This window comes from Beta vulgaris, chromosome 1 (assembly GCF_026745355.1).
Source record: "Beta vulgaris subsp. vulgaris cultivar EL10 chromosome 1, EL10.2, whole genome shotgun sequence".
In the NCBI taxonomy this organism is placed as follows: domain Eukaryota; kingdom Viridiplantae; phylum Streptophyta; class Magnoliopsida; order Caryophyllales; family Amaranthaceae; genus Beta; species Beta vulgaris.
In genome coordinates, this window is record NC_079202.1 from 55,282,966 (window position 1) to 55,404,861 (window position 121,896).

At 34.4% G+C, this 121,896-nt stretch overlaps 7 protein-coding genes and 1 long non-coding RNA gene across 15 annotated transcripts; 4 read left to right on the forward strand and 4 right to left on the reverse strand.

The window, feature by feature from the left end:
* Positions 1-13,060: 13,060 nt before the first annotated feature.
* On the reverse strand, positions 13,061-31,229 carry LOC104905207 (uncharacterized). Of its 6 annotated transcripts, XR_008969279.1 has the most exons (7): positions 30,996-31,229; positions 27,857-27,979; positions 27,561-27,721; positions 24,426-24,608; positions 24,112-24,267; positions 23,899-24,040; positions 20,881-21,098 (listed from the first exon to the last, which is right to left on the reverse strand). It is a non-coding gene; the product is annotated as an uncharacterized LOC104905207 (long non-coding RNA). The 6 variants fall into 6 exon arrangements; XR_008969284.1 differs by lacking the exons at positions 20,881-21,098; positions 30,996-31,229 and adding an exon at positions 13,061-13,273; XR_008969281.1 differs by lacking the exons at positions 20,881-21,098; positions 30,996-31,229 and adding an exon at positions 13,061-13,276.
* Positions 21,373-30,518, forward strand: LOC104905208 (putative ABC transporter C family member 15). Its single transcript, XM_010693663.4, has 11 exons — positions 21,373-21,553; positions 23,717-26,073; positions 26,285-26,371; positions 26,450-27,088; positions 27,573-27,737; positions 27,844-28,138; positions 28,481-28,695; positions 29,042-29,347; positions 29,436-29,499; positions 29,603-29,842; positions 29,933-30,518. Exons 1-11 carry the CDS (start codon positions 21,529-21,531, stop codon positions 30,058-30,060), a joined length of 4,521 nt encoding a protein of 1,506 aa, XP_010691965.1. The 5' UTR covers positions 21,373-21,528; the 3' UTR covers positions 30,061-30,518.
* Positions 31,230-40,001: 8,772 nt separating the features above from the next.
* On the forward strand, positions 40,002-42,259 carry LOC104905205 (uncharacterized). Its single transcript, XM_010693661.4, has 4 exons — positions 40,002-40,274; positions 41,329-41,425; positions 41,840-41,894; positions 41,974-42,259. The coding sequence occupies exons 1-4, from the start codon at positions 40,098-40,100 to the stop codon at positions 42,173-42,175; spliced, it is 531 nt and encodes a 176-aa protein (XP_010691963.3). The 5' UTR covers positions 40,002-40,097; the 3' UTR covers positions 42,176-42,259.
* A 5,390-nt stretch (positions 42,260-47,649) lies between these two features.
* Positions 47,650-54,116, forward strand: LOC104905206 (ribose-phosphate pyrophosphokinase 1). Of its 3 annotated transcripts, XM_010693662.4 has the most exons (9): positions 47,652-47,862; positions 47,975-48,163; positions 49,762-50,010; positions 50,574-50,717; positions 51,525-51,692; positions 51,935-52,004; positions 52,519-52,600; positions 53,113-53,272; positions 53,595-54,116. In XM_010693662.4, the coding sequence occupies exons 1-9, from the start codon at positions 47,749-47,751 to the stop codon at positions 53,631-53,633; spliced, it is 1,215 nt and encodes a 404-aa protein (XP_010691964.1). In that variant the 5' UTR covers positions 47,652-47,748; the 3' UTR covers positions 53,634-54,116. The 3 variants fall into 3 exon arrangements, 2 of the variants coding, with proteins under 2 accessions (XP_057250846.1, XP_010691964.1); XR_008969287.1 differs by lacking the exon at positions 51,935-52,004 and having other exon boundaries at positions 47,651-47,862; XM_057394863.1 differs by lacking the exons at positions 51,935-52,004; positions 53,595-54,116 and having other exon boundaries at positions 47,650-47,862; positions 53,113-53,485.
* Positions 54,117-54,256: 140 nt separating this feature from the next.
* On the reverse strand, positions 54,257-62,466 carry LOC104905204 (aspartate--tRNA ligase, chloroplastic/mitochondrial). Its single transcript, XM_010693660.3, has 15 exons — positions 62,000-62,466; positions 60,081-60,224; positions 59,565-59,674; positions 58,888-58,999; positions 58,717-58,788; positions 58,196-58,287; positions 57,767-57,887; positions 56,595-56,717; positions 56,297-56,492; positions 56,041-56,228; positions 55,874-55,945; positions 55,330-55,428; positions 55,175-55,255; positions 54,946-55,003; positions 54,257-54,709 (listed from the first exon to the last, which is right to left on the reverse strand). Exons 1-15 carry the CDS (start codon positions 62,393-62,395, stop codon positions 54,540-54,542), a joined length of 2,034 nt encoding a protein of 677 aa, XP_010691962.1. The 5' UTR covers positions 62,396-62,466; the 3' UTR covers positions 54,257-54,539.
* Positions 62,467-69,418: 6,952 nt separating this feature from the next.
* Positions 69,419-94,212, forward strand: LOC104905203 (exocyst complex component SEC8). The gene is made up of 27 exons (XM_010693658.4): positions 69,419-69,678; positions 69,798-69,894; positions 70,054-70,257; positions 73,724-73,897; positions 75,529-75,633; positions 75,994-76,103; positions 78,620-78,754; positions 79,309-79,465; positions 79,550-79,656; positions 80,824-81,125; positions 81,360-81,511; positions 81,647-81,762; positions 83,400-83,470; positions 85,511-85,626; positions 85,705-85,754; positions 86,580-86,680; positions 87,387-87,499; positions 88,045-88,152; positions 88,893-89,075; positions 89,290-89,375; positions 90,837-91,035; positions 91,160-91,237; positions 92,189-92,290; positions 92,391-92,465; positions 92,868-92,963; positions 93,369-93,418; positions 93,500-94,212. The coding sequence occupies exons 2-27, from the start codon at positions 69,853-69,855 to the stop codon at positions 93,582-93,584; spliced, it is 3,117 nt and encodes a 1,038-aa protein (XP_010691960.1). The 5' UTR covers positions 69,419-69,678; positions 69,798-69,852; the 3' UTR covers positions 93,585-94,212.
* Positions 94,213-94,307: 95 nt separating this feature from the next.
* LOC104905201 (protein NRT1/ PTR FAMILY 7.2) lies at positions 94,308-113,429 on the reverse strand. Its single transcript, XM_048634075.2, has 5 exons — positions 113,316-113,429; positions 97,557-97,677; positions 96,903-97,120; positions 96,140-96,702; positions 94,308-95,492 (listed from the first exon to the last, which is right to left on the reverse strand). Exons 1-5 carry the CDS (start codon positions 113,427-113,429, stop codon positions 94,619-94,621), a joined length of 1,890 nt encoding a protein of 629 aa, XP_048490032.1. The 3' UTR covers positions 94,308-94,618.
* A 1,694-nt stretch (positions 113,430-115,123) lies between these two features.
* LOC104905202 (protein NRT1/ PTR FAMILY 7.3) lies at positions 115,124-121,490 on the reverse strand. The gene is made up of 5 exons (XM_010693657.4): positions 121,327-121,490; positions 117,945-118,065; positions 117,362-117,579; positions 116,566-117,128; positions 115,124-116,306 (listed from the first exon to the last, which is right to left on the reverse strand). Exons 1-5 carry the CDS (start codon positions 121,351-121,353, stop codon positions 115,433-115,435), a joined length of 1,803 nt encoding a protein of 600 aa, XP_010691959.1. The 5' UTR covers positions 121,354-121,490; the 3' UTR covers positions 115,124-115,432.
* Positions 121,491-121,896: the final 406 nt, after the last annotated feature.

Consider the following 121,896-nt stretch of genomic DNA (forward strand, 5'->3'; position numbering starts at 1 on the left):
GCATAAAGGGTTTTCCATAGGCAACACACATGGGTGCGACGATCAACAAAGTCAGCGTTTCTGATGCATATAAGCAGTCTCCATATCGTTATAAAGAAAGCATTTTTAACATCAAGTTGATGAATAGACCGTTTACGAGCCATTACCAAACTAAGAAAAGTACGAATGGTTTGAGGTTTGACAAAAAGGACTAAAAGTTTCATCACAATCTACTTCAATCTCCAGCGACCTGTCACCACAAACAAGTCGAGATTTGTGCCTTTCAAAGTCACCATTACCTTTTCTTTATCTCGAAATAACTACATACAATTAAAATCAAACGGAGAGAATAGCTTTTTCTTAAATACAGATTATAGTGATAAAATTTTATAACAAAATCAGATTTGATAAAGTCATCATTATCTATAATTTTCTTGATACTTCAGCATAAACAATTAAATGGGCCGCCATAACTACTCTATATAAGCTTAAAAAATGTTGGGTTAGTATCAAGCGTTTCAACATATTTAATGAATGGGTATAGTTGAGTTTATTCATCATATATCATCGGGTGTACCATGTGCATTGTACACCTAAGATTAATGTTTGCTCATTTGAGACCCTCCTTTTTTTTTTAAGCACATTATTTGCTTATATGGATGTGGACTATTTCAAATGAGCAAAAAAAATAGCCTTGGGTATGCCATGTTCATGAGGCATTCGGTGTATGATAAACCTAGAGGTGATCAACATGGACACGGTTCGATCCGAAAATGGACGTGTTTTGGGCACGACTTTTCAACCCACGGTTGGGACCAACCTGATTTTTTGGGCAAAAATCACAAGCCGCAAGTGACTTGAATATGACAATTTAGGTTGATTTTTGCCCTGTCCCGAAATGACCCGAAAATCTCGCATGGCCCGGTCGAATTAACGGGATTTAGCGCGAAGATTTTGACCCAAAACTTGGCACGGGTAGAGACTTTGGCCCGAAACTGGCCACTTTTTGGCTAAAGCTTGACCCGGCCTATGATCATGTTGGAACATTTATAGGGTAATGGGTTTGATACTCATATGGTTTTATACTAGAAGAGGAGGAGGTCTAGTATGCAAAAGATTAGGGTACACAAAGTGGCAAAAGCACGTTGAAAACAAGGGAAAAACAGAAGCTGGTCGCGGGTCGCGACCCGTCTTCTGCCTTGGAACGTGAAAAGATGCCTTGACGGTTTTCAACCGTTGTGATGCATGTGTACGTTTACCTTTTTAATAATGACATTTAGGGTCCTTAAATCAGTGGATTAAAGGTCTTTAATCAGTGATTAAAAGGGGGTTATGAAAGTAACCACTCTAATCTATGAAGGGTATATTTCCTATATATATAACATTTGTGATTCCTATGAGAAGAGGGTTAGAAGAAAATCAAAATTTTCTATACTCTTTAATCTTCTTGCTTTGCTTAAGAGAAACCTTGCAAACTTCTATTGAGTGTTCTTTACAAACACAAAACACAAGTTATTGTTGATTCACTTAGAAGATCATCTAAGTGGATTGTTCTCTCCATTGTATCTCATTAGTTATTTCGTGGTAACCCGGTGATCCTAGAAGGGCGAAATTAAACTAATAGGAAAGCGTAGTTTCCGTGCCTTGGAGTGGGATATCCGGATCTCTCATTGATCACACCTAACAGATCACCTCTGGATACAATTTTTGGAGTATAGTTAGTGTCAAAAATTTACAACCCGTTTTTTATCATCTTACACGAACAATAATTCCACATCATCTATTTGCCAACTTTATCTACAATCTTCAAAACACGTCTTTAGCCATTATTGTCTTTGGTTTTGTGTTAATGGCTGTTAGTATAAGGATTATGATTCGTGGATCCGAAATATAGATTATGTTTTAAAAAAAAAACTAACATATGTGGTAATACCTATTGCACATAATTCTGTAAAATTTTACGCTTTCTATCAACTCGTTCATTTTTTTATTCTAACTAGCTTGACATTAACTCCAATTATATGAACTTACTACCATCGTAATCTCGTGAAACTCTTAATCTTAAGTCTTAACAGAAGTTTCGAGTATATAAAAGTTTAGCTTTATGTGAGAACTTTTTTTTTACTAAAGTTTGTCTAACATATGTATTGGAAAATATTATATATAAAGGGATAATATTATATTGTAAATGGTAGAAGGGTACTTTCATAGTCATAGGTCTGTATTATAAACACTATATATATTGAATGCCAGGTTAACCTACAATAGGTTAACACAATCATTTCCTACACTTGTACAATATGATCTGAAGACTCAATGTGTTGACTTGTTGAGTGATAAGCACAATTTTCTTTTAACACGCCAAAAAAAAATATGATGGGCCAAAAGAAGCCATTGGAGGCCAATTTGGCATGACCACGTGGTCCATATCGTTTAAGTGTTCTGTTAATACAACATGCACGAGAGTAGCTCACAGCTGCAAAGAGCTTTTCTAATTTTCAGCAATTGCCTGGTAATATTATTATAAATACTTTCTTCGCTTCTTTTTAATTGTAATGTTTTTTTTATTTGAAAGATTCGTATTAATCGCATCATTTTACTTTGGTAAATATATTCTTTCTATCTCTCTCTTATTACACGACCCCTAGTTTTTTTATCTTATCTCTATCTCTATTTTTTTCATGTTCATATAGATTTATTTAATAATGTATCAAAGAGGTACGTTACAATAATTAAGGAACGGAGTAAGTATATTGATGTCATTGGTTGGCTCCTGATAAATTTATACTAATTTGCTCATTAATCAAATATGTGGAGCTCACTATTTATAACTTATCAGGATCAGTCTCTTACATTAAGTAAAACTCTAAAAAAATTAGTTTATGAACCTAAAAGATACTAATTATAATATTTAGGAAAAATTAATATGAATAATCCTAACTTTCACAAGTCTTCTTAAAATAATCCCAATTATGGATTATTTTGGAAAAATTCCAACTTTATGAGGTTCCTTCTCAAAATAATCTGAACTATTAATTTTTTGTGTATTCTAGACCTAAAATAAACTAGTGTAGGTAAGAAAAACGATAGATAGTTTAGCTTATTTTGAGATAGTCACCTCAAAAGTTGGGATTATTCTGGAATAATCCAAATTAAAGTTGGATTATTTTGAGAAGATTATGTAAAAGCTGCGATTATTCATGTTCATTTTTCCTCATATTTATGGTACTTATAGACCCATTTTAGGTAAGATCAATATCCCTTGCACAAATTGAGAAAATTTGGAGATCCCCACTTTATAATGGGAATGAGTCGAATCCTTGTCACAAAGATGGAAGGGAGGCCTTCAACCATTAAGCCAGCCTGATTCTTATTTTTAGACCCAATCTAATATAAAATATAATCTATAATCTGAACTTGTTCGTTTAGATACAATTTGATAATTTACCCTTTAAGGTACCAAATAGTTTGTCTTGTAAGAGACCGCCTACTTTTAAATTAAAATTAGGCAAAGCTAAGCCCAATACTAAAGCCCAATAGTGACTAGGTTAATTTATTTCGGTCACTAGTTTAATCCATTTAGTTACTAGGTCTACTTTTATATTAAAATTAGACCGTCTCTTTTAATAATTTGTGGGTACCAAATGGCCCTAGTTTTAAGAAGAGGTAAATATTATCAAGCAAAAACAATAAAGCAACAATGTCTCACGACTAGGCTCATAATTTCATCTACATAAGATTCAGTTTGAAGTTTAACAATCACGATAAAATTTAGTTCATACGGCCCAATATAAGATTCAATTTGAAGTATATCTAGCTCAAAAGGCCCACAATAATATCTAGTAGAAGAAGAAAACAACTAAAACTTAAAATGTCAAGGATTGGCTATTTATTAGAGTCCGTCCTCGACTCCTAGTTTCGAGTTTAATTGCAAATCCAAGTTTCAAAAATATTTTGCTTATTTTTTTTGTCGGATTAGATACCATGAATCCAAATCTAAATTGAATTGCAATACACAAAAGTCTATTTCTTCACAACAAAATTTTGTTCAAGTTCAATCCTAGTTAAGAGAAAATTGCAACATAATGGGCTAATATGCTTGTATTTGGATTGGACTATGAATATTATCCAACTAATAAAACCCTGATACTTTTTTTTTTTTTTACAGGAATAAAACCCTGATACTTAGTATGTAAGGGAGATTCACTATATAAATAAAACCCCTAATTTTTGATGTTTTAAGCTTGCAAAATTATTTATTAATTCTGTTATATTTTTTTAAATCATTGTAAATTTGTAATGTTTGGACTCTTACATTATTTATATCTCTAAGTTCAACCTTATTATCTTGGTAAATATAGTGGGAGAAAGAGTTTTGAATTTTTAAAATTACTCTCTATTAATGACTATGAGCATTTGACATCCATTTTACCATAGGAAAAAAAGAATATTTTATGAGGTAACTATATAGTTTGCAATGCAAATTTTCAATTCTTATAGACGAGATTGTGAAGTGTCCTAAATTTTTAATATCCTATTGGATTTTTTTATCCCGAATCACCAAAACTTTTAAAGACTTTTGCAAAAACCTAACTTTAACTAAGCAAAATTATCCCAATGTACCTTAACTATACAAAACAAATAATGTTGACCAATACCAAAACCGGTTTTCTCATGCATTACGGTTTTGTTGTAAGCACGTGACTCATTCTTTTTTAAACGACAGAGCTGCAGCAACACCGATTATTGTAACCACAACTTCGACTGCAACTACAGGCGGATCTGCAGCAACACCGGCAGCAGTATGGAGAAAGAAGATGCGTGGAATGGTGTGGGTTGTGACTTGTGGTAAACAAGAGGGAGAAGGGATCAGGGGTGGATCCAACATTTTTAATTTGTGGGGCACTGTTTTTGAAAATCATCTAAAATTTTGTCATTTTGACGCTCCTTTCATTTTTAACCAATAAAAGTAACATTCATGTTTTCACATCTCTAACCTGCAGTTTTAACCATTAATATTAATTATTTGTACAAAAATTTATACAAAGTGATATATATATCTAATGTCATATATTGAGACAAATCCGATGCATCTCAGATTACAGTATTTTTTTTCTATATAGAGTACTACTATTATTTCAAAAATCTTTACTAAGAGAAAATGCTCCATATAAATAGCTTACAAAACAAAATATTGCAATTTTTTGTAAAAGAAGCGAATTTTTTTAAAAAAAAAATCATAGTTACAAATTTTGAATTTGATATAAAATTATAAGGGATGACAACTTTGACAATAGTGAAGTGAAAGAAAAAAACTAAAACTAAAAAAGGAAGAGTAACAAAAGGAAAAAGAGAAGAATTTATGATGCAACATCTAAAAAATGAAAAGACAAACAATTAAAGAAGTTGCTGCTAAAATACAAATTCGAACACGGGACCTGAGTAACATAATTACTTTACCCAAACACATCAACCTCTAGAGCAAAGCTCAATTTGTAATAAAAAAGGACGCGAAATTTAGTTTATCCAGAAATACGATCAGACTTAGAAAGACAGAATTTTGATATTTTTGGTGGGGCACGTGCCACCCAGGTCCCCACATAGATCCGCCTCTGGGTTTATATAGTTTAAAAGACAAAAAATACTCGGCACATGACTCCGGTGATCGGAAAACCGTGGCCAACGCATGAGAAAACTGGTTTGGTAGTGATCAACAGTGGTTTTATATAGTTAAAGTACTGTGGGACAAAAATCTCAATATATTGTCTCACTCATGTGGCACCCTTCTCTAATGCTCTAATGCAAATGCTCTATTTTCTGTTGGATAATTTAGAGTATTTGGTTGATTGAGTTCATGTAACGTATAACTTGAATAACTTGGTTAAGGTGTCGTTGTTCAAGTTACGTTAAATATACACGTAGATTGTTTATGGTGTAGTAAACAATAAGATTTGAAGGAATAAAGAAACCGCAAACAAGTACAAATGTTACTTGAATCAATATGTATAATGCATACTATGCTTGGTGGTTATAGCTAAGCATGGTGCAGCAAAGCAGTAGCATGTATACTCGCACATACTAGCACAAGCAGCGCACAGGCAGCGAGCAACATCGCAGCGCACAGGCGAGCAGGCATCGCAGCGCACAGGCGAGCAGCATCGCGACTCGCGATGCTTGTCGCGACTCGCGACAGGCCCGCTCGCGACTCGCGAGCTCTGTCGCGGCTCGCGACGAGAGCCTGTCTCTTGTCGTGGCTTTGTGCGTTTTGTGCGGTTTTTGACGGTTTTGTTATTTTGCGTGTATAATAGTGATTAGTACCACAGATGAAAGAGAGAGTTTTTTCAGAATATTTCTCTCAAAAACAAGCACTCTCTCTCAAGTCTAAGAGAAGATTAATCATCAAACACAAAACACAAATCTTATTCTCATTTTGACAAGATTCATACGAGCGTGACTCTTGTTGTTCTTCTTTGTATCTCGAAATTGAATTCCGTGAACCCGTGCTTCGTATAGGGTCGGAATATCACTTTTGGGAAAGTGTCTACACACGCCTAGAAGATTCGTATTCATAGTATTCATCTTCTTCACCCTTTTTCTAGTTCTAATAATCCAAAAGTGATATTCGTTGAAGATGGCTACGGTACGTGAAATGACTTCGAATTTTCAGAAACTTGAAAAGTTTGAGGGTGTGGGATTCCGTAGATGGCAAAAGAAGATGCATTTTCTTCTCACTTCTCTTTCGGTGGCATATGTTTTGAGTACTCCAAAACCCGAGTTTGTGGAAGAGAAACTTTGGAGGCCTCAAGGAGAAGGAACAAGTGGGAGAATGACGATTATATATGTCGTGGTCACATTTTAAACGGTATGTCTGACACTTTATTTGATGTTTATCAATTTTATGAATCCGCTAAAATGCTTTGGGATGACCTTGAGTCAAAGTACATGGCCGAAGATGCATCTAGTAAGAAGTTCTTAGTTAGTAATTTCAATAACTTTAAGATGAATGAAACAAGGCCTGTGATGGAACAATTCCATGAAATTCAAAGGATTTTAGGAAGTTTTAAACAACACAATATTAGTATGGATGAAACTTTTATTGTATCTTCAATAATAGACAAATTACCACCAAGTTGGAAGGATGTTAGAAATACTCTTAAACATAGGAAAGATGATATAAATGTGAACAATTGGGTGCTCATCTTCGGATTGAAGAGGGCATTCGGGTTCAAGATGGACAAAAGGAGGTAAATCCTAATTCTTCTACCATTAACATGGTGGAGGATGGAAAGTTCAAAGACTCAAATCCTAAGAAGAGGGCTAATAATTTCACCAAAGGCAACAACTTTAAGAAGCCTAAGAATGGTGGAGGTGTTCAACAACGTGGTTGTTGGGAGTGTGGCAAGCCCGGACACTTCAAAAAGGATTGCTTCCTATGGAAGAGGAAAATGAACAAAAAGAATGAGCAAGGTGGAGGGAAAGGCGAGTCTAGCCAATCCCAAGCCAAACAAGGTACTTGTACACAACTTTCATGTAATTCAAGTTTGAATTATATGTGTATGATTTCTGAAATCTTTTGTGTACAGGATGATTGTTCATGGTATATCGATTCAGGAGCTTCAAGCATGTGTGCAAGGAGCGGTCTTCATTCAAAACCTTCAAGGAGGTGGACAATGGAGAAGTTCTATACATGGGGAATGACTCTACAGCTCAAGTTCTCGGTGTAGGACAAGTAGAGTTGGTCTTTAGTTCCGGCAAATCTCTAGTGTTAAGAGATGTTGTATTTGCTCCGGAACTTAGGCGTAATCTAGTGTCAGGAGCTATCTTGAATCGAATAGGTTTTAAAATGGTTTTTGAGTCGGACAAATTTATATTATCTAAAGGTGGTTTGTTTGTTGGACTTGGTTATTTGTGTAATGGTATGTTTAAACTTAGCATTTCAAATGCTTTAGTAAACAATGTGTGTGTTATTAATGATAATTCTTCTCTTTGGCATTTAAGACTTGGTCATGTTAATTATAGAAAATTATATTCTATGGCTAAGGATGATTTAATTCCTTCTTTTGATCCAAGTATTGAGAAGTGTAGAACATGCATGCTTACCAAAATAACTAGGTGTTCTTTCCCTAATAATGTGGAAAGAGATACTAAATTGCTTGATTTGGTACATAGTGATCTTTGTGATTTTCATAGTACACCTTCTTTAGGAAACAAAAAATATATAGTAACATTTATTGATGATCATTCACGATTTTGTTATGTATATCTATTGTCTACTAAAGATGAAGCCCTAGAAAAATTTGAGATCTATAAAAATGAAGTAGAATTGCAACTAAGTGACAAGGTTAAACGGTTTAGAACCGATAGAGGTGGTGAATTTCATAATCCTAGTTATTTCCAAGCTTTAGGAATAATACATGAAACAACCGCGGCTTATACACCACAACAAAATGGTGTAGCGGAAAGAAAAATAGAACTTTACAAGAAATGGTAAATTCTATGTTATCCTACTCGGGTTTGAGTGATGGTTTTTGGGGTGAAGCAGTTTTAACCGCTTGTTACATCTTAAACGTGTTCCTATGAAAAAGAACAAGTTACCCCTTATGAATTATGGTACAAAAGAAAACCAAATCTAAGTTACATTAGAGTTTGGGGATGTAGGGCAATAGTGAAAGTGCCGGAACCTAAACGTAAAAAGTTAGGTGAAAGAGGAGTTGAATGCATCTTTATAGGATATGCTTCTCATAGCAAATCCTATAGGTTCTATGTTATAGAACAAAACGACTTTTGGTCGGTTCACACTATTGTGGAGTCAAGGGATGCAATTTTTGATGAAAATAGATATTCATCGGTTCCTAGACCAAAGGATATAACTCCAAGTACCGAAATTCAAGAGATTGATCAAAATGATGATCATGAGTTAGATGAACAAATTCTAGATGAAAATGTTGCATCTACATCAACTCAACCAAGGAGAAGTAAACGGGTTAGGAAAGAGAAATCTTTTGGCCCGGATTTTCATGTATATTTGGTTGAAGGATCAAGAGATAGTGTTTTGACTAAATTTCCATATGTCTATAATGTGGAAGGGATCCTTTAACATATGATGAGGCCATGCAATCTCAAGATGCTTCATTTTGGAAAGAAGCTATTGATGATGAAATGGACTCAATCATGGGGAATAACACATGGGTTTTAGCGGACCTACCTCCTAAATGTAAACCAATAGGGTGCAAATGGATTTTCAAGAAGAAAATGAAAATCGATGGAACTATTGACAAGTTCAAAGCCCGGTTAGTGGCACAAGGCTTTTCTCAAAAGCCGGGTATCGATTATTTCGATACATATGCACCTGTAGCTCGAATCTCCACTATAAGATTATTGATTGCCCTTGCAGCAATTCATAATCTTGTGATCCATCAAATGGATGTCAAGACTGCTTCTTGTATGGAGAATTAGATGAGGAGGTTTACATGAGACAACCGGTTGGTTTGTTGTCAAAGGTCAAGAACAAAAGTTTGCAAACTAATTAGATCTTTGTATGGGCTAAAACAAGCACCTAAGCAATGGCATCAAAAATTTGATGAGGTAGTGTTGTCTAATGGATTCAAATTGAACAATTCAGATAAGTGTGTATATAGCAAATTTGATGACAATGGTCATGGTGTTATGATTTGCTTATATGTAGATGACATGCTAATTTTTGGAACTGATTTATCCCAAGTTGAGTGGACTAAATCTTTTCTATCGTCTAAGTTCTCAATGAAAGATTTGGGGGAGGCGGATGTCATTCTAGGAATTAGAATTAAAAGAAGCAAAGGTAAATTGAGTTTGTCTCAATCTCACTACATCGAAAAGGTTCTTAAGAAATTCGATGTTAGTGGTTGCTCTTTTGTGTCAACTCCAATGGACCCTAGTGAGAAATTACTACCTAATGAGGTAGTGCTGTATCTCAACTTGAGTATTCAAGGGTGATTGGATGTTTGATGTATGCTATGACGAGTACTAGGCCGGATATCGCATTTGCGGTAGGCAAACTTAGTAGGTATACTAGTAATCCTAGTGTACAACATTGGCAAGCTATTCGTCGAGTATTAAGGTATTTACGAAAAACCAAAGACTATGGTTTATCCTACAGTGGATATCCTTCGGTTTTAGAAGGGTATTCGGATGCAAGTTGGATCTCTAATAAAGAGGATCACTCTTCACAAGTGGATGGGTATTTCTACTTGGGGGAGGTGCTATATCTTGGGCTTCCAAGAAACAAACTTGCATAGCGGATTCCTCCATGACTTCGGAATTCATTGCTTTATCTTCCGCAAGCAAAGAGGCGGAGTGGTTGAAGAATCTCATGATTGAGATTCCTTTGTTGCCAAAACCGATATCGCCCATAGCGATTCATTGTGATAACGATGCTGCTTTGGCAAGAGCATATAGTCAAGTCTATAATGGTAAGTCAGACATATTGGTGTGCGGCATAGCTACATCCAAGGACTTATCAAGGATAGTGTAATCACTGTTGACTATGTACGTACAACGTATAATCTAGCGGATTGTTTTACAAAGGCCTTGGCTAGAGATAATGTAAAGAGGATGGCAATCGGTTTAGGATTGGAGCCCCTCGAGAATCACGAATGAGGGAATCTTAACTTAACGCCCAATATGACGTTGGGTCTTAAGTTCAATAAGATTAATTTCTTCATTTAGATGATTGTAGAACTTTTATTCATCCTAAGTTTATAGTTCTATAACTGTGTTGTATAAGGAGGTTGTATAACTTAATAGGTCTCTTGTTTATGCTTTTCACAGTAGCATGTATTTTAGAGATCTACCTATGTAAGTGTGAAGTTTAGCCGCTTCAAAGAGCTATTGGGGCATAGCTTTGATACACTTATGAATAGATATGGACACAAGGCTTTATGTGTCGGTTTATAATGAGTTTAAGTAATATTTATCTTGTGTGTATTGTATCTTCGGGTTTCCATTATGTATTGAAATTGGTTCAATCGTTATCGACACCAATTGGATACGGATACTTGGAATGTGTACTTTACTATATGAAAGTTCAAGTTTTATACACTTTCATTTATGCATGAGATGTTTGGTTTGATGATGTTTAGTGCTAATTATCTTTTAGAATACTCTAAATGGGGGAGGATTGTTGGATAATTTAGAGTATTTGGTTGATTGAGTTCATGTAACGTATAACTTGAATAACTTGGTTAAGGTGTCGTTGTTCAAGTTACGTTAAATATACACGTAGATTGTTTATGGTGTAGTAAACAATAAGATTTGAAGGAATAAAGAAACCGCAAACAAGTACAAATGTTACTTGAATCAATATGTATAATGCATACTATGCTTGGTGGTTATAGCTAAGCATGGTGCAGCAAAGCAGTAGCATGTATACTCGCACATACTAGCACAAGCAGCGCACAGGCAGCGAGCAACATCGCAGCGCACAGGCGAGCAGGCATCGCAGCGCACAGGCGAGCAGCATCGCGACTCGCGATGCTTGTCGCGACTCGCGACAGGCCCGCTCGCGACTCGCGAGCTCTGTCGCGGCTCGCGACGAGAGCCTGTCTCTTGTCGTGGCTTTGTGCGTTTTGTGCGGTTTTTGACGGTTTTGTTATTTTGCGTGTATAATAGTGATTAGTACCACAGATGAAAGAGAGAGTTTTTTCAGAATATTTCTCTCAAAAACAAGCACTCTCTCTCAAGTCTAAGAGAAGATTAATCATCAAACACAAAACACAAATCTTATTCTCATTTTGACAAGATTCATACGAGCGTGACTCTTGTTGTTCTTCTTTGTATCTCGAAATTGAATTCCGTGAAACCCGTGCTTCGTATAGGGTCGGAATATCACTTTTGGGAAAGTGTCTACACACGCCTAGAAGATTCGTATTTCATAGTATTCATCTTCTTCACCCTTTTTCTAGTTCTAATATTTTCATGTCAAACCCCTCAAATAAAAAAATAATTTTGTGCATTTACAAAGTATCTAACAGGTGATCTTTGAAATGAAAAGTGAGAGCTTAACCATTGATCCAACATAACATCATTATTCAGTATTTCAAAATAAAATATAATAAGATCTCGTAATTATATCTCATTAAAAGACTTAGACAAATAGTTAGATGCCTAACACATTAATGGCAATAATGGTAGACTATTGTAGACATAAACTCTTACTGCAATTTCTTGTATTCTTCAAATTATGACATCAATTTTTTCCTCACAAGTAAAAAATTTATTAAAAGAAACAAATCGGAGAATCGCACAGGACACTCACTAGTAATATATTAAAAGGTGTTCTTGAACAAGTAATGGTGTCATGTGGTGCTTTTCTCATCGTGTTTTACTCCATGCAATACACAAACAACAACAACCAAGGATGTCTTAGCCTAGTGGTTAAGATTGAGGTACTGTGAACGATAGGTCATAGGTTCAATCCCCCATCTCCTTCTTTGTACTGCCTTCGTGGCTCATATAGATAAAAAAAAATACACATACAATAAAATAAGAAATTAAAAAATGTATGATATAATATCTGATCGCAAGACTTCAAGGTTAAATATTACTCCATAAAGCCTTAACCACTAAAAAATATAATTACCCGAGGCAACTCGGGCTTAAAAACTAGTATATTAAATAAAAGACGAACCTATCAAAGGAACGGTGCCACATGGCACTTTCCGATGTATGAGCCATGTGACACTCTTCTTAAGTTTCTAATACTTATGATCTCATTTAAAAATATTAACAATGTGTAGCTACTAGAAATTGAACACATGACCAATGAAATGAAATGTGAGAGTTTAACCACCAATCTACGACAATTTCAATGTTTAATATTTTACAGCAAAACATAATAAAGTCTTATAATTATATGTAATTATAAATTTATAGACAAGTTTTTATCTTTAACACTTTTATTGAGGTAGTAACATTCTTTCACCCCGATTCAATTGAAATTATTATTTTTAAGCTCACTTCCTTAGAAGTTTTTTAAAATAACTTATTATGCCTTAACGTCCATTTTCCAATTTCTCACGAAACAGAAAAATACTAAAAGTTAAAGTCAGACATGAAATTCATTAATTAAATATATTTGACAATTATAACTAATCCGTGACATCGTCCGCACCAAAATACTAGTTTAGATATACAATATGAGAGAGTTATCATAATGAGAATATAAAATTTGCCAAAACACAAAGTTACAAATCTCAATCCCTTGATTTCGGATAGTGATGTAGTGGAAAGAACGTTTCTACCAACTACGCTCCCCACACTTCTGAAAAAAAGCATATTAGGAGTCAATGTGCAAAGTAAACCAAGGAGCTAAAATATCATAGAGCCACTCAGCAACACCTTGTTCACCAAGCAATAATTTAGCAAGCATTAGCTGACAGTAGTTTACTTGGTATACACTCTAGAGGTTGATATCATTCCATGGTTATCTATACAAATATATTAAAAGGCGTGCATAAATCAGAAACTGTGCTACGTGATACTCTTCTTAGGAATTTTTAGTTCATGTAATCCATAGTAAAAAAATTTAGAAATTGCGTAGTATAGGGTTTGATCTCAAGACCTCAAGTACATATGTTAAAGTCTTAACCACTAGACTAAGTTGTATTTAGTATTATTATCATAAAGTATTATATTAATAAATGAAATTTTTTCCTTACATGGGACATTGCCCAGACCTGATAGCTAGTTACATATTTACATCCAGTACTAGAGAGTAAGAGATAAACCGGATCAATAATCAGGGATAGCGATTAGAGCTACATTTTCAAATATAAGGCTATATTCAACACCGACTCTTATACTTCCTCTATTTCGTTTTAAATGCAATAAAGGGTTATTATTTATGAGATATAAGATGTTACTTTATTGCATTTAAAACAAAATGGAGGAAGTAAAAAAAAAAAAAACACCAATCACTTAATTGTTTAATAGATTTTTTTTATAATAAGAACAAAATTTTGTTACATTCTCTTTGGAAAAAAATTACCATTTAACTAAAATACTTAAGATTTATTTTGCACATACCAATTATATTATTTTCAATCCGTCAATATATAATTAATGACTAACAAAAGATGTTAAAAGAAAATTAATGGGTCCAATGAAGAGACTGTTTTAGTCAATTTAGATGATGATCTGCTGACTGCTGGTCCAATAACATGCATCAAAGGAAAATAATAGAGATGAAAAGGTATTAGCACTATTGTAGATTGCATGTTTAGAATTCAAGTGGTAGGGTGTCAAATAAAGAAGTGTCACAATTAAAGCTGTCCTTCAGCACTAAGAAAAGCTGACGTTATGGAAGAAAGTTTAAACATCAAGGAACTTTCATCAACCTAAAGATAAAAAAGTTAGTACTATGTGTTTTATGAGTATAAGATGTAAGTTTGCTTTAAAGGAATATGGAAGGGAAGAATAAGGTTTATAATCATTATTTTTTCTGTACCTTTTGAGTTGTGTAATAATGAGTCTGTTAGCGGATATATGGTGATGTGAAGTTATCACATGCACGCTGCCTGTGTAGTTTGGGCTAGAGCCATGGACTTTGGGCCAAACTTAACTATTTTTATGAGTCAATTATTTTATCATTTAATGACCATTTTCAATCAGTATTAAGTTATCATATTTTCCTAATCTCTCTCTTAAAGTTATCGTTTTTCCTAATTTCTCTCCTAATTTGTTGCCATCAACTTTCAGTTTTATCCCACGTTTTCAGCCATGAGCTGATCACACTTTACTTCCTATAAATACCAGTGTTGTGGTATTCATTAAGGGCACATAAATTACATCTTTCCCTTCTCTTCCATTTCCTCTTTCGGAAAATATTCAATAGTGTTCTCATTTCTCAATCTACTTTTCTATCCGTATGTCGTAGCGGGGTAAATTTAACTTTAGGGCATTATTCATTTCATGCCACGATTGTCAGATAAGTTAATTAAATTAATTATCAATTTTCGTTCCTACACTTTGTCACTCATGTCCCACAGAATATACATCAAATTTGTCCACTGATGATTCAAGAAATTGCACTAATTTGTTTTATTTTTCCAAATGTCGTTATTATAGAAGTATAATTTAATTTTGATATTGATTGGATAAAAAAACACTTAAGAGAGAAAACACATGCATGCATTTTCCTTGAACTTGAGAAATTGACGCAATTGAAAATACGAAGGAAAGACAAGCGCAGTTCCTAATATGAACAGACAAGTTTACAAGTGATAAATTTGTCAAAGAACTCCAGAATCCACCAGAAAAGAGGTAAATTAACTCTCAAAATATTATTATTAGAAAAATAATTGACTCAATAACGACTCAAAAACATTTAAATAGTCTTAACAAAACCCTAATCCGAAAATTGACCAAAAATTAGATTCAAGAATTATTAAGAATGCGGCTTTTGGACCCTAAACGAATTCTGATAGCTTAAAAAGCTTGTAGATCACGGCATAGTCGTTTGTTGAGTTCCTCGTCCCATTTTTCTTTCCAAAAAGATATCTTATTAAGCATTCTGCATCGTCGAAGGCCCAACTATCTAGTAGAAATCATTCCAGCAGTTTTTGACAATGAGCTTCTATGTCGAACCGGACAACCAAACTCCCTATGTCAGAAATTTCTCCATTGGTATAAATTGTTTGTAATAGATGACACAAAATAGTTGATTATAAAAAGCCTTTGATGATGCGAGAATACACTTTGTATTTCATAATACCAGATGTAATTGTTTAATTACTATATCTTTTAGGGTGAACTTTAATTTGAACCGTAAATATCTTTCAATATACATGATTAAATTAATAAAAAATCAATAATAGAATAATATTACTTTTCAAAATGCAGATTCAGCCATAGGAATAGATTTTAATATCAACATATAATAAGATACCTTAACAATCAATATTTCTTCTTGAAGAACTAAAATAATAGCTAATATGAGACAGAGGGAGTATTTTCATGCCTTCTTGAACATTTAACAAATATCAATGTATAGAAAAAATCTAGTACTTGATCTAATGGTTAGGTTTGTATTTCACACTTTCAAATGGTCACTTAGGGGGTGGGATTCACTTACATAAAACCCCCCCTTACAAAGGGTATTGCGGTCTTGCGATCTTGCCTGTGTAGTTGGGTTGGACAAATTAACCTGTGCGAGATTTTGATCTAATATGACACTTCTCCTTACCAATTTAAAACAAATGCATAGACAATTATAATTATTCACCATCTTGTTAACTGTATCTTTCTTAACAAAATAACCTGTGGCCGATTTGTTTCACCCTAGATGAGTAAACTACTAAACTTATAAGCCTTAACCTTGATTAAGTTTTAATTCTATGCCTTTTCATCTTAAAAAAATGAGTAAACTTCCTTAACAATCTTGAACTGATTTTTATGATCTTAACATTCTTTTATCAAGCACATCGATCATCGGAAAAAAATTTGTATATTCACTAGGTAGACTACCCACCATTAATACAGACTTGTTGAGGGTTATAATAATGGAATCTTACTCAACATAATTATTAATTTATTGTTTATAATGTTCTATTAGTAGTGAGTTGTTTACCAAGTGGGTAGGTATAGCAATGTTCTCGATCATCTAGGTCTACTACCTTATCTCGAGAAAAAAGTCCAAAATCAGGAATCTCTTCTCAGATCCAATAAACATGCTTCTCTCAAGTCTCAAGATTTGATACTTGTGATCCTTTGTTTTTTATGTGGAAGGTAAGCATGGTACTGATCAGCCAAAACTCGATTAGTAGAGATTGGCTTTTTCATAGTACAAGATGATCACGTAAAAACGAGAAAATGAAAAGAGACGTAAAAGTGGCAATACTTATATGATATGTCACTAGCAAATTGCTTTCAAAAGCAACATTGAAATAATATCCCTTTCATATTCAACTAAAACAAACATGTGGTGATAGAGTGGTGACTAGTGATCATAAATACTCTTGCTATCAATTTTAGAAATCAATCATGTAATCAATTCTGAGGTCCTATGATTATGAAACATTTTGATTTATGGGCCTATGGCAGTAGTTGAATCAAGTTTGTATGAGTGTATGGCTTACTTTAAAAATTTTGGTAAGACAAATTACATTAACGTTCTTTCACAATGCACGTAAGTACTGCATGACTCATTTTTACAAAAATTTAATGATATCACAATAAATTTATTATGCACCCGGTGACCACTATTCAATACTAATTAAAACTTATGAAGTATTGAAGGTTGTTGCAATAAATTTAATATGCACCCAACACTCAGTACACTGATATGGGGGGAATGTAATTCACTTAACTTTATAAAGAATAATAAACGAATTATATGCAATCATCCGTACTGAGAAGTATCGCCCAGAACAACCACTAGTTTAATCTATAAGACTACTATAATTTGCTATGGAAATTGAAGAGCCCCTTTTAGTTAATCCTTTTTCCCTCTTATACAAGCTAATTTTGATAGCCTTTTTAAAACATCACTGACAAAGCTACTAATTTTGAGATCAGATAAAGCCCAAAGCACAAAGTAGTGGATGGGAATTTGGTGGAACTAATTGATATGTTCGGCATTTGGACTTATAAAATTGGTAGGGAAAACATTAAGAGTAGCTTTTACACACTATAATAAATGATGATCTGTAATTGTATCTACTTTTTCCAATACAGCTTTAAGTCTTTAAGCTAATTGTTGTAGCAATTATTGTCAAATCATTGATTAAAAAATGAACTAAATTCGATTAACTTTACAAAAACCAAACCACAAAGTGATAACACCATATATTATCACCACATATCCATCGTAATAATTATTATTGGTGTATCAAAGAAAATCTTTTCTAATTATAAAGACAAAAACTTTATTTGGCTAGTCTCTCCGTTTCTAAATAGACTTTTCATTTTAAATTTTGGTACTATACATAAGCAAGGAAAATCCTCCATTTTTTCCCCAACATATAAGAAAAAACATAGTCAGGTCTTATTTAATTCGTCATAATATACATTATAAAATCAAACGTTTATAATATTTATTATTATGTGATTATAGATTTCTATACAAATATATTAAAAGGCGTGCGAAAACAAGAAATTGTGTCACGTGGCGCTCTCCCTAGGAAATTTTAGTTCATGTAATCCATGTACAATAAAAAACATTAAGAAATTGCATAGTATAGGGTTTGATCTTGACACCTCAAGTACATATACTAAAGTTTTAATCACTAGGCTAAGTTGTATTTAGTGTTATTATCATAAAGTATTATATTAATAAATGAAATTTTTTCTTATCCAGGACATACCAGGGCCGAATAACTAGTTAATGATACAAAAATGCGGACGGGCAAATGTAAGAAGGAGAAAAGGAAAGTGAATTTAGGACTGATGGAGTATATTATAATTGACAAAATGTTAGTTAGCTAAATAAGAGAGAAAAAAAATTGGGATTGCACATGTAGTAAAGATACAAAATAGTCCTTGCTAACTTGGAAGACCTTTGTAAAAAAAATAAAAAATTGGAAGACGAAATTTAGCTGACATCCAGATAGTGCAAAAGTGGTACTCTTACGAATTTTAGATCTATTGGATTCATGCGTGGGCATATAGTTCCACAAAACTGGTGGGCTCAGAAATAGTACTTAATATCTATTCAGCTTTATCTCCCTAAAGGCTCGACTGAAGATTCAGAGTACCACTAATTAAGTGTACAAGACTTTATTAAGCATAAAAGACTAAGATAACAAAATGTAGGAATTATGCAATTATCCCTTGAATCTGGTCGAAGTTCGTCAAAGGGAGCTGACTCAGGCCCGCCCGGTCAAGTCGAGTAGTACCGCTCGATTGGGCGAGATCGATGGTCTCAACAAGTGCCTAAAAGCGGGTCGCCCGATTGGTTCGGGTGAACCGCGATCGGGGGTGGTCACCGAATCACAACTGGACGAATTTGGGTTTGGGAAAATTGGCCGCCCAATCGGGCAGTGGGCTTTTTGACGCGGGGGAGATTTACGAGTCGGGTTATAATATGTTATTTAATCTAATCTAGTTTCGTTTTAAGTTGGCATTAGTGTGAAAACACATATGTATTTTGAAATCCTCAAGATCAATAGAATTATTATCTTTCTACCCGTGGACGTAGCAAACACACCATTGGTGAACCACGTAAATCTGTGTGTTTTTTATTGCTTTTCTACATTTAATATTTGTTCTTCTCACATACGTTATAACACAAAATAGTAGTAATAATTAGATTACTGTCCAAATTCTTATGTCTATTTTCCATGAAATTAGAGTGTTGGGGTGGGTGGAAATGACAAAGCAATGCAGACTTTTAATTGATGGAAAATTTATTATAATAAAAGTACATGATAATATTATTCATATAGCTCTGCTATGTATAGTTGGCATTTTTTTTTGGGGTACTTATTTTCCCCTAATTTACACCCAAAAAAAGAAATTGATGTATGTAATCTACCTGGTCAGAACTCAGAATGATTCTCATACTTTTTATGTAATTAATAATTGAATGATTCTCATATTTTTAATGTAATCAATAATTGTCTGTCTATTTGTGTGAGTTATTCTTTATTATGTTCATGATATCTTAGTGTATCATTGTTGGACAATTTTGTTTGTGCAAATTTCTGGTTGTATTCTTTTGGCAAATGTTTCTTTTATCACAAATTCTTGGGACTTGGGTGTAACTCTTACATCCAATTTATTAAGTTTTATGTCATTATACTTATTACACAATAAGTATTAGGGTTTATGTCATGAGATTCATGTAATTATTTTTACAAGTTAATGTCATTCTTATTGAGATTTATGTCATTATACATATTACAAGATAAATTATGATATACACTCTTCGTATTTTTTTATTCTTTCTTGAAATCTTGACAATATTCTATTAAACATGATATTAGAAGTATAAGAAGCCAACCCGAAAACTAAAATATCATAGCTTATAAATGAGATGGTCCAGGTACAAAAAGTATGGGATATAGAAAATTGGTATGTCCATAAATTGAAATAAGATGAACTACCGACTAGGCGATTATTGAGATAAATATCCAATTAGTAAGATGATACTCCCATAATCTAAATGTACATATATTGGATTGAAAGGTCCATATGAGATGATATATTTAGGCCATGTTTTTTTTTTTTTTACTTATTTTCAGTTCATTTTAATTTCTCTCAATTCAATTCAATCTAGTTTCATTCAATTTAGATTCTCTCAATCCAAAAAAAACTTGGACAAATTATTAAAAGAGACGGTCTAATTTTAATATAAAAGTAGACCTAGTAACTAAATGGATTAAACTAGTGACCGAAATAAATTAACCTAGTAACTATTGGGCTTCAATATTGGGCTTAGCATTGCCTAATTTTAATTTAAAAGTAGGCGGTCTCTTACAAGACAAACTCAAAAACTTGGCCTTATTGATTGAGATGGTAAGTCCAAAACTTAAGATAAATGTTAGTGATAGTAGATTTAAAAACTAATATGATATGTTAATCAAGGATGTATTGACCTAATGGTTAAAATTGAGGTGCTGTGAACGATAGGTTACAGGTACGAATCCTCCTTCCCCTTCTATACTCTAGCATCATCTACAAAGAGTCAGTTCTTGATGTCAACTGTTGTGTCTATAAACAAAGTGGGAAGCACCTTGCACGAAAATGTGTGGCATGGATTATGCTTCAACTTCAGTGAGATCTGAGATGTAAAATAGAAAGCCTTCAAATTTGAAAGGGGATTATTCAAATATTATCTCATTTTTTTAACCTTATTCTTTTTTTCTAATCGCCTTATTCTTTTTTCGGTAACGAGTAGATAATATATTTGATAAAGATAACTTCTCGTAATTTAAATATTACCTCTTCGTTTTATAACATAATATTATCTATTTTATTGTTATAATATATCAATACAAATACACCATTGGAGTGATCAAACTCATCAAATCCTATTTTTCCCACTTCAAAAATCCAAAATACATGGTAAAAAACCATCTAACACAGCCAAAAAACTAGGGGATTGGTAAAAGTATCTCTCTTTTGTTCCTTTACAATTGATTTTCCTGGAAAAACACATTAAACAATTTCTTGTCATTATATTTTAAATCAAAACCATTAGCATATACCCTAAATCAATAAAAAAATCCTCCGCAATTTTAACCTTATTTGCATCACGTGATTACCTCCACTATATACAATTTCTATGATCAAAATTAGTTTTTGTTCTCTAATACTCCATACATATATAGACAAAAGTGAGAATCCCAGAAATTTTAACTTATCATCCAACTTTATTTCTGCAAAAAGATTACAATTAATTATACAGTAACACCCACCACTTATTTCATCACATAAATGCTTTTTTTTTCTTTTCTCTCACTATCTCCTGACTATATAACACTTACAACACTATGCCCTTAAGCTTTTCTCTGTAGTTCCTTTCTCTTAGGAGCATAGACAAATACCAGCTTGAAAGCTGGAAGAGAGGGAATCATGCCTTATTCTTTCCTTGCAGCAAGTGAGTTATCTTTATTTATCTATCTTCTACATGCTATTAGGTTTTCTTATTGAGGTTTATATATCGATAATATGAAGGTTATGTTCCTAAATGCATTATATTGCTTCCTTTTTTTATTTATTTAGCCGCGTAAATTTATGTTTCTTAAGTACTATCATTTAAGCATGTGATCGACGGGTGTTAATAAGGTGATTCTCTCCTACTGAAATAGACTCGAGTTCAAAACTCATCTAAGGTGAAATAAGGATGTGGCATGTCGTATTAGTCTATTAGATGATGCCTTGTAAGAAAGCGTTGTTGTACTTTATCGGATCTTTAAGGTTCAAAGGCACATATTAAGCTCATAAATTCAGATAAAAAGAGGAGATTAACTTCACATTACGATATGGATGGTTCTAGTAAGATGAAACTTCATCTCATGCTACATTGTTTGAAATAAACAAAGGTATTACCTTGTGTGTATAATCTTTGAGATGCACTAAATGAAAATCTAGGGGAAAATGCAATTTCTCATCCTTCATGAATTAGTTTTCAGCGTGATAAAACTTGTATTGACCAGTAATGTACTACCTTAGTATAGAAATATGGAATTAGTTGTCATATCAAATAGCTCATATTGTGCTATCAATGTCATAACTAATTTTGGACAGTGAGAAATTTATTTCTTTTGTGTCAAGTAGAAAAATACTACTAATACATAGTAGCATATAGTGCAGGCAATGTTCAGTGTTCATAAAAGACAAGAAAGTTGGCAAGAAATGCTTTTTATAAAGCAGTTCATAAATGATAACTTTGTATAATAAAATGGTGCTGCTTGTTTGTAGAGCCACTCTTAGTAGGAAAGCTTAAGATTTACATAGACTACTACTTAAATACTCCCTCCGTTTCCTAAAGATCTTCCCACTTACTGTTCCCACAGATACCAAGGAAAATCAAGTTGTGTGGGGCATGGTGTGAGTAAAGTAGGAGAGAAAAAGGGGTTAAGATAAATAAACAAATAAAAAGGGGTTAAAGTAGGAGAGAGAAAGGGAGTAAAATTGAATTAATAATGTAATGGTGGACCATATGATAGTGACATGAGAGGGTAAATAGGGAAATTTGTTTTGCCAAATAAGGAATAAAGCAAAAGTGGGAAGATCGTTTGGAAACACCCTTAAACGAAAAGTGGGAAGATCTTTAGGAAACGGAGGGAGTATATGTTACTAAAAGGTATTGCTTTTATCCTGCTTAGTTATCCTTGTTTAGTTTTTTCCTGTCATGTTTCCAAACTTTTAACTCTTTATTTCCTTATTAAGAAGATCATGGAAATTAAGTTAAGCTATCTAAAATCTAGAATGTCAACCTTATTATGTATAGTGCTTCTCATAAAACTATTCTCTGATAGAAAGCAATATCAAAAACATGTTGCCATATTTAGAAGGATTAAAATTCAATGAAGTAATGTTTTAACTCAAAGATTCAATAAAAGGAAGATCATAAATTTCTAGATCAAGCAAATTCCCTTTTTATTGTTAATTGTCATGACAATTGGATTCGGATAAAATTACCATATCAATTTGTTGTAGATGGGAGAAGTGACAATGGGTTTATATAGTACTCCCTCGGTCCTCTATTAGTTTACCCCTATTCCTTTTAAGGATGTCCCTTATTAGTTTACCCCTTTCTTTTTTTTTTTTGCTATTTTTGGAATGGAACCACAAACTTTTCATCACATATATTCAACTTTAAGTATAAATAATCTTTTCTCTCTCTTTATATGCCCCACAATACTATTCCTCCTAAAACTCTGTGTAAAAGAAAGGGGTAAACTAATAGAGGACGGAGGGAGTATATACCCAAAAATTTTATTTCATAAAATAAAAGACATAACATAATCTCTCCAACTTTACTGTTCTTTTGTAGTTTATCTACTAGTACAACTTAAAATGTGTGAATGTCAGCTAACTTAGTTAGTAAAGTTCTCTGCGGTAAACAAGAGATCAAATTCCGTTTACATCACTTCCCTGTATGGCTCTCCATACCCAGAACAGAAAGCAAATTTTCATGGACTATGTTATGAGTTGAGAAGATCACAAAGTTACTGACTTGTACTAGCGATTAGGCTGGTTTTAAGTTAATACTTTTCAAGCATAATCGTAAAATTGTTATTGTTTCTTATGGCAGATCTTAAGCTCCTATACCCAACACCATGGGAACAGCTGAAGTCTCCTTGTATGTGGGAAGAAATCAGCATATTTCTGCTATTGGGATTCTATGGGATTATACTGCTATACTTCATCAAAAAAATGACATTTACAGTACAAATGTATACATCAAAAGCTGCAGAAAAGGATGCAGAGATGTACCTTGATAATGCAAGACTCAGCCTGTGCTCGAAAACCAGCGTTATTTCTTCCATTTTGCTCCTGGGTGTGCATTCGACTTCATTAATTTTGCTGATAAAGGGGAGCGAGACTCCATGCAATCAAAATCTTCCAGCTCTCGCAGCTAAAATTTTACAGGTCATATCATGGATAATCACGATAATTGTATTATGCAGGATATTAACTAAGAATTACCTCAATTTTCCCGGAATTCTGAGGCTCTGGTGGGTTATCAGCTTCCTGATATTAGCTTGTCATATTTCCATTGATTATCATTTCATAATGGAAAATGATGGTCATCTGAGAATACAAGATTATGCAGACCTTCTTGGGCTCCTTGCATCAGTCAGTCTGTTGGTAATTTCCATTACAGGAAAGATCAGGATAGAGCGTGACGATGATGCAAGAAACAACTTGACAGAACCACTAATTAATGGAAAAAGTGAGAAAATCCCTAAGGGAAAAAGTGAATCACTTTACAGCAAAGCCACCCTTCTCGATCTTGTTACCTTCTCGTGGCTCAACCCGTTGTTTGTGATTGGGAAGAAGGCGGCACTTGAGCAGGATGAGATCCCGGATGTTGATGTGCAAGACTCTGCTGCTTTTCTCTCACACAGCTTTGGTGAGAGCCTCAAACGAGTCAAGGAGGAAGTAGGACCGAGCAGCAACCCATCAGTGTACAAGGCAATATACTGCATAGCATGGAAGAAAGCAGCAGTAAATGGGATGTTTGCAGTAATAAGTGCATTTGCATCATATGTTGGTCCATACTTGATCAAAGATTTCGTGGATTTCCTGAGTGTCAAGAAAAAAGGCAGCCTAAATACAGGCTACCTCCTTGCTCTTGGCTTTCTAGGGGCCAAAATGGTGGAGACAATCGCACAGAGGCAGTGGATTTTTGGGGCCCGGCAACTAGGGCTCCGCATCAGAGCTGCTTTGATATCTCACATATACCAGAAGGGTCTAGTGTTGTCATGTCAAGCGAGACAGAGTCACACCGGTGGAGAGATCATGAACTACATGAGTGTCGATGTTCAAAGAATCACGGATTTTGTATGGTATGTAAACACAGTGTGGATGTTACCCATACAAATATCATTAGCAATTTATGTTCTGCATACAAATCTAGGTTTAGGGGCATTTGCAGGATTAGCGGCAACTTTAGTTGTTATGTCTTGCAATATACCACTAACAAGAACTCAGAAAAGGTACCAATCGCATATTATGGATGCCAAAGATGCTCGGATGAAAGCCACCTCAGAAGTCTTGCGTAACATGAAGACCATCAAACTTCAAGCATGGGATAATCGATTTCTTCATAATCTAGAAAGTTTGAGAAATACTGAATCTTCTTGGATATGGAAGTCATTGAGATTAGGGGCAATTGGAGCCTTTATTTTCTGGGGCTCACCGACTTTTATTTCTATAGTGACTTTCGGATCTTGTGTTTTAATGGGAATACCACTCACAGCAGGAAGTGTTCTATCTGCATTAGCAACATTCCGTATGTTGCAGGATCCGATATTTAGTCTCCCCGACTTACTCAATGTTATTGCACAAGCTAAAGTATCAGCTGATAGAGTTAGTTCTTTCCTTCAAGAAGAAGAAATTCAGCAAGATGCAATCGAGTTTGTCTCAAAAGATGAAACGCCGTATGCTATAGACATAGAAGGGGGAGAATTCAGCTGGGATCCTAATTCAAAAACACCCACCCTCGATGGAGTAAACTTGAAGGTTACAAGGGGTATGAAAGTAGCAATATGTGGGACAGTTGGATCAGGAAAATCCAGTTTGCTCTCTGGTGTAATTGGAGAAATTCCTAAGATCACTGGTACTGTGAAGATCAGTGGTTCTAAGGCCTATGTTCCTCAATCACCGTGGATATTGACAGGAAATATAAGAGAGAACATACTATTTGGGAATCCTTATGATGCTGCTAAGTATGACAGGACAATTAAGGCATGTGCTTTATTAAAAGATTTTGAGCTTTTCTCACATGGTGACCTAACAGAAATTGGAGAAAGAGGTATTAATATGAGTGGGGGTCAGAAACAAAGGATACAAATTGCTCGTGCTGTCTACCAGGATGCAGATATATATTTGCTTGATGACCCTTTTAGTGCAGTTGATGCACATACAGGCACGCAACTATTTCAGGTAAACAGTTGTAACGGTAAAAATTACAAATGCTGCTAAACTATGTTGCTCGGACTCATGTACTGGTGTCCGACAAAGATATGTGTCATAAGTGTCCGACACGGGTACTTGAGGTAAAATGAAGGGTCAAAGTAACATAGCTGCTAAATGCTTAAAATCTTACAATGTGATTGCTTCCCTCTCTTACGGTATTCGGATATTTAATAAACAGGAATGTCTGATGGGGGTTCTAAGAGACAAGACTATCTTTTATGTGACACATCAAGTTGAATTTTTACCAGCAGCGGACCTCATTCTGGTATGCTTTAAGCCTTTAACAGCAATTGTTTAGTTTATGCAGTTTCTTAGCAATGAATAATAAACTTCTCATTTACAGGTCATGCAAGATGGGAGAATCACACAAGCAGGATGTTTTAATGAACTTCTGAAACAGAATATCGGCTTTGAACTTTTGGTTGGAGCTCATTGTCAAGCCCTTGAATCTATTGTTACAGCTGAAGGTACTTCCACTAGAAATTCTCAAAGTAATTCACCAGAAACTGCTGATTCAAGTGCTGAACAAATACAAACAAGAGATGAAGACGAGGATAACCTTTCTCCAGAAATGAAGGAGAAGGGAGGGAGGCTGATACAGGATGAAGAGAGAGAGAAAGGAAGTATAGGAAAGGAAGTTTATTGGGCTTATCTTACCATTGTACATCGTGGTCTTTTGGTTCCAGTGATAATTTTAGCACAGTCATCTTTTCAAGTGTTGCAGATAGCAAGTAATTATTGGATGGCATGGGCTTGTCCAACTTCAGGTGATGCAGCACCTGTAGCTGGGATGGACTATGTCTTACTTGTGTATGCCATTCTTTCGATCATAAGCTCATTTTGCGTCTTAGTACGATCAACACTATCAGCAAAAGCTGGGATTCTTACTGCACAAAAGCTTTTTGAGAACATGCTACATAGTGTTATGCGATCTCCAATGTCATTTTTTGATTCAACTCCAACTGGAAGAATACTGAATCGGGTAAGGATTAGTGTGATCCCATAAATGCAATACTGTTGACAAAGTATAGCGTTTTTATATTTGATATAGTAATCATAAACATCACATATATATATATGAGAGTGACTCTAGATAAACAGTGCATGTAAATGTCTTTTTATTATTAAAAAAAAAAAAGAATAAAAGAAGACGAAGCTAGAAGTAGAAATATGGAAACTAGAAAAGGTAGGTTCGAGTTTTTCAGTGGTCATTTTTCATAACAAACATGATGAGGTCAAGTATGACTAATTTTAAATACATTATATAATTTATACCATGTGGCTTCAAAGATTCTAAAATTAAAAACAGTAAAGTGACATTCATACCAAATAACCAATAACTTTCTGTTTGAGAACATGAACTTCCCTCCATCTCCGCTCCATAATCAATCAAGGAGCATCTTTGTCAAATTGAGAATTTAATCACAGGTTAAGGTTCATTCATTAATTCTTACTTTCTTATGCAGGCATCATCTGACCAAAGTGTATTGGACTTAGAAATGGCACAAAGATTAGGTTGGGCAGCTTTCTCAATGATCCAGCTTTTAGGCACCATTGCAGTCATGTCACAGGTTGCATGGGAAGTCTTTCTCATCTTCATTCCAGTAACAGCAATCTGCATATGGTACAAGGTAAGCATATTTTGCATGAAATTATACATAAAAAGACATAAGATTAGCAAAGAAGTTTTTTTCAACAAGATGTTAAGCATAATGTATATAATAACATTTTATGCAGCAATACTACATACCAACTGCACGGGAGCTAGCACGATTATCTGAAATACAGAAAGCTCCAATCCTTCATCATTTTGGAGAATCACTCGCAGGGGCAGCAACTATACGTGCATTTGACCAAAAGGATCGTTTTACCACTGCAAACCTTATATTAGTAGATGGGTTTTCAAGACCATGGTTCCACAATGTATCAGCAATGGAGTGGCTTTCGTTCAGACTTAATCAATTGTCTAACTTTGTGTTTGCATTCTCATTGGTTTTGCTAGTGTCTCTTCCAGATGGAATTATAAATCCAAGTAAGTATTCCATTTTTTGATTAAACAAAAAAAAATCCCTTTGTAGCAATTAAGAGCTTTGACAGATGAAAAGCAACAAATGATCCTAGGAGTAGGCCTTACAAGATGAAAAGCAATAAAATATTAAAATGTGAGTGTGAATTAGTTCTTAGCTATTAAAGCCTCTAGACTGAGACCTCGATGTGAAACTCGTTTACATCAAATTTTCTTTGTGCCTGGTCTTTTAAAATACTTAAAAGAATGGAAATCTCATCATCTTATGCAGTAGCTTACTTTAGCTTAAGGTGCACCAGATCTTTATTAAAATGAGCTTACGTTCTAGTGGCTTGGAACCTCTTGCAGGCATTGCAGGTCTAGCGGTAACATATGGTATAAATTTGAATGTCTTGCAAGCTTCAGTCATATGGAATATATGTAATGCGGAAAATAAAATGATATCAGTGGAAAGGGTTCTTCAGTACACAAAGCTTACAAGTGAGGCCCCTCTCATCGTTGATGATTGCAGACCACCAAACAACTGGCCAAGTACAGGAACAATATGTTTCCAGAACTTGCAGGTAATTAAGCTGTTACAGGTTTAGGTGGCCAAAATTCTATTAACAATTAAAGTTCTGGGAAATTAATATGACACTAAGGCCTGCTCACCAACTTCAAGAATACTTCAATGTTCACTAAAGTAGTAAACGTAAGTTTTGATCAGAAAAAATAAGTTATAATCGGCAGAATTAAGTTTCAATCAGTAAAAATCAGTAGTTGGCACAAAAGTGGGGAGGGGGCGGGGAGTAGTGAATCAGTAAAATTAAGTTTTAATCAATGAAGATCTTAATTGAGTAGAAGTCAGGTGAAGGGCCTGTTAGTGGAAAACAAGGTATTAATGTCAGGCCAAATTTCATGATGATGCAGATACGTTACGCTGAACATCTCCCCTCCGTCTTGAAAAACATAACTTGTACATTCCCTGGAAAGAAAAAGATCGGTGTAGTAGGAAGGACAGGCAGCGGAAAGTCAACACTCATACAAGCTATATTCCGCATAGTGGAACCAAGGCAAGGGACTATCATGATTGATGACGTAGATATCTGCAAGATAGGTCTTCAAGACTTAAGATCAAGACTCAGCATCATTCCACAAGATCCAACCATGTTTGATGGCACAGTTCGAGGAAACCTTGACCCACTTCAGCAGTACTCCGACAGCGAAATATGGGAGGTAAAAAGTGATGGAAATATCTTTGTATTTTTTGGCAGGAAATCAAAAGGTTTAAATCAGTAACATGCCACAATTGGTTATTTTTCAGGCATTGGACAAATGTCAACTAGGAGACCTTGTACGGGCAAAGGAAGGAAGGTTGGAATCCACAGGTGAATATATCAAGCTTGTTTCAGAAACATGGAGTAAAATGAGTATGAATTTGGCTATTTGCTAATGAATCTAACTCTTTTGTATGTGGTAAATTCTATCTAGTGGTTGAAAATGGAGAAAATTGGAGCGTTGGTCAAAGACAACTATTCTGCCTAGGAAGGGCACTTTTAAAGCATAGTAGTATTTTGGTTCTAGATGAAGCAACAGCATCAGTTGATTCAGCTACTGATGGCGTAATTCAGAAAATTATCAGCCATGAATTCAGAGATCGAACAATAGTCACAATAGCTCATAGAATACACACGGTTGTAGATAGTGATCTTGTCCTGGTCCTCAGTGATGGTAATTATTTATGCTCCCATCATATTTCTTTGAGTCTTGAGACTTAAAATACCAAGAAAATTAATGAAAACTTTTGTTCTAACAAAACAGGAAGGATCGCAGAATATGATACACCATCAAAGCTCCTAGAAAGAGAAGATTCATTTTTCTCCCGCTTGATTAGGGAGTACTCTACAAGATCACAGAGTTTTAACAGCTTGTCACAACTCAAAGGCTAAAAGTACTAAAAAAGTACAACATCAAAGGAAGAGAAGAATGAAACACTATAGCCGCATAAGGATGACAACAATGCCCATACAACAATCTCTTGAAGACTCAGCATTAGCATGCTCTTTCATATTAGAAACGAAGCAAGAGAAAATGATGGATAATACGTACTTACTGCTTCCCCCGCCGTGCTTTCACTACCCCTAATAGCTTTTCTACCGAATTGTACTATGATACATTCTATATAACTATGTCATACATATAGTTGCATATCACAACGGCATTTTTGTGATTTTGGGAAAAGTGACAGACATTCCAGGGATTCTAAGGAAAGATCAGAGGGTATTATTGTATTAAGGAAATCCATTATAAGGTTTAACCCCAACTTTCCCCAAAATAATTCAAAATGTCACTCTGATATGCACTATTTGCATATCACGATTATAAACGACTCGTTTCTCCTCTTTGATCCTCCATTGTAAGATCTCAAGCTTTCGGCTTTAGTGACTCGATTATGTAGGATCACACTATTGATGAAGCTCACATAATAGACTAATAGCAAACAACTTGCTTTTTAACAATTAACCATTTTTGAGAAAAGTAAACCAAACAATATAACTGACAATTTGGACTCTATTTCTCTTTCTACAGTGATGTTGAACCAGCAATCAAAGATTAATCAACTGCAAATCAATAATTTGGGCTGTAACATTGAAATTAACAAACTTGTCTGCAAATTTACTCTTCCCCTTATACTGTAATCACTAATTGCAATACTAAAACCAGCAAACATATAAACACTAAACACAACACAACACAACAAAGATGAATTAATCAGAATAAGCAAGCAATTCAGCTTAAAAAGCATGGGATCATAAAATGGCATGCTACTCATAATTTAAAGTTAATTATATGGATGAAACGATATAAGAAATTGCTAATATACCTTTTTTGGACTGATAACTATGGAATTTTGGGTAGTGAGTAATTCAAAGGAAGATCAGTTCTTTAGACGCGGATTAAGTTCTTTGGATTCAACTTGAAAGCAAAGAGTTTTATATTTCTTCCTAGCAAAGGAGGGTTTTTTTTACCAAAAAGTAGAAATCATGTATGTAATGGAAACAATTTTCTCATGTCTAGAGAGGGTTGGTTTGGTTGCAAACATTCTGAAGAAAAGTGGTTTTTGTTGTAAGAAATAGAGAGAGAAATTATGCAAATATATCAGAGAGTATTGTATTGCATTGATCTGAAGAACTGATTTCTTACATCGGTATTTATAGGCAAAAGTATACTGTTTATAACATTACATTTTCAACAATTTCTGCGCGGAAGAAACTTTCCTAACATGCAGTAATGACATTCACTATGCTTGAACAGTGAAATTTTCTAATTCACTGTTTCTCAACACTCCCCTTGAATGTCCATTTATAATCATAATAGACGTTATCTTATTAAGAATCTTGGTTAGGAAAAATCCTGTGGGAATAATCCATAACTAGGGAAAGAGTATAACTATTATGTATCTTTATATGCTTAAAATCAACTGCCTCATTAAAAACCTTGTCAGGAAAAACCCGTGGGATAAAAACCTGATCGAAGGGAAAAAGAGTGCAGCGCATATAATACTCCCCCTGAATTAGCATATATCAGAAGATGATGCATTCCAATTTTTCGGACTAATTCTTCAAATTTCTTCGCCGGAAGGGATTTGGTGAATAAATCTGCAAGATTCTCACATGATTGGATTTGTCGAATGTTGATCGTCCCTTCCTTTTGGAGGTCATGAGTGAAGAAGAGCTTTGGTGATAAATGTTTAGTTCTGTCTCCTTTGATGTACCCTTCGCTTACTTGGGTGATGCATGCAGTATTGTCTTCGTAGATGATAGTTGGATTTGTTGTTATTGTTTCCATCCCGCATTCTTCTTGGATATTCTTGATCATTGACCTTAGCCATACACATTCCCTTCCAGCTTCATAAAGAGCAATTAATTCCTAATGATTTGATGATGTGGCCGTCAAAGTCTGCTTTGTAGATTTCCAATATATTGCAGTACCTCCATAAGTGAATACATATCCGGATTGAGACTTAGCCTTTTGTGGTCTGAAGGTAGCCAGCATCTGCATATCCAATGAGTGACGCATTGGGTCTTGACTGATAGAATAATCCGAGATCTTGTGTTCCTCGAAGATAACGTAATAAGTGTCTGACTCCATTCCAATGTCTCTTGGTTGGTGCATTGCTGTATCTAGCTAACAAGTTTACTGAAAAAGCTATGTCAGGTCGAGTATTGTTAGCCAAGTACATTAAAGCCCAATTGCACTTAGATATGGTACTTCAGGACCAAGAATCTCCTCGTTTCTTCTCGTGGTCTGAATGGATCATCTTTCTCATTCAGGGAACGCACTACCATTGGAGAACTTATTGGGTGGGCTTTGTCCATGAAAAAAGTTTCAGGATTTTTTCTATATAGTTTGATTGATGGACAAAAACCTCATTTCTTAGATGTTCCATTTGCAGGCCAAGGCAAAATTTTGTCTTCCCGAGATCTTTCATCTCAAATTCTTTCATCAAGTATTTTGCAGTCGCTTCAAGTTCTCTAGGAGTTCCGATAATGTTCAAATCATCGACATATACAGCAATGATCGCGAATCCTGATTTAGATCGCTTAATGAAAACACAGGGACTGATTTGATTATTTTTGAATCCTTCTTTCAATAGGTATTCACTAAGACGATTATACCACATTCTTCCAGATTGTTTTAACCCATAGAGTGATTTTCTCAATTTTATTGAGAACATCTCTTTGGGCATGCAATTTTCTGGTAGTTTTAGTCCTTCAGGAACTTTCATATAAATATCTGTGTCAAGTGAGCCATACAAATATGCGGTCACTACATCCATCAATCTCATTTGCAATCCTTTCGAAACTGATAAACTTACCAGAAATCTTAGTGTAGTTGCATCGACTACTGGAGAATATGTCTCATCATAATCAATCCCTGGCATTTGCGAGAAGCCTTGGGCTACTAATCTTGCCTTATATCTAGTAACCTCATTTTTCTCATTTCGTTTTCTCACGAATACCCATTTGTACCCAACTGGTTTTACACCTTTTGGTATTTGGGTTATTTGACCGAATACTTCACGTTTTTCAAGTGATCTCAATTCTGCTTGAATTGCCTCTTTCCATTTTGGCCAATCTTTTCTACGGCGACATTCATCAACTGTATTTGGCTCTACATCATTTTCATCGTATGTCATTTCAACGCTATCGAGTAAGCAAAAATTTCATTCAAGACAACATCTTTTCGATTCCATTGTCTCTTTGTAGAAACATAATTAATTGAAGTTTCATTGTTGTCTACGCTTTCATGTTCCTTTTCTTCTGGAACACGTTTCTCTTCATTTTTGTTTTCATCATGCTCTGTTGGGAGATTTATATTAATTTCGTTCGTTGTCTCCCTTGCCTTTTCATTTTTCTCGGTTTTAAATCTTTAGAACCGGGTGGTCTGCCACGTTTTCGACGTGCTATTGACTCATTTTCAATTGCCTTATTGTCATTAGGAATTTCAATCCGTTCCGGAGCATTCGCAGCAGGTACATGTGACTTTGTCACTTTCTTAGAATCTGTGAATGCATCTGGCAATTGGTTTGCAATACTTTGCAGATGAACAATTTTCTTGACTTCTTGTTCACATGAATTTGTTCTCGGGTCCAGAAACGACATTTGCGATGCGTTCCATGTAATTTCCGATTTTATATTTTGTGGGTCCACTTTCTCTCCCCCTAAGGATGGGAATACCGACTCATTAAAATGACAGTCGGCAAATCGAGCCGTAAATAGATCACCAGTTGTTGGCTCTAAATATTTGATAATTGATGGAGATTCAAATCCAACATATATTCCCATCCTTCTTTGTGGACCCATTTTAGTACGTTGGGCGGAGCAATAGGTACATGTACAGCGCACCCAAAAATTCTCAAATGTGAGATATTCGGTTCTCGACCAGATACTAATTGTAATGGTGAGAATTTGTGATAGGCTGTCGGCCTTAATCTTATCAATGTTGCCGCATGTAATATAGCATGACCCCAAGTAGTAGATGGCAATTTTGACCTCATTATTAATGGTCTTGCAATTAATTGTAGTCTTTTGATTAATGATTCAGCAAGACCATTTTGTGTATGTACATGAGGTACAGGGTGCTCAACAATAATCCCAATAGACATGCAATAGTCATTAAATGTTTGGGATGTAAATTCCCCAGCATTGTCTAATCTTATTTTCTTTATTGTATGATCTGGGAATTGAGTTCTTAATCGAATTATTTGAGCCAAAAGTTTTGCAAATGCAACATTTCTGCTTGACAGAAGGCTCACATGTGACCATCGAGTAGAGGCATCAATTAATACCATGAAATAACGAAATGGTCCACATGCAGGATGAATAGGCCCACAAATATCTCCTTGAATTCTTTCTAAAAACATTGGAGATTCAGTGGCAATCTTATTTATAGATGGTCTGATTATCAATTTGCCAAGTGAGCATGCAGAGCATGTTAATTCATTTGACCGAGGAATTTTGACATTCTTTATAGAGTGTCCATTTGAGTTTTCAATGATTCTATGCATCATTCCTGTGCCAGGATGGCCTAATCGGTCATGCATAGAGTAAATGAATTTCTATTATCTAACTTCTGGTTAGATATCATATTAATTTCAATCGGACGTATATCTATGCGATATAGTCCCGAGGAAATTGCTGGCAATTTTTCATAGATGTATTTCTTGCCGTTTTTCTCTGCCGTTAGGCATATGAATTCCTCTTTGTTCACTGTCATTGTTTCCAAATGGTAACCATTCTGACGTACATCTTTGAAACTTATGAGGTTCCTTCGAGATTTACTCGAATATAATGCGTCATTAATTATCAATTTTGTCCCATTTGGAAATATAATGCAAGCTTTTCCAGAGCCTTCAATTAGCTTGGCTGTCCCAAAATTGTACTAACATTTGCTTGGAATATTGTAAGTTTTGAAAAATACTCTTTATTTTTCAATATGGTGTGTGTTGTCCCACTGTCCAGGAGACATTGTTCTTTAATTCCAACTTCTGATGAATTCATATCTTCATAAATAATAAATACGATGATTAGTATAAGAAAAATACGTATTTTTATAAAAATAAGGAACAAATACATGAAAGTGGATATTGAAGCAGTTGAAATAAACTAAGCACATTAATCGATTGTGATCTAAACAAACTTATTTTCAACTTCAGCATCATCCATAAAAAAATCTGAAACATCAAGGCTGGGCATGGATGTAGTGGCTTCATTAACAAAGTTTGCTTCAGCATTTTTTCCTTTGTTTTTTATTGAAGCTTGATATAGATCTACCAAATGTTTGGCAGTACGACATGTGCGGCCCCAGTGCCCAGTCATGCCACATCTATGGCAAGTATCATTTCCTTTATAGGACGTCTGCCTCTGATTTCCAGATGATTGTCCCCAATTTTTATCAGAATGTTTAAAATTATTATTTCTTGGGGAAAATCGGCCTCTTCCACGTCCACGCCCTCGGCCACGGTAATTACCACGTCCTCTCCCACGACCGTTGTAATTACCGCGTCCACCACTATGTATAGCATTTGCTTCTGGTGGATTAGAGCTTTCTATAGCATTTATCTCATGAGTGGCTGAAGACCCCGTAGGTCTAAGATTATGATTTTTCAGCAAAAGATCATTATTTTGTTCAGCCACAAGTAGTACTGAGATTAGCTCAGAGTACTTTTTGAAAGCTCTGAACCTGTATTGTTCTGCCAATATGATATTAGAGGCGTGGAAAGTGGAGAGCGTTTTGTTTATCATTTGCTCTTCTGTGATGGGATGATCACAATATCTTAACAATGATACAATTCTAAACAATGTTGAATTGTAATCACTGACCGTTTTAAAATCCTGGAACCTCAGATTGGTCCAGTCATAATGTGCCTTTGGGAGAAGCACATTTTTGTGATGCCCATATCTTTCATTTAGGCTATCCCATAGTTCTTTTGGATCATCCACAAGTAGATATTCACTTTTTAAACTTTCATGTAAATGATGTCTTAGGAGGACTAAGGCTTTTGCCTTTTCTTGTACAGTCGCAATTTTAACTGATGCGGCTGTTGTAGTTGCATCCCCTTGTTGGGTTGTCACATCTTTAATTGTATGTTCCAGTCCTTGGGCCTTTAAATTCATTTGGGCGTCCACCGTCCATTCTAAAAACTTTTGCCCAGATAGATCTAGTATGTTAAATTGTCTTTTCACTAGATCTCCCATTCTTTTGACTACAAATAGGTAAATATTTGAAATTAGTAATGATGATAAATCACATATATATATTATCTCCCCCTGATTTATATCATTATTATTATAGATAAATAATACAAACAAAAAAAATAAAAATAGCGTACAACAATAATGAAGCTAAGCAAAAAAAAACAAGAAAATACCAAAAATAAAATACAACAAGTGAATAAATAAAAAAAACTTCCTAAAATGCACTTAAAGACAAAAAAAATTGATATTCATGTGCATTTTTCGCCATTCTTCCGGGGGAAATTTTTTTTTTTTGTCTCCTATTTATGTATTAGGAGGTATATCATTAATGCCATGAGGAGGAAAAAGAAACCGGCTATAAGAAATAAGTAGAGTTTTATTTTCCTAAAATCCTCTTCAAAAGAGGAAGATGAGGGTGGAGGACGGTTGTCGTCGGCGTTAAACATGGTGGCCGGAAGGTTGAGGAAGAAGGAAAAAAATTTGTGGGTTTAGAGAGAAAAAAATCGGAAGAAGATAAGGGATATGTGGTGAAAATGGGGATGGTAATCCGCTTTTATAGAGGGTTATCCCTAACTGTGCAGTTCATATACAGTTAAAAAATATACAACGCAATAAAATTCTAATATTGACAAATATATATTAGAGCATGCTAGTAAATTGGTAATATAATATATGTAACTATAAATGCAAAAAAAGTAGAAGATTAGAGACAATAATATATAATAATGTTCTGAATGCTTGTTCCCTGCATACATACAACATTATTGCACATATAAGACATAATAATGCTATCACTTCACTAGGCCGTCCATATAGGTGGCAATAAAAAAATTAACCTGTCCATATAGGCGGTTTAAGAGCAGATAAAATAAAATAACGTAAATAAAATGTCCTTGCCCTCCATGAAGGTGGCGTTAAAATTATTTGTTTTCTGCGTTAGTAGTATGGTGACGTTTACTACTAGTTTCTTCCTGTTCATCTCTATCTCTTTTATTACTGGGCGGAGGTTGATTTTCAGCTGGTTGTATAGGAGGGTTATTATTGGTGTTGGGAACAGGGGTTTGTGGGTTTTCTCTGGTATGAGTATTTGTACCGTTGTTACGGTTACTGGGTCGGGGCTGTATTACAGTTCCCCTCGCTGGGTTGGTAGTGAATGGCACATTGTTTGCTCTATCCAAAAATAAATACCCGAGACAGAGACATTGTGTAAAACAATGTTAATCCCGTTACTTTGTTGGTCCATGTTTGGATAGTAAAGGGTTGAGCTTGGAAAAAAAAATTTAAACTTAAAAACAAAATGGATGTAAAAATTTTAAAGATACCTTAAAAAAAATTTCCGGTAGAACACTCGTGCTGATAACGTGTTGTAAGAAATAGAGAGAGAAATTATGCAAATATATCAGAGAGTATTGTATTGCATTGATCTGAAGAACTGATTTCTTACATCGGTATTTATAGGCAAAAGTATACTGTTTTTAACATTACATTTTCAACAATTTCTGCGCGGAAGAAAACTTTCCTAACATGCAGTAATGACATTCACTATGCTTGAACAGTGAAATTTTCTAATTCACTGTTTCTCAACAGTTTTCTCATTTTTGCTGTTCTTTTGGTTTTGTAAAAGGTTGAAATTGGTTTTGTTTTTTTATTTTTTTTTATTTTTTGGTAAGAAGGAGTGGCCCGGACCCCACTCGGATCTTAATGGGACAGGCACCTAAGAGTAAGGGGGAAGGGGAAGGGAAATCCCTACCCTCAAAGTGCCTATAGTGTGGATTAAACCCCAAACCTTGAGGTTGGAACTTGGAAGGGTGCTCTTTATTGTGTAGTGGAATAAAAGGTAAAATATAGGGGAGTGAAAAAATATGAACGATTTTTAGTAAATTCGGGCGGCAAATGGTGTTAGGGAAAATATATTATCTTCGGTCTTTATTAGTTTACCTGTATTCCTTTTTGGGATGTCCCTTATTAGTTTACATATTTCTTTTGTTTCTACTTTTGGAGTGGGACCACCAACTTTCCATCATACACATTCAACTTCAACATAAAATAATAGTTTCTCTTTCTTTCTATGTCCCACAACATTGTTTCTCCTAAAACTTTTGTGCAAAAGAAACAGGTAAATTAATAAAGACAGGAGGGAGTGTTTTTCTTTTACATTACTACCAATCTGTAGATGGTACACACGTCCGTATGATGAAAAAGGTGTGCGCATGTACATAACTAACAAGCCAAATATACATGTATAACAAGTTAAATGAACACATGTACATGGTTAACAAGCCAAATAAACATGTGTATATCTCTGTTAGTATATGTTCATTGGTATTGATCTTTATGTCCATAACCTAGTGTTTGATGTTCATCGTACACACCTTCATCACCGTACAAACGTGTGCACCTACTAATTTGCATATTACTACCACACCTTCCATTTTAATTTTCTCTCCAACTTTTAAGACAAGAAATCAAATAAGAAAAAAATATATATTCAACAATTGTGTTTTCTCATAAAAATGATTTTCTTTTCTGTGTTTCGTCAAACCAAACACATAGAACAAATCATTTTCAATCAGTAAAATTCATCAAATTCATATAAGTAATACAACCATATGTATATATATTATTATATAGTGTGGGCAAGTATTGCATGTCACAACATGTCATCCCACCTCATATGTTGATGTGGCATCGCTTTGTCTCTAACATGGAGTTTATACGCTAACATGTCGCTCTCTTAGAAAATGATCAAAAATCTACATAAAAGGTCTCAAACTCGTGACTTTTTATTTTGTAATGTCATGAATTGTACCACTTTTCGCTTGGATCGAGTATAATGCATTAAGGGGATAACAAAAGTCAAAGTAATGAAAGTAAGGTGGTTAGAAGCGATTAGGAAGGGGAAGAAGTGGTGATAAAAAGGATAAACTAGTGATACTAAGAAGAAAAATAAACAAATAAGGGAATTATCACTTTCATTATGGAGATGATCGTTACCCACCAAGCCACCACCCCCTCTAGAATAATTGTTGCCCTAATTTGGAGGGGTATAACTTCTTCTTTTCTTCCTTCTCATCATAACAAGATCACATTATCACTTTGTAGCCATTTGAATTCACCTTCATTGTTCCTTTATTAAGGTAGTTTGATTTTTTATTACCCTGTAATTTATTACCCAAATCCAAGCACGTCCAAACTATGATTTGTCCTTGTGACAAAATGTCAACCTCAAACTGTACATTTTTTTTTATGTTATTAAATTACTCATAATATCACTCATATCCAACAACTAGTTAATTCTTAAAATCTCTTTCAACTTCCAAGAAGTAAAATTGAATTAAAATCATTAATCAATGTTACTACTATGTACTACCTCCCTTCTATTTCTATTGCAACAATGAGTTTGGTCATGATTATTAAGAGAGTGGGAAAAGTGGGTAGTTTAGCATAGAGGTGCTCGTTTAATTAATTAAAGTAGGAGAGAAATTAATCCTTAATAAAGTAAAAACAACCTTATGAGTCAAAGTGAGTAATTAATAATGATTTTCGTAAGATAAATTAAAAGTAATATTGTCAACTAAATTTACTTTTATATCAAAAGTGATTAAGTGAAATTATTATTGTAATAAAAAAATGGAGGAGGTATAATTCAAGCGAGACCATAAAGAACAAAACATACACAAAAACCCTCTCGAGTCTCCGAGCAGCAGCAGCAAAAGAGAGAGAAAATGATGACAGGTGCACTTCAATTGCCAAGAAGTGTCGCAATTACGACATATTCATCTTCTTCGAATTCAAATTCAAATTCAAGCACTGCAAATTCCGACGATTTTATTCCTCGACGAACACCAAATGACGCTCTTCATCTCTCTTTCTCCAAGCCTTCCTTCCTCGTCCGCACTCAAGTAACATACTCTCTCTTTTATTTTTTTCGGTTTAATTGAGTTTGTATTTTGACCTAATCTAAAATCTAAATTGAAACTTTAATTTACCTTAAATTACAAGAATTTGACACTTTCGTGCTTATATAGTTATATTTCGTGCTTCATCTGATATTTACTGAGTTATCAACTTCTGATGTTATTATGCTTGTTGATGATTGGTAATGTTACAAATTGTTGAGAATTTTGTGGCAACATGTAGCTATAATTGAGTATTTGGTTAAGTTCTTTTTTCATGGAAATGAATTGCTGTGAATTGTGATAGTGATTAGAGAAAATTTAAGGCAACAGGGCACCTAAATATAACCTACCCCCGAACTTCGCTATAGCCTATAGGTAGGGTGGATGCTATTCAAATGAATTGGACTTGTTTGAATTAATTTTCAACTTATTGGAACTTATAGTTGTTAGTTGAACATATTGAAACTTATTAGAACTTAAGGCTTGGTTTGGTTGGGTTTAAAACATTTTTAGTTGATATGTTTTTCATGGAAAACAATAGAAAACACAATTCGAAACTTAGTTTATGTTGTTTGGCTCCATGTAATAAAAATGACGAAACAAAAGGAAAATAAAAGGGAAAGTACAGAGGTAGCGAGGGGAGTGTACAAGAGAGATAAGGAAGAGGAAGGAAAGCAGTTTTCTCTTTATTTGGAAGGGAAAATGGTTTTCTATCGTTGGGAGAACAATTTTACTTCTAGGGAAAATGGTTTTACACTCCTTTGCAAATCAAACAATGTAAAAGTGAAAATAGAGGAAAACAATTTTCCAGTAAAATGTTTTGCATCCTACCAAACAGAGCCTTACTTTTACTTTTTTTTGTTCTTAATTTGAAGTTATCTAAATTTATTTTAGTTGTGAATTGAAGTTGAGCCCTTGTTTGAACTTATTGTAATTTTGTAACTTATTTATTTAAGGGAAGAAAATAAGAACATAACCTTAGTCTAGGTTTCGCTGAATTGATCATAGAGAAGTATATGCTATGTAATTGGTTAAGAAATTCCCTCTTGTTTTGTAGTCAAATGTTAGAAGAGAGATTAGAAGAAAACCGGAGCCATCTTGCGTTGTTTGTGATGGAAGTGGGAGAGTTGGTTGTCATCATTGTCATGGAAGAGGTACCTTCCATTTATCTCTTCCTCCCATGTCACTTTTCCTTGTTTTCCTAAGTACCCTTTGATTTTCTTCACATATTACTTCATATAGGAATACAATACAACCAAATCCCATGGCAAGTTGGCAACTAAGATTGACTTGTTGGTTAAAGAGAGAAAAAGCATGAAGATGATAAGAATAGTAAGCCAACCTGAATTAGGGAACATCGTCAAAAGCTACATATGTTGAGCACTTTTAGTATTTATATTCTGAGGAACAGAATTTTTGGGGTTGTTAAATAAACATACGCAGGGAAGACCCTTGATTCTTTTTATATGATTCCAATGGGAAATCTTGTCTGGTAAATTTTAGGATAACTTTCACTCAATAACAATATAGCTACAGGCTAACCAACTAAACTTTCATTCGGATTACAGGGAGAACAAATTACACAGATTTAGTTATGCTTCCCAGAGGTGAATGGCCGAAATGGTGAGTCGTCTAAGTCTTTTCCAAGTTCATGTAAGTAATCTATTTAAGCATTCTTCGCTTGGGTTGATTAACTGTTCAGGTGCAAGATATGTGGTGGCAGTGGTCTTGGAGACTGTACTCGTTGCCTTGGAACGGGAGAGTACAGGGATATAATGGGCTTTCATTTCATGAAGAGGGAATCTAACCATCCTTTGCAAGATAAGCGTCAAGTTGAAGGAAATGTTGAGCATCTTACCAGTGTGGATTTACTTTCACAAACTCCCTCGGAAGGACAGCAATAGTAATCTAGTATTAGTGTAAATTGCTATAACAGTTTGGATTTCGCCTTCAATGAATCCGATTTGCATATGCTGGAACTTTGGAAAGTCCTCACAGTTGCTATTATTTCTCCTGCTTAGGCCCGATTCAACTTATTTTGACTTATTTAAGATCTTATAAGATAAGATAAGATAAGATAAGATAAAATAAGATAAGATAAGATAAGATTAGACAAGATAAGATAGATATGATCAAATTAGACAAGATAAGATAAGATATTTTGTTAACTTATATTCACTCATTTCAGAAAAAAAAAAAGAAAAAAGATAAGTTTAGATAAGATAAGTTTAGATAAGATAAGACAAAATAAGTTGAAATAAATGGACATTTAGGTGCAGTGGAGTGTGGATTTCATTTGGGAAAGAATTTTGCCATCAACCAAAAAAAGGTCATTCATGTGCTAGATGACTAGAATCTAGATGTGTAAAAGAAATTTGGAGATCTGAATTTTGGTGATTCTTGTAAATGAGCTATTGATATAAACATTTTGAATAATTTAGATTTGAATCTACTATTAGAAATCAATGATGTTTTAATTTTATAGGCTAAACGTAATGCTATTATTGGTAGAACTCAACGTTGTTTTCAAATGAACTTTTTAGAGTTGGTTTACTTTTAAGAGTTTGTCTTTTAAGAGATCGCCTATTTTTAAATTAAAATTAGTATATGGGCCCGGAAATTGTCCCGTGTTAGTATTGTTTTCTGAACTTGATATGCATTTTTTTCATTCCCGTTAAAATATATTAAGGAAAACTCAACATTTAAAAGGTACAAATATAATAATTTGGACACTTAAAACATGATTAAAAGTTGGTTGAGATGGTAATTGTCATGTATAATAGCAAGAGGTCATGGGTTCAAATCTTGTTGCAAGCTAGTTTTACTTTTTTTAATTGACATGACTTATGTAAACATTGGACAATTCTAATGGGATAACAGATGTGTCACGTGGCGTGTATACATTGGCACGCAGGCCTTTTAATATATTTGTATAGATTAAATAATGATAAGCCCAATATTTAAAAGAGAATTAGCCCAATAGTGACTAGGTTAGTTTTTCAGTGACTAGTTTAATCCATTTAGTGACTATGCAAAGTCTCATAAAAGACCGTCTCACGTTAACACTAACGTTAGACGAGTCTGTTTTTCCTCCAATTCTCACCCTCGGCCTTTAATTATGGTTTTATGGTTGATAGTTGTGATTCTGGCTATTAGTTATAGTTTTATGATAAATAGTTATTATACTTAGGTATTTACTTATTATTGTTTTTTACATTAGTTATGACTTTTTTTTGGTTCCGGTTTTATGCCTGATAGTTTTAGTTTGCAAAATAACTGAAAGATTATAATTATAACATATGAACAATTATTTATTAATTTCATGAGTAACAATGATGCATGGTTTATGGTTATAGTTTTGATATTTGGTTAACAATTATATAATTATGATTTTAAGGTCATTAGTTTTATTTATTGTATGCATTAGTAAACATTGTTTTTGCAATGATTATTTGAGGTCGGCATTACTAATGCAAAAATGCGATAGTTATTTAAGAAAGAGAGAATTAATGCATTAGTGTTTTTTAGAAAGACATAATTATATATGCCTGATATTGAAGTTATGACCAATAAAATGCATTATAAATAGATTTTTATGATATAACTAATATACTTCAGCGCTTAACTAATATACTCAAACGCTTAACTAATATACTACTCCAGTGCTTAACTAATATACTCCAGCGCTTAACTAATATACTCTTGCGCCTAACTAATTCATCCAGAAGCAATTTAAGGCTACCATAACTAATGGGTGTAAGCGCTTAACTATTCTACTGCTGGTTGGATGCACGTGTGTGATGTCAGAATGACATCAACGGTCTCACGTTAACACTAACGTGAGACTGTCTCTCCGAAAACGGACTCTAATGACTAAGTCTACAGTTATATTAAAATTAGATCGTCTCTTTTAATAATTTTTGTACTTATAAAAAATAAAAAGTAAGAATTTTTTGTATATTGGCTGACATTAATGTTATTAGTGGTCAAATACAATGTTATTTTGTAATAATGAACATTTTGAAGACTTAAAAAAATAGAAAAATTGGACAGGATTAATCCCTCCCAATCTGTCAAAAATAATTTCACCTTTGGATTGTTCTGGAATAATCCTATCTTTGCTTACTAAATCGATTTTTTTGGTCCTAGGAACATAATGACCAGTAACAAGTTAGGTATGACATTTATCCGATTTTTACCACCTCCCTTCCTTGTTCATCTCTCCTGCCTGCTGCCACACCCAGCCCCAACCCCACCCTGCAAACCCCAGACCCTTCGCGTGTAGCCAACCCTGCCACCCCTCCCCCCTTCGCCCCATGACCCCATCACTCCCCCCTCCCCTCTCCTTTTGTATCTTTTTACCCCCTGTCCTTTCCTCTCTTTGAGCTTTCTCGACACCACCACTGTTGACAACGACCACCATCACCACACACAACCATCGCTCGAAGAGAGAGATCGTACAACCACCACAACATACACACATGATTATAGGAGAAAGAGAAAGAGGAGAGAGAAAAAGAGGAGAGAGATAGGAGGAAGAGAGAATCGGCAACGGGAGAGAGATGGGGTAGGAGCCTGGTGGCTGGGGCGGAGTCCAAATCAGTCGGGGAAAGGTTGAATCAAAAATTAACTTGGTTTACCGATTTACCAAGTTCTAAGTTACTAGGACCAAAAAAAGTGATTTAGTTATTCTGGAATAATCCAAAGGTGGGATTATTTTTGGCAGATCGGGAAAAGGTGGGATTATTCCTGTCTAATTTCCCAAAAAATATTGGAGTTGGATTCTGTTACAAAAGATTAAAGACCTTTTTTATCCATATGAGCCACGAAGGCAGTACAAAGAAGGGGCCGGAGAGGAGATTCAAATCTATGACCTATCGTTCATAGCACCTTAATTTTAACCACTAGACCAAGACATCCTTGATAAATATAGTTTTTTTATTTAACTTAAGTTTCATTATACTTAACTAAATAATCCTCGTGCGCACATTTTATTCTTGTTCAATCGCATTTTGCCTCATAAGCACAATGCTCACTATCGGCACTTTGTTAATTGTAAGACCTCTCCTTTATCTTTCTACAACTAGATTTTAGGTGCGGGTCACGTCTCGGGTAGATATATCTTTCATTTATTAATATTAAACTTTAATAAAATGATAAATATCAACTATCATTTGACTTTGTGGTTAAGACTTTAGGGGGCGTTTGGTTGTAAAGGGGTAAAGGGAATGGAATCAAGAAAGGGGTTGATGGGGAAAGGAAACCAAAACCCTTAGATTTAATGTGTTGTTTGGTTAGTACATTGTCTTTCCTATTTCTTCTTCTTCCACCATAACACCACCATATCCCCCGCCATCTCCCCCACACCCCAGTGCCGCCGCTGCCCCACCCCAGTTCCGCCGCCACTACCCCTCCTTTTGCGGTTGCAACATCTCCATCCTCTCCCCTTGTTGCTGCAACCCTGTCAATTCCACCTTAGCCCCTTGCCGTCGCGATGTTTCCCCTCCCTTTGCCGCCGCAACGTTCCCCCTCCCCATTGCCGTCGCATCCTCCCACTCCCCTTCTAGTCGCTGCATCTTTTTTCTCCCCTCCCTTTCTCTCGATTCTTCCATTTTTTCTAGGGTTTGTGGGTGGGTGGTTGTGGCGGATTTCAAGTGGTGGGTGGTTTTCACGTGTGTGGGTAGATTGGTTGGGCGGCGGTTGGGAAATTCTGGTGTCGGTTGGGTGGCTTGGTTGGGCGCCAGTTGGGTGGTTCTGGTGCCGGTTGGGTGGCTTGATTGGGTGGCGGTTGGACAGTTCTGGTGCCGATTGGTGGGCAGGTGGAGGGGTTGGGTGGTAATAGTGGTTGGGTTAGGTGGTTAGGTGGTCAAGTGGTGGTGGTGGTGGTTGGGTGGTCAAAGATATGGTCAATGATGAATCAAGAAAGGGTAAGTGAAACCTTGGGGGGTGAGGGGAGTGAGAGTAGAAGACTTTGGGGGTAAGGGGTGGGTAAAGGGATTCATTAAATTGAGCAAACAAACAACAAGTAAGGGAGTCAAATCAACTTACTTGATTCCCTTACCCTTTCCAGAATACCCCTAACCAAACGCCCCCTTAGTATATATGTTTGTGATCACGGGTATACACATTTTCTACTTTTTTATATTGTACATGGATTACATGAAGTTAAAGCTCTAAGGGAAGCGCCATGTGGCACCTCCCTTGTTTAGATACATCTTTTAATAATATTAGTATAGATTAAAATGATTTAATTTTGGATACCTTTATCAAATAAATCAAAATTGTAAACTTTAATTTTCTTATCATAATATTTTTTTTTTCGTTTCTCTCTGCAATTCTTGGATGGATTTGGTTTATAATAGTTTTTTATGAATCTAAATTGGCTATATTATAAAAAAAAACTACTTTTATACAAAGGGTGATTATATCCTCTCCGTTCTCTTTTGTTTTTTTTCTATTTTGACTTCCACGTTTGCCGATGCACGTCTTTGACCTTAAATATCTTTCATTGTGTATCAATAAAAATTATAATGATTAAATATTAATAAAGTACTCATTGAGACGAATCAAACAATACCCTTCATGATTATATTTTTCTTTATCATATATTGAAAATAATTTAGAGGATTCTCTTCAATTGTAAACCGTGTCAAGATTGTAAATAAGTAGAACAAAATAGAATGGAGGGAGTATCAAATAAAAACTATTACTTCTATATCAGATACATAATATTGTATCAAATAGAAACTATTATATTTTTAAAAAATCATATAGTAATTGGTGCACGTTAAGTTATTGTGTATTGAGTCTATTCAAGTTTTTTACTTCTCAATTTTATTTTTTAAAGGGAAATTTTTGCTTCTCATATATAGTTCCACTGCTGACTCCTATATATGAAAAAAATATAACTTATTTGTTAAAAATTAGGGGTGGCGCAAGTGGGCGACCTTTCTTATATTGTTTCAGAAAATTTCTTCCTATCTAGTCTTGCATGGACATGGTCAGACCAAAACCACTTATTTAACATAATGGTCCTTTTTTTTCGTATGGTATTTTATAAAATCTTAAAGTTATATTGTACATTTAATATCTACTATGGTGACTGATTTTTTTTTTTTTAAATATAGCGACTTTTTCTAACATTAGTTTATCATGATTAAATTTTCACTTTGTAGCATAGTAATTTTACATCATAAATGTATTAAAAAATGCTTAGTCCATCATAAAGTATTACTATTATACTACTTGTTTCTCTCTCTCCCGAAAATAATACTTTTTCACTTCTTCTCATTATTTTACATTAAATGTATTAAAAAATGCTTTCTAAAAACTTGAAAATAACATTATATAAATAATTGTGCATATAAAAATGTAGCAGTATTTTTTGTCCCGAGAAAACTATACCTGATTTGCCACCAAACCCTACTCTATATCTCTTTCAGACACACTTTACTTTCTCTCTCCTCTCTAAACAAAAATGGCGTCTTCACTTCGATGCCCAAGTCCTACTAACTTCACCCAGTTCTCTGTTACCCCTTCCAACCCTTTTCTTAATCTCTCTCCTCGCAAACTTCCTGTCAGAAATCCCATTGTAAGCTTTCCTTTTTATTTTCAATGGACTATAATCTTGCATTTCTTGATTTTAAATTATTATTTTCTTGGTTGAGTTTTAACTTTGGATTGATAATTTGATAACTTTGTAGAAATGTAATTTAGCTGAGCAATTGAAGGTGTTAGAAAATGGGAAACCTCCCTCTTCCAATTCTGGTTTAATTGGAATGGAGCAATCATTCCCATCTTTTCTGACTTCTAAGAATTTGGAAAGTTCTATCAATCGGAATGATACCCGTCTTCGGATTTTCTCAGGTACCGCCAATCCTGCTCTTGCTCAGGTAATTTGATCACACACACCCTTGCAAGTTTTGTGCTTTAATTTGTAGTAAAATTCTCCCTGTGTATTTCTTTTTGTTCTTTCTAGTTGAATCTTTAACACTGCTCATAATTAGAGAGAATGTTCTAAATTATTTTCGATATGTTAAGAAAAAATATAGTCACGTGGGTCTTGTTTGATTAGTCTCAATGACTATTTTGTTGATATTTAATTGTTATAATTCTTACTAATATGTAATGGAAGATATTGTTGGATTAGTCTCAATGACTACTTTGTTAATATTTAATTGTTGTAATTTTTATTAATATGTAATGGAAGATATTTAAGATAAAAAAAGTGTATTTGCAAACGCGTATAGTTAAAGTAGGAAGAATGAAAAAAAATGAGGGAGTATTGCTGCTTTAATTTGGACTGTCCATGAATTATGATGCTGAATAGTATCATGAATATATGGCCAATAATATATTGTTAGGTTTGATGTCTTTGTTACTTCCTCCGTTTACAATGAAGAACTATGTGGATACTGTTCATGTGGTCAAAGTTACGAGCTTCGTAATTTATACATATGATAAATAGAAACATGTGAGATTTTGTTAGATTCGTGTGGATGTGTATTTTTTGAATATCAATTTTGATGATATTAATGGTCAAAAGTTGTGCATTAGTACCAATTTTTGAGATGAAAGTTACACCATAGTGTGGTGATTATTAATTGGAGAAACACGATTAGTTTCTGGAGAACAATGAGAGATAGTTGATTCCCATCTCTCCCTTTCCTTGAGGGCCTTGTATTTATTTAATAGAAGAAAGGGGAGTAGCGTGGAGTAGGATAGATGAAAAGCTTCATGACAACCTTAGATCCCTTGGGGTCCTTTAGCAGCATCATGTAAATTCTTAATAACTCATCTAATTGCTGCAATGCTGCCTCTCATACGACCTCTAATTCATAAGTTTCTACCATACATATCTCTAGGTGAAGGCTGCAACTCTGCGAAAAATCACTTTTTTTCACGACATCTTCTTATTTACCAACACAAGCCATTATAAAGGTTAGCTCGATTCAAAGGAATGAGAGACCTATGATCGAAGCAACGGTTATTTTTTTTCATCTCCCAAGGATTTCATTCATCAATATACTTCCATTTTTTCAGATTATTGCAACTATTTTCTAAGCACAATTTGCTAGAGGAACTTATTACTTACCAAACATCTCCACAACATACTTGTCTGTGCACTAGTCTACTGCGAAAAGTTGTTGTAAGTGCTAATTTCTAAGCTCAACTTGCTAGAGGAACTTACCAAACTTTTGCTGAAGTAATGAGGCCTAGTCTGCTGGTCTAGATTGCTCAAGGTAAGGCTTAATATCTCCCTTCACCAAATCCGTACTGTTTGTGGCTGCTAACCGATGATGTCTAGTGTGTCCAACAGGACCAAGACCAGCGTTATTATTGTCAGAAACTGGGAATATCTTATCTTTCCTTTCTGTTTATATGTGTATATTCAGTTGCTTCCTATATAGTATCATTTTTTAGTAAAAGAAAATTTATGGCTGTAGTGATTTATTGAAAGATATTGATGATGGAGTATTGTGCCCAACAGGAAATTGCATGTTACATGGGTCTCCAGCTTGGGAAGATAAAGATCAAACGTTTTGCTGATGGTGAGATTTATGTTCAGTTGCAAGAGAGTGTCAGAGGTTGTGATGTTTTTCTTGTCCAACCCACATGTCCACCTGCAAATGAGAACCTTATGGAACTTTTAATAATGATTGATGCTTGCCGGAGAGCATCAGCCAAAAATATCACTGCAGTTATTCCTTATTTTGGATACGCAAGAGCTGATCGAAAGGTAAGCTGCCAAATCTGATGAGTATTAGTTTCAGTAACTTTTAAAGTTTTAACATACTGGACGGTCCACTGTTGCCAATATGAAATACATCCTGGTTTACTTATCTATAAGAGCATTATCGGTTAAAAGCTGAGAAGTTTTTGTCAAGTTCTTCTAACCTTCTAGAGGAAAGGGGAACTCTTTTAGTGAAGAATCTAAGAGCAGCATTGTACCTGGAACTACTGGTTTGACATTAGACCATTTCATATATCAGTATTAAGTTTAATGTCCAATTAATCTATCATGAAACTTGGGTCAAAACTGATGTTGCCACAATTAGTTTCTGGTCTGCACTTTCATCCTTATTTCTACTTGGGTTAATGTCAAAGTGTCACTTGTCAATCATTTTACTTTATATCCCATGTTCCTCTTGGCTAGAGGAAGATTTTTTTGGAAAAAAGTTTCCTGCTTCCCCTTTTTAGCTGGGGGAGAAATGAGTAAAGCTTATGCTTATCAGATGAATGAGGATATCTTTACAGGAAACTATCCGCATTACATGATATGTCTACTTTTTGTTGTTTTAGACACAAGGACGTGAATCTATAGCAGCCAAACTTGTTGCCAACCTGATAACAGAGGCCGGTGCCAACCGAGTTCTTGCTTGTGATCTTCATTCTGGACAGTCAATGGGATATTTTGATATACCCGTGGATCATGTATATGGTCAGGTAAGATGTATGAGCCTCTCAATGTGTGGGTTCCTTTTTTAGTTTTTCTCTTCCTGGGGCACATGAGGGAAGTGGAGTGGTGATTGGTCCAAAGGTTTGTCTATTACCAGCTGTTCCACGAAGGCAGGTCCCAAATTATATGAGTTTTAAAAAAAAATTAATGTTCTTTGTTTATTGATACTTCCTTCGTATTTTTGATACCCCCTCTGATTCTGAAATATTGCCCTAGTTTCCTCTTTTAGTTTGTCTTCAAAAGATTGTCCCATTTCCTATATAGGTGGCATGATCCCCACAATCTCTCTCTATTTTTTCTCCTACCCACTCACCTCAACTCTTAATAAAGGAACAATCTTTAAGGGATGGAGGGAGTAGTTGTACCTAAAGTAAATGACACTCTTATTAATGGTAATTATATAAAGGTATGATGAAAATACTAAACAAATCATATGTGATAAGATAATCTTTTCCCAGAACGAAATAGTACAATCAATTCAAAACACCCCTAAAGAGAATATGGTACAACTATTAAAAACAGAGATAGTATTACTCAAATTCGTCTCATATTGGAAAAGGAAATTGGAAGATTTCTTGGGGACATCCGAGAAAGGAAAGTGGGAAGTTAAAATCTGGGATGGAGGGAGTTTCAACATTTTGATTATTACGAAATACATAATTATAGTGCCTGCTGCTCCACCCCCACCCCATCCTCCCAAAAAATGGAAAAATAGAAAGCTTAAAACAAAGAAATATCTGAGCCGTCAGAGAACGCTTTAGACACTAATTGCTTCTCTATTTTTGCTTTACCAGCCTGTGATTCTTGACTACTTGGCAAGCAAGACCATTTGTTCGGATGATCTTGTTGTTGTTTCACCAGATGTTGGTGGAGTCGCCAGAGCTCGTGCTTTTGCAAAGAAGTTATCCGATGCACCACTTGCCATAGTGGACAAGAGGCGTCATGGACACAATGTTGCAGAGGTAAATTTTGTGGCTCTAATGGTGCATTTGAATCTCGGGAGAGAATATCAGTGCTGGGAGAGGGGGCAATTAAAACCGGACACAAGATGAATGACTTGCTTGCTTTACAGGGGCAATTTAAACCTGATATTCTTTTGCAGTTGGACTTTTGAGAGGACTAATAGCTTAACTAATGCAATGAATAGTGATAGTGCAATTTGTTACTTCCGTTGATTCTCTGAATGAAGCATCTACTTTTCCAGGTAATGAATTTGATTGGTGATGTCAAGGGTAAAGTAGCAGTTATGGTGGATGATATGATTGACACAGCTGGTTAGTTGTATACTTTTTGAAAATTCTAAATTTGTACTTCTTGTAAACTGGGAGACCTGTCGTGTTTTGTGGCCAAGAAATATGTAAGCAGGATGCTTTATCTAATGCTTAAAGTACATGCGTAATAGAAATTGCTTACTAGAATGGGTATGCTTTTGATGACTTCCATTTGTCTAGATGGTTCTGAAAATCTTTCTTGCATATTCTATGCACGTCTGAAATCTTTGACAGAACTTGCGGTTTATTTTTTTTGTTTTGTTTTTGTAAGCGAGAAGGTGGGGATAGAATTTCATTTGGAAGTCGTATTGACTTGCAATTTTTGTTGGCCTTCTCTCTTATCAAGATATATCTTTTTGGAGCTCATATGGACCAGCTTCTATCAATCTCTTTTCAGTGTCTGATATATTTTTATGTTCAAATCCACTAATAAAATATGCTCAGATCTAACCCACAATAATGATAGAAGCTGGTGTTAGAGTTTGGATAGTTCTTTTCTCAAGCTGTTGACTTGTAGGTACAATTGCTAAAGGAGCTGCTCTCTTGCACCAAGAAGGAGCAAGGGAAGTCTATGCATGTAGTACGCATGCTGTCTTCAGGTAAATACATTGGCAACTATTAGCAGCTTATACATTTCCGAACAAGTGTATCTTTGTATACTTTACTAATAGCATTCGGAAGAATCATTTCACATAATCACTCACTTGTAAGTGGTAACCTCTACATTGGCCTTTGGAGGTAGCCTAATGCCCTAAGTCCCTAACCATTGATCGCTTCAAAATTACAAGTTTGTTCCAAGTAACTTGCAACTATGAATTAGTGAATGGCTTCAATGAACATAAGCTCATACCAGGAAGATGTTCGATTGCTGCATGAATTTTAAAAATAAAATCATCCCGAATTTATTTACTTTTCAACGACTGAAGATGAACTGTACAATGTTCTCTGATTTCCGTCTTTGATATCCATTAGATGACTAAATCTATGTTACTAAGTGGTAAGCTATAATTATGACTATTGACTCTTGTCATGACAAATGATTTGGATTTCTATACTTGGCTGCTGTTAATTGAGACCCTTATGGCTCTTTGTTACTTTCATGTATTTGCAGTCCCCCTGCAATTGAGAGGTTATCCAGTGGTTTGTTTCAAGAAGTAATCATCACAAATACGATTCCGATCTTGGAGAAAAATTACTTTCCTCAGCTTACAGTTTTGTCAGTCGCAAACCTTTTGGGCGAGACTATTTGGCGCGTTCATGATGACTGTTCTGTGAGTAGTATATTTCAATAAATTATTGTATATTTCTCATAAATAGCAGTAGCACAATATATTCATTATTTTTTTACACGTAATTATTATGTTATAGTGCCCTGTATACTTCAAGGTTGATACTTTATGGACAATCCATGAATTAACCATCACAATTGTATTTTTTATGTAACAATGGATTACACGAATTACAAAAGATATCCTTACTATTTACTAGAGCTTCAACTTTCTATGTTTCCCTCAATGACCTATGTTGGCCATTTTTGGATAGCTTATCTTACAAAATATAATATGCCTTTGCTCGCCACCCTTGATTTTTCAGGTCGGATTTGAACCTTACTCAAGCTTGGGGCTTGATTGATGCAATGTTGGAAATTTTGTGCTCTCGCCTTCTCACAACCAAAAGACTGCCAATGTAGTGTCGTATGCTAAACTTGGTTTACCGAGCATTCAAGGACCCCTTTCTCTGTCGCCCATTGCCTTAAGTGTTGTGCATTTGTAGAGATTATGATGTGACGATGATTACTTGTTCTCCAAGTAATGTAAGATGTCCTGTCACACGAACTTTCCAAAAGAAACAAAATGTACTAGTGAATTACCCCCTGCCCCCCTTAATCTGGTGACGCAATGTTTGGTTAGTTGTGTAGAAAATTTTCCCATAACATTCTCTTTGGATTTTTGTATATATCTTGGATTTTTTAGAGCACAACCCACAGGGTACTGCATGTATACGTGTAATTTAGTACAGTTGGCAGCTGTATTTGTTGTCTTGGTGATAAGCTGATGATATTGGCAGTATTCTTTTATGTGGCTAATTGTTATGTGAGATTGATTTATCATGGAATTCATATGTACGTAAATTGTGACTCATTTACTAGCACTGTATATCTCAATTCTCATGCCAATGAGATATCATTTTATGAACAGCTTTGGGTAGAAAAGAAAGGATTATTATGAACATCATGGTGAAATTGATGCAAGACATCCCAAAAACTATAATTTATTACCTGCATTCGGAATTAACGTAAAATATAAGTTTTATGTCCCTCACCAACCAACCTCAATCCTTTTGCTAAAGATTGATAGTAAGAAATACCTACTTATAGCCATGTTGGTTTGAGGCTTGTCTATCTCTTCCCCAAAGAAAAAGGGGGAAAAGAAGGAAGACAAAACCGAAAAATTGAAAGAACAAGTCAGACTAATATCTCCAATGTAAGATGTACATGCTCCGTTTCAAAAAACAAAAATGGGATCGGGTACTAGCTAGTTATAATTTTGCTATGAAGAGGTCTCTGAGCTGCTGGGGATCTACCTCAGATGGCGCTCGCGTAAGGGCACACTGAGCAGTGGATGTCTTTGGAAAAGCAATCACATCTCTGATGGAATTTGCTCCAGCCAACAGCATTACTAGTCTGTCCACGCCATAGGCTATGCCTCCTGTATTTATATAAGATAGATCACCAAATACTTTATACTAGCACCACTCAAATACTAAGTAGCCTACATTAACAACAAAACTACAAAACACCATGGTAGAACGCTTGAAGTGGCGCCTTATAACCAGCAATAAGAAGTTTTTTGGAGAAGCCAAACACAGAATTCAGCTTCACTCAATAGAGCTGAAGTCTGAACCAAGAGTTAACTATGCACACATTCAAGGTTGTTATACATACCATGTGGAGGAGCACCCATGTCCAAAGCCTCCAAAAGATAGCCGAATTTTGCTTCAGCCTGTGGACAATGGGAAATGTGATACATTCTTGATATTAATATTTAAGCATGACAAAGGCTCATGTCTTCAGGATTTGGAGACATTGGTAGTTCAATCGACTTATTTCAAATACTTAGGGAGACATTAACTTGTTCAATCAATCTATTTTTTATACATAGGAAGACATTAACCTGTTCCGGTGAGACGCCCACAATTTCCAAAACCTTTTCTTGCACCTCGCGCTTATATATTCTTAAACTTCCTCCACCAATCTGGAAAGGAAATTTTCTCTTATCACTGGTAAAGATGCTTGAGAGTATACAAATTATTAAAATAGGAAGTGTACCTCTACTCCATTGTAAACCATATCATATGCCAAAGCTCGAGCAGAGGATAAATCCTCTGTGTCTTCAGGGTTTGGAGCAGTGAATGGATGATGCAAAGCCTGCAAACAAGTATTATATTCACAATTTATGCACCTATAAAACCATGCAGTAGAATAAGACTAGCAGCTGTGGTATTACCAGAGCATAATAGCATATCGTTGTAAGATAGAGCCTAATATACTCAAACAGCAGAGTATAATACGATATTTCTCGGGAAAGCAAGAAAATAAGTAGAATATCGGCAAGGTCAACCCTTAATATATTTGATATTTACGAAACGGATTCAGGTTATGAAATAGCTTAGCTAAAAAAGGCTATAGAGTTCTGATTCTTTTGTTGAGATAGTGTGGCATCATGAAAGTAATAAGATGCAAATTTGAGAAATTTTAATTTCTGTTTTAGACTTCTGGTTGCTGAAAAAGATCAAAAGGAAACTAGACAACAGGCCGCAACTGGTGAGTGACCCATTATAAAAGAGGAATAATATCTGATACTGCAACGAACCTCAAGCCTCTTTTCATCGTCGTTCCACTCGAACATCGGGAAATCAGTCACCCAAAGAATTGAATGCTTGGACTGAGGTGGAGACATAAACAATGTGAGAAACTAATACAAATTGAATATCACAGAGAACCCCAATCATTACAAGTAAGTGTAAGGTGTAGGCTTACATGATCAACCATACCCAATTCATGCGCCAGGTGTAACCTTAGTCGATCAAGGGTTTTGTTCACAGACTTCTCCAAACCCACGGCAAACAAGATAAGGTCACCAGATCTCGCAGAGCAGAGATTCAACAGGTTTTCTTTATTTTGTTGATTCAAACTTGATGCTAAAGCAGGTATCCCTTCAAGCTCCCCTGAAGAGCCACAAAACTGTTAGATCAGAAGATATAGTTAACCTTGGGAGGGAATCAAACCTACGTACCATCACTTGTGACCTTAAGAAAGGGCAAACCTTTCGCCCCAGATTTTATTGCTTCATTAAACAAAACACCCTTTTTAAGTGCTGTGTTAGAATAAACACTTGCAGCTGCGGGTATGCACAATGCCTTTATCACACCCCCATTAGCCAATGCTTCTCCAAAAACTTTGAATGTAGACCCAGAAAAAATATCAGAGACCTACATAAAGAAAAGTTTAAACTCAATCTCTTTTGCAGGTAACTTCCAGAGTATATTTGTGGATGAACAACTATAGAATTCCACCTGAGCAGAAAAACTTACATCTCTTAACTCAAGACCAAAACGAAGATCCGGTCTATCTGACCCATATCGATCCATTGCTTCGGCATACGTAAGCCTGGGAAAAGGGTTGGGAAGCTCAATACCTTGAATCTCCCGAAAGACCTGAAGTCAATAATGGCTTTCATACATTCTACGAAGTTTTAATTTCCAAACAGAGATCATATGACAAAGCCATTAAAGAATGTATTATATTGATTGTTGTTGACAAAGCAAGTAAAAGCATATAGTAACAATTTTCCACATCCAACTAAACTTGCATTTGCGAAAAGATATCACACAAATACATGCTAGATTATACAGAGGGAAAAACAATATTTTCAACTGCAAGAAAAAACTTACAAGCTACTGTGAGAATCTGGACATGAAATTTTGACAGGCATAAACAAGCAGCTTAGCTACCAAATACCGTGAGAAATTGAGATTAAAGATAAACTCATCAACATCTGAAGCACAACCCACATTAGATACTTCCTCTATTTCTTTATAGATGCATCATATTGAATGTGCACACTTGCCAATACACAACTTTGACCATCAATATCTTCAATTATATATCATTAAATATTATAAAAAAATAATGTTTGAAAATATACATTGAGACTAACCCAGTAGGAACAAGAACAATGACATTTATCTTTACATATTAGTAATTATATATAGTCTAAGTTGATATCTAAATAGTGTAAAAAGTAAATATGATGCATCTACTAAGAAACAGAGGAAGTATAAAGCAAAAGAACATGAAACTTGTATCCTGCTTACCAGCACAGAAGTATCAATAAAATACCAAGCATAACTAGCATAATCAAGTTGCCTACATTTCGAGAGGGAAAAAGAAAGGAAAGTCTTTCTGCATATGATGAACACAAATTGCTTGACAGATATGGCTTTCAGGACCCTCCAATTGAGAATTTAGCATGTGCAAATGATAGAAAAGTAACAAGTGAGGAAAAGAACGAGAGCAATAAAATGGCTTGGATAGATAGAGAAGATACTGCAAGTCATATATAATAAAGGATGCAATCGTGCACAATAATTTAATAGAATTATTAGTTTGATCAACAAGAAGGTATTACCTTTTTCATCAATTTCTTAATATATATTGAGATACCAGCCTCTAGAAACATTACTATGAATATTTACATACACACCTCCCTTATCAAATCTTCATTTAGCTTCAGCATTTCATCCAAAGGAGTAAATGCCAATTCCATATCCAGTTGGGTGAACTCCGGTTGTCTGTCAGCTCTCAGATCCTCATCCCGAAAGCATCTGGAAGAGAAATCAGATAAAAAAGTCTCCTAAGTTTGTTCAAAACATTGTCTTGTTCAGTAATAGTCAACCTTCTAGTTTGGTTGGTCTCTTTTTTTCTGCAACTCATGTTCTTTCAATTTTCTTGGAGGAGGGTGAGAGAGGCAGGCTTTGGAAAGTAACAAATTGGGAGGAGATGGAAACAAGTTGAGCCCATCGACTACAACACATAAAATGATCCTTGGTTATACAAATTAAAGAAGCAACAAATGCAGATATGGGAGACAGTAACAAATGCAGATATGGAGACAGTCAAGAACTGTATTTACCTTGCTACTTGATAATATCTATCAAAGCCCGAGACCATTAGCATTTGCTTGAATAACTGAGGACTTTGGGGTAAAGCATAAAACATTCCTGGCTTCATACACATATATGGTAGAGTATAAGCTACAAAAGACAAATTGATCAACTGAAGGACTGGACAAAATGGCTCAACAAAACATTTGCTCCTTCATTTGTCACATCTAAGATATCACAAGAGAATATACACATTTGCACTTCTTTTTTTGTTGGGATATTGGGAGGGTGAGGGATATGCCACCTGTTGATATTTACATACCAAACAATGACAAAGGGGTGTAGCAGCAAGGTATATCCAATGACACATGTTATAAAAGCTTCAACAGGATACCATCGTCTCAAATTTTAATTTTAAATGAGTTAAGAATTTGAAAAATGCATGTCATATCTAACCATTCCAAGCCATGCCTGGCGAGTGGTTTATAGTCTAGACTGCTCCAGAAGGATTTCTAAAAGATAAAAGGGCGTAGAAAAAACAAGCCAATACCTGAACTCTTGAAGGCACTAAATAATCTCGAGCACCCTCAGGGGTAGACCTAGAAAGCATTGGGGTCTCAATCTGCCTTATATATAAGATAAGCATCAGGAAAAATGACAAAGATACACAGAGCGATATACATAAAAAGGTATAAATTGAACAGTGAGAGCAAGACCCCACCTCCACAAAGCCATGTACATCTTCCAGATATCTTCGTATGAGTTTCAACACTCTATGTCGCAGCATTATGTTTGAACTTATTTGAGGGCGGCGCAAATCTAAGCACCGGTATCTACGTATAAGTAAAAATATCAATTAATCAGCTTGACCAAACAAAGAGATCAAAGAAAAGAGGTAATTCTTCCAGTATGTTTATCTCTCAGAAGATAATTAAGGAAATGTTAGCTGGCCTGGTAAAGCAAGTTACAACAAGTGAGTTCAAATTTTAGGTAACCTCTAGGCTTGTGCTTAAAATAGATCAGCATCCAAGCCATCTACTCTAACTCTATCAAATAGGTTATATATCATTAGAAGACTATAGAATAACACAAACTGTCTCTTCCTCATTTTTGTTTGGTATTTCTTCTCAAACTTTCTAAGAGCGCCTAAAAGATGAACATCAAGAAAGAAGAAGTAGCTTTCTTTGACATCATTATTATCGAGTTCACCTAACAAGGCCCTCTCTTTGAATTCAATTTCCATGATAAGTAATAGTTGGACATTCGGCATGCACATTTAGAATGAATTAAGTTCTACTTCTCTCACACTAATATTGAAAGTAAAAATACAACAGAGCAGTATCAAGATTTCACATTTAATATACGTCTTATCTCAATAAAATCAATCAAAATTGCTACCTCAAACGTATCTCTTCCTTAGCAGAGTCTTTCACATCATCGCCAGTAGTAACCAAAAAGGGCAATTTGACCTTGACAGAATTTAAAACTTTAACCTGCTCTACAGCAACCTGCCATTTACCACCAGATTTGAGTGCATGAAATGCTATTTCAAAGTTAATGCTATTTCAAAGTTGAAATGTAAACATCTTATGGCATTCAAATAAAGAAGTAAATAAAGTAAATTAATTGAAGCAAATGTCAGTACTGTCTGTTCAGCGTGTGTATATGCTCTACGAGCACTAAACCACTATTTACTATCATCTTTCAACAACGCTATAGGATCTGCTGAAAGGCACTTCCTTTCAGAGTTTGTCATAGTTCAAGCCTTTCGGGCAACCAACAAACTGATGAGTGAGGGCTAGTGAAAACCATGTTCTTCAGTAATTATGATTTTCAGTACAACTTATATTTCAAGATGATCATAGCCTTTAGGCACAAGATTGATAACAAAGCCACAAACTGCAAATAACATACCTCCACCATCCCAGTTTTCATCGTTTCATTGACAGCCTCGCTTGGCCTTAAACGTACTACTCCTTCAGCAGCAATCACATACTCCAACCTCAAGCCATTAACCATAGCATGTGCATCAGGGAATTCACTGGGAAGTGTTGTAATCTACTCAAAATGAACCAGTATCATTATTGTAGGATAAATCAATTTTTATAAACATCAAAAGAAAGAAAACAGGTTGCTTTCAAATTATTTCTCGACAAAATGCTAATTTCTTCTTCTTTTTGCATCTCCTCTCTATTTAAAAAATTGGTTTAAGGGATAGAGGAAGGTTTTGGCATTCACAGACCATAAGTCTTCATCTATCTATATTCTAAACTGAGTTCATCTAAAGCAGAATACAGTCCAAAAAAATTAATGAAATGACTAACTCGATGAAGCTTGTTTTCAAATGGTTTTTCTAGCTAAACAAGATTCCCAACAATTTTTGAATAAAATTACTATAAAAAACATGCAAGCTTGGCGTAATAACAGTCATTAGAAGTATGCAATGTCTCTTTTATAAGGGAGGGGAATGGATTACGAGTAGGAGGACAAGTAGTCCTCAATCTAAGAAAACTATGGTATCCGAATCAACACTTTTTCTAAAAACCTCCATAAAGGTGTACCTAATACACTAATCCCTTTAGTGAACCACAATCCAAAGCATGTGAATTAGTACAGCAGAGCACTTTTGGTCTATCTCAACGAACCTAAGTAGAGAATTGCAAATCTATACCCTCTCTACATACCAAAGCATAAACAAATTAGGTACGACTACAAAAATCAAGCAACTCTTTCCATAAAGAAGCAAGAAAAGGTAAAAAAATCAACAGCAAGTTGCAAACTCACACGTAAGGTAGCTCCGAAATCAACAGGCAAGTGAGATTTACTACTATCTTAGAAAAAGCAAGTAAACAACAGATGTCTGGCAAGTTAGCCAACAAAATGGCTTTGGAGCATATCCTATGTGTAAACCCTATCCAAAGACAACATCAAGGCGGCATCTCTTGCCCTAAAATTCTAAATGACCCTTGGCTTTCCATGTTCCAAATGAAACGGGTAAGCAACAAAGAGGAGCAATTCCATGGTAGAAAGTTATAATTTAAAATAATAGAAAAAATTTGCTTCAAAGGTCCCTCACAAAGTCACATCTAAACCTCCCATCTCATAATCTACCTCTGTACATATACAAGGTCCAAAACCACAAACATTGAAGAACGCACTGAGTATGTGGGATCGATTATAAGTCCATAAGACCATAACACACTATATTACAGCCAATAGTATAACTACAATTTAACCAGACATCAGAATTAAAAGCTTCATGAAGCACACAATCAGCTTAATACAATAAGTCTCTTGCACCTACAAAACATTGCATCCTAAAACAAACTGATAATGGAGGAATAGCTCAATGGGATTAGAAAGAGTATCACTTCGCCATCATGTCGGAGCCAACATACCCACTTAAAGGAGCAACTCAAACCACCATATTCACACCACACAGCAAAACAATTGCAACAAACCAAAAAAAAACTTATGCTTCTTTGTTTAGCACAAGGCAATAAATAATGGGGGGTATATAAATATGATACACTCCCTCCCTCCCTCCCTTAATAGACTTCCCATTTCTCCAATGCACGTTTGCCAATACACGTTTTGTATCGTTAATATCTTTAATTACATATTAGAAAAAAATTATAGAAGTTTGATTTTCCTAATGTATGCAATGATACGAATCAAACAAACCCCACATGACTATGTTTTTTCTTATAAATTGGAAAAAGAAATGGAAGCTCTTCTTTACTTATGAATAGTGCCAACATTAGAAATGGGAATTCTATTTAGGAACATAGGCAGTACTATAAAATAGTAGGGTGTAAGAAAAAGAAAGATACCTGAATAATGCCAGAGTGATCTCTAAGATTAACAAAAGTGAGGCTACCATGAACTCGGTGAAGAGCAACCCACCCACAGAGAGTGACCCGTTTACCCGCATCATCCTCACCCAATTGCCCACATAAGGCGGTGCGTTTGACCCACTCCAAGTTTGTATCTTTTGCTGGTTGAATTGAGTTTTGCTGCTCTGAAACATGTGAGACAGCTGAAACAGGAGCAGTACTACTGCAGTGTGTGCGCTTAGAAAGTGAAGAAGAAGATGAAGGTGGGTGAAGGTTGATTTTAATGAAGGAAATAGAGAAAGGGATTACAGTGGAAGTTGTGGGGAAGAAATGGGGAGGTTTTAGATTGGGGCGGAGAGTTAAGATAGGGAGACTTCTTAGGAGTTTTGCCATTGTTTGAGTAGCATTCAATTTGAGAGTACGAATTGTTTTTGTTCGTGACTTTGTGCTTCCTCCTCTTGGCCCCTTAGCTAAGCGAAGGCTCGTGATTTGAGGTGTTTAGCGTAGGGCTCTTCAGAGGGCGGTCTGGACCGCACCAAACCGTAACTCAAATTGTAATTTAAATCGTTTTTTTTTACGGTTTGGGTTGGTTTGCGGTTTTAAAATTGTGGTTTGGGTTATGATTTTAAGCAAATTACGGTTTGAGTTATGATTTTAAGCAAATTGCGGTTTGTAGTTTGGGTTGGGTTTTAATTTTTGTAAACGGAAACTGCACTGTAAACCGTAATTTTATATGATTTTTTTAAAAAAAAAATTTCTAATATACAACTGAAAAATAATTTTGAGGTAATGAACTTGGAAACTTTTGATAAATTATTAATTATGTACGCAATTTCATATTTATTTGGAATTTTTATATTATGAACAATTTTTTTTACTCTTAGATTACAAAATTAATGTTGCGGAGAGAAAAATGGTTAAACTGCAAACCAAACCGCATAAAGCGGTTTTGTGCTCTTCAGTTTGGGTTGGTTTCAACAAAAGTGCGGTGCGGTTTGGGTTGGAAAAACGTCACCCCTAGTTTAACATTAGCGTGTGGGAGTCGTGTCATGTACACGATGTAATCCACTCAAAGTATTTGACAAAATGCCTCATTGAATAACTCTTTAAGAATAAATAAATTTCAAACACTTTAATAATAATTTAAGAATAACCTTTTAAGAACAAACTCTTTCCAAACACTTGAATAATAATTCAAGAATAACCTTTTAAGAACAAACTATTTTCAAACAACTTAGATACAAATAATCTTGAAAACAATTCCTCTTCTTGTCTCCCCTTCTATTTTGCTAAGTGTGCACCCCCCAGCTAGTCATATCCCATCACGGAGCTATATCAAGGGGTAACTATAATTGCCAACAAGTGGACTTTGAAGCTGCTGATGTTAATCAAGCGGAAATAATAATGATAATATGACTTGTAAGTCATGAATAAATATCATTTCCTCATAAACAACTTTTTGAACATTCAAAGTTCATAAAAATCAATCAACATTTCCTGGTAAAAATAATTTAATTTTCCAAAAAGCATAACAAAACTTCTATATATAAAAATGATTGATAAAATCATTCCTTGTTTTCACTTGAGGGGAGGGGGTGGGGGTGGGGGCTGCCAAGGGGTCGGGTTAAGGTAAGGGGGAGAGTTTAGGGGTAGGATTAGTGTTAGATTATGGTTAAGTTTAATTAGGATTAGGGGTTAATGCTGGTAAAATCATAAATAAATCTAACGGTAGGTTAACGGCAGTTAGGAAAAGGGTATCTGGTGCACAGTTTTCGAAACTCAAGAGTATATGGTGCAATTCTGAAACATTGAGGGTATATGGTGAATTTCTTGATTTGTCGGGGGTATTTGGTGAAATAACCGTTAATTATTTAAATAAAAACTAAAAAATATGGGGTATTACACCCGTAAAGCTATACCCGTGTACTCCAACTCTCTACTAGTCTACACTTTAGACGTACACAAGTCTAAAGTTATCGCTATTCACGTTTCACTGTACATGATTTACCATTTATTAATTGTTATGACTCACAAGCAACACATATAGTACAATGATCAAACAATTACAACTTTCATTTTTATCTTAGGATTAGATAAGTGACCACACAACTTAACAACCCAATATTATCCTCTTATTTGTTGAGCCTAGCCAACAACTAAACTATCTTTCAAAAGTATAAAAATATCAACTTACCAAATAAGGCTATCGGTTCTCAACGAGTAGTGAAATAAAAAAAAAAAAAAAACAACACGATTCAATCATGATCCATACCAATATATATATATATGTATATATATATATGTGTATATAATATATATATATATATATATATATATATATATATATATATATATATATATATATATATATACATATACACATATATATATACACACACACACATATATATATATATACACACACACACACACACACACACACATATATATATATATATATACATATATATATACATAGGGGAAGGATCCGCTGAAAACCACTCTTAGGCTGAAAACTAAAAACAAAGTAACTTTTAACCCCTTTAGGGTAACTTTTAACACTTTTAGGGTAACTTTTGTCAGTTTTGGGATAACTTTATTATATTAAGGATAGTTCTATATATTTCAAGGGTAACTTTATTTATTATAAGAGTAACTATTACCACTTTTAAGGTAACTTTTTACCTTGAAATATATGTTAGTGAGAGGGGGTAACAAATAGCTTTAAAACAGCAACTAATCACAATACTTTGGCAACTAATAACAATACTTTGTATGAATTTCGCCAAATATATGTTAGTGAGAGGGGGTAACAAATAGCTTTAAAACAGCAACTAATAACAATACTTTGGAAACTAATAAAAAACTTTTAAGTTTTCAACAAATTTACACCAAAATCCACCAAAAATTCACAAGTCAAAAATCAAATCACCGACAACAATCACGTAATTTGACAAATAACACTGCATAACATCTCCCTCATTTGCCCAGCAATTAGAGTCCAAAAGTTCGTTTGCAATTACACTAGATTTTTGTTTTGTTTGATATAGAACCTAAATCTGAGCTAAGAGATCAAAAGAATAACACCATTAACAGTGGTATGCTTCTGAAATCCATTAATCAGCTTTGTGCGCTCATCTTCCATATCAAAACAATTCCTAATAAAACAAAATCACTAGTTCATAGCCAATAGATACAGAAATCCCAATAAGACAAATGACAATATCCCTGATCATGGTTAATTTCAGCACTTAAAAACCATGAACGGCGACGTTAACGGCGGCGAGCTGCATCAACTTGGACATGGCGTCGCGGCGAAGAGAATGAAGAAAGGCCGAGGAGTTGGATGGAAGTGAAATCGCGATTATCTAAGAAAAATCGAGGCTGAAAACAAGAGACTAGAGATTTTGATGTTGTTATCTTCCTCCAATTTTGCTGATTTTATTCTCTCTCTTCTTGTTTCTCCATTTTTTCAGCTATTAGAATTTCACCGTAACTCAGAGATAAATGATGAGAGGAAAGAGAAAATGGATATTCTCCATTGTTGAATTGCTGTCTGATGAATTCGTAGTCAGAACTCATAAGAGAAAGAATGAAAATTGTTGAATTGAAGTTGGGGTTTCTGTCCTGTTTTGAAGAGAGAGAATGGGGCTCCTGGAGGAGATGATGTTATTGCCCCAAATCTTATGAATTTGATCATAACCATCAGATCTAATTTCAATGGCCCAGATCTTCTGTTTTCAGTTTTCAGCTTTAGGTATGTTTTCACAAGATCCCATTCCTATATACATATACATATATATATATATATATATATATATATTAATTCCCCCATGTGAAATAATAAAATAAAGTTTCCAACCATATGCTTGCAACAATCTTCCATACAGACATATAAAACTTGAGAATGATAAAAGCAGGACCAACTACGTACCGCCTCCTCTCTCCCTCTCTTTCTCTCTTCTCTCTCTTCTCCCACAATTTTAAAGAATTTTTATAAATATATTCAAGTATTTATGTAGTTATATTTAAATCCAAATGAGTTTGCAAAAATGATTTGACTATTTAAAAAGGGTTGACTATTTTAAAAGTCAAATGAATTTTTTTTTTCATAGCTTAATAAAATTAGAAATATTTTAATTAAGCGTGTTTTAATAAAAGTTTTAAATTTTAAAAGTATATTGAAAAGGAAGTTTAATGGAATCGAAAATCCAAAAAGGGATCGTAAAAAGGGAAAGAATCATTTGATGACTAAAGTCTTAAATAGTCCATTTTATTAGTCATCAAGTTTCATTAAACATAATCTCTTTTCCTAAGCCCATAAAGAAAAGCCTTTATATAAATATCCTAAAAACTCAAATTATTTCACCCTACACATTATTTTCTCTCAATTCTCACGTCACTTTCTCTCTCCTAACTTCTTCGACTTTTCTCTCTTCTCTTCATGCGCCATTGATGTTCTTTTCTCTCAAAGTTCGTTTCTTCTTCTTCAAGTAACGTTTCTTGCTCAACAAGAAACGTCACAAACCTTTTCAAGAACCGAAATTTCTGGCCGCCGGTCCCCTTGCTGCTGTTGTGCTGCCGGCGCCAGTTTTGCCTCCATTGTTGTCGGTTGTTTTCTTTCTTCCTTCCTAAGATTCCATTAAAAGACTAGTTTTTATGTTATTTTATTATTATTTATCATGTTTGCTAATTAAATTACTGTTTTATATACACATATATTTTCGATCATCATGATTATTATTATAATAAATTTCAGATTTATTATGTTGAGTTTATTTTTAGTTTTAATCATAAAAATAAGAGTTTTTATGGTTTTTAATTTCTAAAAACTAAAGTTATATATTATAAAGTATGAGATTTATTTAGTACGTAATTTTAATTACGTTATATATGTTTTGAGGATGGTTATTAAATTTTATAGGTGCTGTAATTTCAGAAAAGAATGATTTATGGAGTTTTTGAGGATTTTTAATTGCTAGAATAGTAGTACTATACTTGGAATTAAAAATAACGTAAGTTTGATACCTAAAAACGATTTTAAAACGTGTTTTAAGGGGGTTTTGATCGTTTTAAAGCTGCTGTAATTTGTGGTTCAAGTTATTATTTTTCGTTACTTTATCTTCTAGTTGGAGATTACGTTGTAGGAGACTTTTAACGACTTAAAAGTGGCCTATAGGCTAGTATATACAAGGTACGTACATTATTTACGTGCTATGTGGTTTAGAAGCATGTTAAGACTATTTTAATATAAGTATCATGTATAGGAACCTATTTGTTCATATATGTGAATGTTGGAATTTATTTTACATGTTATATGCCTGTGTGCAACATGTGATCTAGAAGTGATTATGTTATCAGATTATAAATGTTTGTATGGAATGTTTGATGCAAGCATGTTAAGTTAGTTTATTTATTAATTCGTGTACGAATTAATATAATTTAAAGTGAATCATGTATTACATGTATTCTTTGAGTATTATTTATTATCTATAAGGACTGTGGACCTTTTTGGTAAGTTACAAGTTATACCTATATAAAGGTAAAGTTTATTGTTGGCTAGGTTCAACAAGTAAGTTAGTAAAGATAAAAAGGAATTAAGGAGTCTTGGATTGTAAGTTGTGATCATTTGTTAATCCAAAGATAAAAGAAATTCTGTTATGATTGTTTGATTATTAGTTATGTGTTACTTGCCTGTTTGTGTCAACACAAGTAATAAGATGTAATTAATGTAAATGCAACGAGAATAAGTTATAGACTTTAGACTGGTGCACGTCTAGAGTTGGACATAAGGGTTGGAGTACATGGTGAGCGTGCCATGGGCTCTTCTAGAAATGGATTGATCACCATCACTCTTTTAGTTCAAAGGTTCCTCGATATCGCAGGTCATTTTTGGAATATGTGGTAGCTCCCGTATTTCATATTTTTAGATAAGTCAACTCGTCCAATAACTATTCCATTTAAAGAAAGAAATAATGTTTAGAGTTTAGTTCAGTAATAGTTGTTTGCAGATTATTATATGCTTATATTATTATTTCCATGCATGTTATTTTGTAGTATCATGTTTAGGATTATTTATGTCTGATATGTAGTACTCAGCTTTGCTGATTACGTGCTTTTGTTGTGTGATCATGCTTTGCCTATTGATCCTGTGATGATCCTTCTGGTGAGCAGAGTCAGTATTGCATTGACATTACAGGTTCGCAGATGCATCTCATTGGGAATCTGGAATGGAGAGACTATTTATATATCTAGCGTAGTTTAAGTTGTTTTCGTAGGAACATGTTATTTCAGATATTAGTATTTAAGTTGGTGTGTTTTAGTTTCAAACACTTGTCATTTATTTAATAAGTTTTAATAAAGTTGGTTTTTAAAAAAATTGTTTTCCACTGCAAAATTCTGAGTAAGCCGATACGTTATCACACGGGCGATAATGCCTGGGTAATTCTCTAAGGTTTAATATAAAAGTATTTCCTTGAAAAGAGAGAATTATCGGGGTGTTACACATTAGGTACTCCACTCGTGCGGAGGGATAATGCCTGAGTAATTCTCTAAGGTTTAATATAAAAGTATTTCCTTGAAAAGAGAGAATTATCGGGGTGTTACACATTAGGTACTCCACTCGTACGGAGGCATTATCACACGGGCGATAATGCCTGGGTAATTCTCTAAGGTTTAATATAAAAGTATTTTCTTGAAAAGAGAGAATTATCGGGGTGTTACACACTAGGTACTCCACTCGTGCGGAGGGTAGCCTAATATTTCTATCTTACCAAAAAAAGTTCCTCTTTCTCTTTGTTTCTGCCACCACCACCAAGAAACACCATAATCAAAGCCACGTCCATCCCTCACGACAACTACCACCACCACCACCACCACCAAAATTTTCTTCAACCCGATTTAGATATAACTTTCAAAGAAACAAAGCTTTAAAAAAATTCATTTCTCCGATACTAGAGAGTAGAGTTCCATAATATGTCTTTGGTAAAAACCGTATTCTATCATATATGATCTCCAACACATTAGAGGAAATCGAAACTTGTGAAACTATGTGAAAGACTCACTTTTTATACTCCCTTCATTAACATACATATTTGGTAAATAAAAACACATTCACAATCTTAGAGAAGCGATTTAACCTTACTCCTTCCAACACAACTTCATCTCAATACGAAAATGCATGACTTTCGCTAAAATTAAAGTCAATATAACACGTACGATACTTGTTGAGTTATACATCCACATTGTTTTCTAGAAGTTGACACTCACTCCATTTTCTTTCATCCATTTTTCTAAATTTTGTTCAAGCAATCCATTTTGCTATCTTAAGATGACAACAATTTACCGGGTACGCATTTACGCACCTTATTTTTGACATTTCCAATTTTTTTTTTTTTTTTATTTCATTTTTTCCAACCCAAGACCCAGGTGTAACTTCGTTTTATTTACAAAAAAAACCATTGTGATTTCTACTGGTATTGTTTTGGACTTTCGCAACCCTCAATTACATTTCACATCTCTCCTTAGTCTCGACATTCATCAATTCCAGATTTTCTTACAACAATTTCTGATTTCCAGCATCAAATTATCTTCTCCAAATTCGAGAAGCAGATAAAAGAAATAAAATTCAAGTAATAATACAACAACGGAAACTTGGATCTTCCAGAAATTTGAAGGTTTGTTTCCGACTAATTGTACTATAAATTTTAAGATTTAATATTTGTATCTTACACTGATTTGAATAAGAATTCATAATTTATTTGTTGATTTACTCTTTTTACTCGAATAAATTCAGATTTTGGTGGTTTCAAGGAGTTTGCAGTCGCAATTGAGGATAATTTGAGCTCGGGATGGGACTTTTTGATGGACTCCCTGTCCCATCTGATAAAGCTGTAAGTAGAACAATTCAATTCAATTTCAATTCAATGCATTAAAATGTGATTGTTGCATTGATGCTATTAGTGATATTCTGGAAATATGTGTTGAGTGTATGCATATACATATGATGATTTTGTGTTCTTTTTGTTGTTGTTGTTGTCATGATTTGGCAGCATTTGAGAGAGGATTTAGCAAGAATAGATGAAAGCTGGGCTGCGGCGCGCTTTGATTCGTTGCCTCATGTGGTCCGGTTGTTGACTGCAAAAGATGAATTGCAAGCCCTGAAAGAGCAGAGTGAGGTTATTGAGGATGTTGTGGATGAAGTTGTCCATGCCTATCACAGTGGTTTTAATAGAGCTATTCAGAATTATTCCCAGGTACCTTTTTATTTGTTTCAACTTGGAAATCGTCGTAAGTGATTAGAATTGATATGTGTCTTTAAAATGTTTTAGGGCTTATTTTTTTTGTGTTGATTGTTTTAAATATAAAGTCATGAGGTGAATTGAAAAGATATCCTAGTGGCTATACTTGCAAGTTTATGCAAAGTGAGGTTGGACTTGTCATGAAGTGTTTCAAACTTTTGATTGCGAAGTGTTTTTGCACAAGAAAAGCGTGTAAGTGCTCAAAACCTAACTTGCAAAGTTGCTATGCTGGTATTTAAGAATTGCTTAGCCTTGAGAGCAGTAACTTGGGTTTGCAAAAGGATATGGAACATTAGGTCTGGTCCGTTTCTTAATCTTTGTTCGTTCTGGTTGGACTTAAAAATCATGATGAGCGTGTTGGAAAAAGTTGCATTTAATTAGATAACTGAGAACCACTTGGACGTTCTATTAGGAAGGCTACTTGCACAGAGGAAAAGGAAATATAGGGCGACAAGTCAAACTCCTGTTCTAGATCTCTAGGATCATCCTGGGCTTGGTGAATAATGCTGAAGCCAAATATGCTGAAAACAGAGCCAGAAGACTTGTTGAGCCTACTTCTGTCAGTTGTAGTCATACACGAGTTGGTGGGATCAGAGTTTGATCCTATGGCACATATAAATTGGTTAGATGAAGCAGGGTGAGTCATCTTTGTAAGGCTTTGCCAACATGATCCTAATGACATATAGGCCTATGAGCTTAATATTCATAGGCTTGAGATGTATTATCCTTTAATTGAAGTTTATATTAAATGTAAGAGAAAATTGAGTATCTCCACTTCCTTCCGGTCCTTTTTAATATCACCATCATACATCCACGAGTTAGACGAGGATTTTTTTGGGTGGAAACTCTTGCATCGTGCCTGGTCTCCATATAGGAGGTTCATGAAGCAGCCACATCTTTTTTAAGAGTTTTGTGTAGCGTAGCTATTTTTTTTTAGAGATTCATGAAGCGTCTCGATTTTTTTTTTAGAATGTCTCATGCCTTTCTTAGTGATATTAAAGGGTTGGTGCCTAATATCAGGCTTCTGGGTGCATTCTCTTTTTATCATTTGATGATGAACGAGGTGGATTGGTATGAATTGAATGGATGAGAAGGGCAACATATCTTCCTAACATATTTCAAGCAACAAATTAGCAAGTTGATTCAACATACTGGTTATCTACATAATGAATAACTTGGGAAGATATTGTCAGCAACAATTGAAAGAGGCCAGTACCACTTTATTCGTGATTGATCGAAGATCTAGTTATGCATCACAACTTCCTTGCTGGGAGTTGATTTCCAATATGAGGCCCTTTTCTAGGTAAATAAATACTGATGGACTTCATGCTCCAAATAGATTTCCAAATCCTCTCCAGAGGAGTTTAGATCCAGTAGAGTTAGTAAATAACTCTACCACGTAGAGTTTAACAAATCATAGCCACTGATTTTAAAATCAATGGTTTATATATTCTTTCCCAAAACTCCCCCCTATTTTCCCCAAAAAATTCTCCCCCTCCTTATCTCTTTCCATAAAATCTGAGTCGTTGATTTTAAAATATAAGGTTAGGATTCAACTCCACTATGTAGAGTTTTCATCAAACTCCACCGAATCCGAACCCTCTCCAGACATGCATTCCTTAGCTTAATGTGTCCTTCCTAGTTAGTTACAACATTGTACAAAGGTCCTCGTCGATTGTGATACCATATTAAATCTTCAATGGGCACCTGTAACCTGCATAAACATCATCTTCAAAGGAGAGTCTTACTTCATACAAGCCTAGTGAAACTGGGGTTACGTCCTAAATCCAATTGGGAATAGGTGGAGTACCCTGATAGCTTATATGTTAAATCATTTTCCCTCTTTTTCTTCAACGTGAGACAACTGGTTCTAACTTACATGTGGGGTTTATCCGCTTCACACTTAGTACAATAGTACTCCTGAATAATTTCCCTCATCTTTCTCTTCTACTCTAGGACAAGTTTACTCTTGTTTGCTTTTCTAAAGCATTGCTGCTTGTCATTATACCAAATACTTCCTCTTTCTTTAAGTGGAATGATTTTTGGAATCTTCCTATCTATAACTCACCTCCACATCCATATTTATCGATGTTTATGAACCTATATGTGAAGTGTAAACCTGAAGAGCTTCTCCAAGAGAAGTATTCTAGTCTCTAGTTGCCAATATGTGGTATTATGTTCATTTGGCTCTTTGCAGTCGTGAGTTTACTCATTTTCCTAAGAGCGTCTTGTGTTCAGAGGTCTTCTTGGAGGGGAATGATTAGATGATGTGGCATCATCCTAAGAGTGGCCTGGGGCATCTTCTTTGTTAAGAGCTTTCGTTGCTTCCTCAAAAAACATTTGCCCATGCAGCAGGGAAGGAGAAGATCGGAATTGATGATGTTCTCAGGAGAAGGACCTTCATCGTTACTAGTTGTTGCGGACTTGCTGGTGTGCCTTAAGGAAGAGGAATTGATTACTGATCTGCTCTTCTTTTGTCTTAGGTTATTTTTTTCTTTGGCCCTTATCCTTAAGCTTGTTTGATTGAGCTGGTCCAACCTTGTTACACAAAAGATTCTCGTGTTGCTTAGAAAAGGATAGGCAAAGGTTGGTTTGCCGAGGTTCAGAAGAGGATTTTGTGGCCAATTTGGCGGTGCACTTGAAAAGAAAGAAATTAATGGATTTTTCAGGATTTAGCTTGCACTCACTAGAATTCTAAGTTCCATTATGTTCGGGTTTTGTATAGCTGGAGTCAATTTTTTGCTGTTTGAATGTTGCTTGATTTTGCCTTATTTTCTAGAAAGTTGCTCAATGATAGCTTGAGGGCTTGAACCTTTATTGTTTATAACCCTCTTTTCTTTAATTCTTATGAGAGGAAAGTTCACTTATTTTTGCTAATGTACTTTTATATTGTTACCTGTTATTTTATGTGATTTTCTAATTATAGATGCGGCTTTTTTGGTCTGCCTTGCTAAAGTATCCTATTCTAGCCATGAAAGAATTTTGGTGTTGGGCAACATTCTTTGATCCTTTTGACATCTCTTACACATTGTTTGGATAGCAATGGTGGAGGAAAGAAAGGGGAGAGATGGGGGAGGCAGGAAGGGGAGAGAAGATTGAGTTTGCATTTTCCTTTCAAATCTTTCCAATTTTTCGAAATGGATCCTTCCAATTCCATCCCCTTCCCTCCCCCCACAATATCTGAAAAAGAGAAAATGACTCCCCCCCCTTTCCCTTCTCTCCCCTTTTCTCCAAATTCCCCCATCTAATTTTTTTTGAGTAACCCTTTTATCACTCTGCTACAAAAAAGAATCTCAATTTTCCTTTTGTCTTCGGGATTATATTTCATTTGTTCTTTTGGCTTTGAGATTGTAATATCTGTTCAATTTGTAACTAGTGAATCATATTCAACAATCTCCGTCTTTTGTCTTTCTCTGATCAGATTTTGCGGTTATTTAGTGAATCTGCGGATAGCATTTCTGTCTTAAAGGTTGATTTGGCCGAGGCAAAGAAACGACTGGGTGCTCGTAACAAGCAGTTGCATCAGTTCTGGTACCGGTCTGTTACGCTACGCCATATTATCTCCCTTTTAGATCAGATTGAGGGTATATCTAAGGTATATACAAATGCATTATGTTTGCCTGAATCCCAATATCTGCTTGCTACTTACTAACCTTCTTCTTGAGTATGTATAATTACAATAATTTTTACTAGGCAGTATGCTTCATGTGCATGTGGTGTAATGCATTATTATTTTGCAAGTGTTTTTGTTACTGTGGTGGACTGGTTTCTCGGCGTTATGTGTTATATTACTTGTATCACCTTGACATTTGAATTCCGGTCTACTTTTATTTTAACAAATTGAATACATGCTCTCCTGTTGACCTGGTGTAAAAATATATATTGATTCCAGATTCTTTGTGACTTGTTTTAAGAAAAGAATTGGGGAGTATTATACCTTGGGCAAGTACTCCAAGTCCCAAGAGCAGAATTGCTTTGTCTTCACTTTTGAGGTCTCCTCTCTTTGCCAATTGGGTGATTAGTCCATTATGTAGGTTATGAGGCTTTTCCATCTTGAGTCCAAACATATCTTTGATGAGAAACAACTTGAAGACTTAGAAGGACTTTACTAATTCTCTCATATATTGTAACACCTTGGTTTTGTTTCATCAAATACACAATACTTATTTTTTGGTGGTCCAACCGCAATGTTTGCTGCCATACATCGCCTCAAATCTTCCCACCTGCAACTGCTGACATTTTCGGGGTTTCTATTCGTTAAGAGTATCATAACCCTTGTTGTGCTTGGATATGCTTCACTAGCTTTGCCGTAGGGGAAGGTGTTCTTATCACCTAACTACAACATGATGAACTTTCCACCTAAAATCTCTTATCTCCTATCTTTTCTATCACGACATTGTGGCTCTAACATTTGTTATTGTGAACACTAGACAGAAAGTTATAAAGTGGGAACTGGAATAACCAATATCATTTAGAAAGCACAAAATATACTCGTGAAATTTCTATGAGATAAGTTTGCTTAAGAAAACCACATTTATATTACTGACCCATGAATGACTATTACTGTTAAGAATTAACACTCAAACGATCTCCCTAGATTATGTCTTACAAATCCCTTATCTTAAATACGCTATCAAGCTCCCTATGATCTTACCAGTGTAGAGAAACCTTAATTTTGACCACTTTATGTAGGACAGGATTTGTTCTCCTTCCCAACTTTTCTCTAGATCTATTGATAATCTAGAGTTAAACAACCTTTAGGAAACTGTAATTCATTTCTAAAATAACAGCAATTGAGTGCAAAATGATAACTAGAATCTTAAACATAATGTTTTACGATGTAACAAACCTAAAGTTGAACACTTTATGCCCGTCAAAAAAAGCACTTTCTGACAGGGAACAGCATGGTACGAAGTCCTGGATCCATGTTGGGTTTACTCAACAAGATCCACCACCAGGAAAAAGTTCTTGGTAGTTGGTGAGAAGTTTGTTTGCTGACCTAAAAGGACTAAAGCAAACTCACTCCCCCTATAGAGATTGATGGTCTACATGAAAAGTAAGATAATCACGACCTTTTCCTTAGGTCTTTAACGAATTTTTTGGAAATTGTGTGATGCTATAGATTTTTGAGAGCCACGTGCATTTGTGTTCAAGCTATAATGAAATCTGACATTGACTGCTGAAGCAATTGCTATGTGATGTTAATGTTCTTTTGGCATGGCATAGGTTCCGGCCCGCATGGAGAAACTTATTGCTGAGAAGCAGTTCTATGCTGCAGTCCAACTGCATGTTCAATCCACATTGATGCTCGAGAGAGAGGGTCTGCAAACGGTTGGTCGCTCCAACTGATGTTACTGTTTTATATCTTTTTATTTTGCAACTCTTTTATGGTCATGCTGAATTGATCAGCCTTTGTTTTTGGACCTCGTTCCCCAAGGGTTTAGGGGTTGCATTTTTCATGATATGGTGTCAAATGTTTAGAGTTTTGGGAACTGTCAAAGGTTGTATCGAATTTCAAAAAGAAAATATTGCTGATGTGTTTGTTCCATGGATTAAATGACTTCACTGCGGCCTCCTATCCAGATACCAGCATAACATATGGTTCTCTTCTCCCCTAAAAAAAAAAGATACCAGCATAACAATCTGAAAAGCTTTGGTTTGCGCATGATGTAAGTTATGTTTGATGCCCAGGTTGGCGCTCTTCAAGATGTTAAATCTGAGTTAACCAAGTTGCGTGGAGTTCTTTTCTACAAGGTTTTGGAAGACTTGCATGCCCACCTTTATAATAAAGGTGATTATAGGTATTACCTTTTCCGTTCCTTGCTTTTTTGCTATCTGACAGAATTACCTAATTATGACGGAAAGTTGGAAGCTGAATGCTTAGACATTGCAAAGTTCTGTCTAAACTGTTATGTACCTTGGTGCTAGATGATCTTCTGCGATGCTTTGTTAATGCAACTATTCATACTTGTGAGGATGACCCAAACTGTTTAAGGGTTGCCATCACTCCTTTGCTGTTGTGATCTTATGTTATGATGTATGATGCACTCATCTCCCTCCTCATCCTTTTGATTGGCTATAGTCGAATTCAGGTTATTGACATGGATTTATCTTTTATTTGTATGAATGATTGGAAGTGTAGCATGTGCTAACCATGAACTTGCTTTCCTGTGCCTCATCTCTCCCTCTTTGTTTCTCTCTCTCTCTCTCTTAAAACTCCCTCTCCCTACATACGTTGATTTCCGTCTAAGTTCTGTATCCAGTCACTCCAATTTGACGTGGGATATGACCAGAAACAGAGACGAATAGGAGTCAGATCAACGGCTTACTTCTAGTCCTAAATATAATATTTGTGTCATTAGTTGCTGAGACGGATCTAAATCATGTGTTATTTGGCATAGTAATTGTTATTACTTGACTGAAGCCTGGACGATCGTAGTGATTTAAGAAGCTTATACGAGATAGGTTTTTGCTGAAAAGGGGCACTATTATTCAATCATGACGGATATTGGCGTCTAACTTTTGATTGGTAAGAAAATTGGGTAACGTATCATGCTGGTACAATCAAATTTCACGCATGAATCTAATTTCAGCCATTCCATTATAGAACACCCGAGCTGTTACGGACCGCAAAACTCCGTTGCAGGATGCTGTGAAAAAAATCTCATCCTTGCCATTGTCCGTCATGCAATGGTGAAGAACTTTTAGAAAATTTTTGCATCTCATGTTGGGTTAGTTTTTTGTTGGTATATAAACATGTCAAAAACCTTGGACTCTAACCCAACCAATATAATTAAAATGGATTAGAGTGCTTGATGCTAACTCGACCCATACAATATGAGTGGGTTAGCTGTGTTGACCTATCTAATCTTTTTTAAGTTGAAGTATGAGGAAAATGAACAAGTTAAATTGTCTTGTATTCAATTTGTTATACCATCGTTCAGTTCATGTTAACCCATCTAATCTTTTTAAGTTGAAGTATGAGGAAAATGAACAAGTTAAATTGTCTTGTATTCAATTTGTTATACCATCGTTCAGTTCATGTTAAGCTTACCCTTTAGTATATTAAAAAAAAAAATTAAAATTTGAAGTTGTATTTCAGATAACGTTACTTTTGTCTTTGTGCTGAAATTTTAATTTTTTTTACGTGTTTCTGTTTATTGACAAGAAGGAACTAGATTAGAAAGTCACCTAAGTGGTGTCACCCATGCACGGAAGGAGAGCTAAGGACAAAAGATTCAAGCCATCAAGTTATTGCGGAGTTATTTATCTATTAAATCAGGAAAAGTCAAATGACGCACATAGGCTAAAATTTGACTTCAGCTGTACAAAAGTCTTGGAAAATTAAACATGATATCTTCCCTATTGGAAGCTAAGTCCTCAAAAATCTGTGTTTCTTTCTTTCCAAGTGCACCATCAAATCTGACCTTTTTTTGCCTCCATTTTCAAGTGACAATAACATCTTTCACAGAATGAGGTTGAAGCCATTCTTACACAAACAAGTTTGAAAAAAGAGCTACGGAGTAAGAACACATTCGAAAAAGGAGATGTTTATTAGAGTCTTCATCTTCAAGAAACATACAAACAAGGCTAGGAATAATGAAGTTATCTTTTTTTTAACAACATCCTCAGTTGGGATCTCTTTTTGTCTTTTGTCCGAAAGAAAATCAAGCTTCAGGAGAAGAGTTTGTCTTCCAAAGTTTAGGGGAGGAAAATCCATGGGAATTTTTTTTAAGGAAGAAGCATAATCTCCAAATAGAAAAGAAGCCACTCTTACTATGGCGCCAAATGATTTCGTCATTCCCCTCTAATGAGATCGCTTGTCAACCATGTATGGAGTCCAAATCTTCTAGCTGAGACACTGATCCCATGGGTAGTACTTGTCATTGTGTTTGGCACAAATTTATTTTACATATATATTCTTGACACTGAAGCTGTGGACTGTTGGTTTTCTACTTTGGTTTTCCTTTGAATATTATAGAAAAAATACACCAGCATGCATGTCTATATTATCTATGAATTTCCTAAAAAGTTGTTCATGAGTCCTACATGGTTTTTTGAAAAGTTTGCACGGCGCTAGTGTAATTTTATATGCTTAGATTGTGGAGTGTGGTTTGAGGAGCCTTTTTCAAGCATTTTCTTGCTCATATTTTAGAAGGTTGGAATGCCTTGTTATGTGTGTTTGAAGTCCTAGTTACAACTGCCTGTTTAATGTTTATTTCATTTGAAATATGGCTTGAAGGTTTTTTTTTTCTTTTCATTTTCCCCCTTTGGTTCACATAATAAATTTTCATGATTTTTTTTGTGCGCTATGCAGCTCTGTCTCTACAAGTTTACTTGAAAGGGATGATGAAGTTACCATGTCAGCAACTTTTTCATTGTCAATGAGTATTTCGCAACCCGCATCTCGTCGTACAAGATCACCAAAGACTGATAACCAAGTTGATGAAGGGTAAAAGAAAGATCATCACTGTCCTGAACTCCTATATATTACTTTGAATCTTTTATGTGCTTTCTGCTGGTTGTCAGATAATATATGTCTCTTTTGTATAGCAAACTGCATTTCCTAGCTTTAAATTCTTTTTTGTTTGGGATCAATTATGCGTAATCACCCAATTTTTGTACTCTGGTAATATCTTGACAAGTCCACATTGTATGGTTACTTTTCTTTAAAATTCAGTGATTCACTCAGTGTCTCTTAGGGCATGTGTGGTAGGCATTATTGAGGGGTTTCTCTTAGTGAGATTCAGCTGTTTTGTGGAGTCTCGAGGGGCACCTTATTCTCTTCTGTTTTACTCTTCTAAGTTTTTTATTTTATTATTATCTTCAGTTTCATTTTTATATGAAGATGAGTTTTCTGCTTTTTATTTTCCTTCTTACTCGTGATCCTTCAATGCTTGTGTCCGTTAATTTTCTTTCCACTTCATAGTAGTCCTTTCTTGAGTTTGCATTATAATTGTGGGATATTTATTTATGTATTTATTGTTCAATATATGCTTTGTGTAGTTCTTTTGATGGGCACGGTGAAGAGGATGGATTGAGAGGTGAAGAAGCTGATGGTTATGTCAGGACCAATGGTGGTGATTATGGTCTTAAAAAGGGTGGAATAATTACTAATCGGCTTCCACCATGGCTTTCATCAGCTACACCTGATGAGTTTCTCGTAAGACTTTTTCAATCAATTTTTACCATGACATTCTTTTTTAAGTCCATTATGTTAATTTTTAGATCATTTATTCGATTACAGGAAGCTGTGCGAAAGAGTGATGCTCCTCTACATGTGAAGTACCTGCAGACCATGGTAGAATGCATGTGCAAGCTTGGCAAGGTTGCCGCCGCCGGTGCTATCATATGGTAATTATATTTGAGTTAAGTTTATTTGGGAAACGATTTAGAGAAATGGATTCCAATCCTGCATTAAAGTATAGAGAGTAGAGACCAAGCACAAGTTCACAACTGTGGAGCAATGCTGTATCACACAAGTTCGAAGTAGAGCTTTATCACACCCTTTTAACGTAACGAGCAACCAAAATCCTATAAAAGGTTACTCACGTGCTGACATATTCCAACCCTGTATTATAGATCATATACTAATATGGAAGTTTTTGTCTTTGGAATTCTGTTTACTAGGCTGTAAAAGTTCTTGGATGGTCGGAATGTTGGAGGGGAGAGGATAGTAACTTTATATAGGGAAACTTTGTGAGGCTCAAAAGGGGTAGGGTTATCTTCTATTTCTTTCCCTTTCTGTATTTATCAATAAGTTGATGAATATGTAATTTTTATTGATGAACCTGAGCTTGTGAGTTCTCATGTAAGGCTTGTTTTATGTGATCCTAAATTCATTTGTGTCACTGATCACATAATCATACACATTCATAAAATATATATGCATCTCTTTTAGTGGCTAGATTTACACTGAATTTTTTGTTCTTTAATATTTTAACGACCCATGTAAATATAAAACGTTGTGAAACTCAAAACTGTCAGTATATTGGATAAATCTCCTGCCAAACCCTGTAGTTTAGACGTTTAAATAAATAAATATACATAGACGGGTCGAATTCACAATGAAATAACAATTGAAGATACTAGATAGTAGATAGTATAGAGAAAGTAAATTGATGGGCATGTCTTTTTAGCCTCCTTCATATTTCTTTCTGGGTATATTATCATCTGGTTTACAGTGGTTGCCTTTCATTGTGGTAGTTTTAGTTTTCTGTTGAAGGATCTGAGTCCTTCTCATTGTAGTATGCAAATGTTATTTGTTAATCAGATTTCATAGCCCCCAAAAAGGGAGTAAATCCAGTACCCTATCAATGGCTTGCCACATATTGTTGTGCTGTTTGACAATTGACCTATATTTTCTTTTCAAAAGAGTTTTTAAGTGGGTGTGACTTTGTTCATTTTACAAAAACTAATAGCATGTTAATTTTGCGCTCTTTTCTGAATTTTCTTTCTCAGATGCTTGACTTTTTTTTTTCTTTTATCTTTTCGGGATGACGATCTCAAATGGTGATACAGCCAGAGATTAAGATCTACTATTCATGAGATCATTTCCTCTAAGATAAAAGCTCACGCCGAAAACATGAGCTCATCCAGGCCTGGAAGTGGTCTGACAGCATATTCTTCCACTCTACAAACTTTAAAGGGGCAGCTGGAGACATATCAGTTATCCAAACAGAAACGTGCGAATGGGTTGTCGCTAAGCGGAACATTGTTAGCTGTTAGCCCTGTGACGCCAGTGATGGCACCGATGGGGACAGCACAGGCTGCTGCAAGAGAACTTCTGAACTCAATTCTTGATGCAATCATTAAAATATTTGGTGAGATACAAACCTTTAGCTGTTGATTACCTGTGTTTAAAACTCGAATTCCTTTTATTTTAAAATCTTAATGTAATAAGAGATCTTTTAAGAAAGATGAATTAAAGTAGGGCAAGTTCACTGTAATCAGGATCATTTAAATTAGTAATTTTGTATACACACTGGAAGAATTTAGAGAATTTATCTGTATGTGATTCTAAAAAAGAAACAACAATTTTCTTTTTCATTGCTCAGAGAATCATGTTGTTGTTGGAGAGCTTCTCGAAGAAAAAGCCAGTCAACAAGTTGAAATCAATACACCCAGGTCTTTGGTAGATGTAGGCTCAAACTCTGAATCTGAGGTTACCGGTGGCTACAATATTGGGTTTTCTCTGACAGTTTTACAGGTATAGGTTATCTGTGTCTTGTTCGCTTTCTTTCCTTTTTAAACTTTTGGCCCTTTTTCTGGTATAGAATGTAGACTTACCTAGTCTTAAGTTTTGTTATTTAACTTCTGCTAATGGTTTATTGATGCATAAAAGAGTGAATGCCAACAACTAATATGTGAGATTCTGCGAGCAACACCTGAAGCTGCGTCAGCTGATGCTGCAGTGCAAACAGCTAGACTTGCAGGCAAGGTTCCTTCGAAAGAAAAGAGGCAAGCTAAATTGTTACTGAACTTTATCAATCACTATTTCTGTAAAGTTAATGTTTAATGTTCTCTCTGTCCTACATCACTCCTTACACTTATCAAGGCACGTAGTTTTAGATGATAAGTTGCTCTTTGATTACCAATTTTTATTTTATTTTAAAGGTAGATGTAATAAGAGTTAGTGGGGGTATAATTTTATTTGGAGGAGAGAGAGTTGTGTTTCATGCTTAAAATGTAGAAAGATTAATGTAATAGTGGGCCATGTCCAAAAATAGAAGTGTAAAGAATAATGTCGGACAAATGAATTTGGAAACTCTAAAAGGTAATGTAGACGGAGGGAGTACTAATCTTCTCCTTTCGAGGCTATCTATAATCCAGTTATGGGGATAGGATATGGATATGATTTACGACATCAATCCAGAAGAGTGGTTGATTAATGAATTTAGGAAGGACTCTAATTACTCCTCAGAGTTTATATCTGGCTTTATTTTAAGAGAAGGAAGCTGTAGTAAGTTCCTCATTCACCTTGTGCTTGAGCTAAGCGAACATTTTCCAGTTGCAAAACGAAATTGCGTGCTACTTGTTAACTATGTATAGGTCAGATTTGGCTTTCTAGTTCCCATCTCCCGGACTCATGTATGTAATGCGGTGCAGCTCTATGAAGAATGTTGCACATTTTCTGGATCAAAATGATTTGTCCAGTCTGTGCTGAGTCATGAGTGTCGGACGAGTATACTTGGGTGAAATGAAGAGTTTGGGTAACATAGTCTGTCAACCTTTACTGTTATCTTTAGTACTCCCTCCGTCCTCTATTAGTTTACCCGTATTCCTTTAAAGGGTGTCCCTTATTAGTTTACCGCTTTCTTTTTTTTGCTGTCTTTGGAATGGGACCACAAACTTTTCATCATACATACGTTCAACTTTAATATAAAATAATAGTTTCTCTTTCTTTCTATGACCCACAACATTATTTCTCCTAAAACTCTGTGCAAAAGAAATGGGTAAACTAATAGAGGACGGAGGGAGTACGTCATAAACATATCTAACTATAATCTGCTGCAAGCAAAGGCCTGTTTGCAGTCTTGTTCAAGTCTTAACCGTACCTTGAGGAGGTTATATCTACTGTTTGATTCTGCTGGAGTCCAGATCTTTTGCCAGCTGTGCTCTCCTGTGATTGAAAGACTTCTCTATAGTCATATTAGAGGAGATAGCTGTTCTGTCTAGGCTATTTCTGAGAGCACTATGTCTCTTGATCTTAGGCATGTAATCATCCGATTGGGCATATATTCGTTTCAATTATCAACAAAAGATCTCGTCTTAGTCAAATTTATCTGGGTAGCCATGAGACCTTATAATTCATTAGTAGCACTTCAGGAGCACCTTGTTTCCTTTTAGTTTGATGAGTGTGCTACTACATAATTGTTTTTATGACTCGAGGATAGGATGCTCATGCACCTTGTGTGCACATTGAATTGGAAATAACATATCAGCCTTACTGATATGCATTTCTCTGCTGTCTCATATTTATCATGTAATTGGAAGGAACATATAAGCCTTACATATATGGTATATGCATCTCTCTGCTGTCTCATATTTATCGAACTTTGTTTTAGAATGTCATATTAATGCTAATTGTGTTTCAGGGATGGGTCAGACGATGGTCTCACATTTGCTTTTCGCTTTTCAGATGCTACAATGGTCATTCCTAACCAAGGTATGTTCAAATGCTTAGTTAATTGTATTTCTTTTTCTCGTTGGATGGAAGCATATAACTCAATAATATGGGAATTAGAGAAAAATGTTATGATCAATCCATACTAGGGCTCAACTCAATCCTAGATAAAAAGACTACTCACTACTTGTGGCAATAAAATTAACAAACCTAATTGAAAACATAATTAAATAAACAAAAGAGAAGGAAAGAATAAAACTTGATACGTAATACTTGAATCGAAGACGAATATAAAACCTTGATCAAAGTCACAATATGGAATCTCCAAATAGCAATAGAGAATAAACTAGGGGCAAAACTACAGAGGAAAATCTAGAAATAAAAACAACGCCAAACGTGAATGAATAATATATCCAAACCTGATTCATAGTCCTACAATAAAAAGTTGTATCTCCTAATACTAATATGAAACTAAGTTACAAGATAAGGAAAGCCAGATAAATCATCAAAGGGTCTCAATTAAGCAATCCGTGCGCGCGTAGGAAACCTCAGCAAAACAGGGCCAACACATGAAGCCCATATCTCCTAGAATATAACTCGTCTTGGGCCGTGCAACCTATCGTTTGAAAGCCCTTCAGGCCTAATTTCCAATGCCCGCTGAAATCATCCAATTATCAATGTCGAGTCAAAAGTTATGAGTAAAAGAGTAAGCATGACTCAATTTCCACAATTCTTTCATTGAATTTCAACTCCAATTTAGCTCCAAATCGCACTCAAAGATATCCAAAACAATCCTTATGAACGTAGCTTGCTTCCCAATAATTACTTAAGCTTGTCCAATCATACTCCAATTATGTTTTCAATACTGAAATTTAGCAAAGAATACCAAAAATACACGAAAAGAGTAATATTTCGCAAATTGAGTAATAGTATGCAATTATGAACTATAATGCACCTAAATGTTCCTAAAATACAATCTAAATGCACCTAAAACTATATAAAAATACGATACATAAGCATGCAATATGTAAACGTTTCTTGGTTTATCTGCAGACACTGTTTGCGTGAAGGGTTGGTGGTAGTTTCTAATAATATTATAAATTTGCAATCATAAGGATCAAGTTGGGTGTCACTTGATTTATCTTGATTTTGCTTTACGATACTTCTTGGTCTTGAACCTTTTTATCCTTTGCCCTGTTTATGTGCATGGGTGACAACTGACACCCCCCTTGGTGAAAGGAGTATGCCAAGAAAAAGATCTAAATACCTGTTTTAAATCATAGTTAACGTTGATATTTCTTTGAAAACTGAGATGAAGTTCTTGGAGAGCAGTATAAGAAATGTCTTGCTTTCAGTTGTCAATTCCTAATATCAAGAGGAATTTGTGATTAACTTTAATTAAATTTCCCAACCCTTGCACACAAATATGTGATCTCAAAACTGAAATCTAAAACTCACTGAAAGGAACTGGCCTTTAAAGAACTCCAATCTTATTAGAAAAGTTCTTTTGGTTAGTGGCCTCTTGCTTATGTTTTAGGCTTTGTAGCGTTGCTCTCCCCACCTTATTTTGCACTTATTCTAGGAAGAATAAGTTCAGATAAATTAAATTAATGGCTGGTAAGAGCTAACCAAGTCCAGTCCATTTACAACTATCATAAGCTCGGATAAGTATACACAAGTTAAGTTTAGGGCCAATAAGTTTAGATAAGTTAAGCTCATAGCTAATAAATTTAGATGAGCTCAAAATAAGTTACTAAGTGAAAATCAGGTGAAAAAAATGCACCCGTAGTTGGGAATGGTTTCATTTTTTTTAGAATTCTATCTATGTGGCCAATTTTTTATGCTTTAATAAGAGCTTAGCCTTTCAAGATTTACCAGTTGAGGTAAAGATAGAAGATTCAACACATCCAGTTTTATGAAAACTTAATATTAATTTTCAGATTTTCTGTTATCATTGTGAGATTCATCAGAAGATGGCAATAGAAGTACTGCTAAAACTTTCATTGTTGGTTGCAGTTTGATTCACTGAAAAAAAGTTTTTGTTTACATAGTTTTCTCTTGTTGGTTTAAATTTTTCGATAGTCCAAAGTTGGAATAAGAAGGCCCAAGGCTTATTACAAGAGGGTTATGGGTCTGCATCTGTCTTACCCGAGGAAGGAATTTATCTAGCAGCTGCTGTTTATCGTCCTGTTCTTCAGGTTTGTGGTTTCTGGCATTCGATGATGCGTCATGTATGCTTTTGGCAATTTGTTCCTCTTATCCAATGTTCATTGCAGTTTACAGATAAGGTTGCTTCAATGTTGCCAGAGAAGTATATTCAGCCTGGGTAAGCTTGGAATTTAGCTTTCCTTTCTGTCCCATATATTTGATATACATGTGTAATGAAGGCATGAAGCTATAGTGTTGGACTTTTGTTTATTGGAATAAAACTTTTTTGTTTTCAACTAGGAAATTCTGAACTTAATTTCCTTAAAGCTATAGTGTTGCTCCTAATAAAAAAGAGTTTTCTTAGGGTCCTTTAGAACTTGAGGCATAATAACCTTTCTCCTGTTTTATTAGGGCTGTTGAAAGTCCAACTAGAAAATTGCCTGCTGTGTTCAAGCTAGAGCATAGATAGATGTCGTAAAATTCTTTTTAATTTCTGTATTCTGCTTTGGTTACTGTAATAATGAAAAGGCAAAGTAAGTTGTAGTTTATGTACATATGAAATCATTGCGTTTGTGTTGGATGCACATCAAATATTGTGTATGATGCCTGGAGATTCGTCTTAAAGTACCGGAATCCTAGAAAATGACACGCATTTGGCATGTTTGTTGTGAAATCAACTCCCCCCCCCCCTCTCAGAGCAGTCTAAGAACATGACATCCTTTTTTTCTCCTTTTAAGTGGTTAGGTTAATAAGTTGGATCTATTTTGTGTATTTGACTCTGCTTCATCTTTGGTCTTCTCTTCTTATATGATTCACCTCCAATGATTTACTTTTTGCTGATACCACATGAGCTAAATTGTTGTTTCTTCTAATTTAATTTGGTAAAATTTTTCTGTTTTTTCTTTTCTTGCCCTGCTCCTTGCATTTAATTCAATCATTTCATAATTTAGTTCCTTTTTGTTTTACTTTCTTTTTTCCTGCCATTGTCTTTCTTTGTTTGCAGAAATGATGGATTGCTAGCTTTTGTTGAGAATTTTGTGAAGGACCACTTTTTGCCTACAATGTTCGTGGATTACCGAAAAAGTGTACAGCAGGCTATATCAAGCAAGTTCCATGACTAATATTTTCTCAGATAATATGTAGCTCTAGAAATTTCAGTAAAGGGTCTTTGTTATTAGTAGTGTTCTGAAGAGATGGTCTATTGAGTTTGATTCATTAGTAGGTATGCCAATTGCCAGCTGAATCAATGGAAGTGAATGCCTGCATGACAATGTTCTTGTAGTTGTAGAAATGTGACATGGTCGATGTTTGGATCCTTCTAAGTGCACACGAATACCTTTTACTCATTGTTTATGGTTTTACGTATTTTAAGCAATATAAGTGTACAGATTGGAGATTATTGTTGCTTTTCCGTGTCTTAAGTTAGCATGTGAATCAAAGGAACTAAGATTATGTTGTGTTTACTGTCATTGTCTAATATTAATCTTTAACTTGCTGATATGGGCTAATACCGGCTTACATACTTCCATGCTTCATTCATGTGCTCAACAAGCATGTTAAGCAGCACATAAACATGAAGGATCCGCCTAATTATGAAATCTGAGGAAATGCGATGACATAAAAGATGAGATTATCCCCTCAGATGTGATGTCATAATTGAACAATAAGCAGTTATTATACTGAGATGTTGGGGAAACAACTTTTTCTTGTTTTTTGGGTGTATGCTGTTTTCTTTGTCCTTTTTAAAAGTAATGGGTTTGGATTTTCTAATTTTGGTCACAAAAATCCTTATTCATTAGTTCTTTTGCAGGTCCAGCTGCATTTCGTCCTCGCGCACATGCTGCTGCTTCTTACACTCCATCTGTTGAGAAGGGTCGACCAGTCCTGCAGGGTCTTTTGGCTATAGATCTCTTGGCAAAGGAGGTGCATTAATGTCATTTTCCTTATGCTTTTGACAAGTGGCCTAACTTTGATCAAACGAGCTGGTTATAAAACAAGATGAATGTTTACTTTTAAATAAATGATAAGTGAGCTGTTCCTTTCTCATGTGTTACTAGGCCACTCAAAGGCTAGCTTGTGCTCTGTGTCTAGAAATGTATAAATAAGATCTTAATAGAATATGTGTGAAACTGATGATGTTTGGAGGGCAGGAATTACTTGTCTTTTTGAAAGATTTTGATAATTGATTCCAGAAATAAAATATGAATAATAAACTCAAAAAGGCATGAATTACTTGTTTTTAATACTCATGGCACTCAAGTCATGGGCCAGATAGTTAACAACTACTTTGTTTTGTGTCTGGGTTAGAGGACCTATCAGTAAGCTGAATGTAAATGTTTCTTATAACTTATGATGACACTTATTTCATGTGTTCACCTTCTGCTCCAAACTGGTTCTAGTAGCTTAAAGCACTCCCTTTATATCTGCAACGCAAAGCAAATTCTCAAAATGTTGGTGGTATCTACTAGGTGCTTGGGTGGGCTCAGGCTATGCCAAAGTTTGCAGCGGAGTTTGTCAAATACGTTCAAACTTTTCTGGAACGAGCATATGAAAGATGTCGTACTTCGTACATGGAGGTGAATATTTCTTGTACCCTTGTTCGTCCCTTGGTATATTGTGTTTAATCTGCTTTGCTTTTGTTGTGGCATGCGCTGTGGTGTATGCCAGGTTTTAAGTCTTCTATTCTGAGTTACAGATTTTTGCAGAGGGTAATTATTAATCTTGTAACTGTAAATTTGCTTATTGGCTATGAAAAATATATTGTTGGAGAGAGAAGGAAGATGATATATGACCAGGAGAGGCTGTAGGATAGGACTAAAACATGTGGCTGTCTTGAATGACATATTCTGCTAGCTTATATTGGAACTCCTATAAGCTTGAGCAGATTCTACCATAAGTGCTGCCTCTTCTCCCAATTTTTTCTTTCTCAGGGATCAGGAGGTGCAGGTTCCCTAATTAGGGAGCTATAGCAAAAGAAAAGCATACATAGAAGAGATGAAGTTGAGAATTGAGATTAGTTAATCATTTAGAAACAAAAGCCTTGATATTCCAAATGCAGATGTTGTGCGAAGGAGGATTAAACCCTACTCTGAGAGATGGAGGAAATAAATAAGAGGTGTTTTTGTTGTCTAGATTGCTCAGCGTAGTTATCTAAATATAAGATATTATTTTCCACTTAAAAGATAATCCATGTCTGTGCTGAGGGATACAAACACACACCTTTCAAGTTGCATAACTGGTGGCTCATGCTTACGTTTTAAGTGGAAAAAAAATAAATGCTAGCATTCCTTAAAATTTCATGTTGTTTCTGTTTTAGGCAGTTCTTGAGAAACAGAGTTACATGCTGATCGGCAGGCACGATATTGAAAGCTTGATGAAGCTTGATCCTGCTAGTTCATGCCTACAGAACTGTCTAAGTGATAATCCTTCTGATGCTTATGGGATTGAAGTCGAAAAACAGATGAGTGAATTGCTACTTGGCTTGCGACCAATCAAACAGGTATGGTTTGTTCTTGGCATTGTAACAATGCATGTCACTTTCCGACATCCATATTATTTTACGCTGCTTCAACCTTGGGAAAAAGGAAAAAGAAAAAGAGGTGACAATGATTTCGTGTGCTGTTAAACTGTTTGCGAGATTCACATAGGTTTTCTTAGAGGTCTTTGGAAGATTGGCTGATAAGGTTGTGCCTGTTATCGTTTTTCTCATGCAGGAATATCTAATTCGTGATGATAATAAACTTATTTTATTGGCATCTTTAAGTGATTCACTGGAGTATGTTGCAGATTCTATTGAAAGGCAAGTTCTTTCCTCTTTTTTTTTTTTTTTTTTTTTTTTTTTTCCTTTTCTGGCTTTATATAAGGTCAAATAGCAATTAGTTGTTTCATAATGCCCCTCTGGCAGCGCATCCAGGTGTTCAACCATATGGGTTCACAGGCGTTCAAAAGATAATCTACTTAAAAAATTCAATATATTAATTCAAATATCAAATTATAATGGCTAAATAAGATGTTATTGTCTTCTTGTACTGGATTTGGAGGTTCTCTTAGACGAGGGGAAGCGCAAGGTCACGATTTTTTAGACTTCCCCGCACGATCTTTCCAAACAAATATACCCTTCATAGTCAAAAACAACTCCAACATCTACACAATAACACAAGCAACAACAAAAAATTGGTCACCCAAATGGCCAAAAAACTAATACATTTAACATTCCCATTATTCATTACCATATAGTTAAAAACAATCAACACATTACTCAAATGATGTAATCTAACATTCCAACTTTATCCATAATTTGAAGAATTTCAAACATCAAGCAATGAAACAATTATCTCACCTGTATACCCCATTACTACTAACTATTTATAATTATTAGAAACTCTAAAAAATTATTAAATATTCTAATGTTTCAAATCTGAAATTTAAGTATTTAGATAGAAGAAAAAAGAATTTACCTTTGGCTCCTGGGCGGGCGGCGGCCATGGGCGATGAGTGGTCGTGGCCGGCGGTGGGGCTGTGGAGCCGTGGAGGATGGTGGCTGCCGTTTGGTCTTGCTTAGGGTTTAGAAAAGAGAAAGGTGTGTGTAGGAGAGGCAGTAAATGAAGGGCAGTGACCAAGACTTTAGATAAAACCAAAAGCTAAGAGGTAAGAAAAAAAGAAGGAAAACGGGTTTGATTTTGAATGACCAAGACTGTAGTTAGAACCAAGATGAAAAAAAATGGATGGAAAAGGAGTTTGATTTGTTAGCAGGAGTCGATCTCGCGAACACGTTTTCAAAAACAAAACATCTTGCTGCACTTAGTTTTCGGGTTTAGTATTACATGCGAATTGTATATATCTGTTTATTACTTTTTCTTTATTTTAAAAAAAACAAAAACCGCACAACTTTTTTCCAAAATTCATTGGGTTCATTTGAACGCAGTGAACCATAGTGGAATTGTCTCTGCTCTATGGATATATTGCAAAAACAGTTGAAACCAATTCATATCAAAGATCTTTTTACTTCTTTTTTTGTGTGTTGTGAAAAGGTCTTAGAATCTTTTCAAAGTCTTTTTCTTTACTGATGCTTCATTAAAACTCTGCCCATTTTATGATCAGTTTTTATTGTACTGCTAATAGTGGCATTTGTTATTCAAGAATGATCCTGATAAGAAGTATTATATACGAGGGTCATTCCAATTGGTGGTTTCAAGATAAGCTTGGGAGAGGTTACAAAGCGCAAAACGTTGTGCATAATAGATTATTATATTTTGTGCAGACTTGGAGAAACATTCTCCATGGCATGTAATCAAGTGGAAGAGAAGGGCAGGAACCAGAGAACACCACGCCGTAGTGAAGTCAGTAGCAGTCCGTCAAAGGATCTGGCATCATTTGCTGATGATTATAGAAAACTGGCTATTGATTGCCTCAAAGTCTTGCGTGTAGAAATGCAATTGGAGACTGTCTTCCATATGCAGGCATGTAGTGACTTCAATTTTGTAACTGGATATTCTCATTAATGATTCTGAAGTTTGCTTTACTAGCTCTTGAAATACTATATACTGAATGTATTTGGCCTTGCTGTCAAATTACACTGAACAGGAGATGACAAGCAGAGAATATCTGGATGACCTAGATGCAGAAGAACCTGATGATTTTATTATTTCCCTCACTGCACAGGTGTGCTCCTTTCTAATGTTGCTCGTAGTAGTATGGGACTATAGGACTACATAACAGTGCAAATATTTGTCTTATTTAGGCATATAATTTGATTTTCTTTAGGCCCGTTTCCTTTCTTCTTCTGAACTTTTCGATAAAGTAGAGTAAAATTGTCATATCATTTTACATACAATATATCGTAGAAAGCAGGTGGGTATTGAGGTGGATGAATGATCCTCTTATCTTTTTACTAGAATCTGCTGACTGCTGAGTCTTGACTAGTGGCTTTGACTGAGTTTGTGTTAATAGAATTTAGTGACTTAGTTATATAGTGTCCTCTGGAATTTCACATTTTCTGTGCGATAAATATTAGATGCTTTTAGTTCTTTAATAGTGCTAGAAATTGGCAATCATGTGACATGCTGGCATCTTCATCTATGTATTACTTTCTCTGTCCTGAATTACTTGCTACATGAGCATTTTGGGACGAATTTTGAAAGTAAGTAGATAGAAAAAGGGGGTGGAAGGGTGTGGGGTCCAACTTTGAAGAAAAAAGTAGAGAGAGAAAGCTCACAAAAGGTCTGCAGCAAGGATTTTGGGACATCTGATGAAGAGATATTTAACAAGTAATTTTAGAATGAAAGGAGTATCATGACTCTAATTGGTCTCTCTAATCTCCAGTATACAAGTATAAAACCATGGGAGTTGAGTTGATTTCTATTGAAAGAAGGTTAGAAACACTTTATCAAAGTGCTGGAAGAAAAGAATCCTGTGTGGAAACTTTAAAGAGATTGGACCTTCAGGTCGTTAGTTGCTAGTGCCAGAGTTTTATTATATGTTATTTCCTGGAAGTATATGCTCACAATGGACAAATAAGAAAAGAATAATAAAGGAAAAGAAGACAAGATGTGGAAAATGCTTATAACTGAGATTTTGTCGTCCTGACCTAAATTCTATGTGGCATTTCCTTAGATAACACGCAGAGATGAAGCAATTGCTTCTTTTGTCTCGGGGATAAAGCAGAATTACATTTTTGGTGGAATATGTGGCGTTGCAGCTAACACTTCAATCAAGGCGAGTACAGATTTTCCCTTTGCCTTAATTCTCTCTAGATATGCACGAAATCTGTCATCCTGGTTTCTCTGTGTGATCTAGAAACTGTTGCCTTTTCCAGGTTTTGGCCGATATGAAATCAATTAACCTTTTTGGAGTCCAACAGATTTGCCGCAATTCGATTGCCTTGGAGCAGGTGGGTCCAACTGCAGTTCACAATTTGGTGTTGAATGAATTTTTTCTATCTGAGGGATTATATCACTTGAACTTACTGGATTTTGTCTTTCTGCTTAATTGCCACCCCTAGTTTTGTTGGAGTCATCTAGCAAAACATGGATTTTGAACACTCTTTTTCTTTTAGCTGGCTAATTCTTGATCTTGAATTCTTGACCAAACAGTGCATTTATATCTTTACTTGCCCTCCAGGAATGCATCTCCTAGCTTTTGGTTCTCTGTAACTTTAGAAGTTCTATTCTGAAGGATTTTTTTTCTATGATTTTTAAAGGAGGGAAATTATAATGTGACAAAGAACCTATTAATATATTTGTTTTCCTATTGTTTCTTTGGATAGCATAACATCTTGAAAGTGCTGGTGCAGGCTCTAGCTGCTATACCATCAATTGACAGTGAGGCTGTGCAATTAAGATTGGACCGTGTGCGGACTTACTTCGAGCTCCTAAACATGCCATTTGAGGTACTTATCTGAGATGAGTGCGAGTATATTAAGTTCATTTGGAAATAGTTGTCGTAATGTCCCTAACTCATTATTTTAGAATTTAACATGATTTACTAAAATAACAATTGTAGTAGTTGTGCCGTTCCTGGTCCCCATCCTGTCTCGTTTTATGCAATTGGGGGTGTTTATGCTAAATTAGGCATATTCCAAATTCAAGCAATGTGACAATGTTTTCTAGGCATCCAAAAATAGTACCCTTCCGTTCCCTTATGATGTTCCTATTTTGTGTAAGAAAGATTCCAACCAAGAACATAAAAAAGGTTCAGAGACAGTACATATAAGTGATTATTGATTCTGGATGGAATAATTTTTCAGTGCTTTAACTGCTTTTATGACCGGAGATTGACTTTTTTCACCTTGCAGGCTTTGCTTGCTTTTATCACAGAGCACGAGGACTTGTTTACTCCAGAGGAGTAAGTCTGATAAAACCTTATCTTGCTACTATTACAAATTTGAAAACCTTCTGTGGTATCTGACTGAAATCTATGTGACAGGTACGCTAATCTTTTAAAGATCCAGGTCCCGGGGAGGGAAATTCCTGCTGATGCATTGGATAGAGTATCAGACATTTTACGCTAGACATCAGCAGATTTTATTAAAATGGACTGCCTGCTTGAAAAGCGGCAACTGTAATTGGGATTTCTGGTACTTCATGAATAACCGCATCCCTTTTGCAAAGAAAATACTTGGAAGTCCACAATAGCAAGCATGGATGTTGCCGGTTGTAAATTTTGGCGTCAGAAACAAGTGGGGTTATATTTGCCTTCTGTTGATAGGTGTATAAATCTACTCTCTACCAAAGTTGAGGTTATGCCTTTTTTCTTACCATTCATTGTCCAAACGTTCTGAGTGATCTTTGAAAGCTTTCTTGAAAATTGGTGTTGCTTGTTGCTCGAGTTTTGTAATGAGCACGTATGTAAATCATGTCTTGTGGCTGGAACAGCGTAGCTTTGAGATCTCTCTCTTCATTTTTTTTTGTTTTTTTTTTGGAGGGGGAGGGGGGGGGGGGGGGGGTTGGCGGTGATCAGTGGGCACTTCTATCAATCTATGGAGGTTCACAGGCCAAGGAAAAAGCCTTGTAATTAGTGGCCATTGATGCATCATGTTTGTGTTTAGACTTAGATAGATAGGATGTATCCACCTGTTTATTTGGGTTTTCAGATTGGCATTATTCTTTTATATATAAATCTGTTTGATTCATATTTAAGCCATTTGTGTAATTCAGGAAATTAAGTTTGCTATTAGAAAACCACATTACCTTCAATCATAATTTGAATAAATAAGATTTTATAAAATCGATCCATAATGACTACATTAACAAGACAATATAAATTTGGAATATGAACTTTATTTGTAAAACTATACATAGTAGAGGTCCTTTGTACAAGATCTCATTGAAGAGCCATCTATCATGGCGTTACGACTATGCAAATCAAGAAGCGAAAACGCTTTTTTGCTGCGTCGCTCATCTAGATAACGGTCAAAATGAGATGTTATTGCACCTCATTTTTCATTTAAGAACTCAAGATTTCAGTACAGTCTTCATTGTGCACAATCTATTATGTGGACTAGACAAGAAAGTCCTTTCGATTTGCAGAAATTTGAAGTTGTTTTTAGACATCAGTATTTATGTTGCTTTCACCATCTCCACCTCCTTTTGGCTCTTCGGATTGAATGTATTTGTAAGACCCCGCATAGAACAAGTAGGCCATAAAATCTATTGCAGTTAGACCAGCCAACAAGAAGAAAAATCTCTCTAAATGACCCTTGTTTAGGTCTTCTGGGATCCAACCAGGCATATTATTTTTCGTGGTTATCTTCATAAGTATGGTCACTATTATGCTGCTCATGTAGTTCCCGAACGACATTGACAACATGCAAAGTGCACTTCCGAAAGTCTTTAGTCCTTCGGGTGCTTGCCCGTTGAAAAATTCTAATTGACCAACATACATGAAAACCTCAGATGCTCCAATAAGCATGTATTGGGGTATTTGCCAAAAGATGCTCAAAGAGCTAGCATCTCTGCAATTCTTGCAATCATTTATTGCAAATTTTAACCTGAAAATCTCTACAGTTCCGGCTGCAATCATTGCCAATGTCGCAATAATTAGCCCAATTCCCATTCTTTGGAGCTCAGTGAGACCTCTCTTTGTCAATAGGGTAACAAAAGGATTTAAAACACGACGATAAATGAAAATGAAGGATACGACACTAAGGATGTTGAAAACGGATATGCTCGCAGGTGGAATGTGAAAATGTCCAATGGTTGCTTTCATTGCGGCGCCTTGCTCCACAAAAAATGAAGCCATTTGTGTGAAGACTACGGAGTACATAATAGTACAAACCCATATTGGAAGGAGCCTTAATATGCATTTCACTTCTTCAACTTGTGTAATTGTACACAGGTTCCTTTCCTTGTATTTTGTATGATTGTTAGTAGAAATACGTTCGGTGGAGTATTTTACTACTGCAGCTCTATCCAAGATCCTATGGCATGAAAGTGGATCACAATCATTAAGTTGGTACAAGCAAGTATATGCAACTTCTTATTATTAATGTAGACTTCATATAACATAAATCTACAACTTGGTAGTCAAACAATCAATTAAATTATCAATTTAATCCACTGAGAACATGTATAATGAAACTCTTAGAACGACTCTTCAACTAGCTCGTCAAGGATAGTAGAAGATGAAAAGTTTTTTTTTAACTAATAATGGGACGGTTGGGTATGTCTTGAGTGTACCTCCATGAAAATACTTTGAAAAATGACTCTTGGAGGACATACCATTTTGGAGAAATGGGAAAAGACTACACTACCGGCTATCCAAATTAATTGGTGACACATGATATCAAGGAATGAGTTTCATTAATTGACATGGGATCATACATAGTGAAATATACTTTTGGAGAGCTCAAGAGTTGTTGTGGGGTGTTTTTAAGATATAGTTTTGGAAGTAACTTAAGGAGATAATAATGGAAAGTTTATTGGAGAGTAATTACGTTGTACATGCTCTTATAGGTTTCAGTAAGTATCTTTTCTTATCGGTATCACATTCTCTCGTGGTGTCAAACATATCATAAGGCCAAACATAAATGTACTCAAGTATTATGTAAACTAGATCAAAACTTACGTTAATCCTTCAGTGTGCGAGATCTTTCTCCTTCCCATTTTCGAGTATGTCTTTGCATCCAACTCATATAAACCTTCTCCTTCTGATGGCACATGAGCCTTCCATTTATTAATGACAGCAACAAACACTTTGCAAAACCTAGCAACAGGATTTCCTTGGGATTTAAAGTGCCTATAACGAGGCGTACCACCAAAAAACAGGGCCAAAGCCACCAAAGCAGTACTAGTAGACGCACAAAAACCGATTGCCCACTTCCCATCATTTTCATAGTAGGCTAATAAGGTGTTGGAAAAAAGTGATCCTAAGTTGAAGGCCAAGTAAAAATAACTAAAGAAGGAGATTTTGGATCTCCCTTCCTTGGGATGTTCTTCGTCAAATTGATCAGCTCCAAATGTCGCGATATTTGGTTGGTATCCTCCATTGCCAAGGGCCACCATGTATAATGAGATGTAAAAGAGTGCTACACGGAAGCCAGAGTGGGAGGTGCATAGAGTTTCTTCATCACCACACCCTTTAGGTTTAAGCAGGAATAGGTATGATGATAGTGACAATAATGCCAAACCCTGTAACATTAAACATAATTACATCAGTAAGTAATAAGACATACATACTAAACAAATAAAATTAAGAGTATACTCGAACTACAACTTAAACAATTTCTTACATAAACTCGAGTGTACTGTTTGGTTTGATGAACCAAGTTAGCTAATTAAGGTCAAACAAATTGAACTAGAGATAAAAAAAAATGGTGAGTGAAACTTACAAGTACAAAGATTGCTTGAAAAATAGCGCATGTTTTGTATCTACCCCAATAGGAATCACTAAGGAAGGCACCCACTAGGGAAAATAAATAGACAGTTCCAGTCCATTTGCTAACATTATTAGCTGCATCAGCATTGTTTTGGCCTACCACTCTTGTCAAAAACAACACCAAGTTTACTCCGACGCCGAAAAATGCTAGTGTAGCCAACCCTTGATTCACTGTAATTATTGACGTTAGGTATTAGAATTTTTTCAGCAAAATCTCGCCTATACATAGAAAGACTATAATCACATTCGCGCATATTTATTAATACCCATTCGAATTTTTATGATTATATCTTGAAGTACATATATCTTTAATTACATATGAGGATAATTATATTATTTTATATAAAAAATAATATTTTTAAAATATGAGACAATCTCAATATTTCAAATTATTATGTTTTTATATTTGTATCAATTTACAGCTAAAATTTTCCTGACAAAATGGAATCTTTCTATAAGTTTTTGTACAAGATAATTAGTATATCTACTATGTGTTGTATATGTTACCTAAGCTGATAACATATAGGAATATATATATTGTTAGAGAGAAAATGATATTGTGACAAAAAAAATTAGTACGTAGTAGTAGTGCGTAATAGTGTAATACCAAGAATTAGAATTCCAGGCCCCCATCGTCCAGTTTTAGTACGTATTGCCCGGTTACCATGTCGATCTACTGTTCCATCAAGTGTATATTCTACTTCTTCACTTTCGTCAACTATCTTCTCCTGAAAATCACCGCGAACATGTTAGAAGTTTATACATTTATACTTAATTATATATATTAGCAAGCTCCTATATTAATAAATAATTGATTTTATCGTTTTTACATAGGGATCCGAGCTTGGTCATGGTCCTAATGTCAAAGTACTTCCAATCCTCGATCAGTGTCGGTCCTGACATTTTATGGGCCCCGGGCGAAATAATATATGAGGATTCCTTTTAAAGAGAAATTCACTTACCTCAATTTATTAGTAAACTATTGCGTTATTTTCTTTTTCAGTTCATCTCTAAAAGTATATATGTCTCACAGATGTTCTAAATAAGACTCGATCTCATTACTCCAACAACTTGATAAAGCCAAAGGATAATAATAGCACATTTGGGTACATACTACTAATATAATAGATATATACATATATAATTATATTGCCAAACTAAGCATGACCTAGTGGGAAGGTTCCTTACAACTTCAAGGTTAGAAGTTCAATTCCCACTAAGGGCACTTTGGAAGAGGATTTTCCTTTACCATCCCCCAATTTTAAAGTGTATGTCCGCAGACCCAGACAAGGTTAACTAGCAAGATGTTCCGATCTGACAGGGTCCTTTAATCTTACTATGAGGTCCAAAAAAAAAAATCATATTTGAATATACTTTTGAAAAGCTTTCTTAATGTATTTGGCTAAGGATTAAAGTTATAAGGTTGACTCCTAACTATACGAGGTTTTTCACCAAAGGTTCTATATGTAAAATAGGTAAGTATACATCAATATTTATCATGAAGAAATTAGTGAAAGAAACTAGACATTTTTTGGAAAGACTTTTTTTTGAGGTAAAAAAAAAACTACTTGACTTTTTTTTAGGGGGTCCTTGACTTTTTGTTACATACGTATACCTAGGGGTGTTCATGGGTGGTTAACCGTCCCGAAACAATATTTCGGTTCGGTAATCGGAAGTTTCGGTACGCTCTTTTTGCGAACCGTAACTGCTTAGACCGGTTACCGCCTAAGCGGTTAACCGTTTTTTCGGTACGGTTTTTCGGTTAACCATTAACCGTTGTTTAAGTTATACTATTATGTTTTACTTATTGTACATATATATTTTCAATTTTTTCGTGCATATATTTTAATATTATATATACTCTTATAAAATGTATTATAAAGCGGATAATAAATCAATTGGAAAACATATCTAACACTAAGAATTCACTTAATTTCCTAATTACGATGTTTATATTAGTATTAGAGTTCCCAAATAATTACATACTTTCTCTAATTGTTGTAACTTAGCAACAAATATTAGAATTAATGTAATTGTTTGAAAATGTTTCACAATAATTAATTAGAGAAAAAAATATTTCAGTATTTCGGTTAACCGTTCACTCAAAAATCATAACCGTAACAGTACCGTTTAACCGCTAATTTTATCGGTTCGGTAACCGTACCGTTCAAACTTTTTTTTCTAATATTCTCCTAACCTACAAGGCTACAATTGGCTTCTTTAGTACGAGCAGCAGGTGATAGCATAGTGGTATTGATATCACCTCCGATCGCAAAGGTCAAGGGATCGAGTCTCACCCCATGCAAAGAGGGATCCCCAATTTCCCCTCTTCCTTGCAAGGGACTTTATCTTACCTTAAAAAAAATTGGCTTCTTTAGTTTTCAAATAGTGTAGCACACGGGAACAGAAATTGGATGATTTTGAGGTGAAATATTTTAGTGTTGCCTTTATTCTTTTCACCGAATTCGTTGGTAGTTAGTAGAGATGGCAAACGGCAAAGAGTTTGTCTTGTAAGAGACCGCCTACTTTTAAATTAAAATTAGGCAATGCTAAGCCCAATATTAAAGCCCAATAGTGACTAGGTTAATTTATTTCGGTCACTAGTTTAATCCATTTAGTTACTAGGTCTACTTTTATATTAAAATTAGACCGTCTCTTTTAATAATTTTTGTTCGGCAAATGGTGGGTATATGTCGGCTCATTTTAGGCCGGGTCGTATTCAGGTGAAACATTGTCTTTGGGTTGCGCTCGGGGTCAGGTCGGGTTTGTTCGAGTAAGAGTCTGTCAAATTTCAGGTCGTTGCAAGTGCTGGTTTGATTAGTCGGGTCCACATCGGGTCGATTTTAACCGATTCACACTAGTTTGGTTCGGGTCAATTCGAGTAAGGTCGTCTTTCTTTTCTAGCAAATAAATAAACACATACCTTAATGTTTGTAAAAGATATTTCATTATTATTATTTTCGGATTGACCATTATTTTCGAGTCACTTCATATCATATTCAGGTTTGGGTCATCTTCGGTGCATTTTTCTAATCGTGCTATTCGTGTTTTGATTCTGTTTTCGGTGGTACTTTTCAAGTGAAGAAGGGTCTCGTGTCGAATCGGTGGAAACGAGTCTATTTTGCCGATTATAACAGTTACCATTATGCATTATGCACTGATAGTTATTTTAACACAAAAACCCAAGCTACGTTGAAGAATGAGATATTTAAGGCCTAAGCGTGAGGCACAAAATCCGACCTGAAAGATATGGAATTTTGGATATCCGATCTGGTTTGTAAGTTTTGGATAATTCGGATTAAATACATGGAAAAAAGTTCGAGTATTCAGATCGGATACGAATTGGGCTTTTTAAACTTCGGATAATCCGAACTTTACTTGTTTTTTTAGTTCGAGTTTAGGTCAATGGTTAAAGTTGTTAGGTAGTAGGAGTGATAGTATTTTATTAGGAGAAGAGAGAGTGTCGGCCATTTAAAAGATAGGAGGATTAATATAATGGGGGTCCTATAAAGAAATGGGATTGTAAAAAGAGTATTATAGGACAAAACGAAATTTTTAAGAGTATTCTGGAAAGGAGGAAATACTTTAATATTAATAAGTATTGACTCATTATATAAAATATGTTTCATTGTTGGTATAAGACTCGATTATATACCTGTTTAATTTTTTTTTCTAAAACCTGATTAGTTGATTGTAGAAGTATGTTGATATAGGATCCGATGATAAATTGATCAAAATATCACTCCTGATTATGTGATTTTCGATTTTGAATCCCTTAAGTTACTCCAAATTTAACTAATCAAGCAATAATTTTAAGACTATTGAATTATATTAAAACTAAAAGTTTATGTTACTCGCAAAACTCGAATAATTCAAAAGAATATTTTTTCACAATTTTTGGCCTTTGAATAAAATCAAACAACTTAAGACTAATAATAAAATAAGTCATAGGAATAATATAACTCCTCCTTAATATGAATGGTAAAACTATGACCTTATCAACTATGAAAACATTAACACAAATGGTATAAAACAAGATTATAACATATGATTATTCATCCTATAAACTTTTGTTAAAACTAAACAAACAACTTATTCAAATCAATGGCGATTAAGTGTGAATATTTTTTTTTTCTAATACAAAATATAAATTTTAAATTATTTATATATACTTAATATATTAATAAAGGGATCGATATTGCGCAAATAAGTACATGCACCCAAGTCCATGTAGAGCATGATGCACTCTTTTCTAAACTACGTCGTTTTATTATTTTTAGAGTCTATAATTTAAAAAAATTATTGTTATTTGTTTCCTTAAATTTTGCAAGTAAAGATTCCTTTTTCAAATTTAAATTTAAAAGATATATGTTCTTTTACCTTAAGGGTAGATGTTCATTTACTATATGTTCTTTTCATTATAACATTTGTTCTTTTATAAATATAGATTTACACGTTCTTTAATTTTAAGCCGTGTGTTCTTTTTTAAAGTAGAAAAGTTGTTGAAAAAAGTTGATGTTCTTTTGTATTAATTGTATGTTCTTTTTGGGTGCACAATGAGCATTGTGCACCCTAGTCCATAATCCACGCTTTGTCGATATTGTCTCTATTGACCAATAATTCCTTCGTAGAATGAATCCCTTTGAGAGTAACAAACTTAAACGGAAAAAATTAGAAACTATTGGCACTACTTAGTAAATAATCATTACTCGTGACCTTCTCCGTTAAACATTAACTAAATACTCTCTAGCTAGTAGTCACTTTATATTAGGAAATTAATGTCACTAAAAACTAAATAACCACTTAGTCCGCACTAATTTTGGGCATTAACAACTGTATTTGGATATTAAATTTGGCTTCATTTCTATCTCGAGTGTTCGCTAATATAAGATACAATTCAACAAGCGAACCATGCAATAATATTCTCTAAAAAAGCTCTCACATATAAGAGAGAAGTGTTTCACTTATTAGGATGAAACAGAAGAAGTATACTTTATAGATACTCATCCAGTAACACCTACTTAATTAGCTCGCTAGTGATATGATCTAGTTGATTGAATGAACATACAAATAAATTAGGCTTGGAGTATAAGAATTATCCTTTTTCATATAAGTATGTAAAGCAATGTTTTGTATTTCCCCTTGAAATACTTAATAACAAAAGTCCAACTTAAAAAAAAAAAATTAGGCTTGGAATACTCTCTGTTGACGACGTACTCTCAGACAAATGCACAGTCCGAAGTGCAGTAGATGCCGCCAACCTAATCAACTTCCAAGCCAACATGCAAATGAATCAACCACGATAATACATACTATTACAATATATATATATATATATATATATATATATATATATATATATATATATATATATATTTATATATATATATATATATATATATATATATATATATTTACATACTTATCAAATAAGGTATCAACATATATGATCATTACAAAAAGAAAAAAAATATTTGTTTCTGTAAGGAAATGAAATTAGGTTGATACTTAAAAAAAACTTTGTTATCATTTCGTACGTTTGTAATTAAACATAATATTTATATACACAATTAAATTAAATTAAAGAGCATCCTCAAATCTAAATCATCATCAAATCAGGTTTGTAAATTATAATAAGGATTTCATTTTCATGCATTTAGGAAAGAAAATACATGTAACTCTTGGAAAAAGTTCAAGCATTGGTAATGCTGGCGTTACTAAGAAGCAAAGATATAGGTTTTGTGATAACCAACGTATAGGAGCAGCGCTAAGCAAGTGCAACATAGGAGACCGCACAAGATCTTAGAAAAATTTAGGGCCTCCAAGTACTATTCTTGTAGTAATAGATGTCATAGCGTAGAAACATTTCTCATAGTTGATATATGACTCATATATCATATATGCATAGTTTTTATTTATTATAAAAGTATGATTATATGAAATCGAATGTTACATTGATCAAAATTACATTCCTAATTATCTCATTATGGTTTTAATCCCCTTAAATTACTCCTAATTTCATTAACCAAGCAATAATTTTACTAATACTTTTGACACTTGAATAATTCAAAAAAAGTTTTTAAATAGAAAATAAGTCATAGGAAGATTATAGCTCCTCAAGATTGATAAAAACTATGAGCTAGTTAACTATAAAAACATTAAAATTAATTATAATAAAGCAAGATTGTAACACATCTTTAATGGGTTAATGTGTCAATATTTTCTATTTTATAATACAAAAATTCATATTTAAAATATCCTTGTAGTTTTAATGCATTAATCAAGGAGCCAATATTATGTTAGTTGAAAAGGTCTTCTTTGATAAATAAACCCGTCGAAACTTAAACTGAGGATATATGGCCCATGATTTTCTCCACTAAATATTCACATGATATTTTGCCTTTTCACTTCTAAGGAGTACTAAGATGCTACTTTATTTTAGGAAAGCAATGTGCGACTAAGCTCCTAATAAAGCATGGATTTCATAAAAAAGAAAAAAGCATGAATAATATTTAGTATGAAGGAAAATGGGTTGATCCCTTGCTAGAAAAGTAGTATTATCCTTTCATATGATAAGAGATGATATATCCTTCCACGTAACAAAGACACTGTGTTATTGAACATAATATTTAAAATGTATGTACCTTTTAGAAAAAGTTCAAGCAAGCCATTGGCTATATTGTTGCTATCCAAAATGAATTTGCAGATTGGGGTGGAAAAAAACGAGGAATATGAGGAAGGAGACGACGAATTACAAGATAGAAAAGGGAGAAAATTTGCAAGGTTGCCTTGGGGAGTGCATTTGAAAAAGTGAGCAAAACTATGATATATATATAGAGCAAAGAGTAGAAGCTAATTTAATGCACAGTTACATAGATGGAAGTGGTTAGAAGTATTTAAAAGGATAATTTGCAAAAAAAAACACTTTTAAAAATTTATTTTTGCAAGAAAAAACTTTTTAAAAACATTTTTTAACCAAAACCCCCCACAAACTTAAATTTTCTTTCAAGATGAAACATATTTATGAGTTCCACTGTGCTTTTTTCTATTATGATATTGACCCTTCTATCGTCCTTTAAACTTATATTTTCACACTTTAAAAAGTTTTTTTTTCATAAAGTTGTACTTTTAAAAGTTTTTTTTGACAAATTTTGCTATTTAAATGATGAAAAAGAGTGTTTTGATGGTTTATATTACCTGGGATCGATTTTGTTACGAATTGATGTTCATTAGTTTGTCAACTTTGGTAAAATTAAAGTAGTTGTCTTTAAGCTGTATCGATGATGACATTTTAAACTAACTGTTCGCCAACATTAATGATAAGCTTTTGTTTGCTAACTCGATCTTAAGAACAAGTTTGGAGTCTGGACTAGTTAACTAGTTAGTCAAAGAAAAGTTTTTAAATAGAAAATAAGTCATTATAGCTCCTCAAGATTGATGAAACTATGAGCTAGTTAACTATAAAAACATTAAAATAGATTATAATAAAGCAAGATTGTAACACATGCATGTCTATTGTCCTATGCGCTCTTGCTAGTCAATGGAGTCCAAAGCTAAAAATACAACTTATTCACATGGTGCCTTTCATTTTACATACTTTAATGGGTTAATGTGTCAATATTTTCTATTTTATAATACAAAACTTCATATTTAAAACATTTTTGTAGTTTTAATGCATTAATAAAGGAGCCAATATTATCTTTGATAAATAAACCCCGTCCAAATTTAAACTGAGGATATATGGCCCATGATTTTCTCTACTAATCTAACTTCTAAGGAGTCCTAAGATGCTACATTATTTTAGGAAAGCAATATGCGACTAAGCTACTAATAAAGCATGGATTTCATCAAAAAAAGAAAAAAAAGCATGAATTATGCACCTAGTGTACAATATTTATTATGCATTTTTATATAAAAAAATATTAAGTACTTTTAACAAAATTTCAGAATAAAAAAATACACAATTTAAAATTGAAAATTATGTAAATCTCCAATTACAAGAAAAAAAAACCTATATCATACTGAAAAGAAACTACTATTATTATTAATAAACATTTTCCCTCAAAAAATAACATACCTTTAAAATTCAAATTTAAAAACATGTGAATCTCGGCAACTTTTTTTATTTAAGATAAAACAAGTTGCACTATGCTAACTTGATACCATATAAGAAAATCTTTATAACATGATTTTATTGAATGATAAATGCCCCCACATAATGACCCTATCTGGCTTTAGGTGGCAGATAGAGGTTGGATATGACTAAACCGCTATTTGAAAATTGTGTGAGTGTTTGATAAGATAGCAGTTGTGATAGCGAATAGAGGTTAGAGTACTAGAGGTTGATTAGCTTTTGTAGAACCTTACATTAGGTAAGGTTTCATACTTTCATCAGCGAGTACAAATACAATCTTCTCGTCTATTTCATAAGGTTTGCTAGTTGTTGCTTTTCTTTTTCTTTTTATAAAAAATTCTTTAAAGTCCTAGCTTTTCACTTGGTGTATAATCTTCTACTTAGTTGTAAGCTCCTGTATAATATTTGTAGTATATATAACCATCAATACTAAAGTCTTATAAATAAATAAATAATACTATCATTAATTTAGGGTTATTTACTTCTCTTTCTTTCTTACAATAAAAATTAGGAAAAATTATTTTTAATATGTCAATCTTTGCTTGATCTTCTCAAAATAAGTCAATCTTTTAATTACGTTAGAATAAGTTAACCTTTATCTACTTTTGCGGTAAACAATAGTGAATGACGTTGAAATTATAATATGTCATATTTTAATAAGATGACATTGTGATTTAACTTATTTATCGCAAAAGTAAGGTTAACTTACTCCTAGTGAATCGAAAGATTGACTTATTTTAAGAAAAACGCGCAATGATTAACTTATTAAAAATAATTTTTACTTAAAATTAAAATATTTTTTAAAATGACAAAATCACACGTTAATCCATATTTATATTGTTGAGTTATATTCTAATATTTTTAGTCAATCCAGTCCTAAAAATCAGATACATTATATTCCCCTCAAAAAAAAAAAAAAAAGATACATTATATAGACTGCAAGTAAGACTAACAACTTAACAAGCTATAACGACTAAGCTAGAAAGTATGAGAAGGTCAAGCTAAAGCTAACAACATTGACTAGAATATCTACGTAAATGTTAACAACATAATATCAAACACCAACAAAAATGTTAGCCAACTCATAATTATCCTATAATCACAATGTATACATACATACTGTTAGTCTGTTAAGAATCTAAAAAATAAATATTGTGTAAAAGATAGAATTAGGAATAAGTTGTTATTTCTAATAGGACTCTAGAGTCAAGATGTATATAAATATATTGATTTGATCAATGAAAAAGAGGACGAGAAATTAATCTAAACTTTACAAGAGCCTAAAAAAATTCCTTCCACCAAAATCAGAAAAAAAAAGAACTCGACATTTTTTTACCCAGAAAAACGAACAGAACACTCGACCCTCTGCACCCAGAACCAGACGGACCCAGGAAAAACAAAAAACCCAACCACATCACTCGAAAGGAAATTGGGCTGATCCCTTGTATCGAACATAATATTTATAGACACTAGACACAAATTAAAAAAGAGCATGCTTTAAAAAAGAGCATGCTATTTGTGAATGATAAGGAAAGAAAAATTCATGTACCTTTTGGAAAAAGTTCAAGCAAGCCATTGATTATGTTGTTGCTATACAAAATGAAATGAATTTGTAGATTGGGGCGAATAAAAACGAGAAGACGAATTATAAGATAGAAAAGGGAGAAATTTTGCAAGGTTGCTTTGGGAGAGTGCATTTAAAAGAGTGAGCAAAACTATGATATATATAGAAAGAGTGGAAGCTTTGATGCACAGTTACATAGATGGAAGTGGTTAGAAATAAAAATAAAAAAACAAAGAAAGATATACTGATAACAACTTGAGAGAGAATAGGAGGTAAAAACCAGAATATTTATTGTTATTTTTGGAAGAAAAAACTTTTTAAAAACATTTTTTTTTATCCAAAAACTTAAATTTTCTTTCACATATTTATGTGTTCTGCTGTTTTTTTTCTATTATGATATTGACCCTTCTATCGTCCTTTAAACTCCTATTTTCACACTTTAAAAGTTTTTTTTTTCATAAAGTTGTATTTTTAAAAGTTTTTTTTGACAAATTTTGCTATTTAAATGATAAAAAAGTGTTTTCGATGGTTTATATTACCTGGGATCGATTTTTTATGGATTGATGTTCATTAGTTTGTCAACTTTGGTAAAATTAAAGTAGTTGTCTTTAAGCTATATCGATGATGACATTTTAAACTAACTGTTCGCCAACATTAATGATAAAACTCCATCTTAAGAACAAGTTTGGACTTAATGCAAGCCTGCAACCAGTTATATATAACATAGTATTGTCAAGCCAAGATAGTTACCATAAAGATAGGTCTTTAGCTAGAGTTTAGGAGCTCGCTTCTTATATTATCTAGTCTTTAGCTAGAGTTTAGGAGCTCGCTTCTTATATTATCTAGGTTTAACCTTTATACTCTTATTCAACTATCTAAACTAGGTTTAACCTTTATACTCTAAAAACAATGTAAGTGTTTCCCAATAAAAATGAATCTTTTTATTTAAATAAAACAAGATTCTAGTTTATCTTAATTCCCGTGTAAAAACAGAATCAGGACTTATATTATGGGATAGAGGGAGTAGTTATTACTATCATCTGTGTAACGCCCTTTATGATTGTTTTAAGAGAATTTAATACACTACTCATTCCAAAAAGACGCATCTTTCTTTTAGGGTGTTCAGTTCCTTATTTACTTCATAGTACTTGTGCTGGTTATTAAGGACGACATGCGCCGAAAGTTTTTGGGTTGGTTATTGAGAACAATTGTCGACTATGGTCCGTATGAATCGGGTGTTACAATGAGCATTTTGAAGATTATCTAAACAACTAACCAATGTTATCTTGAGTATCATATATATATATCCTGTTTTCTAACATAGATACCAAATGGCCTACCAATATAATTAGAAAAGGAAAGTCATACATGTATTTGTAAATGTAATTTTCATGGTTTGCGTTACCTCCTCACTTCTCACTAGTCACTACTATTAGATATGACAATGGATAAAATATGGACATGATTCTCTAGGATCCAAATCCTTTTTTTAGACAATGATCCAAATTCTATCCGAATTATTAGGCAATAAGAATGATGATCCACAAAAAAAAGTTCAGAAAACCAAAAGTTTATGGCAAATGGTCACATCTCGTCTCCCCAAGTAGCAAAAAAGTTCCCAAAATGGGTAGGCAATACTTCTCAGCTTGCCTTCCAGCTTCCTTCCTATGATATGTTTTTAAACTTTAGATTTAATTAGGAACTTACTTGAATGGTCAATTCCATGACGTCTTTTTCCCCCTTCTATACCCCCACTATTCATATCTCTTTACTATAAGAGAATTTGACTATCTTTTAGTGAGCTAATTAATAATGAAAACAAATATTAACAGTGACATTATACAAAGAAACACCGTTGCAATTTTTTTGGTTATCTGGTTTTTTTGGCTTATAATAAAGATACCTTTGTGTTACTTGGTGTAGGCAGACAGCTATTAACCATCCTTTTAATTTGTGTTTCTATTACTATTAATAGAGGAATATATAATCTTTCATTAATTGTTTTAGGGTGTTTATGATGTTGAGTTTTGCTAATATTGTCGAAATTAGCATCAAGATAGGGATTAAGGGCCGCGTGATATATACCTGGAGGCTGGAAACCATTTGGACATGCATAAATATCAGGGTTTGAGTTTTTTGTCCGGCACTACTAGATACATATGTATTTCTGTTCCGGTAAACATCAAAATCTACTTTTGTGTTTGAGGCTGATCAGAAGATTTCGTGTCTTAGATGAACAAGCGATATTCATCGGGTGTCATTGCAGTTTCCAAAATGCACAAGGTTCCCCTAAGGTTTTGAAAAATCTTAGAATACCCTTAATATCTAACAGCCGTCAACTCCGTTAGTTATTAAGACTAAATCAACCAAATTAATCTCTAACTAACCTAATTAATACTAATTGACTCTAATTAAACCTAATTAACTCTAATTGAACCTCATTAACCTTGGTTAATTAAATCCCCACCCCCTCCTCACCCACCAGTGAACCCAACCACCGCCATGCCACAATACAAGCCACCACCACGTCGAAAACTGCCCCCTCCCCTTCCCCACTGTCGAAAACTTCCCCCTCCCCTTCCCCACTGTCGAAAACTGCCCCCTCCCCTTCCCCACCATCGAAAACCTCCTCCCAGCTCGAAAAAACCTCCCCCAGCCTCGAAAACCTCCCTTCCCCTTCCCCTTCCCCTTCCCCTTCCCCAGCCCTGAAAACCTTCCTCCTATCTTTCCCCACCATCGAAAATCGTTAGGAAGGGGAGGGGCGATTTTTGGCGGTAGGGAAGGAAAAGGGGAAGGTTTTCGGGGCTGGGGAAGAGAGGGGGGATGTTTTCGGTGGTCGAGAAGGGGAATGGGAGGTTTTCGGCGGTAGGGGAGGGAGGGGGGGGAGGTTTTCGACGGTGGAGAAGGGGAGGGGAAGTTTTTTGGGGGCTGGGGGACAGGAGGGGGCTGTTTTCGGGGTGGCGGTGGTTGGTTGGATAGGGGCTTTTAGGCCGTCGGTTGAGAATTTGGCCTTTAGGACTAACGTAATTTTCTAATTTGAAGTCATGAGATCATATCTTATATGATGTATTTTATAACTTTTTATTGTATGGAGTACATAATGTAAACACTATAAAGAATCATGTGGCACAATAATACATATTCAAGAACGTCTTTTAATATATTTAGTATAGATTTTTGATATCGCCTCATACCTTGCGTTGCTTTGGTCACATATAGCTTCAAATTTAAATATTGTTCTTTCTTTCTCAATAGGAAAACCAGTAGACAGGTTGTTGTAATTTCTGAAAATAAACTTAAAAGAAGCAAAAATAATTTTCATGAATATGATTGCATGGGAATCATTTTACTACAACCTGATCTATTGATGATGTCTTGGTCAGTTTTGGCGAAACTAGAGTAGTTGTTCTTAATTAGGCTGTATAGTATGGATAATGACATATTTAACAGATAGTTTGCCACATTAATTAAACCTTAGTTTGCTTACTCATAAGTGTTTGGACTAATTAAGTAGTTCCTTCCTCGAATATATAGCTAGCTAGACAATTAGATTCAGGACGGTGTAAGACACTTTTAACAAAGAGTTAACAAATAAAGGCTTTATTTGCTTAACTCATTTGAGTTTGGACTACTTAAGTAATTACGTCTTTATGTATCATGCATCTAATTAGTTAATTAGATAGTGTACGAAGGTAGTATAAGCCTCTAAGACCTATGTTGCGATTATCGTTATTAGGATGTTATTAATATAGCCAGGGAGCTTCTTTGAAGATAGAAACTCAATAAAAGTATACAAATTATTTCTTCCGTTTTATAATAGTCTTTATTTCTTTTTTCATAGGAATTGAGAAGAATATAAGGAGTATAGGACTCTCCAAAAAATATTTGATGAAGTACTATTTTTTTTAGTACTTTTGTCTCGGAATTACTTTTTTATTTCTTTTTCTTTTGAAAAAATAAAAAAAGCAACAAATGTTTTTTGAAATAATATAAAACAATAAATAGGGGCACATATTTTGAAAGAAAGGTAGGGTATATTGAAAAGTTTGTGTAAAACTTGAGGATAATTTAGCCGCCAAAGGGTTGTCAAGTAGCCGGCCTCTTAACGTTGAATTTTCATTGGTCAATCATACATTAAAACATTAATTTTATTACATTTCTCTCTCCAATTTGTTGCATATATATTTTTCCGATCCTTCCGTCCCATTATATAGTGTTACATTCCTTTTCAGGTATCCCAGAATGTTGTGCCGATTTTATTTTTCAAAAAATAATAGGAACCCGGTGCACACAAATTAATGTGCATCCGATCCATATCACGTGAGTTTAGGATAGTGTATGTTGATATGATATAGTGTATGTTAAAATGATATAGTATATGTTAAAATGATATAATATATGTTAAAATGATATAGTGTCTGTTAAAATGATATAGTGTATGTTAAAGTGATATAGTGTACCTATGTATAATATAGTATATCTATTTTTGATATAGTGTATCTATTTTTGATATAGTGTATGTTCTTAATGCGTTTAAGTAAATATTTTGTATAGGATATAGTGACTAGTTAAGATATAGTGTTCCTATAGGATATAGTGTCCTAGTATGATAAAATGTACCTCTGTATGATATAGTGTACGTAGTTATGATATAGTGTATCTATTTTTGATATAGTGTATAAGTGAGTATTCTTAACCGGTCACGTGCCTAGGCCTGGTCCACACTATTTTTAGTGTGAACCGGGTTCATGCAAGACGGATTGTTTTATTTTTTATCAATTTGTTTGGACTAAATATCCTCTATATTTACACACTTTTCAAAATACACCCTACTTTCTTTCAATATGCGTACCCATATTTATCATTTTACACCATTTCAAGGAACATTCATTGCTTTTTGATATTTTTTTTGAATGAAAAAGAAAGTGAAAAAGTAATTTCAAGACAAAAGTACCAAAAAAAAAATACTTTATTAAATAATATTTTTTTGAAAAATCCTACTACTCCCTCAATTCTCCTTAATTTCCTCGAAAAAAAATATAAGTAAGCATTATATTATGAGACGGAGTAATATTTTGTTCTATGTGTTTAAGAGGGTTGACAACCCTTAATATCACTCAAACATTTTCCTAATTAGTCCAAATAACTTGATAAAAAAATAAAATAAGCACAATATTTTGAGACACTCATAAAACAATGTAATCAAGCATCTATACAAATATATTAAGGGGGCGTTTGGTTCATATTATGGTATGGGTTTGGAATCAGGAATGAAATCAAGGTGGTATGGGTTTGGAACTTGATACTTAATACCTTGTGTTTGGTTTCATTTAGGAATGAAAAATTTTCTTTTATTTGATACCTAGAGGTAAGTTATGAGCCATACCCACCTCCCCCCATGAGTTTCTAAACCCCATACCTTATGGGTTTGAGATATGGGTTTAAAATTTAGAAATAAGTTAAACAAACACTAGGTATGGGTTTTGTTCATTCCAAACCCATACCTCATACCTAAAACTAGTGAACCAAACACCCCCTAAAAGGTATAGACGTCACATGGCACCTATGTTACTCCACTAGAATTGTCCAATGTGTACATAAGTCATGTCAATTAACAAAAGTAAAAAAATTACCTTGCAACAAGATTTGAACCAATGACCTCTTATTATTATACATGACACAATTACCATCTCAACCAACCTTTAATCATGCTTTAAGTGTCCACATTATTATATGTGCACCTTATAAATGTAGAGTTTTCGTTAATATATTTTAATGGAATGAAAAAAATGCATATCAAGTTCGGAAAACAATACTGATCCGAGACAATTTCCGAGCCCAAATACTAGTTATATTTTACAATGGGATAATAGTTATTGGCTCGAGCAATATTATCACACACGTTAATCAATATCAGTTCCTCATGATCAATGAACAAATGTAAATTTTTTACCCAACCCCAGATAATAACCACATGTTCGGTAAAGTAAAGCTTATACGAGCACGATCTAGTAATAAGTAATAACTTCATGAAGACATTAAAAAGTAACCAGAAAAGCGAGAAAAATCAACATGCTCATAAGTTTATAAGTTCTGAATATTTTACATAACAATCTCTGATAAAATGGTACACCTGACTCTCTTCATTTACTCATAAGACTATAGCTTTTCTTATTGTCTAGATTAATGCAACCTTACTCTTTATTGATCAACATTTTTCCAGAGTAGATTTTAGATACTTGTCGGTATTTATTAACGTTGGGGATTTTCTTTTACGCATAGTACACCCGGTTCACCATAGCTTAGCTCCGACTATATCCGGATCGACCAGTGTCCCGCACCTGTTTTGAGTGGGTAAGTCTGTAACAACCCACACCTTCGAGCTGCTAGCTAATCATTCTTAACTTTCACAAATCTCAATTAACATTAAGTAGATCTCTTATTACATTTCCCTGCAACAAAACTAACTCATATTTGGATACTAGACGGCCTGTGGGTTAAGGCCCACATTACAATAACCCAATATATATATACACTGAATGGATCTATGCAATAATATGACATAGGAATTTTCTGAGCTAAACTATATAATCTCCATCATTGCTTATCCGGATATCATTTTACATGATTCTTATGATCCATTATCCATCCCGGAGCTTTTATAGTACCTGCAAAGTTGCTAACAATAAACACTGCCCCTCACCAGGACACGTTCCAAGAACAAGGTCAACGAGACTGAGTACACACTGTCCAACCAGGAATCTTTTTGGTGGCTTACACATTTAAGTTTATCTTACAAAATATTAGAAATCAAGACACATAGAAATCATAATGAAAGATAATATAACTTATAGACAATTTTCAATGTTACTCGTTTTAAATAATAACTAGTTATTAGGCCCGGGCTATGCCCCGGGTAACAAAAATTTCCATTTATTAATATTGTACTTTGATATGATAGCACTAAATACAACTTGGTCTAGTGGTTAAAACTTTAGTACATGAACCATAAGGTCATGGGATCAAAACCTACACTATGCAATTTCTTATTTTTTTTATTGTACATGGATTACATGAACTAAAATTCCCTAGGGAGAGCGCCACATGGCACCGTTCCTTGTTTACGCACGCCTTTTAATATATTAGTATAGATAAGAGTATCTCACAAAATGAATAATATACGTTTTTAACTAGAGGGACCTCATAAGGGTTCCATAGGATTAATACGATATTCTGAAATCAATTTTATCTGACATATTCTATGACATAACAATATTTCTCACTTATGGGTTTCAAAAAGAATAACGTTTAATCCAAATATATGCAACATAGCTAATTTCATTCATAGAATCCTAATGAATTTCTTACTGATTCATTCCCATATTCCGCACATGAATTCCATAAAATTGGGTGAGTAAAATATTTCTTCGGAAACAAGGTTTAACTTCCCACAAAACCACTTACATATTCAAATGCATATTCTATTCTCTTTCAGAAATCATATTAGAAATCATATTATATTGGGGAAGAGAACACAAATAGAGTTGCCTTCCAGACAAAGTCTCTAAATTTTTACAAGGGATGTCTCCCTCTTAATTCCGTTATGTACTACTTGCAAGACTTATCAGGACATGTCCCCAGAATACATTACGAAAACAAAATCAAAGTATATTATTCAAACAAAAATACATAATTCATAATCCAATATTATCTAAAGCTCTTATCCATAGTTCTCGAATCATATATATCAAATTTTCATAACATAATCGCATTTGGATAATTCATATACAAACTCAAATCGTTTGATAAACACAATATACACAAGTTTCCAATAACTTAGTATAATTCAATCCTTTATAAAAGTCTTTTGCTAAAAACAACTCAAATAGGACTTTAAATAAATTATGGACAAAGCAATCCAAATCTACGTAAGATTAGGATTGGGCTGGTCCAAAGGGGAATAGGAGGAGAATTAGTTCCCCTAACAAGTCTATTGACTCTTCTGTTATATAAAGAATATAATATTAGGGTTTAGGTGATCAATTCATTAATCAGTTTTTTTTCACTAGAGAGAGAAAGTGAAACCCTAAATCCGTTCCCTCTGAACCGGCGCCTATACCATCAAAAGCAAGAGAATTTATACTATTTCGTTCTAGCAAACGTTGGTGTTCAACTGGTGCTCGTGGACTGATTTGAGGCGCAACACTTGAGGCTCTTGGATCTTCAAAGCTTGCATACAACAGGAAAATCACGCTACAAAGATTTGATATTTAATACCTATTGATTGATTCATGTGTTTAATTATGTTTGCGATCCTATGATGGATGTTAGGAAATTGTTTCTTGAAATTCTGCTATATGCATCTATATATTCCTACAACATCATGTTCATGTTTGTGTCAAGACTTAGATAAGATGTATCACTAATGGAAAAAACATCAAGGACCGATATCAAGATTTTATAGAATCAGTCCATAATGAGTACAGTAAACAAAACAAAACTAAATTTGGAATTTCAGCTTTATTTGTGAACCTATATATAATAGAGGTCCTTTGTACAAGATATCATTGAGGAGCCATCTATCAAGGTTATGACTACGCAAATTCAAAAAGCAAAAATGCCTTTCTGCTGCATTCTTTCATCTAGATAACGGTAAAAAAAAATGTTATTGCACCCTCATTTTTCGTGTAAGAACCTAAGATTTCATTACGTTCTTCATTGTGCATGATCTCTTTTGTGGCATGGCTAAGAAAGTCCTTTCAATTTGCAAAAAATTGAAGTTGTTTTAGACATCGATATTTATATTGCTTTCACCATCACTTTCTCCTTTTGGCTCTTCAGCTTGAATGTATTTGTAAGAACTTGCATAGAACAAGTAGACCATAAAATCTACTGCAGTTAGACCTGCCAACAAGAAGAAAAACCTCTCTAAATGACCCTTGTTTAGGTCTTCTGGGATCCATCCGGGCATATTGTTTTGTGTGGTTATCTTCATAAGAATGGTCACTATTATGCTGCTCAAGTAGTTCCCGAACGACATTGACAACATGCAAAGTGCACTTCCGAAGGTCTTTAGTCCTTCAGGTGCCTGTCCATTGAAAAATTCTAATTGACCAACATACATGAAAACCTCAGATGCTCCAATAAGCATGTATTGGGGTATTTGCCAAAAGATGCTAAGAGAGCTAGCATTTTTGCAGTTCTTGCAATCATTTATCGCGAATTTTAACCTGAAAATTTCTACAGTTCCAGCTGCAATCATTGCCAATATCGCAAAAATTAGGCCAATTCCCATTCTTTGGAGCTCAGTGAGACCTCTCTTCCTTAATCTGGTGACAAAGGGATTCAAAACACGACGATAGATGAAAATGAAGGATACAACACTAAGGATGTCGAAAATAGACATGCTCGCAGGTGGAATGTAGAAATTTCCAATGGTTGCTTTCATTGCAGCACCTTGTTCCACAAAAAGTGAAGCCATTTGTGTGAAGACTACAGAGTACATAATAGTACAAATCCATATTGGAAGGAGCCTTAATATACATTTCACTTCTTCAACTTGGGTAACTGTACACAAGTTCCTTTCGTTGTACTTTGTATGGTTGTTAGTAGAAATACGTTCGGGAGTGTATTTCATAACTGCAGCTTTATCCAAGATCCTATGGCATGAAAATGGTCACAATCATTAAGTTTTTACAAGTAAACTATGATGCAAGTTCTTATTGATCTAAAACTCATGTAAACAAAATAAATTCTTAAATTGTTAATCAACAATCAATTTCATCCACTTATATGTTTCAATTGGTCTTGTTTCTTATCAGTTTCAAATTCTTTACACCTAGAGTTGTCTAACATAGCCAAGTCCAATCGTAGTTGTACTCAAGTGTTGCATACGTAACTAAGAAGATCAAAACTTACGTCAATCCTTCAGTGTGTGATATCTGTCTCCTTCCATTTTTAGAGTATGTCTTTGCATCTAACTCATATAAACCTTCTCCTTCAAATGGCACATGAGCCTTCCATTTATTAATGGCAGCAACAAACACTTTGCAAAACCTAGCAACAGGATTTCCTTGGGATTTAAAGTGCCTATAATGAGGCGTACCACCGAAAAACAGGGCCAAAGCCATCAGAGCAGTAGTAGCAGATGCACAAAAACCGATTGCCCACTTCCCAGCATTTTCATAGTAGGCCAATAAGGTGTTGGAAAAAAGTGATCCTAAGTTGAAGGCCAAGTAAAAGTAACTAAAGAAGGAGATTTTGGATCTCCCTTCCTTAGGATGTTCTTCATCAAATTGATCAGCTCCAAATGTCGCGATATTTGGTTGATATCCTCCATTGCCAAGGGCCACCATGTATAATGAGATGTAGAAGAGTACTACATGAAAGCCAGAGTGGGAGGTGCATGGAATTTGTTCATCACCACACCCTTTAGGATTGAGCAAGAATAGGTATGATGACAGTGACAACAATGCCAAACCCTGTAACATTGAACATAATTACATACAGTAGGTTAATTATATTACATACACACTATATGAATATAAAATTATTAAGAGTACACTCGAATTTCAAGCGATTTCTTACATACAAACGAGTGTACTATTTGGTTTGATAAACCAAGATAATTAATTAAGGGCATTAGGGGATGTTACACACACAAACAATTGAACTAAAGATGAACAAAAAAATTAAATTGGTGAGCGAAACTTACAAGTACAAAAATTGCTTGAAAAATGGCGCATGTTTTGTATCTACCCCAGTAGGAATCACTAAGGAAGGCACCAACTAGGGAAAATAAATAAACAGTTCCAGTCCATTTGCTAACATTATTAGCTGCATCCGCATTATTTAGGCCTACCACTCTTGTCAAAAATAACACCAAGTTTACTCCCACGCCGAAAAATGCCAGTGTAGCTAGCCCTTGATTCACTGTAATTATCGACATTAGATATTAGAAAAAACTTTAGTAAAACCTTTCCTATACAAAGAAAGCCTATAATCACATTTACACATATATTATTACTTTACACATCTTAATTTTTACTGTTACCTATATATATCTTAATTACATATGAATACAATTATATATGTAAAATAATATGTTAAAATATAGATATGATTTCAACAAAAAGTTCACCACGAACTTAAAGTCCGTAAACTTTAAATAATTATTAAGTTTTGACAAGATTAATTAGTACTACTATAGTACTATCTACTTATGTGTATGTCACATAAACTGAAAAAAGAAATCACGAGAGAATGACAAAAAAATCAGTGGTAATAGTGCGTAATACCAAGAATAAGAATCCCAGGCCCCCATCGTCCAGTTTTAGTACGTATTGCCCGATTACCATGTCGATCTACTGTTCCGTCAAGTGTATATTCTACTTCTTCACTTTCGTCAACTATCTTCTCCTGAAATTAAAATCACCGTAAACAGGTTAGAAGTTTATACTTAATTAGCAAGCTACTATAATTATAATAAATAAAGAATTAGTTTGTAGGCTGGGGCTATAAAGCCGATTATTTATAGTTTTCATTATTGATAGGAAAAATTATTAGAAACTACCTAATAAAGAGACTTTTTTAAAAAAAACTACCTTATATCATGTTTATTTTACAAAACTACCTTATAAGTGGAAAAACTTTAAAAAACACTACCAAATTCAGAATTTACTAACCATGGTTAACTATTTCCTCCAATTATCACTCTAATATAAGATTACTAAACTACCCCAACCCCTCTTTGCTAATTTCCCTCACAGGAGCGTTAAACTATTGAATACCCCCTTAAATTGTTTGTGTAATTTCTTCTCCCAACCTTTTGCTTCACCAATTAATTCTTCATTATGAGTAACAAAAGCAGATAGAAATTGGGTTTTGGGTCATGAATTGATGTCGTTTATGATGATGAAGAATATGGTTTGATGATGGTGCAAAGCTTGCTCTACTAGACACTTTTACTGCTGGTTTGTTTTTGGGATTGACTTTTGGGGAGAGAAGGTGTGCTTGTGCTTGCCACATGTATATTTGAGAGATAGAGCATCAAGTGATCAAGAAAGTGATAATATCGTAATTGTAACGTACTGAATTTAGGGGGTATTTTCATAATCTTATATTAGAGGGATAATTGGAGGGAGTAGTTAACCATAGTTAGAAAATTATGAATTTGGTAGTGCTTTTTAAAGTTTTTTCACTTATAAGGTAGTTTTGTAAAATAAACATGATATAAGGTAGTTTCTTTTAAAAAAGTGTTTTTAATAGGTAGTTTCTAACAATTTTTCCTTATTGATATTTTACTTTAGAATGATATCACCAAATATCATTTGGTTTAAAAAACATTATTTTATAAACTTGATGTCACGAGAACAAATCCTTTAGATTGCATTTATTATTTTTTTGTTGTATATTGATCACGTGCAGTAAACCATTCTAAGAGAGAGCGCTACGTGGCGCCATTAATTGGTTAATAACACTTTTTAGCGCGTGTTCGACAACGATAGATTTGGTATTAGCTTTTAGTTTTGAGAGTAGCTATTAGTTGTGCTGGTAGCTGTTAGTGATTGATGTGTAACTATTAGTTGTTAGTTGTCCAAGTAGCAGTATAATATATTGATGTTCGGTAAAAGAAACTGTCAAAGTAGTTGTTTACAAAAATTATTAAAAAATTCAAATGAAACTTTAGTATACAATTTATACACCACTCAAAGCTACTCAAAAGCTACAATTGACAAACACTACTAAAACACTATTTATACTACTAAAATCTACTTACACCACTAATTAACAAACACTTCTATTTTTCCTAATTAGTGTTTTAGTAGTGTTTGTCAAAAGCTGCAATTTGTAGCTTTTGAAATAGCGTTTAGTGGTGTATAAATTATATATTATAATTTTGTTTGAGTTTTTAACTAGTTATTTATAAACATTTACTTTGATAGCTTCTTTTCGCGAATATCAATATCTTATACCGCTACTTGGACAGTTAACAGCCACACACCAACCACTGGCTAACAACTACCAGCACAACTAACAACTACTCTCACAGCTAAAAGCTACCACCACAACTATTGTTGCCGAACACGCCCGTAGTATTTTGACAAAACACTAAAAGCTAATTCAAAAGCTTGTGCCGAACACGACCTTAATATATTAGTATAAATAGATTTTATTGTTTTTATACGAATGCATGCCTCTAGTCATGGTCCTAGTATTGTCAAAGTACTTCTAGTCCAGTCTTTAGCCCAAACACCTTGTATTGATTGTGGGGGAGGGTAATGTAATTCCACCAACCCACGTCAAAGATATCTTAAATAAGACTTGATCTCATAACTTCAACTACTGGACAAAGTCAAAGGATAATCATAGTATAATTGGGTGCCTAGCTAATACGGATATGATATATATAGGTATGATCATATTGAATATACTTCCAGTAAGTTTTCTTAATATAGTTGGTTGAGGATTAAGGTAACAAGGTTGAATCCTCCCAACTATCCTTGACCAAAGCTTCGATATGCAAGATAGGTAATGTACACTTCAATATTTAGTATGAATGCCTCCTTCATAAATATTTCATGAATTTCAAAATATTTTTAATATATTTAATATAATAATAAAGAGATCAATATTATCTTCATTCAAGAATGCGTTCTTCATGCATGAATCCCCTTTGACAATAACAAACTTAAACTAAAAAATAGCAACAACTGATACTTAGTAGATAATCACGGTCACTAAACATTGACTAAATACTGTAACTTCTAAGTAGTCCTAAGATTCTATACTTTATTTTAGGAAATTAATGTGCCACTAACAACTAACCACTTTATCCACTAATTTTGGGATTAACAAAAATAGCTACCACTAAATTTGGTTTCATTTCTACCTTGATTCCTTGAATGTTAGCTAACATCAAGTACAACTCTACAAGCGAAGCATGCAAATAATATATGGGTTATGTTGTATGCAGCCCTTAGGATTGCATATAAGACATAGATATACTACTTTAAAATGAAAATAAGTTGTGAATTTATGAAAAAAAATTGCATCAATAATAAATGATCAAGTAATGCAACTTATTTTCATTTTTAGCTTCTTATATACAGCGCTTAAGATTGCATATAGCTTTTCCCATAATATATATACATTTCTCATCCAGTACAACCTACATTATTAAATCGCTAGTGATATGATCTAGTTGATATCATGCACTGATGCACATGCAGATAAATTAGGTTTGGAGTATATTTGTTGACAATGTACACTCAGGTGAATGCACAGTTTAAAGTGCAGTAGACGCCAACCTAATCAACTTCCAAGGTTAACATGCAAATGAATCAACCGTAATAATGCATACTTCTCCAATGTATATATACATACCTATGAAATAAAACAACAATTATCATATATGACCATTAAAAAAAAAAAAAAAAATCATACAACAAAAACAGATAAAAGTTTTTTTTTTTAAAATATTTATTTTATAATAAAAGGAAATTAGACGATTCGTGAAAGAAACTATACGACAGGTTTATGTTTCTAATTAAACATAATATTTATAGACACGAATCAAATTAAAGGGCATGCTTCAAATCCATATCATCAAACTATGTTTGTAAATTATAATAAGGATTTCATATTCATGCATTAAAGAAAGCAAAATTATTTATGTACCTTTTTGAAAAAGTTCAAGTAAGCCATTGGTTATGCTGTTGCTATTGAGACGAAAAAGTTTACAAAATGAATATGCAGATTAAGGCGAAAAAAAAAATAGAATGAGGAATATGAAGAAGAAGATGAAAAATTACAAGATAGAAAGAGAGAAAATTCTTGTAAGGTTGCCTTGGGATAGTGCACTTGAAAGAGTGAGCAAAACTATGGTATATATAGAGCAAAGAGTGGAGTTATCAAGTTACTTTAGTGCATCAATAATTTGACGATCGAGAAAATAGGAGGTAAAAAGCAGAAAATTTGCTGTGCATGTTTATGAAGAAGACATATAAAGAAACGTGTTTTTGTTGGTTTACATTACCTGGGATCCATTTTATTACAACTTGATGTTCATTAGTTAGTCAAATTTGGTAAAATTAAAGTAGTTGTCTTTAAGCTGTATTGATTATGACATTTTAAATTAACTGTTTGCCACATTAATTATAAGCTTTTGTTTGTTTTCTTTGATTCTAAGAACAAGTCTAGACTAGTTAAGTAATTGCTACTTAATTACTTCATGCATGCAAGGAGCTA

Coding starts and splice junctions, on each gene's coding strand:
- LOC104905208 (XM_010693663.4), top strand. CDS start 21,529: ATGCCTTATTCTTTCCTTGCAGCAA. Junction 29,500..29,602: donor AGGAAGGTTGGAATCCACAG/GTGAATATATCA, acceptor AATTCTATCTAG/TGGTTGAAAATGGAGAAAAT. Junction 29,843..29,932: donor TGTCCTGGTCCTCAGTGATG/GTAATTATTTAT, acceptor CTAACAAAACAG/GAAGGATCGCAGAATATGAT.
- LOC104905205 (XM_010693661.4), top strand. CDS start 40,098: ATGATGACAGGTGCACTTCAATTGCCAAGAAGTGTCGCAATTACGACA. Junction 40,275..41,328: donor CCTTCCTCGTCCGCACTCAA/GTAACATACTCT, acceptor CTTGTTTTGTAG/TCAAATGTTAGAAGAGAGAT. Junction 41,895..41,973: donor AGAGGTGAATGGCCGAAATG/GTGAGTCGTCTA, acceptor TTAACTGTTCAG/GTGCAAGATATGTGGTGGCA.
- LOC104905206 (XM_010693662.4), top strand. CDS start 47,749: ATGGCGTCTTCACTTCGATGCCCAAGTCCTACTAACTTCACCCAGTTC. Junction 50,718..51,524: donor TGGATCATGTATATGGTCAG/GTAAGATGTATG, acceptor TTGCTTTACCAG/CCTGTGATTCTTGACTACTT. Junction 51,693..51,934: donor ATGGACACAATGTTGCAGAG/GTAAATTTTGTG, acceptor CTACTTTTCCAG/GTAATGAATTTGATTGGTGA.
- LOC104905204 (XM_010693660.3), bottom strand. CDS start 62,395: ATGGCAAAACTCCTAAGAAGTCTCCCTATCTTAACTCTCCGCCCCAAT. Junction 57,888..58,195: donor AGATATTATCAAGTAGCAAG/GTAAATACAGTT, acceptor TTTCTCTTCCAG/ATGCTTTCGGGATGAGGATC. Junction 55,429..55,873: donor ACGATGAAAAGAGGCTTGAG/GTTCGTTGCAGT, acceptor ACTTGTTTGCAG/GCTTTGCATCATCCATTCAC.
- LOC104905203 (XM_010693658.4), top strand. CDS start 69,853: ATGGGACTTTTTGATGGACTCCCTGTCCCATCTGATAAAGCT. Junction 81,763..83,399: donor GTTCCTTCGAAAGAAAAGAG/GCAAGCTAAATT, acceptor ATTGTGTTTCAG/GGATGGGTCAGACGATGGTC. Junction 83,471..85,510: donor AATGGTCATTCCTAACCAAG/GTATGTTCAAAT, acceptor ATTTTTCGATAG/TCCAAAGTTGGAATAAGAAG.
- LOC104905201 (XM_048634075.2), bottom strand. CDS start 113,429: ATGTGTAAGCCACCAAAAAGATTCCTGGTTGGACAGTGTGTACTCAGT. Junction 97,678..113,315: donor TATTGTTAGCAACTTTGCAG/GTACTATAAAAG, acceptor GGTGATTTTCAG/GAGAAGATAGTTGACGAAAG. Junction 97,121..97,556: donor GCCTGGAATTCTAATTCTTG/GTATTACACTAT, acceptor CAATAATTACAG/TGAATCAAGGGTTGGCTACA.
- LOC104905202 (XM_010693657.4), bottom strand. CDS start 121,353: ATGGCTTACTTGAACTTTTTCAAAAAG. Junction 117,580..117,944: donor GCCTGGGATTCTTATTCTTG/GTATTACGCACT, acceptor CGATAATTACAG/TGAATCAAGGGCTAGCTACA. Junction 116,307..116,565: donor TCACACACTGAAGGATTGAC/GTAAGTTTTGAT, acceptor TTCATGCCATAG/GATCTTGGATAAAGCTGCAG.